The sequence below is a fragment of the Rhinopithecus bieti genome, unplaced genomic scaffold (genome assembly GCF_001698545.2).
Source record: "Rhinopithecus bieti isolate Rb0 unplaced genomic scaffold, ASM169854v2 scaffold_64050, whole genome shotgun sequence".
Taxonomy (NCBI): domain Eukaryota; kingdom Metazoa; phylum Chordata; class Mammalia; order Primates; family Cercopithecidae; genus Rhinopithecus; species Rhinopithecus bieti.
In genome coordinates, this window is record NW_016824175.1 from 148,452 (window position 1) to 291,128 (window position 142,677).

General features: G+C 40.2%; 2 protein-coding genes and 3 long non-coding RNA genes across 14 annotated transcripts in view; 4 read left to right on the forward strand and 1 right to left on the reverse strand.

The window, feature by feature from the left end:
• Positions 1–25,061, forward strand: part of DIP2C (DIP2 acetate--CoA ligase C (putative)) — a 166,804-nt gene extending 141,743 nt beyond the window's left edge. For both annotated transcript variants that reach the window (XM_017862169.1, XM_017862170.1), the window contains 5 exons: positions 11,009–11,066; positions 13,098–13,172; positions 15,928–16,102; positions 17,929–18,052; positions 21,700–25,061. In XM_017862169.1, the coding sequence (XP_017717658.1) occupies positions 11,009–11,066; positions 13,098–13,172; positions 15,928–16,102; positions 17,929–18,052; positions 21,700–21,952 (685 nt within the window). In that variant the 3' untranslated portion in view covers positions 21,953–25,061. The remainder of the gene's footprint in view (positions 1–11,008; positions 11,067–13,097; positions 13,173–15,927; positions 16,103–17,928; positions 18,053–21,699) is intronic.
• A 16,352-nt stretch (positions 25,062–41,413) lies between these two features.
• Positions 41,414–48,491, forward strand: LOC108522074 (uncharacterized). Its single transcript, XR_001883364.1, has 3 exons — positions 41,414–41,606; positions 42,554–42,673; positions 48,435–48,491. It is a non-coding gene; the product is annotated as an uncharacterized LOC108522074 (long non-coding RNA).
• ZMYND11 (zinc finger MYND-type containing 11) lies at positions 42,984–117,166 on the reverse strand. Of its 8 annotated transcripts, XM_017862173.1 has the most exons (16): positions 116,299–116,391; positions 106,953–107,068; positions 98,502–98,596; positions 88,151–88,310; positions 76,655–76,816; positions 61,073–61,150; positions 60,331–60,423; positions 58,783–58,870; positions 58,188–58,243; positions 56,348–56,425; positions 55,153–55,271; positions 50,630–50,837; positions 50,152–50,220; positions 49,021–49,293; positions 48,535–48,720; positions 45,151–45,273 (listed from the first exon to the last, which is right to left on the reverse strand). In XM_017862173.1, the coding sequence occupies exons 3-16, from the start codon at positions 98,564–98,566 to the stop codon at positions 45,151–45,153; spliced, it is 1,758 nt and encodes a 585-aa protein (XP_017717662.1). In that variant the 5' UTR covers positions 98,567–98,596; positions 106,953–107,068; positions 116,299–116,391. The 8 variants fall into 8 exon arrangements, with proteins under 8 accessions (XP_017717665.1, XP_017717661.1, XP_017717667.1 ...); XM_017862176.1 differs by lacking the exon at positions 98,502–98,596 and having other exon boundaries at positions 42,984–45,273; XM_017862174.1 differs by lacking the exon at positions 106,953–107,068 and having other exon boundaries at positions 42,985–45,273; positions 116,299–116,437.
• Positions 48,729–60,322, forward strand: LOC108522073 (uncharacterized). Its single transcript, XR_001883363.1, has 3 exons — positions 48,729–48,818; positions 51,619–51,739; positions 58,877–60,322. It is a non-coding gene; the product is annotated as an uncharacterized LOC108522073 (long non-coding RNA).
• A 4,242-nt stretch (positions 117,167–121,408) lies between the features above and the next one.
• LOC108522069 (uncharacterized) lies at positions 121,409–139,982 on the forward strand. 2 transcript variants are annotated; one of them, XR_001883361.1, is made up of 3 exons: positions 121,409–122,304; positions 139,043–139,125; positions 139,704–139,982. It is a non-coding gene; the product is annotated as an uncharacterized LOC108522069 (long non-coding RNA). The 2 variants fall into 2 exon arrangements; XR_001883360.1 differs by lacking the exon at positions 121,409–122,304 and adding an exon at positions 127,083–127,280.
• The last annotated feature ends 2,695 nt before the right edge of the window (positions 139,983–142,677 follow it).

Here is a 142,677-nt window from a genome sequence, read left to right on the forward strand (position 1 = left end):
GTTCTGGTTTCTCCACACCCAGGGCTGTGCCTGGGTTCTGGTGTCTCCACACACTCAGGGCCGCTCCTGGTTCCTGTTTCTCCACACCTAGGGCTGTGCCTCTGATTCCAGTTTCTCCATACGCTCAGGGCTGCCTCTGATTCCTGTTTCTTCACAGGCTCAGGGCTGCTCAGGGCTGCCTCTGATTCCGGTTTCTCCACACGCTCAGGGCCGCGCCTGGGTTCCAGTTTCTCCACACGCTCAGTGCCGCGATTGGTTCCGGTTTCCACTGCCTCTGATTCCGATTTCTCCACACGCTCAGGGCCGCACCTGGTTCTGGTGTCTCCACACACTCAATATTGTGTTGATTAAACCTCTACTCTCCATCGCTCTTCCCTCAGCCCCTGGCACCCGCCATTCTACTTTGTCAATGAATTTGACTACCTAGGTAGGTACCTCATATAAGTCCAGTCCTATGGTATTTGTCTTTTTGTGACTGGCTGATGTTACTTAGCATGTCCTCAAGGTTCATCGATGTTGTAGCATGTGTCAAATTCTCCTTCCTTTTTAAGATTGAATAATATTTCCTTGTACGTATACACCACACTTGGCTCATCCGTTGTCTGCCTAGGTTCACTTGGGTTGCTTCCACCTTTGGGCTGTTGTAACTGATGCTGCTATGAACATGGTTTATAGATTTTGCTGAAGACCTGGTCTCAGTTCTTCTGGTTATGTACCCAGAAGTGGAATTGCTGAACCATACAATAGTTCTATTTTTAATTTCTGGAGGAACTGCCATACTGTTTTCCACAGCTGCTGCATCGTTTTACTCTCCCACCAGCAGTGCACATGGGTCTGGTTTCCCCATATGCTCACCAACAGTAGCTGTTTTCTATTTTTTTTTGAGAGTAGCCACCCTAATGGGTGTGAGGTGCTATCTTGTTGTGGCTTTGGTGTGCGTTTTCCTAGTGATGGTCTTGTTGAGCATCTCGTGCTCAACTGCTGTTTGTATACCTTCTTTAGAGAAATGTCTATTCAAGTTTTTCCACACTTTTTAACTGGAGTGGTTTTTTTGCTTGGTTTGTTTTTTGAGTTTTTTTGGGTATTGAGTTGTAAGAGTCCTTTACAGATTCTCGATATTAGCCCCTTAACAGATACGTGATTTGCAAATCTTGCTCCCATTTCCTGGGTTGTGTTCTCACTCTGCTCATTCTGTTAATTGTGTCCTTTGATGAACAGAAGCTTTTAATTTTGATGTCCAGTTTATCCTCTTTGTTTTCTGCATATACTTTTGGTGTCGTAGCCAAGAAATAATTGACACATCCAATGTCATGAGGCTTTTCCCTTAACGATCTACAGTTTTATCTCTTACATTTATGTCATTGATCCACTTTGAGTTAAATAATTTTAAATATTTTTTAAAGGCAGGAACATGACTTTGGCAAAAATGTCAATGTCATAAAGACAAAAAAGACTTTGGAAATCTTCCCATTTAAGGCAAGCTGAAGAAATGACAACAAAATACAAAACCTGATGCTAGGGTGAGCCCTGCACTCAAGGTGGGAACTGTAGGGATGTTACTGGAGTAATGGGAAGAATTGGAAAGAGGCTATAGATTAAATATTGGATCAATATTAAAATAATTGAAACTGATAACTGTTCTGTGAGTAAGTAAGATAATATCCCTATTCTCAGGAAATCCACCTTTAAATACTTAGGAGTAAAGGGGCCTTGATGTATTTAACTTACCCTCAAATGGTTCAGGAAAAAACTGTATGTGCATATTGGGTAAGATGGGGTGGGCAGTGCAAATTATAAAGCAGATGGAACATAATATTAACAAGCAATGAACCTGGGTGTTACAAATATTCTTCATACGGTTTTCATTCTTACAAGTTTACTATAATTTTGAAATTATTTTGAAAAAACTTTTACACATGTTCATAAACATCAAATCTAGAATTGTTTTTCAAGTCTTTCTAGTCTTACTCAAAAAGGGAAAGTTGCTCCACGTTAGTCAAGACTTCAGTGACGGAAACCAAGTTGGACCATTTCAGCAAGTGAAGATTGAGGTAGGAGGTGCCTGAGGAACTGGAGGGTGGGGTGGAGGTGCAGCCCAGTGACAGGGAGGGCCTGGAAGCAAAGCCCAGAAGACCCTCAGGAGTCCCCTTGTCACCTTACTTCTCTGCTCTGTGCACACTTCTGTGCAAATGGATCAGCTCTCTGTGCTCATTCCACCTAGGAGAATGCTGCAGCCCCACGGTCATTAGACCTCCTCTGTCAGACGGCTGCCCATCCCCAAGCTACTGGGCCTGGGGCATGGGCTTGGTCACCCAGAGGTGGGAGGCTGTGCCCTCCATGAGGCCAGCAGTGTCACATCTCAAAAGCCAAGAAGAGAGCGCACACCCTCTCCTCTCCAGCATGGGCTGTGCAGAGCGATGCCTCCAGAGAGGGCATGTGGAAAGGATGGGGAAAACCTGCACACGTGACCCAGCTAAGTGTGAGGTCACTGTCAGCGGTGATGAGCAGGGGGGCTTTGATGTGATGCCATGGGAAGGGCGCTCATCTCTGAGGCCTTTCTCCAAAATGCCTGTGATCCGTGTCTACCCATGAACAATGTTAGACAAGTCCCAACCAAAGGGTAGCCTACAAAACACCTCACCAGTCCCCTCAAAACGGTCAAGGTCAGCAAAACAGGGACATTTCTAAGAGACTGTCACAGCCCATAGGAGCCCAAGGAGACGTGATGGCCAATTGTCATGTGGAATCCTGGATAGGATCCTGGGACAGGAAAGGGATTTTAGGGGGAAATGAGGAAGACTGACTAAAGGATAGATTTAAATCATCTCAGTGTTGGCTCACTAATTCTAACTAATGTTGGATGTGCGCACATTCTGAGACTGGGTTGTATTGTAGGGCAATGTGGGAGCTCTACTTCTGCTCAATTTTTCTTAAATCTGAAACTCCTAAAAAGTGTAGTTTTAACTTTTTTATTTTAATTAACACATAATTGTACAACTCATAGGGTACATAGTGATGTTTCGATACATATAACGCGTAGTGAGCAGATCAGGATATTAGATCAGGAACGTGCATCATTTCTTTGGAAATGTTTGGTATCTTCCTCCGAGCTATTTGAATAATAAATTACTGTTAGTTATAGTCATCCTGCAGTGGTACAGAACATTGGAACTTCTTCCTCCCATCCAGCTGTGATTTTGTTTCCTTTAACAAATCTCTCCCCATCCCTCCCTTCCCAGCCTCCACTATGCCCTATTATACTTTGTACTTCTATGAAATCAACTTTCTTTAGCTTCCACATATGAGTGAGAACGTGTAGTATTTAATTTTCTATTCCTGGCTTATTTCCCTTTACTTAATGTACTGTGCTTCCATCCATCTTGTTGCAGATGATAGGATTTCATTCTCTGTTGTGGCTGAATCCTATTCAGTGTTACATACCACACCTTCCATATCCATTCATCTGCTGTTGTACTCCTGGGTGGATTCATATCTTGGCTATTGTGAATCGGGCGTAGTAAACAGAGGAGTGCAGATGTCTCTCCAGTACACTGATGATTTCCTTTCCTTTGGATAAACACCCAGTAGTGGGATTGTTGGATCACATGGTAGTTCTGTTCGTAGTTTGGTATGTGTGTGTGTATGTGGTGGGGCGGTGGGGGTGGGGAGGGTTGTTTTGTTTTGTTTTTGAGACAGTCTCACTCTGTCACCCAGGCTGCAGTACAGTGGCACGATCTCGGCTCACTGCAACCTCCGCCTCCCCGGTTCAAGCGATTCTCCTGCCTCAGCCTCCTGAGTAGCTGGGACTACAGGCGTGTGTCACTATGCCCAGCTATTTTTTGTGTTTTTTTAATAGAGATGGGGTTTCACCATATAGGCCAGGCTGGTCTCTAACTCCTCACCTTGTGATCAGCCTGCTTCGGCTTCCCAAGGGTGTGTGTGTTTTAAGGAGCCTTCATACTGCTCTCCATGGTGGCTGTATTAGTTTACATTCCTACCAGCAGTGTGTAAGAGTCCCCCTTTCTCTGTATCCTCACCAGCATTTGATATTTTTTGTCATTTTGATAATGGTCATCTTAATTGGAGTGAGGTGATATCTCATTGTGGTTTTGACTTCCACCTCCCAAGTAACAATAAGTATAAGCAGCTGAGCGGTCTTTGTTGCCGCTCTGCCTGTGGAGTAGCCGTTTTTTTATTTCTTTACTTTCCTAATAATCTTGCTTTCACTTGAAAAAAAAAAAAAAAGACTTCCACTTCTCTGATGATTTGTGATGTTGAGCAATTTTCATGTATTTTCTGGCCATTTATGTCTTTTGAGAAATGTCTGTTTGGATCATTTGCCCATTTTTATATCAGTTTTTTGTTTGTTTTTTTGCTGTTGAGATGTTTGAGTTCCTTATATATCCTGAATATTAATCTCCTGTCTGGTGAGTAGTTTGCAAATGTATTCTTTTATTCTGTAGGTGGTTTTTTCACTTTGTTTTCTTTGCTGTGCAGAAGCTTTTAAGTTATATATAATCCTATTTGCTTATTTTGCTTTTGTGGCCTGTGCTTTTGAGGTCTTATTCAGAAAGTGTATTTTAAAACCAAGGAGTTCCCAAAAAAGATTTTTTTTAATTCAATGCGAATGAATGTCATGAAAACCTTATGAATGGACATAAAGTGATAAAAAATTTATCCCAGTCTTTGCCACAGAAATATTGATGCATTTTTTTCCTTTTCTTTTTTTCTTTTTTTTTTTTTTTTAGACGGAGTATCACTCTGTCACCCAGGCTGGAGTGCAGTGGCATGATCACAGTTGACTGTGACATCTGCCTCAAGTGATCCTCTCACCTCAACCTTCCCAGTAGTTGGGACTACAGGTGCACACCACCACACCTTGCTGATTTTTGCATTTTTTGTAGAGATGGGGTCTCACTACATTGCCTAGGCTGGTCTCAAACTCCTGGGCTCAAGTGAACTTCCTGCCTCAGCCTCCCAAAGTGCTAAGGTTACATGCGTGAGCCACTGCACCTAGCATATTGATGCATGTGATTAGGATCTTAGGAAGCAGGGGTCTGTGCTCGGGATTAGTATTCAGAAATTGAGCACTTCTGAAACTTGAAACCCATCTGGCCTTGGAAGAAGATGGAAGAGGGCAGTTTGGGCTGCAAGATCGGCTCAGTCCATGCCTCCAAATGGTGTCTTTTATGGGAAGAAAACACAGAGCTCTCTCCTCCCCGAGGGAGAGAAAAGGGAAAAGGAAGGACAGAAGAGTCTGGATTGGAGGAAGTTACGTTTATAATTTTATAAATGAAAAAAGTACACAAAGTATGCCTTGGCACTTCATTTGTGCAATGCGGTTAGATTAGATGAAAACATTCCTCTGTTTTCTTTTGTTGCCCATTGTTAGGGTGATTGGTATCTGTTTCTGGACTGCCATGATCAAGATCTGCCTGCCCTTAGCCTTTTGTAGTGGCCACCGTGGGCCGTCTCTTGTGGTCATCTGTAGGTTTCGTTAGGGCTTGAGTCCCGGGAGGACCTCCTGTGGAAATAAAATAGTGCATTTGTTTTTGTTTTGTTTGTGGTTTTGGATGTGTGAACATGCCTTTTTATTTTTAAGCACTGTTGTTGTTCCTTGTGATTTTAATACTCTTATGTGCTCCACTGGTTGCAAAGGAAATGGCAAGATATTAAAATCCCAACTTTGACAGTAACGCTTGCCTCATCCTCTGTGCGCCTTAGCTGCCAGGAAGCTGCAGACTAGACTCAGTCACAGCCTGTTAATTATTCTAAAGTTTTTTATTCTAAGTTTTTGAGTATTTAATTTCCCCTCTATCTTTGGGGATTTTAAAAGCTTATTTTCAGATGGTCTTATTATACTGGGTGTTTTAAATGCTTCAAATTAATTTTGGAAGAAGGTGTAGTAAAAGTTTTGGTTGTTTTTTCAGTGGCACATGCATAAATGCCATCCTGAAACTGCGAGTGTGGCTGTGCTGCAGCTTAGCTTTCCATGACCGGGTTACCCTATGTCCTGTCTGCTCCCCTTGAAATGCCACAGAGTTGGCACTGAGGACAGCACCAGCTCCATCTGCATCTGGTCTTTCAAGCCAGTTTTTGAGACTGAAGGTGCAGAGGGTGCTGGACCCTTCGGGTCATGAGTGACCATCAGGCCAGTGCTGAGCAGTGGCGTGGGCGGGCAGGGTGGGCTTCTGGTGGGTGCTCTGCTGACATCTGCATCAGGCGCCCCACCTCGGGGCATTGGTGAGGGGCTCCGGCTGCCCTGCTCTGAAGCAGTCGTCTTTCTGGCGGGAGCAGTGCTGCCATCTGCTGGCGCACTTCTGTTGGGGCAGAGCATGGTATTTGTTTCTTGGTGGTTGTGACGTCTCCAGAGCTGGTGTGCTGACGGATGCTCTGCCAGCCCGCGGGTGCTGCCAGGGGGTGGTGGTCCTGGGCAGAGGGCAGGTGTGCTCGTCCCCCTTTGCATGGCTCAGACAAGGCTCCTTGCTCCTTGGTGAGAATCTCAGTTGGATGAAGAAAGAGTCCCTTCTGTAGCTTTGTGGGGAAGGATTAGCGAGAAGTTCAACCATGGCTCTCCTTAGACAAATGATGAAAAACCTGGTTATCTCAGCAGCACCTTCCTGCCCGTTCCCAGGAGGCCAGGTGTGTGATGCTGGGAGGCACGAGTGAAGAATGAAGACCTCACAGACCTGTCGTGACAGCCATGCCCCACTCAGGGTTGCACGGCGCCATCGGGGCTTCAGCCTTCTGAGATGTTGCTTCCAGCAAAACAGGTTGCTAAGTTCGAGTCCATCTGAGGGCAGTTCAAGGACAGGGCAAGTTAGAGGCTAGTAGCAAGTCCCCTCATGTCAACTCTCTCTCTTTGCTTTTCTAGCAAAAGTTTAACTTCAAGTCCACTTGACAGCATAGGATGAAAAGACAGTTTATTCCCCACAAGTCCAAGATTCATACTGGAGTTGAGAAGAAATAAGGGGTGAGACAGAGGCCAGGCTGGAAAAGTTTATTCAGACACTCGGTTAAATTGTAGCCTTGATGTGAAAGTAGGTGCACTGTTTAAAACTGACTTTCACCTGGTAATGGTTCCTGGAGCCAATTTGGGCAGCAGTAATGCACGTTGGAGGCAGCAAGAAAAGTGGCACAAAGTTCCAGATCTGGAGCTGACGGGTTTCCTCAGCCCTGAGTTGTCTAAAGCTGACTTTGCAGCGTGACCTGAGCGGAAGGTGCCCTCACAGAAGGTGAGCTCTGCTGGACGCCAGCCTCGGCATGATGGCTCTGGGAAGATGAGAGTCTTCTTACAGCATCACTTGGTCCTTTTGGTGGCTCAGTCACACTTCCCGCGGGAGAGGGCCAGCCTGGCTGAGCCTGTATTCCTCCCTCCCTCATGGAGTCCTCCTGCTCTGCTCTGGCTCCCGGAGTCCACAGACCTCTGCATCTCCCTCCAGCAGCCCCGCTCCCGTGTGCCAGGCAACACCTTGGTTTTAACCTTACAACCTGGTTCTAACCGAGAAGTGTTAATAATCACCGCTACTCATAACTCACGGAAAACAAGCACTTCAGATCCATAGCTCATTGAATTTGCCCAAACCTGGTGGTACCTGCCTGTGATCCCCAGTCTGAGAAAGTCGGCACCGAGCAGCACAGTTTGACCCGGGTCTTAATTCAGCCCACTGTGTAACTATGGAGAACACTGCTTTTGAGAACAACCAAGATCACCTGGTTTGATTTCTGTGAGTTCTTTGCACATGGAGGGAATCAGCCTTTTGATGTGTCTGTTACAGATACATCTGCTGGTTCTTTAGGAAGACATCTCTTCTGCCCTTAGATAGAGGGTACCTTTTTTCCTTTCTTGGCTGTGTGGATATTGTTCTCCTTGGCGTAGAAGAAGGAATTCCTGTGTGGCACTTGCTAGCAGGATATGTAGCTTTTTCATCCAGGACCGTCCTGAGTGATTTAGCATCCTGTGCCTGTTTAAGGACACCTTTTTCACATGAACCAGAGAGGGAATTCTTGAAGATCTTCTGTGTTTTCAACACTTCAGACAAGGTTATCAGCTGAGATTCTGTCTTGCTTCGTTTCCGGAGGCTGAGGGTCAATATGGGGGCAGAGGCCGGAGAGCGAGGCGCTGGCCAGCACACACCTGCCCGGAGCCTCACCTGTCTGGTTTTCCTGCACGCCCCCTAAGTGGGTGAGCACAGGCCAAGGTAAAACCCACAGGGATGGAGATAAGGAAGATCTGGGAATGCTGCAGAGCCTGGGCCCTCCCTGGCGGAGCCCTGGGGCATTTGCCCTTCGCTTTTGTAACTCAAGAGCCTTGTTTCCTGAGTGACCCCCTTACCCTGTCTGCAGTCATCCCCATAGCAACAGCTCCCAGAGCTGCCTTGTGCACCTGACTCCGGCCAGCGACAGGATCTCGAACGTCCTGAAGTAGAGATGACTGAGGACTCTGAAGTAGAGATGACTGAGGACTGGCGCAGAAACGGAGATGGTGTGTGTCCCAAACAGCCCTCGGTTTTGGCTGAGTTTCACTGTCTGGCTGGTCATCTGGCTTTTGTAGTGCTGAGGTGGGGGCATCTGACCCCCTTCTCGTTCGTTCTTTCTCCTCACCATCTTCAGGTGCCCCTTTCTCGCCGCTGCCCCAGCCTGAATGGCTTGGCTTCTCTACTTCTGTGTTCATCTGGAGCAGATAGCCCCTATCTGGAACCCACAGTTCGCTGGCTTTGACTCCACTTGGCCGCTCAGATCAGGGTATGTGTGCGGGCCTCCTGGCACGGCAGGAGGGAGTCAGCAGCATTGTCCTGGCATGGCCACGTCCTGCCGATGTCCCAAGTGTGTGCGTGCTGCCTCTGGCTGTGAGCTGCTCCGTGGTCAGTGTCTAAAGGAGCACGTTTGTGTTGCACCACAAATTCTAGGTATTCTCTCATGGCAAGTCCTGAATTAGCATAATGCTACCTGGGTCCTAAAAGTTCTTTAGTTTCATGCAGTTGTGTGTGAAAACAGCCAGTAAGGCATTTTTGGAGGTTAGCATCATCAAGCCTGTCGGCATAGTCCATAAGAGCTTGAATCGTGTGGGCTCTTCGGCAGTCCTCATCGGCTGCTGGCATCAAGGTTTCCCTTTGAGACAGACACCGCAGACTTAAGGGTTCTCATCTGATCTGAAATGGCTCCAGTGAGTCCTCCTCCCTCATCAGACTCCTGCTGACGCACACAGGTGCCCTCCCCAGCGTCTCCTCTCCCGTCTCCTGCAGAAGAGAAAGTGCTGCCAGCCTTCCCTGTTCCACCACAGATGATCCTCCCCGGCACAGGCTGCTCCTGTCTGCAGCAACCAGAGAAGTCACGCCAGGCTGGGTGTGAGGAAATTGTCCTGTGGCCTCAGCCACTGAACAGCCAGAGGAGATGGTGCCCCTGACTGCAGACAGCCCTAGGTCCAGCAGGAGCAGTGCAGCCGGTTAAGGCCCTGTCAAGCCCTTCGCGCTGCTCCCTGGTTTATTGACACCACATGTCTGGCACATGCAGGATGTCAGGCCGGTGCCACCTTCCACACTGCTGGGTGCCTCCCCCTGTGGGGCAGGAACACCCCCATGCCCGGAGGTGTGTGTACCCTCTGCGGCCACCCTCATGCCACGCAGAGGGCTGCGCTGGACTGGCCCCTCAGGGCCCCGTGACACTCAGCTTTCTTTCTTGGTACCTCCTGCCCCTTCCCTACCCTTCATCCTCCTTCCTTGGCACATCTGTCAGTTACAGAGGAAGACTGCTGTGCCGAGTGCCTGAGAGTGGGTCCCTGGTGTGTTTCAAATCTCAGTGAGGGCTGGTCATGGTAATCTCAGCACTTTCGGAGGCTGAGACAGGAGGATCACCTGAGACCAGGAGCTTGAGACCAGACTGAGCAACATAGTGAGATCTCCTCTCTACAAAAACATAAAAGTTAGCCAGATGTGGTAGTACCCACCTGTAGCCCCAGCAACTCAGGAGGCTGAGGTAGAAGGATTGCTTGAGGCCAGGAGGTCAAGACTGCGATGAGCCATGATTGTGCCACTGTGCCCCAGCTTGTGTGACAGAGTGAGACCCTGTCTCTTTAAAAAACAAAAAACACATCCGTGGGGGATGGTAAGCAGGGTGTCTCAGGAGCCAACAGGCCCCCTGCCCACAGCCTGTCCCCAGGTGGGAGGCAGGTCCTCTGATCCGCTGTCTTCAAGCCTTCAAGCACTTTCTCCTTTGCTTTATTTTGTTTAAATAAAAATTGCCCCTTAGGTGAATGAAGAGTGTCATGGTCTACTAGGCACTTGGTAAAAATGCAAAACCAGTAGTGTAAGGCCTCAAAATACGGAAATAATGCACCTGGGAGGACCGTTAGCGAAGCTCTGGTTGTGACCCGCTGCGATTTCCTTGGCAGTTCTTGAGATTAAATTATCATTACGTATTCTTTGAAGTAAAAGAGTTTAATTTCTGAGTACTTTTGCCATCAGGGCCCAGCAATTCTCTCTGCTCCTTTGGCCATGATGCACGTGCTGTCTTGGGAGTGCTCTCGGCCACAGCACACCTAGCCCTGCCTTCGGTGCCCGCACCTTCTTGGGAGGGCTCTCGCCTGCTGCACACCTAGCCCTGCCTTCCACCCACAGGACAGCCGTCGGTGCTTCAGGACCAGGCGACACTGTCATGGGTGACCCACAGCTCTTTCAAGGATGCTCTGTAATCCGTGTTCTTTTCCTTTTCTGAAAATGCTAAGTGGACTCATGGTAACTTTAAGTTCAGAGTCATTTTTCCAGTTATTTTGCAGGTTTGAGAGATGTGGCTTCATCTGTCTTCTCTGTGGCCCTTACTTTGGGTACAGTTTCCTCTGCTGCTGGGTTGTTATTTTTGCAACTTCTGTCTTTGCCATTGGATGATGCTCAGAATCAACTTTCCCGGACAGCTGCCAGGCTTGTGACCTCGTGTGAATTGGTGAAGGGGAAAACTGGACAGAAAACACATCTAGGAATATTTTAGGAACATTTTCTCTTTCTGTTTACAGAGTTCGCTTAGTGGAAAGAGGATCCCCTCATAGCCTGCCCCTGATGGAATCGGGAAAGGTAAGTATTATAGGAAGAAGCCTGCATTTCTCTATCAGTTTGCTTCTGAGTGTAGGAGCTTTGAAGTTTTCAGAAATGTCTTTTTTAGAATGTTTTTTCCTAACTTGAAAGTAACATATCCATGAGTATAGAAACTCAAAATAACAGTGTTTTAAACACGTTAGACTTTTTTCCTCAGGTAAAAGTTAGGAAATAGGCATCTCCTGCTCCATGAAGTCAGCACAGGCCCTGATGCCTTTGGCCTCTTTCTGCACATTGGAGCCCAATTCCCAGGGGCACCTGAGGAGCTGAGGCGGCTGCTGCTGCTCCAGCCATCATTTCCACGTTCCAGCCAGCAGGAGGAGAAAAAGAAAAGAACAAAGAATGCAGACCATAGGGAAGGTTCCCAAGCTGTCCTACATTGAAATTCCATTGATCAGAACGTGGTCACATGGCCACACGTAGCTAAAGGTTGGGAACTATTGAGATATAAATTCTGAATATCTATAGGCCTACCTAAAAATCAGGGTATCTGTTACTATGGAAGTAGAAAAGAATGGTTATCAAGAGACAACTAGTAGTTTCTGCCACAGTGGCTGTTTTTTTTTTTGTTTTGTTTTGTTTTGTTTTTGTTTTATTTTGTTTTTTCCTAGCATTAAAGGGCAAGAAACATATTTAAACCTAAAACATATTTAAACCTTTTTTTTTTTTTTCCTTTTTGGCCCCAGTTGTCAGATTCCTTCTCCGCTGACATAATTCTAAAAGCATCTCATGTTGCTTCTGGACCTATTATAAAATTGCCTGCATGGCTGCAACTTAGAATTCTTTACAGAGTTGGTTCCAACAGTAGGAATGTGCTCACCATGCATCTTAACAGTCTGGCGGACCATAGTCAGCAGCAGAGACCAGAGCCCTGAAATCTCACTTCCAACTTAAGTGAGATTTAACAGTATGACTATTCCAAGACATTCTGTGTTTTTACCGTAAAATGTTTTGCCTTTATCTCAATCATAAATGTTAGATGAGCTGATCTGAGACAGGCTATATTCAGGATTTCCAGAATAAACTTTTGATTCCTTATATAAGTGGTATCAGTGGAATGTGAGATATTTCTAAGCTAAACTTTAAGAAGGAAATTCTGGCCAGACCCAGTGTCTCATGCCTGTAATCCCAGCACTTTGTGGGGCTGAGACTGGAGGGTTGCTTAAGGCTACAGTAAGCTGTGATCGTGCCACTCCAGCCTGGATGACAGAGCTAGACTCCGTCTCAAAAAAAAAAAAAAAAGAAAATGCTTAATACTGACATCCATCACAGTAAAAGATGTTTACCTGCAGGAAAAAGTTCCCCAGTATCTTGAGTTGAAAATTCGGTGGAGATGAGCTGGAGATCCACATGGATGTTCTAATTAAAACCCGCAGACTTCACTAGCAGTTGACACAGAATGTTTCCCTTCTGGCACCACCAAAGCAGCTCCCTACTCTGTCGTCTTGCCAAGAGCATTTTGGGTTATCTTCGAGTCCATGCTTACCCCTGAAAATGTCACTCTGTGACTCCCTTCCTTCAGTGATTACTGCAAGCATCACCCTCCATCCATGCGTGTGCCATGATGTGAGATGTAATATTGGATCTATGTAAATATCTTCAATAGCTTCATTGAAACAACTGACAATCCCCATTTTGCAAGGGTCAGGCTCTGTTAAACGTTATATCATTTACCATGGTTTTTTTTTCAAAAATTGTTTTCATGATTTTCAATAGATTTCTTTTAGCTTTATTGAGGTATGACAATCAAAATGTTTAATTTTAAGGTCACCATAACAGCATACAATATTGTAACAGCTACAGTGAGAATGTGATTGTCATGCTGTGATTGTCTAATGGGTCATAACTTTGTGGCATATAATTTTGATTTAATTGCTTTCTAAACAGAATGGAGACCAAGAGACATGGCATATGAAAGGAAATTACATAAAGACGAAATTGAGGTTGGCTTGTGTGTAGCCTCTCCCTGTATTCCTTCCATTGACAAGAGACTTTTCCTCTCCCAAATAGATACTTCCAGGGGTTCGGATTATAATTGCCAACCCAGAAACAAAAGGACCGCTGGGGGACTCACACCTTGGAGAGGTGAGTTGAGTGTCCTCCGAGATCCAGGTTACTTTTCTGTGATGTATCCTCGGCTTGCCTTGACACCATCAGAACTGCTCACACGATGGCCAGGGAAATAGCGTGAGGTGAGCTTTGTGGCTCGGATGAGTCCATGAAAGCTCACAATTACAAAATGGCACGTCCTTAGGGAACCAAAATAGATTCTCCTCAAATAATTCAGAAAATATTTAAACACATGATGTGTATGGACGGAGTTTCTTTGTTTCTTAGTTCTTGAGTTTGCTTTCTATGTTCCTGCTTTTATTATTGAGAAGTCCTTCACCAGGAAAATGGCAGAGGCCTCCACAGGGAGTAACGTGCAAACAACGCCATCAGGACACAGTAGCCAAGAGATCATGTGTTTATTTCAGATCAGAAGGCAAACAGTGGAACTTGACACCTTTGCCTCATTTTGTTCAGGATGAACCCACCCTGGCTGGCTCTTAACTCCCTGCCACTGTGCCCTTCCGCGCCCCTCCGCGCTGCTGGCAGGATGCAGCTGGAGAAGGCTGCCTCGTGTAGCTGTCTGGCCTTGGTCTCCATTCTTGACACCTCATCTCAAGCAGGCCCTGGCACTGCTGGGCGTCCCCAGTCTGAGAGGCCACGTGTCTCGTGCGTCCTCCTCCTGCCCCATTCTTCTGTCTGGCGATGAGCTTGCCGCTTCTACAGGGAAGCAGAGGGCACTGGAGAAGAGCGTGTCTGGAGCCAGCCTCCTCCCACGGTGGCAGCACACATGCCCTCCCTCCGCTTACCCCAGGCCTGCCGTGCCACTGGACCAAGCCCCATGTCCAGCCAAGGACACCCTCGCTCCCCTTGTCACCTGTCCTGTCTCATTAGGCGCCCCCACTCCTGAATGGCTCCCAGCATCACATGTGGGAGACGTGCTAAGAACTGGCATCTTCTTCTAAACAGCCCCAGCCCTCCTCCCCAGCCCCGGCTGCATCCCCGGCCACATCTCTGGCACATGCAGGAACACGTTTCTACACGTACGTGGGTGAACGCCTGGCTAATGAGCAAGCCTTCACTGGTTCTCAGGTCCCACCTTGCTTTGCTTCTTGGGCTTTTTTTTTTTTTTTTTGCCCCTCACTTGACCTCTCTCAGTCACATGAAAGATCAGAATTGTGAAGATGAAATTCTGTGCTGCTCTCACTTAGAAGTTTCCTTTAAATGCATTCCTAGAAACAAGCTGGAAGCAGAGCCTGCTTCTCCAGCACCTGGAGGGGGTCCTCACAGGTACTGCCCGAGACGTGCGCTAGGCCAAGGTCAGAATTCTCTTCCCTCTGAGGGTGGCCAGAACTGGCGAAATTTCCCATGTGTGTTTTTTCCGCTTTATGAGGTTAATTGAGAAAGTTGTATAAATTAAGGAATGCACTGTGATGTTTTCATGTATATACATATTTTGAAGCAGTTACCACGACCGAGTTAGTTCTATTATCCGTCACCTCACATTTTGCGTGTGTGTGATGCGAACGTTTAGGATCTATTCTGTTATCAAATTTCAAGTAAATAATACAGTATTATTAACTGTAGTCACCACACTACATTTTCTCCCCAGAACCTATTCGCCCTCTAACTGAAGGTTGGCACCTTTGCCCGTCATCTCCCCCTTGCCACTCTGAAGCCCCTGATAACCACTGTTTACCCCCCGCTTCTGTGAACTCAGCTTTTGAGATTCCACATGAGTGAGGTGGTGCAGTATTTGTCCTCTGTTCTGGCTTCTCACTCAGCGTAACGTCTTCCAGGTTCATCCATGCTGTTGCACATGGCAGGATTTCCTCCTTTTTTATGACTGAGTAATACTCAGTTGCCTTAATGAGAATTTTCTTTGTGTTAAGGAACAGAGGACAGCTGTCGTTTCCCTGATCTGATGGTGCACTCTCTTTTTCTCAGTTTCACTTTTTCATTTGTGAGGCACTGCTCTGGGGACGTGGGTGCAATACTGAACTCGTTTCTGACTTCCCGGAACTTGACCACTTTTCATTGTCAGTAAAATAATGGAAACAGCCAAGCCCAGAATGTCTCCACAGCCAACACTCCAGAGCCCAAAAGGCCTCCTCTCCTGACCCTTGCTGTGTGGGCACAGCTGCATGCAGCTGCGTGGGCATCTGGGGAACTTACCTGGTTTTGCTTTTATCCAGCCCTGTCCATGGTTCTACGTAATCCACGTGGCTGTGGCTTTGACTCACCCTATCAGTCTTTGCTTACCTATTTCCCCAAATGTCAGACATCAGGCATTTTTGTTGCCGTTTTTTGGTGTTTTGTGCCTTCATCCCTTAGGTTTGGTTTTTTGATGTATGGTTTTCTTGCATTGTGTGTCCAGAAGAATGCTCACCAGGTGAAGTGAGAAAACGAATCTCAAAGCTTTTCAACATTGTTCTTGCTCTTTAGAAACAATCGTTTGGAAAAGCGAAGGAATCTAGTGTGACTTTGTTCATTTGATGTGTGTATTTTTAAAAGCTATTTGTTAAATCTTCATCTAATCTGCTTTAATAAGTTCCCCGTAGGTGGATGGCTTGATTGGTTGCTTGGCCACAAACTTGGTAGACTGCCTTTATTTCAGTACCCTCTGTGTGTGTCTCCAGAAACCTGAATGAGATTAACATCTTGGTTATTCAATCCAAGGAAACTTTTAATATCACTGAATATAACTTATTGAATTGTCAAAGTAGTTGTAGCCTCATTTCCCTGGAGATAAAATAATGTCACCCACAGTGAAATTTCCCTCCATTTGCAGATTTGGGTTCACAGTGCCCACAATGCCAGCGGTTATTTTACTATTTACGGAGATGAATCCCTCCAGTCGGATCACTTCAACTCAAGACTAAGTTTTGGAGACACCCAGACCATCTGGGCACGCACAGGCTACTTGGGGTTCCTGCGGAGAACTGAGCTCACAGATGCAAATGGAGGTGAGAGTCCAGGCTGGCTGGCCCCCCACACAGATGGGCAGAGAGGCTAGGCTCCCCTAGACACAGAAGCTATTCCCAGGGTTTATGGCAGCCAAACCTAGGAGGAAACATGTGCTGGCTGCAACCTAGTGCGAAAAGAGCTGAGTTTAAGAGAAGAGAGGAAGGCAACATTCAAATGTGTCCAACAAGCTGAGCTGCACATCACATACCCTGTCCTGTCCCGAGAACCAAGTGCGGACTGAAAATCGGGGAGGGGTGCGGCTGCTGAGCATGGGCTGCAGTGTCGCCCACAGCAAAGTGCCCAACGTCTCAGCCCACAGAGTCTCCTCAGCAAGCCTGAAGGCTGCCTGCTCCCACGGGGTCCGTCCGAGACAGAAGCTGGCCCAGTGGCTGCAGGAACGTGCACGCTGCTGCTTCTAGGACTGGATCTGCCCCTGTCTGGGAAGAGGAGGCCGTGAAGCTCTTGGGCCCTGGTGGCTGGCCGTCTCTGCCCATGCGTTCATCAGAGTGCAGGGCCTGGTGCTGCTGATGATGCTGGTGCCTAGTGTGGACAGCGTTGCCTTTGCCCCATCAGAGGACAGTGGGGTGAGGCCAGGTGTATTTCATGACACGGAGGAGTAAAAGTGCACTTGCATAGTTAATTCTTTGCTTATTCCAGAATCCTTTCTCACCTCCTTAGTGCTGCTAAAAATAGAGGCAGGACTTGGCTGTTTCACAGCAATGGCAGTTGAGGTTCCTGGTGAGATCTTGCCTGACCAAAACCCCAGGGAGATGAGTTTCTAGACATCAGCAAGGCTTCCTTACATGCCTCTCTCACATACCTACGATGGCCTGGCCCAAAGGGCTACATTTAGGAATCATACAAAAATATCCCGGCATGACATTTGCATTGTGGGAAACTGTAGACTAGTTTGAGGGTGCTGTCTGAGGTTCCTGGAAGATGCAAAAGCTGGTGGCAATTTATAATCCTAGAGAAAGGCCAGGAAAGCCACTTCCCGCTGAGTGCTGGGAGCAGGGATACCCTGAAGGACGTGTCCCTGCCCCTGGAGAAGAGGCGAAGCTGCTGTAGGGGCAGAGGCCGAGTCAGGGTCTCCATCTTTCTTTGTCTGACTTAAATTAGAAAATACTTATCTCTGATACTATTTTATATGTCAATCATGCCTTTCAAATTTTCCCTAATATGCTTACTACCTTATAAAAATATAGGACATTTCCTTATTAAGGAAAGATAGGACCTGACCACTGGTTGTCTTTGTCATTATTCTGAGGTTTGCATGAAGGATAGAAATAAATTTCATGGCTCTGTGAGCTAAGGAAACCTTTGTGAACATGACCAGGAGCTACGCATTGTTTTCCCACTTAGACACAGGATTAATAGCGCAGAGGAGCACGCGTGGGTTGGAGTCAGGGAGCTGGTCTGTGACTCCGCTGCATCCTGTGTGACCTTGGGCAGATGAGGCCTCAGCCGGTGGGTCCATGGGACTCAGACCACTGGGTGCTCACTTCGCCCCTCAGTTGCTCCCGTTGAACATGTGATCAGGCAGTTGACTGGATATCGAAGCTGAGCCAAGAAAGGTCTTCTCTCAAAGCACAAGTGTAGAGGGAGCATGGCGGCTTTGCAGCCAGCTGTGGGGCACCGACACACAAGCCGGGCACTTGCCAAGGAGCTCCCTGGCAGAAGCAGCAAACTGTCCCTGGATCCATGAGGCCCTTCCTTTGCATCCCTGTCTCATTTGTGGGTAGTTTTTAATCTTTTTTCAGAAAAGAAGGAAAGTGACTTGAGCAGCATTATGGGGAAGCTCACACAGGCTTTCATTCCTCCACAGAGCGCCATGATGCCCTCTACGTGGTCGGGGCACTGGACGAAGCCATGGAGCTGCGGGGCATGCGGTACCACCCGATCGACATTGAGACCTCGGTCATCAGAGCCCATAAAAGCGTTACGGAGTGGTAAGTCATGAGCTTGCAGCTCGTACCCAAATCAGGAGCCGAGTTTGTGAAGCACTGAGGATGTGGAGGGTACGGCAGCAGAGGAGAGTTTGCTAAGGTAGGGAAGGGAGTGCAATTCAGCATTTGACTATAAACCTTTATCTTTTGGGGTTAAAGTAACAAAAGAACACTCCACATGTAGAGTGAATGTACTATATATTATCTGAAAACGATAGACTTCTATTGCCATGAAAACTACTTGATAAGGTTTTCCAGGAAGCCAAATTGTTTGGTTTTTAATTTACAAAAGCATGATATAGGAAAAAAACGAACCTCACACATATGTAGGCACAGAAAATACTTTTATGGGGCCGGGTGCGGTGGCTCAAGCCTGTAATCCCAGCACTTTGGGAGGCCGAGACGGGCGGATCACGAGGTCAGGAGATCGTGACCATCCTGGCTAACCCGGTGAAACCCCGTCTCTACTAAAAATACAAAAACTAGCCGGGCGTGGTGGTGGGCGCCTGTAGTCCCAGCTACTCGGGAGGTTGAGGCAGGAGAATGGCGTAAACCCGGGAGGCGGAGCTTGCAGTGAGCTGAGATCCGGCCACTGCACTCCAGCCTGGGCACAGAGCGAGACTCCGTCTCAAAAAAAAAAAAAAAGAAAATACTTTTATGACTGTTGACTTGGGAACTGTAAGTAACATGAGACATGGGAAAACTTTAGGTGAGAAGGAGAAGCAGCATTTGTCCAGACCCCAGAAGAGACTTCCAAAGGAAGAACTGCTTGAGTTAAACCAAGGTGTCGCACCTGCTGCCTGGGGCAGACTCTGCTCTGGGCCAGGTGAGGACTTGCAGGCTGGGACTTTGTCTTTCTCTCTGGCCCGTTTAATCTGTCGTGACGTGCTGAGTATGTCCATGGTGCCGCCGGCGATACAGCAGCATTTTCTTCTGATGTGTGGGAGTGGATTGGATGCTGGAGTGCCGTGAGTTAAGTCAGCCAGGGCCGGGGAGTGTCACAGGCTTGTTCGGTGCCTTTATATTTGCAGTTAGGCTGAAAAGTGACTCAATACCATTGACTTCAGACTTGTTCATTCCCTTGATAACAGACAGGGTGCTAACTGAGGGCACCTGGTGACACTGGTCTCCGTCTCAGGTCAGAGACCCTGAGGCAGGTGCATTCTCCTCTCTCATGAACAGCTTTTCTGGGCTGAAAGGATGGGTTCTGAGATTGCTCCTTCCTCATCTTAGCTGGCTGAGGTGCAGTAAAGGCTGGTACTTACTGCCATTCGCTGAATTTGAACATGGAGGACTTGGCAGAATTTACAAGATCCAGTTTGCTTACCTGTCAGTGATCCTGTGGTTCAGATTGGCTAAGCCCCTACTCTCAAACAAAATTCCTTAAATTGTTGATTTCCTTGACAGTTCTCTCCTTGAGTATACAGAGAAGACAGAAACTCGAGGAAGACTCTGGCACTGAAACTCGACTAGGGCCTACCTTATTTTCCATCTAAATAGCTATGAATATCAGTTAACAGCCCTTCCGTTTTTTTATTTTTAAGACAACAATTCTAATTGGCTTGTATTACCTCCCTCAGGCATTTCTGTCTGGTTTGCCGCTAAAAGGTGTGCCTCGAGGGCCTCGCTGGTGCCCTCTGTGGCTTCTAGACCGTGGTGCTGGGCCTTGTTCTGAAAGTGTCGCTGCTATTACCCGCCATGTGGCCACCGAACTGGGTCTGTCCCTCACCTGGTCAGGGGCTCACATGCCCCTTGCCCACACGGTGTCCTTTGAGTGGACTTTTGAATGTTTGAGATGATCCAGATACAAACTGCTTTGCTCCACCGTCCCTTTCCCAGCCTCCCTGCACTGCCCTTCCGGCCGCCGTGGGCTGCTCCATGATGGGAAGCGTGCTTGTGTCACGCAGCGTTGCAGAACGGGACTCTCCGTGTTGCCAAATTCAAGCCAAACTTTCTCATTTCTCATCAGTTGTTCTCAGCATTGAGTAGCGTGCACAGCTCCTGGAAAGGCTCTGAGAGTCGCTGGCACCGCCCCGTATGTCCCTGGCAGCCCAGAGGAGATAGCAGATCAAGCACACCCTCGGCCAGCTCTGTTACCTCCGGAGAGCCAAGCTGATTCGGATACTCCAGGACTATTCCATACATTCCAAATGCCATAATAAAAGTATACCAAATGTTCCTGAGATGTGTGTGTCTGGTATCACAGATACACAGTGTGGGCTCACATGGGCATCACCAGGAGCAGTATGACAGGAATTCAGCACCAGCACGTCTTCTCGGAAACCGTTCTTAGCATGCTCCATAGGCGTGCGGCAGTCACAAAGCAAAATCCAGGAGAACTAGTGAGAATTTCCAGGAAAATTCTCCAATTTTCCCTGTCAATTTAACATAGATTGGCCATGCTGAATAAAATATGTGTTTTTCCTAATTGACTTACTCTCACACTTAGAACAATAGTGAGTTTCCCAAAATACCTCCTGCCTCAAGCTGCGATAGAACATGTTAGGCACGTGAGAGCAGATACCAGCAGCCCTGGAGCCTGGTCTCCATCCAGCCCACTCTGCCTGGGAACCTTCTGGCTGCCTCAGCCAAGCAGACCTCAAGTACCAGGCTCTGTGAATATCGGGGCCCTTAAACAGCTGGTTCCAAAAGCCAGCCCTATATCCTTTAAAATGTAAAGCACCGGGTTTTTGCTTCCGCCAGTTGGGTAGACTACATACTCGGGTGCCCGTCCTGCCAAAAGATGACTCGATTCCAAATAAAACATTTCTGAGTGAATCTTCCACATTCCAGAAGACTTAGCCCTGCACATGGGTTAGCCACGGCTGTATGGCAGCCGGCCCTTGCTCAGTGCTTTAGACAGAGTTGTTACGATGTCCCCACATCTGCATGCCAGGGGCTGGCTCAGCTGGGGCGAGCAGCTCGGCCGGGCCCGGGACTGGTAGCTCTTCTCCATGTGTTTCTTATCCTCTGGACCCAAGGGCCAGCCCAGGTGTGTCCCCGTCCTTGCAGTGACACAAGCACGCCAGGAAGAGCCTCCACATCCAGCCCTTCTGGAGCCTCCGCCGGCATTCACCTCCCTAACACAGGCTGACCAGGTTCCATGCTGAGCACAAGCCCCAGGACTGGGAAACACACCTCCCACTCAGGCGCACCACACAGACAGAGAGGGGTAGACACCCACGCCCTAGGCCTCTGCACGCACGCCTCTCAGCCGCAGAGCTGGGGTCTGGAAGCAGGAGGCACAGGGCTGCCTTGAGGGCAGAGGCTGGTGGCACGCTGCACTCGGCAGTGGGGGCATTGATCCTCCAGGCAGCAGCAAAGAGGCAGCACTGGAACACAGACGCCACTAGCCAGGTGGAGTGACCCTGGGATATCTAGCGAAATGGGAACTCAGGAAGATGGTGAAACCCTCACAGAAGCCACCGAGAGAGAAGGCTGGTAGGAAACACCGGTGCATGCTGTCGCCAGGAAATCTGTGTGGGGAACGATTAGTGGGCGGCAGACGGAGGACATGGAGAGGCCAGAGGAGACTGTCGGGAGTGCTCAGGCAGGTTGGAGAGAGCCAAGTGGAACTTTGAAAAGAAACCACGGCTATTAAACAAAGCATTAATAAATGTGTAATGTTGGCTTTCTTTTCTGTCTTTTAGTGCTGTGTTTACCTGGACAAATTTGTTGGTGGTTGTGGTTGAGCTGGATGGGTCGGAGCAAGAAGCCTTGGACCTGGTTCCCTTGGTGACCAACGTGGTCCTGGAGGAACACTACCTGATCGTCGGAGTGGTGGTCGTGGTGGACATCGGCGTCATCCCCATCAACTCCCGTGGGGAGAAGCAGCGCATGCACCTGCGAGACGGGTTTTTGGCAGACCAGCTAGACCCCATCTATGTGGCCTACAACATGTAGTCTTGTCTCTTGGCTTCCATGGACTTTTCTAGAGATGTAGACATTGTTCTCCGTGTCCACTGAAGCGTGCAGACACAGGGCAACACTCACCAGAATGCAGCCTTTTGTGGTGAGAGTGGAGGAGGAAGAAGAAGAGGAAGAGGACTTCTCACAGCAGCCACGATCGGCATGGGGGTGAAATGTGAATTTACCACTGAATTTCGCTCAGAAGGACTTTGGATTACTGCCTTCAGTTCGTTGGAAAAGCCCATTTCAAAAACTTTCTTTTCTTTTCTTTCTTTTTTAATTATTGGATAATAAGTGCTTTCTTCGTAAATGTGGTATTTTGTTAAGCCGAAATAGCAATTAAAAAAATATCCTGCCCTCCAGATGGGTTCTTTTAAACAATTTATGTAGTGTGACAAAGAATTGTTTTCTTTGTTTTAATGTGTCATGAAATCTTAATGACATGGATCTGTTACTAATTTAAGCCATTGCTAGATCTCATCCTTTTAGGGAAGTTTGAGGTACGAGAAAACCTTCCAAATAGCACCTTCCAATTAGATTATAGCAGCTTTCTTTGTCAGAAATGTGCTGAAGAAACAAAGGCTGATATATGGCCTTTGAAGTTAGTGTAGAATGAGAAGAAATTATAAATAAGGTGTATTTCGGCAATTATCTTGCAGATATCTTTGTACTAAACTAAAAAGATAAAATAAGTTAACTTCCTCAATATGTAATTATGTACAAAACGTTTAATTTATTTTGATCTCTTTAGAACTATAAAAGAGAAAAACATTCAAGAATATTAAAGTCTTGTAATGTTTGCTAATATAAAAAAGTGTTGTATTATCTTGCGTGGATAGTATCACAACAAATATATATATATGAAATATAAATTCACTAATGAACAAAGGAGATTTTAAAGTTTAAGACGCAGAACTTGTCACTTGCATGGTGTGCCCCCCGTACTCACATCCACTCTGCTGTGGCCAGCAGTCACAGACCGCAGGAGCCCTGTCTAAAAGTTTCTTCTAGAACCAGAGACCAGCAAGTGAAATTACTGCCATCTCAAGGATGGTGAAAGAATTCAAAGCTCAATGTGCACTATTTTTTTCTTTGCTGTGGGACAACAGTGAATGTGTTTATGCCAGCGTGTGCTGATGATACTGAGGGGCTTTCGGTTGGCAAATAGCACTGTTTTCTTAGCTGCAAGAATTTGTTGCACAATGTTTTTCATCATTTTTGTTAGTGTCATCTTTTGTTGGTCCTTGCTGCGGAAAGGAATGCGATTCTGTGGTCATTTGCACTGGGTTGCATTGATTCCCCCCGATGGCCAATGTGGAGTGGACACAGTGTCCGGAACTCACGTCGGTGGTCGTCCCCTCGTCTTAAGGCCCAGCCAGCTCTGTGTGAGCCTCTGGGGCTCCCTCACTCAGTGAGCACAGTTCCCCGGGGGTTCATGCCAGAGCTCTGGCTGAGGCAAGAAGTCCTCCAGCTGCGTCGTTTGCCGCCTGTGGATGAGTGCGCCCCAGTTTCTGCCCTGGCAGCTCCTGGCCACACCTTCTCAGAGCTCACCTGTGCACTTCTAAATTGAATTGGCCCACGGAGTCCAACCAAGAAGGAGCATCTGCACTCCGAGAAAGATGTGTTCTGTACCTGCCCCATGTGACCCTGCAGTGGCTCTCGGTGCTAGATATGCATGACTAAGATTGATGCTGGGCAAAATTTAGATTAACTTTCATTATGTTGTGGGCAGTGTATTTGTCTGCCTTTGCTATATGCAGTCAGCAGTAAGCCTTTTGCTAAAAGAGTTTTGTTTGACTTCTGAGATCCAAGGCTGATTGTTGTAAAAAAAAAAAAAAAAAAAGTGGCACATTTAAAAAAATTTGTCTGCATATGTGGTGCATCCTTCCATCTCCACAAACCATTTGATTCCTGAGATATTGTTTGGCCTCATTGCTGTGTGTGAATATTTCTCCACATGCTTCAGATACACATTCCTAGCCTCTGCTTCCTAAGGGGGGAACCACCACACATCGGGGGAAAAAGACACTTTCCTATACCCACCCCCCTTGTCTGAAGGGAAGTAGGTTTGGGGCTTCAGGTCAGACACTGACTGTGAAACATGAGCTGCAGTGTGCAGGACAGCTTTGAGGTCCAGCTGAAGTCAGGAAGCAAAACAAATTTAGATGTCACTTCAAACATAATTTTAACTGTCACCAAATCAACTCTATGTTCGAGGAGTGTGGACGCTGCAGTGTAGTTGCGAGGGCAGTTAGCAGCCGTCTCTTCTGCATCCTGTCAACTCTGATGTTAGAGTTTAGGCTCAAAAGAGTTGGTGGACTGAGATCAAAGTCTGGTTGTGCAAGAAGGAGGAAAGGAGACAGTACCACCAGTTTCAGCAATAAAGAAGGGTCATTCCGTATTCGAAATTGTACTGTAGATAAATCATTCATGAGAATGTAAAAAATGTTTGTCTTGTGACCTTGTGCTTTTGAAGTCAGACAAAACCGTGTAATCAACTTGCACAAAAAGAGGGTACACAATGAACATATAAACACAGACCTAATCAAACAGGAGCAGATTCCTCATGGTGCTTGTTTATTATATATATTTAATCCTGCTTGACACTTTACCCAAGGGAGATGGTCCCTTTTATCAGTTGAATGTTAGCAGCGTTATTTCAGAGTGTGGTGACTGGTTAGAGAAATTCATGTACTCAACCAATCACAGTTTCAAACAAAATTTTTATGTGCAAAGGACAGCAACCTTCTTGTATGTTAAACCACCAGTACGCTTTGTACATCTGTGATAACGCCTGTTTTATATTCAAATGAACAAATAAAAGCTTTTATTTTTGTTGCTCTGAAAATAGCAGTTTCTTAATTGGTCCCCTGGAAAGATGTCTGGGACAGCTTTAATCCCAGGAAGGAAGTGACTCCTACAGGCAAATGTGTCTGACTCTGTTTACAGAATTTGTTGCATTACTTAGTACAGATAATCATACTTTGAACAATGTTTAAATTTTGATGGGGCATTTATTGCTAAAAATAATTCCTATGGCAACAAATGTTTTGTGAAATGTTTTTTTTTTAATTCTTTTAAATATATCAAAATATATTTGTTCACATTTGCTGTAAGTGTACAGATTATTGGTAATTTGGGGACAAACAGCGTGAGTCCTGCTTTATGTCAGCTGTGTCGCAGGGTCACAAGTGTGTCAAGGCGTAGGAGTACTTGACTGTTCCACCCCAAATTGTCTTCATCCATTTGACAACCAAAAGCTGCGTCTTTTGCCCAAGATCTTAGAATTCTTATGGCTTTGTCTTTGGGAAAGCAGTAGCAGGTCAACTGCCCTTCAGACTAGTGGTTCCATGAAGATAAATGTTGGTTCACAAGAAAATCGGTGGAACTAGGGCCGGGCGCGGTGGCTCACGCCTGTAATCCCAACACTTTGGGAGGCCGACGCGGGCGGGTCACAAGGTCAGGAGATGGAGACCATCCTGGCTAACTCGCTGAAACCCCCTCTCTACTAAAAATACAAAAAATTAGCTGGGCATGGTGGTGGGCACCTGTAGTCTCGGCCACTCAGGGTGTTGAGGCAGGAGAATGGCGTGAACCCGGGAGGCGGAGGTTGCAGTGAGCTGAGATCGCACCACTGCACTCCAGCCTGGGCGACAGAGCGAGACTCCACCTCGAAAAAAAAAAAAAATCAATGGAACTAAAATTTTCACACAGAGCACCAGGTGTAATCTGAGTGCCTTTGTGTTCAAATTTCACTTGCCTTCCCTGACCCCTAACTTTCATTCAGGACAATCCCACGCTGACTGAGAATGAGGCTTTGGGTGTGTGAAAGTGAACAGCTGGTGTGAGACCTGCAGGGCTGCATTGGATGAAGCAGACGATAGCAAGGGAGAGATGCTTCTCCACAGGCTCCCGCTTCTCAGATGGCAGCCCTCACCATGGCCTGTCAAGTACAAACCAGGTAACCAGGAGAACTACTCCCGTGGGGCCCTCACCATGGCCCGTCAAGTACAAACCAGGTAACCAGGGGAACTCCCGTGGGGTCCTTCTTTGGACTGTGCATGCGTTCCAGCACCGGTGTGTGAGTGTAGGATTTGCTACTGTGAAGCTGTGCTCTGCGTTCTCCATGGCCCCTCGCACAAGGCTGGGTTCTTGGGACGCAACCAAGAGCAGTTTTGTTGGCTGGCCGGTCCCTGTTTTGTCTTGTGAATCCTCCACAAACATCTTGGTGCACTCACAATGTTCTGTCCGCCTGGACAGAAGCAGTCACACTGCTTCTCAGTAGAGACCGCTTAGCAAAAGGGGTCATTTCCTCACTGCTGTGTTTGCTGGGATGCTCAGCTCTGTGCTGTCTCAGTAGAACTTGCCATTCATGATCCCTAGTGACATACTAAATGTTTCTTTCTACGAGATTCCAGAAAGTCATGCGGAGATCCCATACAACCTCTCCTGTAATCCCTGGGTTTTCTTGGTAGAATGAGAGCGTCGGCCGGTGTCGTTGTCATGTCCCTCTGGCAAAACATACTGCAGGCACATGCGATTCAAGTCTAGTGCATCCTCTCAGTTGTAGCTCTTGCTGTTGGTTAATCTGTAATGTTAATTCTATGAACAAAACAACTGGGCAAGACCAAGCTGATACCTTAGCAAGTGATTTCGGGGCCAACGTGGCTTGTCATTCTGTGATGAGGGCGTCGTGCGGTGTGGGGAACACGAGCCCACCCAGCTTGCTCCTGGGGTCCAGTGGTGTTTCTGCTCTGCGCTCCCCAGATCGCACACCTGTCTTTACCCCATCTCTAAATGGGACTCGGGCTTTCGTGGGCATAGTGAGTTTGTGCCTGAGCTCTGTGGCGCGGTAGCCAGTTCAGCCCCATTTAGAAACTGCATTTAAGGCAGAAATGGGTAGAAATAGAAATAGAAAGGGCTTCTGTGACTGTCTCTCACACTTGAGTTTATTTCTTATTTTTTTGAGAGAGTCTTGCTCTGTTGCCTGGCTGGAGCGCAGTGGCGCGATCTCGGCTCACTGCAACCTCCGCCTCCTGGGTACAAGCTATTTTTCTGCCTCAGCCTCCTGAGTAGCTGGGACTACAGGTGCCCGCCAGCACGCCTGGCTAATTGTTGTATTTTTAGTAGAGACGGAGTTTCACCAAGTTGGCCAGGATGGTCTCGATCTCTCAACCTCATGATCCGCTTGCCTCAGCCTCCCAAAGTGCGGGGATTACAGGCGTGAGCCACCGCACCCAGCCTGAGTTTTTTAACTACACCCACTACAAAGACTTCTAGCAAATAACTTCTGCAAACCAGCTGGCCCCACTCAGAGGAGGATCCCAGTGTTTCTTAGAAGCCTGCCAGGGGAGGGCGGGTGCAGGAGGCAAAAAGGCTGAGAACCTTAAGAAGTTTGGTGACAGCATAGTTGGGTGGAAAACATATTTTGCAGCCCTATTCGAGAAGAGTGTGTGAGAAGCACCTGGAGGTACGTGTGCCCCTCCCGGGAGGCCCCAGGGAGCTATCCCTTTTTCAGGAGGTGCAGAAGTAGCCAGGTCCAAGTGGATATCCGGATGGGCCTGGCCACTCTTCAGCTGCTGCAGGTCTGGGATAGAACAGAGTGGAGGGAAAGGGGTCCTAATTTTTTCCAGAATGCATGGAATATCCTGAGCCACAAGCCTGACCTCACAGGACAGATAACCCCCATGACAGTGCATCCTGGTGTCTCTGCTCTGAGCTAAACTGTAGGAGAACCCCGCCTTTAGGGACCTTTTCATCCCAGGAACCCCAGCAACACCGAGGCTCCAGTACTGGGACAAGAATCGGAGCTATTTAAAAATGTGCTTCTGCAGGAAATGATGTCAGAATGCTCATTTCATCGGTCTGGTCTTTAACAGCGATTCAGCCCCGACTGTGCAGATCCCATTTCCTAGGAATGGAGCAGAACCTCTGCATGAAACACCCGTGTGCAGTACTCTTAGGGACGGAAGGGATTGGGCTAAAGCACAGTGGGAGCTGGGAAGGGAAGGGACCAACCTCAGCCCCCACTGGGACACTGGAGCTGCCGTCCTGTAGAGCTCTCCTAACCCTACACCAGAGGCTGAGCGGGACCTCAGACATCATACGTATGCTTTCCCATGTTTTCAGAAATCTGGAAATGCAGAATTTCAGGGGTGAGAGTGCCTACATATTGAATATGAGGCTAGATTGGGCTTCTATAATATCCCAAAGGACCCTCCAGCTTTTTCACCAGCCCCCAGTGCCCATCAGATACCAAAGACACAGCTTAGGAGAGTTTCACCCTGAAGCTGAGGAGGAGGGAGCCTGGCTGGAGGCGACTGTGCGAGTGTGACTGCCTTCTCAGCCTGACGGTCTCAGCTGCTGCCCTTTTCTTTTCCTGCAAATGCCCGTCGCCACGGCCTTCTGTGTCCACAGGAGAGTTTGACCCAGATACTCATGGACCAGGCAAAGGTGTTCCTCCTGGCCCAGGGCCCACCATGAAGTGTGCCTGGGAGCCTAGTAAGGACCCAGCCACTCCTGGGCTGTTGACCTTGGCTTCTCTGGCCCAGCGTTGTGGCCACATCACGGCATCGTACTGTGAGATAAGTCAAGGTGGGCTCCCCAGGACCTGCACTAAATTAAATAGTGAAATTCAGCTTCAAAGAGCTTTGGAAATTACTCCTGCGTTTAAGCAGAATCAGTGATACCTGAGCAAACCGTTTCACGCGGGCACAAGTTACAATCCTGCCTCCTCTCGATTACAGGTTCCATCCAGGCAAGAGCTGTGTTACTCGGAGGTCTCCCATTCATGTCTTGGTCAATATTTAGTTTCCTTTTGAAAATAGATTTTTATGTTATTCCATTATGATGGGCAGAGGCCAGATGCTTATATTCAATTTAAATGACTATGTTTTTCTATCTGTAATTGGGTTTATAGTCAGGTAGTAAATGCTTTTATTGCAGCCAGAAGATTCCTGGAAGGTGACCAGAGATTAGCTGGCCGCTGTCAGACGTGAAGTTACTTCTAAAGGGCCTTTAGAAACGAATTCCTTTTTATTCCTTCTCTGAATTCTGAGAAGTAGGCTTGACTTCCCCTAAGTGTGGAGTTGGGAGTCAACTCCTCTGAAAGGAAAGTTTCAGAGCATTTTCCAAAGCCATGGTCAGCTGTGGGAAGGGAAGACGGTGGATAGTACAGTTACCGGAAAACACTGATGGAGGCAGATGCTCCAGTTCAGCCAAAGACCTTTCTTCCGCCCACCCCAGAAATGCCTTCCTCAATCGCAGAAGCGTTGTCCCGCGGCTCCTGATACTCAGAATGCAGCCTCTGACCGGGACCATCTGTATCCTCCAGGAGCTTGTAAGAAATGCAGCATTGTGGGACCTGGTGGGACCTGGTGAACCCAAACCTGCAGGGCTCCTGGGCGTGCTTGGGGCAGCTGCAGGGGAAGCTGGAGTCAGCAACCTCCTCCTGACCTTCCCGGCGGCTGCTTTTCTGAGCGGCCAGAATGCACCGGTTGACCTTGCATCACTGGCCCATGACTGGCTGCTTTGGTCAGGTGTAAAAAGGTGAATTTCCACAGGGTCTGCTCCTCAGGCCTCTCGCTGTTGGACCCGGTTTCCGTGGAGAACTCAGCCTCCCGGCAGGGATAGAGAACTTCAAATGGCTCAGAGAATTGAGAGGCCAGACATGTGCGGCCTGAGCAGTCTCTGCTGCAAAACGAAATGGGGATTCTTAATGTAAAGCGTTCTCATCCTCACAGAGGGGTTCCCAGCTGCTAGTGAGCGTGTCACAGGCATTTCCTGGGCTGCATCAGGTTGCCGTCAGCAGATGATCATTTTGGGGGCTCCTAAACCACAGACAGGTGACACTCTGCCGCCTGTATCAGCCACCAGCTGTTTCCCGGAGGCAGAACTGGGCTGCAAAGATGGGCTTGAGTGATATTAATGGGTTTTAGGGATTCTGTGGGTTAAGATTAGGCCATTTGCCTTTAGTGGGCAGTTGCCCCGGAAGGTAACAGGCACACTGGCCATGCTTGGTGTCGGCTCCAGCTCACTGCTAACCTTATAAGATGGGGAAAGCAAACGTTTTCTGTAAAGGGCCAGCTAGAAAATATTTTAGGCTTTGTGGGCAGATGGTTTCTACCTCAATTACTTGATTCTGAGCTGTAGCACAAATGCAGCCACAGATAGCCCTCCCAAAAGTACTGTGGCTCTAGTCCCATGGAGCTTTTTTGGGAGACACCAATTGAATTTCCAATGATTTTCCCATCATGAAGTATCTTATTGATCTTTTTTCTGCCATTTAAAAGTATAAAGGCTATTCTTAGCCTGTGGGTCCTACAGAAATAACTGACAGCTGGAGGCAGCCCTCAAAGGAGTTTAATTTTTCAACTTCTGCCTCATTCATTTCTTCAGCCAGCAAATATTTGAATTCCAACCACTGGTGCTAAGGATCCCACAGCTCCCCAAGTCTGGCAGCTCTGAGGCGTGAGCTCTGAGGGAGGTACCCACCCTCTGCAGTCACACCAGTATCTCGGCTCAGCCACAAAGTGCAGATCATGTATTGTCTTTTCTGTCTCTAAGATGAGGGATAAGAGTAGATGACGGTGAAGATCTTATTTTTCCCAACACACAGCGTTCTTTAAGTGGATCTACCCAAAATATGACCACACTGATGCTTCCTCTGTCTAAACATATTTTTCCTGCCTTCAAACCGCTGGTCCTGATTAGCCTCTGGACTCAGGTGCGATGCAACACCCTTGCCAGCCTGATGGGATCGTGGCAGGTAGAGGCGGGGCAGGAGCACCCATATCTGCCCCCTTTCTCAGCCAACACCTCTCCTTTCTTAATGTAGGAGGAAGGGTGCTGGGTGTCCAGGGCTTTAATTTCCTGGAAACAACAATGAGGTCTCCAAAATATAAGAATTCCTTTTCAACACCAAAGTTCAGAATTACTCCATCTTAATGCTGATTGACAGTCCATCAACAGAAGTGAACAGGTCTGCTACAAGTTTCTAACACCTACCATGCTTCAAGAAAAGTGAAGACACACTTGAGAAGGAGCAATTTTAAGAGACCCTGAGATCCTGTATGGCGTAAATAATCCCTCCATCGGTTTAAAGATCGAGTATGTAGGTATTACCATGTGAAGTATTTTGTTAAATTATGTAAAAGGATGACTTTTGGGGTTATGTTTCTACAGAAAAACCCGTCCTCCCCATCACCACCCAAGTGCAGTGCTGGATGCAGCCCACTCAACTCAGTCGTGCCTTCGAAGGCTTCTCGAAGTTCAGAGAATAAGGACAGCAGTCAGGCCACTGGCATTTTAAGGAGTTTCTACTATGTTTAAATCACTTGATTTGGGATGGGACTAGGGTTTGAGGAGCTACATGGAAACAAAGCATCCCTTCGTAAGCGGACGCCACAGCACGTGTGGAGGGACCACAGCCCCTGAGGTTAGTAATGGCACAATTAGGAAAAGAAGAAAAAGAGAAAAACGTCACTATTACCTGGTGTCAGCATCTCAACATTTACTGCCTGAGCTGTTAAGAAAAATCTTTTTTTTTTTTTTTTTTAACACACAAAATGTAGTGTTTTAAGTAGATAATCCGATCACATGGTCCACATGTGGACACTACATGAGAGGGTGTTCATGGTGAAGTCATGCTTGCAATCTTGTTCCTGTGCCCCGGTCCCCGCAGCTCATCTTGAGAGAGAACCGTTTTTACTAGTTCCTGCTGTCTTTTCAGTGTTTATGGGAATACAGGCCAGTCACAAATGTGTATTCCTACCACCCCTCCTTCTAATTGGAAAGGACATGTACTATGTATTCTGTACATTGCTTTCTGTAAAGTTCATCCTGATTACTTTTTTTTTATAAGGAGCCTCATATTCCATTGTTTGGTTGCACCACAGTCCCTAGTAATGGGCACTTAGTCTTTTTCCCGTCTTCTGCTATTAGGAGTCATCGATTTTTGTCATGACAACAATTATTTCATAATTGGCCAAGCATGTCTGATGGACAGATTTCCCGAAGTGGGATTGCAGCACCAAAGAGTCAACACACCTGTAATCTGGTCAGATGTTCCCAGAAAGTGTTCCATGGTGGCCTCAGTTTCATGTTTCACTTTTACCAGCAACACTTCACTGACAGAAATTGTGATGTCTTTATGCATTTGCCAGTGTCCCATGTCAGAAAAGGTGGTTTTCATTTGCATTTCTCTTGTCATAAGTGAGCGTATTTAAAAATATCTTTAAAGCCGTTTCTGTTTCTCTTTCTATAGACTGTTTTCTTTGTATCCCTTGGACTATTGAATTGTTGAACTTGTCAGGAAATATTGTGAAAGATTTTTACATGGGCCAAAATATTTATTTTTTTGGATGTCCTGACTAGCTTATCCATCCAGGTTGTCTCTGCATTTTATTGTCTTTGAGCTACTTTACAGCTGTATACATTGTAGAGAACTTATGATAATACGAATTATTCCTGTCCATAGAAATGTGAGAAAAGAACTTTTATCTCAGGAGTATGAGTCCTTTTAAACTATCAAGTCCAGAGAGACAGTAACATGAGGCAGCCGTCATCACACACACCCCTTGACCTTATGCCTGCATCTCTTGAAACTGCTTGCTGCTGCTGCAAGTAACTGTGAGTCAACCTAGTGACGCCACACCAGACACCGTACCCCATGCCCTGTACCCTACAGTCATGAGTCAACCTAGTGACGCCACACCAGATGCTGTAACTGGCATCCTATAGCTTAACAATGTACAGCCAATCACTCAGCACTGTTGTTTCTACAAACCAACAGGAAGTCCTGACGGCCAACTTGCTGTCAGCCAACTCCCTGTCCTCCTCTTTTGCCTTTAAAAACCCACTTGTGACTGGGCGCAGTGGCTCACACCTGTAATCCCAGCATTTTGGGAGGCCGAATTGGGCAGATCACCTGAGGTCAGGAGTTCAAAGCCAGCTTGGCCAACATGGTGAAACTCTGGAAAGTTGGCCAGGCATACTGGTGTGCGCCTGTAATCCCAGTTACTTGGGAGGCTGAGGCAGGAGAATTGCATGAACCCAGGAAGTGGAGGTTCCATGAGCCGATATTGCACCACTGCATTCTAGCCCAGGTGACAGAGCGAGACTCCATTTCAAACAACAACAACAGCAACAACAAAATAAAAACTCACCTGTAACTGCTGCTTCTCAGAGCATATATTATCAGAGCGTATACTCAGGGCAACTTGAATCTATGCTCCCAGCTGCAATCCTCAAGCTTGGCCCAAATCAACTCCCTGCTTATATTAACTTTGCCTCAGATTCTTCCTTTTAGTTTGACTATCTGGTATAGTCTGCAGGATTTAGAGTGTCGCCCCCTGACCACATGGTGTTTCTCTCTGAAAGCAGCGCTTGGTGCCAGCACGAACTCTGTCTTCAGAAGTCCCACCAGGTGTTTTGGGTGAGTTCTCCTGAAACTGGGCCTCCCACTCAAACTAGGCCAATTGCCCTATAAAACTGACATTCGTGGTCGCTTTAGGATAAACATAGAAATTGACCTTCCCAGTCTTAAAACTTGAGAACCTTACATTTGTCTTACCTGAGTTTCTTTCTCAGGACACCAACTATCAGGCCTACCAGATGGTGTCGAGGAGCTCAAACTCACCAGTCACCACATCTGGACAATGAGAGGCCAGACCGCTCACCTGCTGCCCATCGACTGACTCCTCTTCCTCATCCCTCCCTAGTTCCCGTTTTCCTGCACGTAGTTACATTTCTTCCCTGCTCTGTAGACTCCTAATTGTAGTGGGTCAGGGAGATGGATTTGAGACTGATCTCCCATCTCCTCAGCGGCAGCACCCGATTAAAGCCTTCTTCCCTGGCCGTACTTGTCTCAGTGACTGGCTTTCTGTGCAGAAAGCAGCAGGACCTAGATCAAACCCCTAGCATTTGGTAACACCTCTCTTTGGTTGAAAGTCCTGACTTATTTAGGCTGTTTTTCAAACTCTCTTTTCTTTTAAGAGCAAGGGCTTTGCTCTCTGTCTTTGTGTAGGAGATTCAGGTACAGAGCTCCGTAGGGAAATATTTCCCACTTCTGTCTCAGGACAAGGGGTTTGGGTCCAAGTTGTTCTGCCCCCGTCTCACAGCAGAGGTTCAGATCAACAGATTTGCAGTTAGGCGTTTGTGATCTCTTTATACATAGTATGCTTTTAAAAATTGCAGCTGTTTTCTATTTTGAAATTTGGACCTGATGTTTCATCTGTGGCAAACTCCTATTAAATACCAGCAGGTTTTACATACGTTATAGGTATCTAGGAAAGGGAATCCGCCTAACCCAGGGTGATCCTAGACAGCAATGACCAAAAATGGAGGTCTTTTGAAATACCTAAAATCATTTATTTGTATACACAATTGGAAAAAGCCAGTTTTAGAAACAAATTAAATGGAAGACTTCCAGTCTTACCTAAAAAACTTCTAAAATAAATTCTGAGAAAATCACCTCCATTCAGGAGGTGACCAAAGACATGTCTGTCACGACCACCTGAGGAAACTCCCAGGTCTCTGACCTCCTCCCTGAGACTCCTACTGTGGCAGCCCCAGGGTCACTCTGAAGCCTCTGGTTCTGGGGGCTGCCCAGTATTCTTCACCTATTCTCTGCTCAATCAAACAGACCACCCAGCGGGCAAGATGGGTCTCCAAAACACACCTTGGTTGCCTAGCTGACAATTGCTTAGGGCAGTAAATAACTAGAAGACTAATAGTCTAAAAGAGGAGAGTGGACAAAAATAAAATTACTGAGATCTTTAAAATGCAGATCCAACAAATCTTTTCTACATTAGGACTCTAATGGCTGATTCTGATGAAATGCTGACATCCAGGGAATCAGCTAAGCAGTGTTCCAGCTGAAATCAGATAAAAACCAATTTAAAACCCTTTAAATGTTCAAACTACCTGCTTTGGATCCCCTGCAAGATTGACACACCAAAAGGAAAAAAGGGAAAAAACAAAAGCATGTCCAGCCTGTGGCCTAATGACTAGGGTTCGTGCTTTCACTGCCACAGCCGGCTCCCTTCCTTGTCAGGGAGCCAGTCCCTTTTGGTTTGGTATTTGTGATAACTTCCAACTTTGTGGGATACTGCTTTGCCACTCAGGAAGGTACCTTTGGTAAAAATGATTCAAAACACAGAAATACCATCTGTTTGTCCTGGCTAAAATCTGATAAAGAGGTTTGAGTTTTCTTTTTGTTTTTTTGAGACAGAGTCCCACTCTGTTGCCAGTGCTGGAGTGTAGTGCAGTGGTGCGATCTCAGCTCACTGCAACCTCCACCTCCTGGGTTCAAGCGAATCTCCTGCTTCAGCCTCCTAAGTAGCTGGGATTACAGGTGCGTGCCACCACGCCCAGCTAATTTTTGTATTTTTAGTAGAGATAGGGTTTCACCATGTTGACTAGGATGGTCTTGATCTCTTGACCTCATGATCCGCCGCCTCAGCCTCCCAAAGTGCTGGGATTACAGGCGTGATCCACTGCGCCCGGGCAATATTTTTTTTTAAGCTCTATGGTCAGCTTAATTAAAACTGATATTCAAGCTCTATGTGGGTGTGTTTAGGGCCTTTCTGCTATCGCTCATTTGGTCTTGTGGAATTTTTTTTTCAGTAAATGGAAACCCTTTTTTAAAAAAATTATGTGTTTGGTTCCTCTGTGTTCACTTCCTTTCTCAAGAACGGCTCTCCCTGTTCTTCCTGCTCCCCCTTACTCTTTGCTGTCTTTGGTTCCACGTGAAAGGATCTGGAGGGGACATCTCATGACTCAGACACCTTAATGAACGCAGGAAAAGGCACCGCTCACTGCTTTTTGGGGTCTTCTGTCTTCCTGTGCAGTCTAGAGAGTCACGGGCAGGGTCCTCTCAGGTCTGAAACCACATTATGTGCTGCGTGACCAGATTGATCTCTTGGCTTTGGGGCACTGGAGATGACACTGTACTGTGGGACAGGACTTAACCTCGGTGTGTGTGATGTCCAGCGTCACTGGTGAGAGCTGCAGTTTTGGGGGTGTCTGAAGGCAGTTCTTTACAGTAAATGGTTATTACTACAGGGAGCTACTCATTTCTTTCCATGTTTAGATTAAAAAGGTGCAGTTTAAACACGTAGAGAAATGTCTTTGTGATGAAGTGTACTGTGGAGGTGTTGTATGGCCCAGTCCCATGACAGTCCCCTTTTTGAGGGGATCTGGGATTCAGCAGAAAAGTAAAATCCTGGCTGGGCGCGATGGCTCCCACCTGTCATTCCAGCACTTTGGGAGGCTGAGGTGGGCAGATCACAAGGTCAGGAGTTCGAGACCAACCTAGCCAACATGGTGAAACCCCGTCTCTACAAAAAATACAAAAACTAGCCAGGCATGGTTGCAGGCGCCTGTAGTCCCAGCTACTTGGGAGGCTGAGACAGAAAAATCGCTTGAACCCGGGAGGTGGAGGCTGCAGTGAGCTGAGATCACACCACTGCACTGCAGCCTGGATGACAGAGCAAGAGCAAGACTCTGTCCTCAAAAAAAAAAAAAAAAAAAAACTCAAGCCTGTAATCCCAGCACTTTGGGAGCCGAGACGCGGCCGGATCACGAGGTCGGAGACGAGACCATCCCCCTGCTAACACTGTGAAACCCCGTCCTCTACAAAAAATACAAAAACTACCGGCGCGAAGTGGGCGGCGCCTGTAGTCCCAGCTACTCGGGAGGCTGAGGCAGGAGAATGCGAAACCCGGGAGGCGGAGCCCTTGCAGTGAGCTGAGATCCGGCCCCACTGCACCCAGCCCTGGTGCGACAGAGTGAGACTACTGCCCTCAAAAAAAAAAAAAAAAAAAAAAAAAAAAAGTAAAATCCTTGATTTTTAAACTGCTCTGCCTTCTAACTGCCTGGTTTTCACAGTTTTGTGGCTGTTTCTTTCTTTTCTTTTTTCTTTTTTTTTTTTTGAGACGGAGTCTCGCTCTGTCGCCCAGGCTGGAGTGCAGTGGCCGGATCTCAGCTCACTGCAAGCTCCGCCTCCCGGGTTCACGCCATTCTCCCGCCTCAGCCTCCCGAGTAGCTGGGACTACAGGTGCCCGCCACCTCGCCTGGCTAATTTTGTTTCTGTATTTTTAGTAGAGACGGGGTTTCGCCATGTTAGCCAGGGTGGTCTCAAACTCCTGACCTCGTGATCCACCCACCCTGGCCTCCCAAAGTGCTGGGGTTACAGGTGTGAGCCACCGTGCTTGGCCTTGGCCGTGTTTCTTAATGGGCTCTGCTCTGAGTCCATTGGTCCAGTTGGAAAACAGACTAAACTGAAAGCTACCTATCTAAATGAAATTGGCCTCCCCATAAAATCCTATGGTAAGTTACCTTGGCATCCCTTTTTAATTTTCCTCTGACTACCACACTTCAGCTCTTCCTTAACAAGGCTTAAATTCTCTGTGTGTGCTTTGGGAAATAAATTTGCTACCCCGTTTTCTCTAGAACTCCATGACGGCTTGGGCCCTGTGGGACAGATAAATCTCAGCCTGTTCCATTCACAGAGACACAGTTTAAAACCAACTGTTCTTTGATACTAGTGATTTTCACCTGACTCATGGCTAACATTTTAAAACTAAAGCTATAAGATCTTTCTTTATGTCTGTCTTTTTGTATATGCGTGTGTACATGTCTATTGTTCATGGTACCAAACTGGCTTATAAATAAATGAGTACTTGTAAATTAAGCAAATAAGCCCCAGTGCTTTTCAGGTTCATGTGATTTTAGTAATCTTGGAGAGTTTTTAAATTGTTGGTGAAGCAGAAACATCTTCAGGATTTAATTTAGACATTGTGCCTGGGACTGTTGGTCAGGCAGGTTTATGCCGTCTCTGCTAGAGGCTGGGGGTGAGGACACCTCCCAACAAGACAGGTGTGAAGGAGGATGCCCCTCCCTCACGGCCACAGGGTTGGGCTTGAGAACTGGAACTGGGTCTCCAGGCCAGAGCATGGGACTCAGGGGCTGCAGTCTGAGCTGGGCTCCTTCCCACTGGCATCTTTGGGAGGGCATGTGGAAGTGGAAGTGTGTTGCTGGGACTCCGAAGGCTTCCCAGAAACACTAGTGAAATCTGAGTAAAAATGCTTGGAAATGATTTATGAAAAGAGTACCTACGTGTATAAATGTGTACATTTGTGTATAAACTCACATTTACAGGTAAGAGCCTGCTCTCGGGGAGGCTTACATTCTGGCGAGAACTGATTGTTTTCAGCTCCTTTGTTCTGAGCTCTCTTTGGCCTAAGGATCAAGAGCAGTAAGAAACTGAATACAAATAACAGCATCTTCACTGGAGACAAATCCTAAAATGCGTGGTCCTCAGTCCCACCTCTCTTCACCCTCCCGTTCGCAGGTGCTCAGTTGCTAGAATTATTGAAAGAGTCTAAAAATTCAGAGCTTAGTCTTTCCTAATGTTTATGATCTTCTCTAAAGTGAGATAGAAGACAGTGGATTGGCACTTTTTATAATGTTTAAAAAAATTTTGTTTTGGTAGAGGTGGGGTCTCACTGTGTCGCCAAAGCTGGTCTCAAACTCCTGACCTCAAGTGATCCTCCTGCCCTGGCCTCTGAAAGTGCTGTGAGTAGAAGTGTGAGCCACCACGCTCATCCTTTACAATGTATTCTACTTTCTGGTTATACTTTAATGAAACTTTGAGTGCACTTTGACATACATACAGACACATATACACACACGTGTATGTATATGCATATGTGTCTAAATTCACGTTTACAGATAACGGACTTTGACTGTTCTCAGTGCTAGGATAGCACTAGCGCGTGTGTCTGTCTTTGGGAGGGTGCATAGGAAACTGGCGGGGTCCGTGATGGCCTGTGAATAAGAGAACTAAGTCGGCTGACACATTTTCACTTTGTAACTCTTCCAACCTTTGACTTTTGTATCAATTTTTAAACTAAGATAATTTTTTAAAATTCCAACGTTGGAGAATACTTGCACCTTCTCTCTCCAGGGGCTCCTGGTTAGATAAAAATAGGTTTCTCTTCTGGGAGGCGGAGCTTGCAGTGAGCCGAGATCGCGCCACTGCACATCAGCCTGGGAGACAGCGAGACTCCGTCTCAAAAAGAAGTAGGTTCCTCATGTTGTCCCAAACAGGATTTCCCTCTGTCTGTTTCGTTCCCCCTTTTGCCGTGTTTCTTGGATCGTCTTCTCTCATCTTCACGTCTTGGCCTGCTGCCCTTGCTGTGCTGTTGTCCCTGCTCGTCCTCTAAAGCCAGCGCCCTCCTTCCTTCTGCCCCCGTCGCTGTGTGTAACCACGCCACATCTCCCATTATGCTCCTATAACTCTTCCTACACACCTCTCTAGCAAGCCTTTTCTAACTTCCCCACTTTCAAAAGTATTAATGTTCATTGTAAAAATATGAAGGTGGAAAACAAATCATCCAAAATCGATATGGTGCCTCTGTCCTGTTTCATCTCCAGCTAACCCCTGCTCACCCTGAAAGGTTCAGCCCACTAGTTCTTTCCCCTCCTGAGATTTTATGCTTCCTCTGTATCCTGCAGTCCTGCATCTGTCTTCATGGCACCTTGCTCACTAGAGTATAAGCTTTCAAGAGACCAGAGAGGTCTGCTCTGCTGTGCTCATTGCTGTTTCCCCACATCCCACACAGACGCTGTAGGAGCTCAAGCAGTTCTCATATGGATGAATCGGTGGATGATGCTTACACAGTGTTTTCTGAATTTCCTCAGCATTCTTCAGCTTCTGCTATCCTATCCTTCCTCGTTCGGCCGGGCGCGGTGGCTCACGCCTGTAATCCCCAGCACTTTGGGAGGCCGAGGTGGGTGGATCACCCGAGGTCAGGAGTTCAAGATCAGACTGGTCAAAATGGCGAGACCCTGTCTCTACTAAAAATGCAAAAATTAGCTGGGTGTGGTGGCGGCCGCCTGTAATCCCAGCTACTCGGGAGGCTGAGGCAGGAGAATCGCTTGAACCAGGGAGGCGGAGGTTGCAGTGAGCCGAGATCGTGCCATTGCACTCCAGCCTGGGCGACAAGAGTGAAACTCCATCTCAAAAAAAAAAAAAAAGCTCGTTCCAGGAGGGTAGGGACTACTTCCTGTCCTTGCAAGACTTTATGAAGCCACCTGCAGTCTGTAAAGGAATACCAAAGACGAGGCGTGGTGTTACTAATACTGTGACACCAGGAAGCTCTGGGTCTGCTTTCTCCTCAGTATGGAGTTCAGGAGTTAGACTCAAGGGTTCTTAGACTGCCCTTTAGAGCACAAAGATACTTAGGATAAGGGATCCTAATTGAAATGTCATTTTGGAGCTTGACTAGATATTTGTAAGTTTTCAAACCTGAGACTTTGAAACATATCAAGAGCCTACCCTCAGGGAGGCTTAAATTCTGGCAAGAACTGATTTTTTTTCAGCTCCTTTGTTCCGAGTAAGCTTTAATACATTTTTGCTGTATGAATATCTACTATAGGTAAGGTGCTGATAGGGCACGCACTGGTCTAAGACAAAGCTCTTTTTAGGTTGCTCTGTCCAATACACTGAATTGAATACAGGTTGCCACCAGCTACATGTAAATGAGCATGGCCAGTCTGAATGGAGACACGCGGAAGCTATAAAAGACACACCAGCTTTGAAAGACTTAGTGCTAAACATGAATGTAAGCGATCTCAATCATTTTTATGTTAATTACATGTTGAAGTGGTATTCTGGATATATTAAGAGGTACTATTAATGTCACCTATTTCTGACTTTTCAAATATGGCTATTAGAAAATTTGAAGTGACATGCATGCCTCATATATTTTTATTTAACAGTATTGCCTTATGGCATTTATAATTTAGTGCAGTAGTACTTCATGAGTTTACACACTCCTCCTGAGCACCCGGCCTCTCACGTACTGTCCCTGTCCACAAGAATCAATACCACCTGGAGGCTCATTAGAAGGGGCAGAATTACCGGCTCCACCCATGCCAGACCCACTAAATCAGATTCTGCATCTTTACCAGGTCCTCAGGTGATCTGTGTGCTCACGAACGTTTGAGAAGCCCTGACTGACTTAAATTACAGTAACAGGCCTCCACTTGTATCCCTCCCATTTTGCTGCTCCTGTCCTACTGGATTAAGGATTCTTAACGTGAGGGTCAACATAATTCTGGGCCTTAGGAATCCACAGAATTTTATGCAGCATTATCTGTGCATGTATGTATATGTGCACTTTTCAGGAAAGGGTCCATTTCTTTTTTCTTTTTTTCCCCTCCACATGTCAGTAAAGCAGTGTTCTCAAAGGATGTTCCCATCAGCAACACTTAGGAACTTGGGAGCAATGCACACGCTGGAGGTGGAGCCTAGTGGTGCTTTAATAAGCCCTCCAGTGATCCTGATGTCACAAGTTGGAGAACTACTGAATTAAAGACTGAAGGCAAAGAACAGGGCGAGGCCACTTGTTGCATCATAGTCTAGTCTGGGTGACCAGGACTGTGAGACTGGAGAAGTGGAGTGAGGCAGGGGAAGGTGATGGGTTTCATTCTAGATGTATTGAACTTGATGATTTTAATTTCAAATGTTTGTCAAGTAATTTTCTATCTGTATATTCAGCCTAGCGTAAGAGTGAAGAAAATGGATTTTACAATCAAACCGAACCGAGCTTGAGACCTAGCTCTGCCACTCACCTACTGGGTAAGTCTGAGCAAGTTATTAAATCTTTTTAAACTTACCTGTTTACACCTATCTTGTCTTGAGTAGCCCAACCAAAGCTATTGCTTTGCTACAATTGCACATTTTTCCTTCTTGTTTATGAAAAGACCACTTTCACACAAGTGTCCCATTTCTAGTTTTATTTTCTTTTAATATTGGAAAGTGGCAAACTGCTTTTTATTCTCTCAGCCACTTGCTTCACTACTTCAATTGTGTCTGCTCCCAGTTACAGAAGCAACCCTGTCAGTTCACTCCCTCCATACGCCCTCCCAGAGGCCTTCTTTCATTTTGCTGTCATCAATGACTGAAATTTTTAGTGATACTCATGTATTATAGATATGGGTTTCCTATTTGTCAACTTTTTTTTATTGAAAAGACTATTTTAGAACACAATTCTAATAATTAAGGTCTAGAATCAGAGTTGGCATTTCATAAAGTGACAAGTGATACCTTTTTTTTTTTTTGAGACGGGGTCTCGCTGTGTCACCAGGCTGGAGTGCAATGGGGCGATCTCGGCTCACTGCAACCTCTGCCTCCTGGGTTCAAGTGATTCTCCCACCTCAGCCTCCTGAGTAGCTGGGATTGCAGGCACCTGCCATCATGCCTGGCTAATTTTTTTTTGTATTTTTGTAGAGGGTTTCACCATGTTGGCCAGGCTGGTCTCAAACTCCTGACCTCAGGTGATCCGCCCACCTTGGCCTCCCAAAGTGCTGGGATTACAGGCATGAGCCACTGTGCCCGGCCGACACCTTATTTTTAAGTGAGGACCAGTAAGCCTGTTGCTTAGCAAAATGTATCTAGAAGAACAAAGACAAAATGAGCTTGAATAGAATACTACTACTACTGTTGGAAACGTTACAGTCCTACAGTGGCTGGGACTTTAATATTCAGACCTAAACCATCTGATCTCAGTTGTGATGCATCTACAGGGCATGACTGATGAAAACCAGAGAGTACCGACTAAGGCTGGGTTAATGTTGGCACTAAGAACCGGGGCTGGTTAACTACCTGCAACCACCATACCAACAAGGAGATGAAAACAGCAAAAGGTAAGCCTCAGCTGGCTTCCAATTAAGAATCTGCTCCATTCTGAGTTGTCTGTTTTTCAGGCTGATTTGCAATAATTGATATGCAGCTGATACAATCATCATCCTCTCCTTTTTATATCATGTATGTTCTTTTTGAGATCTGGTGAAAGTAAATTCAATTTATATGTTTGGGTGAATGAATGTTTCACACACTGATTTTATATAAAGTTAAATAGTCACCAAAGAGTGAGCCACAGCATATGACCAACATTTAGCGACAGTAGTATTTGGTTGGATATAGGGGCTAGACTAAATAAATTTCTAAAGCTAGTTTTTTTTTAAATACATTTATTAACCAATGTTAACACATTAAATGAATCTATATATTGCTAGTCAGAGCAGCTTACAAAATGCCAGAATGCATCATAGAACTGGACAGCCACAATGAGTAATTACAATGTGCATAGTGGCTAAGCTCAACACCTCGATATAGCTTTATGATTTGCAGAAAATTTTTAATAATGATTCCTAAAACAATCAATTGTAGTTTTACCTAAAACTTTTACAAAACCAGGCCACAATCTCTTTTTTTAATTTTGTTTTTTTTTTTTTAAACACACAGTTTTCACGCTGTAGTAACTTGGAAATGTGCAACCGTGTCAACAGAGACAAAAAAGCCAAAGTAACACGAATCTCACTTTCATGCAGCTATCAGTTAAATATTACATACTCTGGAATGATTTTACACCAAAAATATTTCCACAATTACTTGCTCTCATAGGGGTGGATCGAAGTCTTAAAACTTGAAAAACAATCAAAGAAGGTTAAGTGTTCTCGGTTCTGACACGTCCATCAGCGCCACACGCTGTGGCAACTCTAATTACACAGCAACAAGGAGGGAGCGATGATGCCAAGTTACTGCATAATTTAGGAACATTGTTATGAAATGGGGCTACTGGGTACTTTTTACAAAATATTGTGCACCATTTGGCAGTAGTTTGTCAATTAACTTGTGTCACCACCATCTGCAACAGCATCAAGATTAGATGGACATTTCACAGAAGACTTAGTTACATTTTTATCTTTAGAGTGACCCTGACAAACCTGGAGAAAACTTTTTAAAAGGCTTTTCTCCTGATTCTTTCACTTCCATTGTGAGTAATTGCTTTAATAAATATCAAAGGTCTAAATAAATATTTACAAATTATTTCTCTAACCTCAAAAAATAACTAAATGATAAATGGGAATTTGACTTGTTCTAAGATCAGTCTTAAAAAAAAAACACATAAATTGTGAGATTATTTTAAAAGAAAAGTAATTTAAGTTTTCCTGGCTGTATTTTATATATCTATGTATAAAAAATCATTATTCAACTATCGATCCATTCCTATTGGTAATGCTTCTTAATCCAGACATTCCGCAAAATACAGACTTTTTACAAATCACGGCATCTTTAATACAAGAAAATTAACATGCATTATTCTTCATTCTGTGTACAGTGATGGAGTTCATTAGGCAATGACCCATTACTACAAACATAACGGCTTCTGTGAAACTTAAGTGCTTTCTCTTCTTTTAGTATTAACTTACAATACATGAGGTGACACCAGATAATAGGCAGTGAGATGATATGTGGGAAGGGAAGGGAAGGGAAGCATTAAATAAATTTGTATGCCTCATCTGTAATTTCACATATGGATAAAGGTAGTTTTTGGCTCTTCGTTTTGTTGTTTATTTTGTTACAAGCACTCATGTTAGGACAAAGATGAAATGTGCAAACTTTAAAATTTAAATATTCATTTTCTCTAAGATCCAGCTCAGTAAAAGATTACCCCAGTTCCCTGCAATTTTAAACTACAAGATCAAAGCTAATAATTTGTTATAAAAGTTATATATTGAAAAGAAATAATGAAAAACACAATTGGGAAATATTTAAGAAAAAATATGCAGGACTAGCCCTGCTGTGTCAACCCTGTTCCCTAAATTCAATCATATACCCACTGGTGTGACCAACAGATAATGCCTTTGAACAGTAAATTAAGCTGAACAAAACCAGCTCAATAAGGTTAAGAAAAAAATGTCACATCAAGGTAGTATGTTTTATTTCTGAAACAGTTCTGTAGTTCTTACATTCAGATCTATTCTAAATGTTTCTTTGTTAAACTCACTTGTATTCACCTGTTTTTTAAAGATCTGTTGTTTAAAGGTTAAAATCTCTGTAAAACCTAAAAATGTTTTAAAATTTGCTGAAAATGCAACAAATTCTCAATTAAAATTTATTTAAAATAATACCCTCCACTGATGTTACTTTTACCCCTGAAAACTTCGGAGGAGCATTAACAAAAGATTTAAACTACTGTGCAAAATTTCTTCACGAAAAGTGTTTAAAGGCTGGTGCAAAATGGGAAGCAAATTCTAAACAATTTTGGCTTCTTGGAAACAAAAACCGCTGTGTCTGAAAAGAGTGATCGTCGGGGTGACTCCGGGAAGGGCCAGCTTCATCTTTTCCGGCGGCAGGTGCGCTTGTGCTCCGCGTGCCAGTGCTCCTGCTGACACTTGATAGAGCAGTAGGACGTGTTCCAGCAGCAGTGGTACATGGCCTCCTCCTCACAGTTGTAGCACTGCGGGGAAGAAATCGGGCAGTCTTTAGACTTGGGGGTGGATGTCTGAGAGATGGGTTACAACGGCAGACTCTTGAGGTGCTGCTTTTAACAGATCTTTCTGGCTCAACCTTTTGTGGAATCTGAATACGTTTTATGCACAGCAGATGGAGAGGGAGCGCTGGGGATGACTGTAGCTCATGCCTGGCTGTCAGCAAACTCAAGCTGCCGTCAGGTGGTACCTGACGCCCCTGTGTTTTCCATCTCTATGGGGGTCATTCCCGTTTCTTTTCTTAAAATGCCCTTGACTTCACATCCCTTTGCAGCTACCACTTGCATTTCTCTGCTCTCCACAAGCTCCTTGAATGACTTGCCTAAATTCCCTATTTCAAATTCTTCTCTTCTCTCCCCATCATTGTTAACATACGCTGCAGTCTTTACTCATCCCATGCCACTAATATGCTGTTAGCAAGGTCACCTACAACCTCAAATCTAGTGGCCAAGTCTCAGTCTTCATCTTATTTGGCAACATCTGGAGATATTTTTGACTGTCACAACTTTGGGGCAGAAGGTACTACTGGCGGACAGAGGCCTGGGATGCTGTTAAACATCCCACAATGTACACCTCCCCCGAAGAATGTTCTAGTGCAAGGGTCCATAGTACTGTGGTTGAACTCCGGTCATGGGAGAAGAGAAGAGTGAAAAAAGTAAAGCTAAAGTTCCAAGCTGGCTTGGTGAACTAATGGTAGTATCATGAACAGACACCCACGGTGAGGCAAGGAAGACGAGAGACTGTTTTGAATGTAAACACTTGACAATAGATCAGTATAAATGTGAAAGTTCTGTAGATAAACACATGCAGATTTGATGGCTGGTGAGAGCCCTGGAGGGAGAACAGCCTACATTTGATGCTAAAAATTCCAATTTTCTTCCTGCTTGTGTATCGTATGCATTATTATCTATTATTTCAGCACCTGCACCTTCAGTAAAATCCCCATTAGAAAGGTGCAGAGTGAATTTTGGAAACAGCTTGAGTGAGGCGTGTCGGGATTCACATCTGCGGTCTGTGCCACCCGCTGGTCACACGGCTTCAGATCGAGCTATTTAACGTCTTAGTTTCCTCATCTTTAAGACTTTACACAGCACCACCATCCCTTCCCCCCAAGGACCTACTCTTCGTGTATTCATCCGTTTTCAATTTCCCCCTTTCTATGGGTATACTTAATAGATGCATCTTTCTATGGATCTCGTGACATCCGTTATCCGGCATCTGGCATGCCTACATGCTTTCCTGTAATACTATTCTACGTCTTACAACAATGAAAGATGTAATTGGGAAGAAAGAATTCTTTTTTTCTTTGAGACAGAGTCTCGCTCTGTTGCCCAGGCTGGAGTGCAGTGGCACAATCTCAGCTCATTTCAATCTCTACCTCCTGGGTTCAAGAGATTCTCCTGCCTGAGCCTCCCAAGTAGCTGGGGTTTCAGGCACGTGCCGCCACACCCGGCTAATTTTTGTATTTTTTGCAGAGATGGAGTTTCATGGTCTCAAGTGATCTGCCCGCCTCGGCCTCCCCAAGTGCTGGGATTACAGACGTGAGCACCGAGCCCGGCCAAGAAGAAAGAATTCTAACCCTTTTACTAGTCTACTAGACCCAATGTGATGCGCACACAAAGCTCAGCTCTGCCAACTGGGTTTTTAAAAAGTCTCAAATTCCTCATCTTAAAGAAGAGTACAAAAATACCCACTTCAGCTATTTCACAAATGGTAAAGTGGTATAAAAGACAGTTTTATAATTATAGCCTCTTCTTCCCATTTTCTTGATTCTTTATTAGTAAACTTAAGAGATTTCTACTCATAAACATTTTTTAAGAGACAGGGTCTTCTTCCATCGCCTAGGCTGGAGTGCAGTGGTGCGATCACAGCTCTCTGCAACCTTGAACTCCTGGGCTCAAGCACTCCTTCTGCCTTGGCCTCCCAAAGCACTGGGACTACAGGCATGAGCGTCTTTGGGTGTTGTGCTTCTGTTATTTTGAGCTACCTTCATTCCTATCTAATGATATTGTGAGAGTTGATCACACAAATTCAGTCATTCTTGTCTTATCCAACTAAAACTGAGTTGAGAAGCTGGGGGGAAAAGCACTTGGAACACAAAATGCTGGCTGCAACTCTCAGACTAGTTTTGCCGACTGCCATCCCTCACCAATCAGAGCTTGTCAGCTCCTCAAAACCTTACTAGCACCAGTGAAATTTCTTAAAGAATATGGAAATTTTCTTCTTTGGAGAGAACACTTTCACTTGTACTGAAGGCTGTGCCACCCAATGTGCAGGCTGTTTTTTTTTAACAGAAAATAAAGCTCTCTTTTTCCCTCCACAGATCGCCTGGTCTTTTGTTAACAATAGTTATTTTGTTATTCACCACCTCTTCCTACCAAATTATCTTCATGTATTCTTCTAAATTATATGTTGTTTCTCTTTTCCTTATTGCCAAATCTTTGTCACAGATTTAAAAATATTTCTTTCATGAAGAGTTTATGTGTATTTATATAATATAGGCTGGATAAAATGAAGAATTAAAGTTTATCACAGAACTTTATATAGTCAACTGAAACCAAGTTATGAGCTTTCGGGAGCAAGACTTTTCCCTAATTCACTGAGCACTGTGGCGGCTGTAAGATGAGCACCTGGATGCTGTGTACTCAGAATCTGCTCCCGCTTTGGTGGGGAGGATGAGACTCGCGAGCCGGACATGACGACAAATGACACTAGCTGGTCAGGTATAAGGGAGGGTAGTTAGAGACCAATGAAATGTCACTACTATAAAGTAAAAGTAATTGATTTCTTTAACAAAATCTAATGTATAAATGTTAAGTGCAGGGAAATCTGAAACTCTTTAATTTATTGTGATAATTACATTTATAATTTCACCATTTGGATGTTACCTATCTGATATCACCAGGTAAAAGTTAGGGCCAGCCAATTTGCCCAAATAAAATATTTGCATAGATGGAGAAATTATATAAGTTAATTGTAATAAATATGTACTAAGGTATTATAATCTCAATTTAACAAAATAATCCTGAGCAGTACACAGTAATATGGGATCTGGGGTTGAGAGATCATAGGACTGTTAATAAAATTTTAAAAACTAAAGCTGACCATTTCACATTTGATCTTATTTCAGAAACATCTTCTGCATGTGCCACAGCTACCTTCTGAATTAACTGGCATCATACCTGCGGTACGTTTTCAGAAATAACAGTCTAGAAAAGACTGGCATTTACCCACTGCTTCTTCTTGGTCTGAGAAATCAGTTGCTTGTGCTGTGTTGCCAGCTTCTTGATTTCTTCTACGAATTCCTCCTTACACTTTTCCTTTACTTGCTTACATTTTCTGTCCATCTCACCCTGCATGTTGGCCACAGCTTTATTTACAGCTTGTCTCTTTTCTTCTTCCATTTCAGAACGCAGCTGGAATGAAAAGACAACCCACAGTAAGTCAGCGCACAACTTACACAGACCGTCTACGACGGAGCAGAAACTTAACACACTGCTTCTACCTGCATGAGGTACCGTTTTCCCCTTTGGTACATGTGTAAAAAATTTAGGTGAGAAAAGTATCATTATTACTTGAAATGCTATAAAAGATACTGGTGTCATTCTATTGCTCCATTTAAAAGCTGCTACTGGGTTGATGCATGAGGAAAAGGAGCCTAACCACGACAGGAGTGCCGGCCGCAGCTGGGCACCCACGGTGGCGACAAGCATTACCTTCTCCAGAGCTTCTCGGACCACACGCTCTGTCTCCCGCTTGTGGTCCGACTTCATCCGGTCTTTGAAGTCATTGAAGATCTTCGTGTATTTGTCATGGCACATGCTCTGACACACGCCATCACTGGTGGTCTGGGTGCTCCGATGCAGCATTCTTGGTGAAGAGGCACTTAACTTCTTGGTCTGAGTTGACACGGAGACTTTTTCGATTGGCTGAGGCATCGTGGGTATTTCCTGGCTAGAACTTACTGCTTCTGTTTCAGGCTCTGGTTCCTAAAATGTAAGACAAGAGTTTAGATGCAAAACAAAGCAATATAATTCACTAGTTCAAGAACTACTCTATTAGGCTAAAAATACAGTGATATACGTAAACAGCCATACCATACACTTCTGTTAAAAAACATGGTTAGGGTGGTAGATTTAATGTATATTTTGCCACAATTTAAAAATAAACAAATCTCCCCCAATCAGTGAATGAAAAGGACATGCAGTTAACAGCAGCTACAATTACAAACATAAGCTTCATTTATAATTTTACTTAATACTGTAAGTTTTGTTTTAAAATAAACGTAAAATTTATAGAATATAAAAGTATTGTCAACTTATAATCACTTCATTGGACTAGATTCATTAACAAATTTCCTAAAAGCCTAAACCACTTCTCACTGAATATATGTTTGAAATGTGTCCAGATTTACACAGTTTTAAAACATGCAGGGCTTATATCACTTAAAACGGCTGAGCTCAACCACAGTCTCCAAGTTTTCAAATGTTGGCACAACCGATATACTGGATAAATGTGTTGTTTTTAATAATACTCAGGAAAAATATCAGAGCTCCCAGGAAATGTATTAATAGCAACGTGCCCTTCCCACTTAGCCAAGCTTTGGTCAGTGGCTGCTGAATTAAGATGGAGACTTGGAGCATGTATGCTATTCCAGGGTAACAGATAATGACAGGGAAGTCAGAAGACTGGTTTCAGCTTGATGGATATTATTCGATTGACAGCAACTGAATGTCACAAGTATCCACCAAGAGTGACTGTCTTTGAAATACTTTGAAAATACAAAATACTCTGAAAATATTTCCTGTTTCATTTGCCACCTGGATACTGCAAGGTGGGCAACTTACTTCCTTTTTGGGCTCCACACTTTGATTACGTCGTCCTTTCTTTGCTCTTGGTTCTTGAGTGACCTTTAGCTGTGGGCATTATAAAAGTAATATATTATTCCAGACACTAGGAAATACTTCTCTGCTGAAAACACTCATAGTGGACCCACAGGTGAGAAGTGAATACATTTCTACCTTTTGCATCCTTCCATCCACTCAGTTACCACTGACTTAATGACTATTCTGGCTTGAAAGAGCTAGCGCACCTTCAGGGAGGAGCAGTTGTACTTAACTCTCTTGGTACTGGCAGGGTCAAGGTCACTGTTACATCTATGTATTCATTTGAATTGGTTTTGGTTTACTTTGGCAGAGCACTTTACAAATGTAAAAAAGGGAAGGAAAATGTCAAAATCTGTTCATTACAGTGAGGAGTGTACACTAAGATTTCTGCATTTAAAAGTAAGAACGAATAGGCACTTCCTTCCTGAGACACACTCACCTGCTCATTACTGGTGGAGGAGATACTGGATTCTGCCTCTTCCTCACCTCGGTCCTCATTCTTAGATTTCCAAAATCTCCCTTCTCGTAGGAAACGCTGATGCAGCTCCAGCTCATCACAGGCCTTTTTCCAACCCATACTGCGCTTCACGTGCAGCCGATGAATGTTGACTGTGATATCTTGAATGTTTTCAGAAGGAATCCAGGCCCTAGGAAAAACACGTAAAGGTATAGTTAGAAACACCCCAAATGGCAGGAAAGGCGGTCGAGGGCTTCAGTGGACCCTGCCTGCCATAAAGTGTGACCTGTGGCAGTTCTCAGCTGTTAGCTTGGTGCAAAAGTAACTGTAACCAATTGCAAAAACTGCAATCACTTAGGCTTTGTCATGGCTTGAATAAACAGTTACCAAGTGGAAAATAAATGAGATTTGTTTTGTTTTTCACAGTCAACAAAAGTTCTCAGAATTCGATTCACAAATGCCTCCCAATTGTTCACAATTTAATCAGCTTAGCTTGTCACAGTTCACATCTGTATTCTTCCTAAGTCCTTTTAAAGTTATGTCACAGTTCACATCTGTATTCTTCATAAGTCCTTTTAAAGTTATTTGTTGTTCTGAATACTGTAAACTAATATAACCTATCTAGCTATTTGCAGTTAGCACTGAAGAATCACTTGAAAATGCCCAGAAATTTTCACAAGACACATACATGTATTCATATAAAATGGGAACATCTAAAAATATTATCTAGTAAGTCATATTTGCATCATGCCTCTACTCATTAGAGAAACCAGATTAACAAGCAGAGCCATTTATTATTTAGCCACAATGTAGTGAGCTGTGAACATAAGTGCAATACATATCTAAAACTAGCAAATGAAAACTGTATTTGGTTCTGTTGGAAAGAATGCTAAAATTCAAGAACATTTTCCTGGGCATTGGTCTCTTTCTGGATTTAAATTCGTACCCATCCCAAATGTTGTATTCAACAGATGTTTGCTGTGTACCAGGGGAAGGCACTACAAAGAATGGAAAAGTGAATGGGGTCTACGTGGTCCTGAGTTTCATTGCCTCGTTTGACGGCAGCAACAGACGCTGCCCACAGGGGTTAAGGTAAACTATTGGTGGCTGGAATCTCTCGGGTCTTCTGATTATTAGGATGGCACTTCCTACACTGCCTCTGCCTGTGATGGACTTACAATTTTGTCAGAAAGAACTAAGGAATAATTATAATGCAATGCAGCAGGTAGTCAAGGTACTCGAGGGTGCTATGGAGAGGAAGAGTTTACATTTGGTTGTGAGTGGTCAGAACATTTTATTCGGCCCTGGTCTTGGAAGAGAAGAAAGATTTAGACAGCAGACAATGTGAGTGGAGGGATTCCAGGCAGAGGGAACATCATCAATGAGGTAGGAAACTATACGGATGCATGAGGAACAGACATTTTCTATGGCAGAGTACACGTTGCGATATGCTACTAGAAACACACACAGTTATGCTTTTCAGTTTTCTGTTAAAGATTTTTTTTCCTGCTACAAGCATATGTATCTCAGTTTTCATCCCTGGCCTGTAATTATAAAGCTCCAGAAATGCTGGGCCTGTGACTGTTTTGAAGGAATCTCTTAGAGAATCACACATGTGGCTCAGCCATAAATAACGATTTCTACTTCCTTGTACAAGCCAAACTTTACAATCTAGAAGCACATTTTAAATACATAGTAATCTGTATCATTAGATGCTAACAACAGCTATAACTGTTAGATTTGAACTTCTATAACATTATTTATAAATACATTGGTGAATATTATATCAATTATGTCTCATCTGGCATAAGTACTTTGTTAAAAACCATATCAAAGTAAACTGAACTTTGAAAAACTAAACTCCAATGCAGAGTACAAATGAAATTATGCTTGTGGAAGAGTTTCTTGCCATTAGATTTTGAATATATTTACTCTTCCAGTCAACAGATGTTTATTGATTTCCTATTATGTAGTAGGAATTCAATACAAGTGGTTTGTTGACTTTTTCAAAGTAGTTTGCTTTTGAGAGAGAATTCTGTTACAAGCAGTGCTGACTACCTGGAAGGAACTTGTATCTACAGGCGTATTTTCCTTATTTAACTTAAATAAAATGGATTCACATCTGTTCTTTAAAAAGCCTCACACAGTTCACGATGTGCTTCTATTCTCTTTTAATCAGCTCCAGTACTGCAGATAATCAGGTTTCCGTTTAAAAAACTATCCCAGGGCATGCTCTCTGAGCTACAAAAAAATTAAAAAGCAAACAAACACCCTGCAATTTAAGGGAAGCCTAATAAAAAGCGGAAGAGTCTAATCTGGCTCTATGTCTGTCAATGCTCGGACTATACGTGCAGAATAAAATGGTTCTGTGATCTGATGTCAATGAGCCCAAAGTGCTCTAGCTCTTTTTTGTCTGTACCTCGTTTCCTGGCCTGGGCCATCCACCAGCGACTTGCAGCAAAAAGATTCAGCCTCCTTAAGACAGGTCTTACCGGCTACTTTCTTTGGCAGGCAAAATCTTGCAAATCCTGCAGAAACCTCACTGAAGCAGCTCTCACATGTACACACAATCATACTCGACCCTTTTCCTGGAAATTTACAATGTGCTCGTTGTCTACGAAGGAGCAGCGTATTCTGTTGGCGCGTATGGGAGGAAACGAACAGTACAAAACCATTTTTTTTCCTCCCACTTACATGTAATGATATCATGGACTAGCAAAGAATAATTATCAGCCAAAACTTGCAAGCAGAGGCTCCTCATCAACTAGAACTTTTGAGCATATGTTGCTTAATTAAAAATTCATGATTATAATTTAATCAAATTTTTTAAACATTCTATAAAGTATATCCTAACCAATCCTTCACTTCGAATTGTTCACATTGTATCCAGGAAAAAGGAAAATGATTTTACATAGTTTGTCAACCTCTCTTATTTACTAAAATAAAGTCCTTAAGAGTCTAAGAGTCCCATCGGTCTAGAATTATTTAGGTAAAATCTTCTAGGACCTAAGAAGCTTGAGGGAAAAAAAATACCTCTAAAAATGTAATCTGATGTTTTAATTCTCTCTTCAGGTGACAGACTAGGACTGCTGCAGATTAGCCCAAATATTCTTTAAAACTATTTTCTGCATAGTGTACTAAATGACATCTAACCAGTTAACTCATTATTAATATCACTCATGGTTGAAGACACTATAAAGCTACTTGCAAGCTGATGAAAAAGAAAAATATATAGATTAAAAGTTCTAATTATCAGGCTATTCTTTCCTATTAGTATCGCTATAAAATAACTGAATTCTTGTTTTTCTAAGTTAACTGTGTTTTACTTAACGTGAAAAACATGGAAGCAAACTGTCCCCCGTTATTCCCTGAATATCTGTTGTATTATAAAAGCTGACCTTTATTGAGTATTCACTATGTGTTAGGTACTGTGCTCAGTCTCTAAACATTTCTTTAAACCTTACAACAACTCTTGTAAGAGGCCCTTATTTTGCTAAGGCTCAGAGAAACTGACTAATGTGTCAAGATTAGGGTAGAAGACGGTGAAGCAAGGACACAATCTCACATAAAGACTTACCCTAACCTACCAAAAATACATTACCTCCTTGCCTGTTCTGATAAGAAACTAAAACCATCTGAGTATGAGGTATTAAGCATATGTTAAAAATTACCACTTAATAATAATGTAAATAAAACATTCATTTTGTATTGAGTTATTTTATTGGATCATCATTTAATGTTTCTTGACATGAGAGTGTCAGGCAAGTATCTACTTATGAAAGAACAGAACTACTTTTTGGGAAATTTATGGTATTTATAGGTTTCTTATAACTACACTTCTGTTTAAATTAAATAAAGACCAAGTAAAACTTTACCACAGGGAGGAGTAAGGCCCCTCATTGTGCAGCTTCTCTACGCACTAGTAGCCTCCTGGCACGACAGGAGACGCCTCACGGGCTGTTCATTTAAATCGTTGGAAAGTATCACTTTTAGATCACGTAGCTGACTACTGTCACTTTTTCACCTTACCTCAATATCTGTGTTAAATGAACCAAATAAATTGCATGTTAATTCTTTATTCCTACTGTGGCTTATTTTTATGCACACTTCAGGTATTTACACACATTCTGAGATCACAAGATCGATGATTTTAGTCCATGTCTTTAACTGAGCCTTGAAGATGGCCAGAGCAACTGTGATGTCATTCCCCTCTTATGGAAGGGACACAGCCTGAGGCCCTCCTGCCCACTGTACTATAAATTCAGTCTTAGCACTAATGTGCTTCTGAAGTTCAACAGTGCCAGTTATTAAAAATGTCCTGTTTAGTAAACAGTATCTGAAAAATATCTGGAAACAATTTATCTTGGAACATATTCTTGGCTGCATAATGTGCTTTTTTTTTCCAATTTAAAATAAACTTCATGCATCTCTGATAGAGAAATCACCAGACTTTCTTAAGACTTCATAAGCACGGCGGTGACACTGAACATGGGGTCGCGAATTACCTCTGGTGGTGGTGGCCAAAGAAGCGAACATCGACTTGATTGTCCTCTTTCTGCATGACTTTGGCTGGCCAAAACCCAAAACCTTTCATTTTAGCCCAAACCAGCTCATGATTAGGTATCTGGAAATGAAATGTTTTACTTTGTTATATTACTTTTAAAGTATTAAATGCAAGTGTACCATTAATATTAAACTAGCCAGGTAAAATCTATTATTTCTAAAACATTTATTTCATAACTCTTAAACATGAGATTTTTTTTTTCTGGGATTGACTGATTTTCTATTTGCATCAGAGTTCCTCGTAAGAGGCTGGGACTGGAGCATGGCTGCCCCTGAAGCCAAGGCCATCCACATGCATGACGGTGGCAGACAAGAGCACCCGCTTTGCCAGGTGCAGCCAGGGGGGCCAGCAGCATCAGCACCCCCGGGAATTTGTTAGAAATGGGGACATTTTAGGCTGGCACAGCACTGTCTCACAGGGCTGGCTTCTCTCAGGCAGCCAAGGCTGCTGGCCAAGAATGCTCAGAATTCCCTTTGTCAGTGCCTGGCTTGAAGCCGTATCATTTTGGGGGAAATTTTACAGCTACAGACAAATGCAAAGCCTTAGGTCTCTTGTGAAAGAATGAAAAGAGAAACAAAAATTCACTTTATTAAAGGATCCAGACGCTGGGCGTGGTGGCTCACACCTGTAATCCCAGCACTTTGGGAGGCTGAGGCGGGAGGACTGCTTGAACTCAGGAATTTGAGACCAGCCTGGGCAACATGGTGAAACCCTATCTCTACAAAAAAATACAAAAATTAGCCAGATGTGGTGGCACGTGCCTGTGGTCCCAGCTACTCTGGAGGTTGAGGTGGGAGAATCACTTGAGCCTGGGGGAGATCGAGGCTATGGTGAGCCGAGATCACACTACTGTACTCAAGCCTGAGTAACAGGGTGAGACCCTGTCTCAAAAGAAAAGGACCCAAGATTTATTTTATTCAGTATCTCATTTTAAAATCAGAAATGGGTAACAAGCCCTGTTTTTTTTTTTTTTTTTCGTTTCAGTTGTTTATACTCATTAAACCCATATATACTATGATATTTTAGAAATTTAGGAAGAAAATTATAATCTTTAACCAAACCGGAAGTAAACTTCCTTAGAGCTGTATGTTACACACTTAAGAGGTAAAAAACAAAAATCACAAAATTTCACATACACAAGGATAACAGAACCAGTTGTCAGGACGAGCATTTGACAAGTAAAAGCAATTCTTGCAAAGCTGCAGTTCATCCAGCTGAAAAAGAAAAGAAACTACTTTAGCCTACAGAAAACATACATACACATTAAACTATGTAAAATGTATCCATGTCAATTAACATTGACATACATAAATAGTGTTGAATTTTGTTCCTTAATCTTTTAAGCTTAAATTTTAAAGTTTTCAATAAATGGCACTGAAGACCCTGTCACTGTCCTCTTAGAACCATGTCGCTGGTCTCAGGCCCCAGTTGGAACAGAAGCCGAGGCTGGTCTGACCGGGCCTTGCCCAGACCTCACTGGTTAGCACTTCAGACTGAATATTCCTCAGGAAGGTAACAACATCTGCTACCAATCACAGCAGTCCTTACCTGTGCCTCATTCTCTATTTTAGTTCCTTGTTTTCTTTCACAACATTCTTTTACAACTTGTAAACAGACATATTTTATCTGTTTCTTTTTCCTTTTTCCCAGTCTCCCTCTTCAGAATGTGGCTCTATGAACAGGAGGCCTGCACTGTGATCACCTTTTACTCCTCCTCACATACTGCCTGGCATACAGGAGGCACCCAGCAAATGCTTATTGCTGTGATCACCTTTTACTCCTCCTCACATACTGCCTGGCACATAGGAGGCACCCAGTAAATGCTTATTAAACAAATAAAAACAAAAGTAAAATTTGAAATGAATTCAAGAAACAAAACTTTTTGTATAAACTGAGGAACTTTTGCAAAGATAATATGGCTAGGCTACAGGTGAGTGTTTTAAGACCACCAAAAAATATACTTCCTTAAATGTACTTCATTTTTTTTTTTTTTTTTGAGACAGAGTCTCACTCTGTCCCCCAGGCTGGAGTGCAGTGGTGCAAAGTCGGCTCACTGCAAGCTCCGCCTCCTGGGATCACGCCATTCTCCTGCCTCAGCCTCCTGAGTAGCTGGGACTACAGGCGCCGCCACCACGCCCAGCTAATTTTTTGTATTTTTTTAGTAGAGACGGGGTTTCACTGTGTTAGCCAGGATGGTCTTGATCTCCTGACCTGGTGATCCGCCCGCCTCAGCCTCCCAAAGTGCTAGGATTATAGGCGTGAGCCACCGCACCCAGCCTTCATTTTTTGTATGAATATGTACTTCGTTGTTTGGTTGGGTTTGCTTTTTGCCTATGTAGTTTAGAAGGGATGCAAATTTGGATCCTTCATTACAAGAGGGTAATGTTTACTGCACATCTGCCCAGCAAGACACATTTGCATGCAGCACGTAGCTAATGCAACAGTCCTGAAGGTGGCTGAGAGTTCCCTTGTAGAAGTTAATTAGTTACTAAATCTGACTCCCAGTTTCGCGAGAATTATTTTTCTATTTGCATTATTTCCCATCTACATCAAACATGAAAATAAAAGACTTTTTTCTTTTTTGGAGACAGAATCTCATTTTGTCACCAGGCTGGAGTGCAGTGGCACTATCTTGGCTCACTGCAACCTCCACCTCCCAGGTTCAAGCAGTTCTCCTGCCTCAGCCTCCCGAGTAGCTGGGACTACAAGCATGTGCCACCACACCCAGCTGATTTTTGTATTATTAGTAGAGACGGAGTTTCACCATGTTGGCCAGGATGGTCTCGATCTCTTGACCTCGTGATCTGCCCAACTTGGCCTCCCAAAGTGCTGGGATTACAGGGCTTGAGCCACCACGCCCGGCAATAAAAAACATTTAAAGGAAATGGCACAATTAAAATGCAGATAAGAGTGGAATCCTGAAATAAATTAATTTCAATTACAGAAAGAGTACAATTATTGGGCAGTGAACAGTACCTCATGACACGTGTCTTTATACAGCATCCTCGCAATGTCAGCTTGTTCACTGTCTGCTGTAATTAAAAACATATTACCTATAAGCAAGAGTCTGCAAATACAAGATTCAAAGTTAGTATCCTTTTCCTTCAGTCTGCAAAAGGAGACATCTACCATTTCAAACCAAAATGTCCATTTAAAATAACAATAGCAAAATAAAATTACACAGGCAGCTTTTGCTTTCCATCCAACACAACCACTAATTCTCTAGGTATAGAGAGTGACCTTACCTTTGGATGATGTGGTACTTCTGGGGAAATGATCAGAATTAATCATAGTGCGTATAAAAAACCTCTCAGCTAAAACAAATACATATAAAACTGCAAAAAACAATTGTGTTTTCATCATTTAGTATACTATGATTTTGTGTTTGGCCAGTCCATTCTATAATCTGTATCACCAGATATTCCTAACCTTATACTCTAACATTATCACTTACTGTAGATCATTAAGGTATTAATTCTTTGAATGTAATGTTTTATGAAAGATAGTGTTCAACATGGAATGTACATGGTGTGTTTAAAAATGCATACAAAAAAACACAAAAATATTCAACCTCCATAGAAAATCACGGTGTTGTGGAGAAGCAGTTGAGCATCAGCTTTGAACTCTTCATAACTTCGGTATTTCCCTTCATTCACTTTCTGCAGGGAGCAAAAACAGAATGACGAAAAGAGTCACCAGTGAAAACACTTGTCTGGACTAAGTTCAGAGGACAAGCAGACTTTTCTAGGATGACACAGGATGACTACTGCCATCCCACAGTATTGACAGAGAATGTGTGTAAAAGAAGCCAACAACTCCACCTGCGGTTTTCATAATGCAGTATAACGAAGCACAACAGGTCAGACATCCTGCAGCCACACAGACACTACATTAATTTATCAGAGTGAACTCTAATGGCTTGAACATCTCATTTGACAACAATGTAGAAAGCTGCTGCTGAGCTTTGTAATGCATGAATGCCTGGGCCAGTGTGGGTGATGAGACCCTAAGCACACACCTGTCATTCTTTACAACACAGGAAGATCAAGATTGAAAACCAGAACTGTTAGCTTCTGTGACAGTTTACCGTAACTACTAAGATATATTTATAAGTCTGAATTGGGGCTAGGAATTGGTTTATAAATAATTTTAAAATAATATCTCAGGTGTCCCTCTCTGTGCCAAATGTTAGAGGATTTCAACAGGAAGGAACCTGCATGAGTAAAGGCAGTGGGGGAGGAAGGGACGTCTGGGTTCTTACGTATTCTGTAGAGGTCTTACAGTTTAGGAGAAGGGGCTATGGCTGGGGGTAGGAGGTAAAATTAAAACTACTTGGTTTTGTTCCAGGATTTACCAGTTACTTTAAGGGAAAAACCTTCATTTACCCTTATCTTATATTGAAATAATACAGCTATAGTCTTTCTCAGGGACTAAGGAAACCTGTAGGATGATTTAAAATCATTCCTGTGGTCTCCCTATAGGCTATAATGACCAAGTGTAAGATTTTAAATTTCCAACATGACACATGAGGTGCAAAATTAGTAATTCAGTAACCCTGACTGCAAATATGTCTATGTGTTCTACTGGATTTTGTTGCAATTTGTTACTGGACATGAACAAACTAACACAATCCTCAGCTACAGTCAGTAAAATTAAGACCTTTAAGAATAATTAACTTTTCTAACCATATTTTGTTGTTGTTGTTCATTTCATTGTTTCCCAAGACTGCAGATCAGTTCTATGCTTTACTTTTTTTATCTGAGAGGAACTCTCAGGTCCCACTGCTAAACCTGGAAAACATTCTTTACATCTGAAATACTACATTGCCCAGGCTGTAAGGCATTTCCTTAAATCAACAAGGACCAAGAAGCTATAAGTTGCTCATCTTTAGAACCAGGCCTTTTAAAGATGACACCTAATTTGTATTACAGTAAGCACATGAAATTTACAAATTAATAATGCTTCATTTGGTAGTTATGCTTGTCTTTTGTTTTAGGAAGTGGAAAAAAGTATACTTTCAAGGAAAGAAGAACCAAAATCTGCTTAACTGCTACATTATTCTTTAACTTGTTAGTTAGGAAGATTTATTTGAAATGGAAATAAAAGAAACCGACTTTACCTCTTGAATGGTGGGAACGTCCACAGCTGAGTGCACCAGCCTCCTGTACATCGGGTGTTTACTGTCCTTCCCCTTTTTATTAAGATCTATAGCCTAAGAGGGTGTTAGTACATCAATTTAAATGTGGTTAAAGGAAGGCAGGTAAGACATCAATTCCTAAAGCTCAAAATACTTTCTATCTTTTTATTTTTGTAGAGACAGGGTCTCGCCATCTTACCCAGGCTGATCTTGAGCTCCTGGGCTCAAGCGATCCTCCTGCCTCGGCCTCCCAAAGTGCTGGGATTACAGGCGGGAGCCATGGCGCCCAGCCAGGATTTTCTACCTTTAAAGCAAAATCTCAGAGGAAGTACTTTAAAACTTAACAGAAAAAGTGTACATATACTACTATATAGTTTAATATGACATTCCTTAAAGTTGTGATAGAATAGTTATTTGGAAAAACTACCTTTCATTTTAAAGAGTCATCAATGAAAACGTTCATTCTGATGAATGACATTCAAAAATGTAAACGTTTCTAATCTCATGTAGCTTATGTCAAAATGTCCATGTCAAAAACAGACAAAAAAATCGAACTGCCTGTTATAGAACTGCTGACTGCAGAAAAGAAATACGACAGGGTGCTCTCCACACTTCATATTGCTATGTACATATTCGTTACTTCTCGCTCTTTCAACTTTGAAAGAATGAACCACAGTAAAATATGTTTTGGGATATTTTGAAGGATTCCCTGAGCAGGACTCACCCTCTCCTTCATGCGGGAGACAATGAATCTCAGGTATGTGCCCATCTCCTGTTTGTTTGTATTCTTCTTCTTAATGCTCTATTGAAAATAAAAGAATAAAAAATGGTACAAAATCTGACAATTCATGTCTATATTCATGTAAAAGACATATATGAAACAGTATGCAAAGAGTTTATTAAAAGATGCACTTTTTCTAACATATTTGACAAAGAGAAATCTTGGATATTTGCAAAGAAAAACAGCATCTAATGGAACAAGGTGAGAATTTTAAAATTTTATGTTGTACCTGATATAATATCCTTAGAGGAGTATATATTTTTTCTTTTCTTGGTATTTTAAAACTTAATTTTTAGATTAACAAATAATAGGCATAAGGGAGAATCGCTTATTTTACAAACAATATCAGTGGCTAAAGTCCTTTGAGGGAACATCTTAAATTAGCAATAATGAATGGTGAATTTCAATATAACAGTATTCTTTGTTTAAAAGGTGATTCTGAAAATCTGTGTCACTCACTGTGTACAGCACAGCTGCACACTAACATCTCCATTTCTTAGCATCATGGATCTACTCAGTAATAACTCCAATTCTTAGTCTAGCCTGCAAGCTAATTAGGTTCCTCAATTTATTGCACCAGAAAAGTCTACTTTCACATGAAGAAAAAATAGGATTCTACGCATGTTATTTCTAAACAGCTAGGAAACGAGGACAAGTATGCCTACTTCCTTAGTCAAAGTCCCTGATGTTACAACAGCCTAAAGGAAGCAAAGGCAAAACACCAGGCATGCAAATGTAATCAGTTCATACTGCAGAGGAAGTGAGTGGGTGTGGCCGCTAGTTTAATAGATGCTTTAACTTTTCAGGTCGCTAGATGACGATTCTCTGCCCAATGGTATAATTCTTCCTAAAAGAACTGTAAACATAGGAAGTCACTCCAGTATACTAAACACAGTAGAGGAAAGGACAAATATTTCTCACATAACTCAGAACTTTTAGCTAGGGCTTAAGTGAATTGATTATACTTATATACACTGTTTAGATACACATCAAATATCTAAATAACAAGTGGAAACACATTTTATTAGTGAGAAACTAAACTTGACTTCATTTACCTGATGTCTGCACTGCACCTTCCTGACTCCACTTCTCACCTAGGTGCTCTGGCAGTACAGTCAGTGCTGTCTCCTCAGGCCGCTTTGTGGCCTGTGCCCAGTGCCCACAGCGGCTCTGTTTACGCCGATTACAGAGCAGTTCTTCTCAAGCCTGGCCTGGCATCAGAGATACGGACTGAACTTTTATAAAACGCTCTTCTCATGCCTGGCCTCACATCAGAGATACGGACTGAACTTCTATAAAACGCAGCTGGCATTACTCGCTGAGCATCTGGGCTGTGATTTCTGGAGGCAGGGCCTGTGATTTGTATTTGCTTGTTCATTTGTTTATTCCTCAGGTGACTGCGATGCATGGCCAAGACAGTACCCATGGCACAGATATGGAATATAAAGTGCAGTGAAATTTCCTGAACGCAGGGTTTATAATCTTGGTTTTTTTTTTTTTTTTTTTTTTGTTTTGGGTGGGGGGGGGGAATTGATGTAACTTGAGAATTCTCTTTTTGAAAACTAACAAAAGAACTTAACTGAAATTAAAATGAGTTGAACACAGCCACATGAAGGAGGATATGAAGAACTCACTCAATTTATTAGCACAGTATTTGGCCATATGCACTGTTTAGAGACAAAACTTTACACAAACACTGAACTCTATAGTTATTAAGTTTGTTTAATCAGCAGCATTGGTTAGCAACTCTTTAAAAAACTTTTTTGAAATTTTAATTGGTAAAATGAAATTATATATACTTGTGGGTACAGTGTGATGTTTTGAAATATGTGCAATGGCGAAATAGAGCTAATTGGTTTTTGTAGTGAGAACACTGAAAACCACTCTCATTTTTAACAAGATCGCCAGTGCTTTTCACACACACACACACATTTGTGAAATACTAGCGGGCACCTCTCGTACACTTGTACCCTAGACTACAATAAAAAATGATCCTCCGTTTTGCATTCTGCATCTCACACAGGAATGCAGAAGGTGCGCCCTGGATCTGAAGCACAGTCAGCTACTTACTAGAATGGACATCCTTCAGTGCACTGCTTTCTGTACTAAATAAGCAGTGTGATGAACTGTCAGATACAGGGAAGAGAAAAGCTAAGATGGTCAGAGATTGCTACGTTGTTCTTGGTGCTTATAAAATCTACATTCTTCTTAAAAGAAAGGAGAATAAAAACTCATGCTTCTAGCTACATGGCCTTCTCTCACGCCAACTCAAACTTTGGGTGCACTATTAAAACTGATTTCAAATATCAATATCATTAAAGTATGAATTTATCTAAATTCAGACATAATAGCAATCTACACCAGGTTAGAAGTCTTCTAATACTATCAGTGGGGTTCTGGTTCCTTTAATAGGAAACATTATTCAAAGGAAAGATACAACCAACACTGTTATGTAGCGCTGAAATATAATTTTAATATTCCACTAACTATCATGCACAGCCTTCCATCAATTCAACAGGGCAGGAATCCCTTCCCCTCTGGATCTTAGCTCTAGGCTCTGTGGTCCCTTGAGTAGTGACAGCTGGGAGAGGAGGCCTGAGCCCTGCTGACCAGCCTTGCTCCATCCAGCTAAGACCTCTTGCTTCTGTCTCAAGGTACTGTGCACTGCACTATGTGCAGGAGTTTCTTGTTGTTTTTTCCTTTCTGCACGTTCACCTCTCGTTTCTAACTCTTTAGAAAATAAAGCAATCCATTATTTCTATATGGGCAAAGATTATGCACTGCTAGAATCAGAATTTTATATCAGAATTAATACCACTATAGCTAAAACATCTTAACTAGATTGTTCTTCCTTTGAAACGGTAGCACAGAAGTTAGGTAACACTTGCTCATGTAATTACCCAGTTTAAATAAAGGTCTATATTCAGTTCCCACTCTTCTTAAATAGAGAATTAACATAAATTGTGGATATTACACGCTCTCACAAACTTGGTTCTATCTGTTTAAACATTTCTAAATCAATTGCTAATTTGGTGTAACCATGTGCAAGCAACATTTCCTTATTTTTGGAAAGACAGAATGCATGCAGTGCATGCTGAGTGCCTTCATTTCACAAAACTAAGTGGTATAATAGAGGATGAAAGTCTGATTTTGTCTGTTTAAATTTGCTTAAGAACTAGTTTGCTGGAGTATCTCTCTCCTTCTGAGTGCAATTAAAAGTGGTAATCTGGGCCTGGAAAATGACTGAGTAAAGCATGAAAGGAAACAAGGTCACCTGGATAGGGCCCACCCCATCTTCTCAACTCTGATGAAACTTCCAGAATTCTTTGAAGATACTGCCTTTATAACTACCCCAGGAGTGTCTTATACCTCATTTTAACAAAGCACCATTCAGATTCAGATATCCTACTTAAGTGTCTATTACAGTAGAACCACCTGGGAAGCCTTTAAGAAACACCAATATCTACTTCTATAAAGTTCTAGAAGAGGCCAAACTTACCCCTCATGGAAAATAAGCAGGACAATGGTTGTCTGGGGAGGGGCCGTGGGAGTGGGGATCTACTGGCCCAGGACAAGAGTGAGCTTCCCCGTAGCTTGATGGGACTTGGGTTGCACCAGTGTGCGCCCCTGTCTATTCTTTGAATGGTACACCTAAGACTTGTGCACGTCAGTGTATATGTGAATTTTACCTCAAAGGAAAAAACCCACCAATGTCTTGGGTGCCACCCCAGAAATTCTGATACAACTGGTTGCAGGATGGGGTCTAGGCATTCATAGTCCTGAAAGCCCCCAGGGGTTTCCGATAGGTGTGATTAAGAGCACTGCCCCAACTTCCCGAGAGACCTCATCACAGAAACACGGACAAGCACACACTGGTGATTTTAACCTTTGCTGGTCTTCTGAGAAGACGTAAAGTGGTGCGTCTTCACATGCTCTTTTAACGGGATCTTGAGGCTAATCTGAGTTTTATTTGGACCCTAACTTACCACCCTTGGATGGTCTCAATCTGCTGAACCGCACTAAGAGGAATACTTCTCTCATTTTATGCTAAGGGAGCTGTGGGGGTTATGCTTTAAGTATTTGGGTTTTGTTTTGTTTTTTTCAGTTGTTAGAAACTTCAAGGATTTGGGCTGTATAGAAGGACTGGCCAAAAGGAATTTCACAGTCAAAGGGGATTATTTTGTTGAAAGCTTCTATGTTCCTTTTATTTACTTGTTGCCCACCCACCTTTTCGGTGATAAATGAGGAATCCTATTCCAGACACCATGAAGCCCTTCTCAAGCACTGCTCTGTGATGGGCCTCACGCCACCCAAGGGAAGGCCACAGAGGCTGATAGAAACTGCTCCCAGATTCACAGGCTGAGGCGCTTTCTCGGTGAACTGACACAAACCAAAAAGAGGACTCTTGACAGAACCAAAATCCCTCCCAGTGATTTGTAGGAACAAAACATTTGCTGTAAGATGCTTTCACATTTGATGAACTTGAGAGTTTTCTTTCCAAGACTTTCTAGTTATAATTTAGAGACTTGGCATTTCACAAAAGAAATCAACAGGACATTGCACATTCTGTCCCAGGGCTGTACAAGGAGATTTCTGGGGGTTTTTAAGGTAACAAGCTGTGGAGCCGCTTTCTGTGGCATTCACACTGAAGGGCTTCAGCTGGCACCTGTCAGCCAGACCAAAACATTGTCAATGACTTGAGAAAAAGCTACAACTAAGAAAGAGGTAGCTTCTGAAGTAAACTAAGCAGATAGCTCTTGACAACAAGGTCAGAAAAACATAAAAACAATGCTTTATAATATGTACAGATTATTTCTGATCCAAATCTTTCTCGGGCTTTGAAAAATTACTCCTATTCTCAATTTGCAGGCCTGAGGATTCTTCAACCAAGGCCTCCCTGTTAACAGGGTTCAGGTCAGAATCCAGAGTTCACATCACCTGCTGGCACGTGGGAGTGACTGTGGTTAACTTTTATAAGTAATCAAGAAAGAAACATTCTATGGCATGGCAAAGTTGTTGTAACTACTTAAAAGTGACAGTAATCACAGATCTGAAGCAGTGCTGTACATGTTTATGGAAGAACTAAAGTACATGTTGAGGCTGCCCTCCTTTAAGAAAAAAATAACAGAAAACGTGAACATCTTGAACAAGGGATTCTTAAGCCAGCTGTAAGTAACTGCCGGGCTACACTGAACCAGATGCCTCTAGGTAGAAAACATACAAAGCATGAATCAAGTCACAGACACACTTGGTGCCCCTCGGTGTTTCTGCCTGGAAGACACTACTGGCCACTCCTGATCTTGTCAAAGTTTATCCATAGCTGACTATTGATAATGATGCCCAAGGATCATTACTTAAAGGAGCATTCAGGACTAAATACCTTTATTAGTACAGAATTTTCAGTTCTTTATAGAGATACAGTTTTTCAGTCATAGAAACCTATTTTGGCAGAAAATGAACCTGTGGAGATCTTGGTCATTTCGGTTCACTGAGTATCCAAAAGCAGGAAAGAAGTGCAAAACTGCAACTCCAGACTTCTTTTTTCAGACATACATCTATGCAGCTAGAGTTCACCTCAGCCAAGTCCCCACGTCTGTGATTAAATGAGACGAGGGCTTCAACCTTCCTTGGGCATTCCCAATATCCAGAATATTCTTTCCACAGCAAACTAGGCCAAAAGTCAGGAAACATTTTGTGGAAAGGGCCAGAGAGCAAATATTTTAGGCTCTGCGACCATGTGGTTGGTCTCTGTCTTGACTACTTAGTTCTGCCGTTGTAGTGACAAAGCAATCATGAATAATGCACACATCACGAGTGTGGCTGTGTTCAGAGAAAACTTTTGGATACTAAAATTTGAATTTTTTAAATAATTTTCACATCACAAATTATTTCTCTTGTCATTTTCTTCAACAATCTAAAACATAAAAGCCATTCTTAGCTCACAGGCAGTACAAAAACACAGGCTGACCCCTAGAGGGACTACGTTTTGTGAAAGCAGGGTCCCTAATGTCAATTTCAGCGTTCTTTTGCAACAGCCGTGCATAGGACCTGGCACACAGTAAATGTTCAATACGTATCAGTGGAATTGAACTGGTGCCACTCATTACTGTGTTCATTGCCTACTGGAGAAACTGTTCCATGCAGTTAAACTCAAGAATATGAGGACCCATCTAAAATGGGAAGCAGTTACACCCAAGTCTGTGTCAGCATATTCTGACCAACATAAATCATTTTATTTCTGATGTATGAATCATTTCATTGCCAAAGGACACTGAAATATCAATTGCTGACTTCTAACAATCAAGAATAATGTCACCAAGAGCTCAATGAAGTATTAGTGAGCACAGCCACCTACAGTACTGACTGGAAATGTAGATTCTTGAGCCTTATCCCCAGAGCCTGTCTGGGGTGGAACCCTGGAGGCTGTTTTTGTTTGTTTGTTTGTTTGGAGACAGAGTCTCACTCTGTCACCCAGGCTGGAGTGCAGTGGTGCGATCTCGGCTCACAGCAACCTCCGCCTCCGGGGTTCAAGCAATTTTTCTGCTTCAGCCTCCTGAGTAGCTGGGACTATAGGCAGGTACCACCACACCTGGCTAATTTTTGTATTTTTAGTAGAGATGGAGTTTCGTCACATTGGCCAGGTTGGTCTTGAACTCCTGACCTCGAGATCCACCCGCCTCGGCCTCCCAAAGTGCTGGGATTACAGGCGTGAGCCACCGCGCCCGGTGGGAGGCTGTGTTCTAAACAAGCACAGAAGGTGATTCCTGTACAAGTGGCCTCTAGATCTTATTTGTAGAAATACTAATCTACATATAAATTACCTATATCATTTTAGGGATTAAACAGCTCCTCAATCTCCTTCATAATTCTAATCGCAGAACACAAAAGAATCAAAATAAATTCTCTTAGATAAAATCCTCTTAGATAAAATTTATTTTGGTTCTTTTGTGTTCTGCAATCAGACTTATGGAGGAGATCTAGGAGCTGTTTTTAAATTTATTTTGATTCTATGTTGTTACAGAAGTCAAGACACTCTGCAATATCCTCTAGACCCACTTGCAACAATGGAATATAAAGGAAATTACACAGAATTTTTAAGAAGCTCCAATAATTGAGACTTTAAAAGTGAAGCTGGTCCAGCGTAAGTGGTGATGAGTTACCCTATCCTGCCCCTTCTCCCTTCAAACCACTAAGACTCAAGTAGTCCATCAATGAAAATCATTTTTTAAAACTATTTTCTAAAAATATACTCCTGTTCAGTTTTTTCACTCCCAGTACTGACACACTGAAATCGCCTATTAGACTAGAAGAACAGTACATCACACCAATTGCTAGTGTTAATGGTAGAAAATTTGACCTACCCACTTCTCCTCTGGAACGAATCACACTGAACTATGCAGGATTCCACAGAGCCGCACCCTAACTCTCCCACAGACTGTCCCAACAGGTATTTGCACTTGAGCTTCTGAGAGTAGTTTTTTTAACTTGTAAGAATTCAAGTTTAAAAACCTCCTCTAAGCTATCACAAATATGCCTTATTATAGGTAAAAGTAGGACCTCAAGAGAATTCAAACTACTAAGAATGTCTTGAGGTGGATTATTAGAGCATCCTGGCAAAGAAGACTCCAGTCACGGGCCACTCCTTAGTCAATCAATAAGTTAGTCCCGTAGAATCACTGATGCACAAGAATTGTTCATCCAGATTTACCAAATGCCACTGAATACCACTGTGGCTGTATCTATCTTTATTAATTTTTACAAGGCCAACTCTTTCTTCTCTAATGGAAGATAAATTTTCACTAAGATCAAGAGTTCACATGATATGAGCAGCTTTGTAGCAGCCATCTACTACTGGGCTGACTTAGTAACCATGAAAGCAGCTCTCAAATATAGTCTACAAAACAAACTGCAATAGAAAAAACATGTAGTATTTCTAAATCCACTATGCCCACAGGTTCACACACACACACAAAAACTGCTAAAACAGCATTTATCTACAGAGCCAAGGGTGCTATGCATGTCAGAAATTTTATCATTCAATATTAATGCACTTTTTCTGGTAACTTTACCCCTCGGTGGTGTGCTATACGACTTAGAAATAGGAAAGGGAAGTGAGAAAAATTTTATGGAACACAGATTTTGTATCTACTTGTTCCTTTCCCCTTCTACATAACACTAGTCTCTAAAGGAAGAACAAGACTGAACGGCAGAGGCAGAATGCACTCCTCAGCGGAATAAATCTTTCCATTCTTTTCAGAAAATAAGTTAAATGTCTCTGTCTTCAGGTCGAGGCATGAATATGACTTGTTCTTTGATTAACGGGGCTGACATCCAGTCAATGTAAGTACTACCTACTTTCCATTCCCTCTCACCCCTTCTGCACTGCAGAGGCAACACAAGGAAACTGTGTGTACTTTGTAAATATTTTCAGTTCATCAACTTTGGAAACACTGAGTGAGCTTTCTATTTAATCTACATTAAGTTGTAAGCATCCTGATATAGGAACCAGCCCAATATCACCTTCTCAATCCCTTAGAGTTAAAAGATAAACTTCAAATAAGATTCTAAACAAACCACCAAAAGACATATCACAAAGGTCAAATACACCAACATCCAAAACATTTCACAGTCATATCCTTTCTGATCATAACCATTGTTAAATTCACCACAGGAAGGTAATATGGAAAATTATGTGAGCTTTTTTTCTTCTTGTTTGGGCCTAGATTCGATAACAATACATAAGATTTTACAGTTTTATATTACAGATCCAATTTTTAAATCCTCTGGCTTTATCACTGTTCCCATTATTTTTTCCTCTGACTAAGCTTGTGGTGAACTGCAAATCTGCCCTGTAAAAGTGCCTGGCTCAGACACAATCTTTCTAAAATTAACTGTCTACTTTTGTTAGTATAAAATTATAAGACCCAGTTGTCTTAAAATTGTAAAATATTTGATTAATATTCATCAGTTGTTTTCAATACTATGTCTACTATTTAAGAAAACAATGGCTTCAATTTCTACTTATTTAAAAATCGAATCTCCATTCTAGATTTGTTAATATGTATGTTGAAGGTGTAAAGGTACTTACATTTGGGGTGAAAACATTAATAAATTTCCCACACTAAAAGATGGTTTATCAGAAAGCAAGAGCAGTTATAGCTTCATAGATACATAATAAGGAATTTATGTTCAAAGTATTTTCATTCAGCATTTGATCCCATTTTTCATTCTAAACATTATATGTGCATTCTCTTTACTTCTGGAATTTAAAAAGACTGTACTGCCTACATACCCAAAAGCATGAAAACTATATTCAGAAACAAATTTCTCTAATTTCAACAGAGATTTCATCATGATTTTTTTTCTTTAACCATCTCAACAACAGAAAGTTATAGTACAAATGCCTCAAACATAACCTACCCAGACCTAAGTCAACACTGGCATGCCAGTGCGTAGCCAACGGATAAAGCTCTAGGTGAACTCCCAATGGGGAGTTTTAAAAAGTACATGAGGCTTAACATTCCAAGTTAAAATTTAACTTTAAATGCTTTCTATAGACTTCTATGAGTCTATTTTTAAAGTATTAACTGTCCTGCAAAACACATATCATTCTGAGTATTTTTAAAAGGGCAGGAGCAAATAAATTTTAGGAATAGTTCCTACTAATGTGGAAGTACCACCCAACAGCTCCCTTCGTCGGATCTCAGTAAGCGCCTAATGGTCAAGAACATGAGTCAGAGAATCAAGTGCTGCAAATTTGGGAGAGCTTTTTGGATTAGATGTAGAACCAAAGTATTTTGAAATTAGTAATAAAATTCTTCCACATAGATTCTTCTTTATTTCCTCATCTGCATTTTCTTGTGTTTCTACATTTTGTTAAGTGGGCTGATTTTGATTCACCCTACATTAACATAAAATTTAAAACTTGTGATCCTTAAACAGAGAAAAATGCCTTCTGAAACATTTGTAGGGGATGGGTCTTTTCCAGTTTTTAAAGACACACTGGAATAATATGTCCCCTCTGTATTACCTTGACTTGTCTTTTTTGACTTAATTTGATCCTTTTATTTCAAAGTGGGATGTAAACCAAGTGTGTTAGATGACATAAAGAATAGTAATATAAAAATTTAATATTATAAAGCAGTTGTAAAATTCCAAGACAAAAGTCTTTGAAGGGATTTCAGTGGAGCGGTATTCCATTTCAGCAGGCCAAGTATGGAAAAGAAAACAGGTAGCTCACTGTGATTTTCCCATTTACTCACTTTCTCTGTTAACTCACTTACTGTAAAAGCACATCATACAAAATTTAAAGCCCTAAATTCTATTTCCGAATGATACATTTAGTCCACATATGAAAACTGCATTTATCTGAATTTAAATAGGGAAAATAACATGAATCTACAACTCCTCTATGTTATGAAATCAAAATTCATTTATGTAAGAAATATGCGTATATTAAAGAGGAAGAAATAGGGGCCCACTTTCAAACTGTGTCTCCAAATTCTTAACCTAAACAGTGCCAATTATTTTGGGGAAAAAATCTACACTTTGTTTTGCTATATAGTTTTTTAAAAAGCTAATCTGCTGACTTTTTGTGAGGCATTTGAGCAAAAGCAACACTATCAGAAGTGATAGCCACTAATCTGTGCAGGGCAGTGTTTGCTATAGAACCTGCTGTGTATACAAAGGAGAGGAAGGGTGGGGAGTCAAGTAGTTATATGCTTCTTTAAGAACTCTCCGAGTTGTAACTCTGGCGTGATGGGGAGACAAATGCTAGGCCCCTCAAGAGGTCAATATTTTATACCTAAAGATGCTTCCCTTGGAGTGGTATAGGCATTTAGAACATGAATGTTCCAAAACTGCACTATCTAATATGGTAGCTACAAGCCACATGTGGCAAACTGAAGTCCAGTTCTTTGGTCTACAAGTCACATTCAAGGGCTCCACAGATACACAAGGTCAGCGGCTCACACTGCACAGCACAGAGACCCTTTCCACCACCAGAGAGGCTCTCGAACAGCCCTGCTCCACAAGGCAGTCTGCCAGCCCAGCAGGCTGGCTGCCCAGGGCTTCTTATGACAGACTGCCTTGCCCATGAATTACAGTATCATGATTTTCACCAGCAGGCTTGCAATCCAGCAAGCATGGAGCACACGGACACACACACACATCCAAGCACATGTCTGTCTCTAACCATGCCTTCAAAGTATAAAATGACTTTGTAATTTGGGAACTATATATATGAAAATGAAGCAAAATTAAAATGAGACAGCCAGTGTGGTGGCACATGCCTGTAATCCCAGCACTTTGGGAGGCCAAGGCAGGAGGACTGCTTGGACTCTGGAGTTCAAGACCAGCCTGGGCAATACAGTGAGACCCTGTCTCCAGAAAAAAATTAAAAATGAGCCATATATAGTGGTGTGCGCCTATAGTCCGAGCTACTCAGAAGCTGAGGCAGGAGGCTGGCTTGAGCCCAGGAGGTTGAGGCTGCAGTGAGCCATGACTGTGCCACTGCACTCCAACCTGGGTGACAGAACAAGACCCTGCCTAAAAAAAAAAAAATTGAAAATAAAAAAATTCATCTTATCAAATAGGCAATAAAAAATTGAAAAGTAGTTTCATGTGCTGTTGATGTACATGGGTATAATATTCTGAATAACAAGCTAGTGATTTTATCAAAATTTAAACGTGTACACTATCCTTTAAACCTAAATATCCCATGTTAATAAACTTATCCTACCAAAGGTGTTCAGGCAGAATTACATAAATGTATATAATTTTCTATCTTAAAAAAATGCAATGGACTATATTGTGTTTTAAAGGTATTTTTTTTGTAAACAAAATCTTAAAAGCAAGTTTCACAAAATAGTATGCTTTTCTCATTTTTTCCCTGGAAAATTCATGGCTATTTCAGGAAAATAAAATTCAAATAAAAGAAAACAAAATATAAACTTCAGTTTCATTCAGAAATAAGTAATAATGAGAAGACTCCTCCTCAGAAGTTGGAAATGGGGCATGAGTTCCAGGATAGCATTTGCATGTCACCTTTGACATCTGACAGGCGTTTCCACACAGAACAGTGGAAATGACGAACGCCTGCTGCATGGGGAACTGGTCAGGTAAGTTACAGCATGCCCTCTCCAATCATAACAGGTGCCAAAAAAAGGTCATTCCGGGATACTGTCGAGTACACACACGCTAGCCACATCCAGTAATGTACGTAAAGTCACGTGGATATAGATACAAACAAAGTGACACACAAACACAGGAAGAAGTCTGTGAGAATATTACCTACTATGGAATACGGTTTCTGGGAATTTTGCTTTTCTTATTCTATTCTAAATTATTTGAATTTTATAGAAAATTTAAAATCTCTTTTCTAAAACTTAATGAGAGAGATCTCAGTAAAAGTGTGAAACTGGACAGTATTTAAATCTTTCTCAAAGTAAAATCTAATCTGATATTAATAAGCTACTTTTCAATATTAATCTACTGTGTCCATAAAGCAAAAGTTTATTTTTTAGAAAGGCAGACATTCCAAAGAACTATTCTCAGGGTTATAAGATTCTAGAGACTTATTACGGAAAGTCACAAAACTAGTTTTGAGAAAATTGCCTATTACTGTCCTGTTAAAATACTTCCGAAATAGATACATAAGATAAAGCTGCTTGAGCTGAATTAAATCTGGTAACACAGGTGACAGCTAGGAGACAGAACACCTGTTCTCAGTGGCTTTTCCAACACTGTAAGGGAGAGACAGGAATGTAAGACTGAACAGTATTCCAATCACCGCAAACTGTTAGAAAAGGGCTTCTTTTCACTGTCAGTTTTAGAGAGTAATGGTTAGCTTCCATTTATTATTTTTACCATATGAAAATCTGGCTATGGCACCTTCTCTTCAACATTCTTTATCAACATATCTAATTAATCCATATTATTTCCAAACATTAAAAAAAAATAAAACCACAGCAGACAGTTATTCTGATTCGGAACCACAGTTCTTGAGTTTCTGTCTATAGACTCTAAGTTCTCTTAGTCCATGATTACTTAAATCTGGTCACTGTCTTCTTAGATTATTAAAAACGGCTTTACTCAAAGTTTTGACACTTTAAAATTTAAAACAAATCAACCAATAACTTCACCTTAAAGATATTAAAAATTCCATTACAATTTCGAGATTATTATTACCCCTTCTCAAAGGAAAGGAATTGTTAGCACTTATCTTTTACTTGAATACCATAAAATAATAGAATAGATCTAAAACGAATAACTATTTCTTTGGAAAATTTAAAGCTCAAGATAAAACTCTCCATCCTCACCCTAGAAAACGGGCTTTTTGAGCCTTAGCAGGGAGTAGCTCACAGACCATAAAATGAATGAAATATTCAAGATTTTCTATTGACAGCATCATTTCAGTAAGCACAATTATATAGCAGTATAAAAATATCTAGACTGACAAAGGCAACAAGAAAGGAGAAGAAAAGAACAGAATAGGGTAATCATGTTTCTGTGTAAGCCAGTAACACTGTAAAAATTTCATCTAATCAGCAAAGAGTAGAGGAAACCCAGGCCGGGCACCATGGCTTACAACAGTAATCTCAGCAGTTTGGGAGGCCAAGGTGGGCGGATCACTTGAGGTCAGGAGTTCAAGACCAGCCTGGCCAACATGGCAAAACGCCGTCTCTACTAAAAATGCAAAAATTAGCCAGGCATGGTGGCACGTGCCTGTAATCCCAGGTACTCAGGAGGCCGAGGCAGAAGAATCGCTTGAACCTGGGAAGTGGAGCTTGCACTGAGCCGAGATAGCGCCACTGCACTCCAGCCTGGATGACAGAGAGAGACCCCGTCTCAAAAAAAAAAAAAAAAAAAAAACAGAGTAAAGGAAACACAATATGGAATCAGACAACTTGATAATGAATTCTGACAGAAGAAGTATTAAACATTTTCTTCAAGGGTATAATAATTGTTCAATTCCCATTCTTACCATAAGAAATATAAAATATCTACAAAGAAGCTTAACCTGTCCTTAGAAGTCCCAGTATTTTCGTTTAAGCTATTTACTATGAAAATAAGAATATTAAATACAAAAGACAATGGCTGTGGAGACACAGACATACTCCTCTGAGCTGTATTTCCTAATTCCTGCATCCATATTAGGATCCCCATTTGACCAGTAACATTGCCTCTTTTTTTTAATCTCATTAATTTTTTACTTCCCCTAGGGTAAACTTTTACCAGAAAACAGAAGATGTACATTTGCTTTTAAAATGTACAATCCAAATCCACGAGAATAAAATATGAATATTAATACAGCTCCTTTGCTCAAAATTGTGAAACTCCGAGCACCACTTACACTAATTCCTTACAGACATTCTTGTAGACTTCAAAGAGAAGGTCTACATATTGACACTGATTTACTCAGACTTAGGGAACTGACATTACTCATTTGGCACTTAAGCATTCGAGTGGCAAGTCATCATTAAACATTTTTTAAAATGCTATCCCAACTGCCTGCTGAATACGTACATAGCAAGGTTAAGTACACTGAGGCAATACAAAGCCACAGTTAGAAGACTAGAACATAGACTGTGGTTTGCTCATCATGCTAATAGGAAAATTTTGACTGATGCCAAAGAGGGAAAATATTATGAAAAAATGTGTTTTGAAAAAGCAAAGAAATATTTAAATTACACAAGTTACTATAAAGCATATTCACAAACTGGAAATCATCATGAGTAATCCTGACAATGTGCATGGTTTCAAATAAGTATTTTAATAGTTACATATAAAATAATAGAGGTTGCAATCAAATAATTCCTTATTACCATCAATGCCATATGTAATATTCAGTCACCACATATCGCTCGTATACACATACATGCCACATTCTGCAACTAACAATCGCAGTATGTATATTCCTCAGTGGGATCAATGAATAAAAGTAACTGTGGAAAGTACCTAGTTCACCTACAGGGCAATTTCATTTTACTTTAAAAAAATAATTAGAATTCTTTATACACGATGTCTCATCCCTCCACCCTCCAAATAAAATATAAGTAAAAAAAAAAAAAAACAAACTCATGACAAAAATAAAGGCAACATTACATGGATATAAAATGGGAAATAGATAAAGAATGCCCCCAACAACCTGCCTTTTGCTAACTGTTTCCTGAATACCATAAATTGTACAGTTTATTACAAAGTAGTTATTCAACAGATGTTAGTAGGTTTCGTATTTCTGATGTCCAAAGGCCATCCATTAAAGTAGTCACATAAGCCAGAGGCAGGTAAGGGAAGGGGAGACGATATATTTTTACATGATTAAAACTTTCTAAATCCACACCCGGAAATACGGTATATGTGTTCTGTGATGTCCATTTATGAGTATCATCATTTCATTAGATAACCCCCACCCTCCAGTCCTTTATCCATTCACCTGGCAAGACCACCGGGGATATCTTTTTGAAGCTATTATGAATTAATTCCAACCCTCTCACCAGCACAGGAAAGCTCATAGGTACTCACCCTGCAAACTGGGCACTGCCAGGGACTACTGCTGTCTCTAAGCCTGAACTCATCAGACAAACACTTGGAATGATACACACGAAAACACAGGTCACATATCAACACCTCTCCAGGCAAATGGCATTCAAAACAATACCAGTCATGATTTTCTGTTTCCCAGTCCTACAAAAAATACAAAATAGTTTTGTATGACATTTTGTCAATATCTGCAATGACTAAGAACAAAATTGAAACTAAATGTCCATCAGAAGTTAGGCATCATAAACAATTTAAAGACATTTACTGTGTTAAAACAAGAGGGAAAATACCTAGAAAGTTGCTGCTTTAAATTTTAAAATCTTTCCTAAACAGTGGTAATATTCAGAAATATCTTAAGATAATCTGATAGCAAAACCAGTCCAAAATGAAATAAGTCCAAAGCCAACTCCAGTTCTAATATTATCTTTCATTTTGAAATATAATCTAAGGAATAATTTCTTTAGTAAACTGAGAATCCCAAACCAACCTATAGCTTTGTATTTCAAATAAACAAACCTTTGTTTTGCTCTGCTTTAAATATATGTATATAACAGTCCTTGACACACTGTGGGACAGAGAGAACAGTAATGGGTGGTGATGCTCACTATTCTTATCTTCTCATCTGTGGCATTGGATGTTTTATTGAAAATAACCATTAATCAGAATGTCCGTGTTCTGATAGGATGTCAGATTTTCAGAGCTGTTGAATTTAGAAAAATAAATTGAAACTGTGAAACTAAAGGTTTAATCACATTATCCAAAGGAGATTACCACAGAAAACAAAAAAGGAAGTAGGCTTATTTCCTAACTGGAGCTATTCCTAGAAATAAAAGAACACAACTGCACGTACACAGGCATTCTTCAACATATTCTTATTTTTGACACCTTTTTTTTTGTACAGCTAATACCCTTTAAATATACACAAGAGTGTTAGAAGTTCTCTTAATTTAGAATTCATTATTTATAAATATTACTCTTAGCTTTTCTTAAAATATATTTATGCTAAGAGTGATGGGTTAATTTTCAACTTTATTTGTAGATGTGGTAACCGAATGAACAAGGGTAAAGTCCACAGTTAGTAAAAACAGGGCCACTTCCAGTAGGGACTGTGACATTCCAAATTTGGGTTCCACCATCAATTTTATTTCTATAAATTGTTATCAATACTGTTTCCAAGGTGGAACAGCTTTACTGTTTTCTCTGATGTCAATACTCCCCCAATAAATGGGCTTCCATGTAGCACTCACTCCATAAGCAGCAACTTCTTTGGAAACTAGGTTCAAACATGTTACTGCTTGACCATATCTGAGTGCCAGATATGAAGGACTACCCAGTCCTTCAAAAGAGAAGAGGTACATGAATGTTCAAAAATTCATGTCTTCCAACCCACATCCAAAGTCATGGCTACAGTGCAGTAGTAAATCCTGCAGAGATGTAAACTTTCTGGTTTGCTTTTTATTAAGAAATTGGCAGTCTGTGTTCACCAAAGTAATAAAGAAAAAGACAAAGACCATTTTTAGTTATTTACTACAGATGTATACACTCCGCAAACTTCCTTTGGTAGGGTAATTTCAGTTGGGCTGGAATCTTAAAATACTGATTTTTACATAAAACCCTGATTGCACATGGCAGGAAATAATGTACTCCACAAAGCTGGGCACAATGGCATCACACCGACAATATATGTGTACGGTGCTTGGCTGTATTAAAACAGTCATCCTTGGTGTATCCATTTGAGATGGGCTCATATGTGAGCTGCATTTTAACTATTTCAATTTATCAATTATTATATTAAAAATCATTGACAATTTAGGTTTTGGTGGAAATAAGATATTCGACTTTTAATTAACAGTACTCTTTCCAAATTTAGGACAAAGTATTTCAGGGTATTTTCTTCATACTCATAGCTGTTTTAAAAACTTCTTCAGGGATTTTGGTGGCTTATATTTGACTCAATATTAAAAAGAGAAATTGGCATCTTTCATCACTTGAATTTTTTACATTAATTCATCTTCATGTGCTGGGCAAAATATTATAGTACTTACTAGGTTAATTAACAAAAGGAAGCAAGAGTGTAATTCCTGTGCATACCTCTGGCCTCTCCACATTACCTTTACCTCTTTGCATCCCTACTGTTTCCCCATCCACCCATGAAATGAAGATAAAGATGGGTCTTTCTTTGATAGGGTGTTTAATTCTTGACCTAGTTTTTCATAACCAATTATAGAAATGAAAGCATAACTCAAATGAAGTAAAAGAGAAACATCTGGACATGTTTATACACTGGCATATAACCAACTCCATTCTCAGACAGAAAGTATGGGCTGGGAAAGCAGTGCTGTCCATTCTTTTAATCATGGCAATAGCTGTTCAGAATATGCAAAACATGCAAAATCAAGTTCAAAAGTTATTAGACTCTGAATACAGGAAATACTTTCCTGAGGTATGAATCATACAGGCATGTTTATTACAGGACAGGCTGCCTACAATTTGTCTTTTGGTAAATAGAAATCCTTTACATAATGCTTTTTGACTAGCACTCAGACATGTACGTCAAAAACCCTAGGTTTACATTTTCACTGGATTCCCCCAGATGTCATCAGCTACTCTAGAGATAGCCTGAGTAACAGTATATGTGAAATGCCAATTCAAAACATGAAAGCTTTTAAATAGCAAACCTACTAGCACGAAATTCAAAACTAGAAGCCATGTAAAGATAGTATGGTTTTACCAAACAAATCTAGCAAGAGTTAACTAAGCTAGCCTAAGGTAAAAGAGAAATATAATACAAAAAATAAAGCAGAATTATAGTAAAATAACATAGTGCAAAATTAGTTCACCTTGTTTGGGGCTGCTGTCCTGGAGAAAGGCTGCATACTGTAGGCCTTTCAAAATAAAAACAAAATCATCTTGGTCTCACTACTTAACTTTGCTAAATACCAGGCAATACACAGGGCTAAAGGGATTTCACACAAGGCCACACTGGTTATTATTTCCTATATGACGTACACTATTGTACAGATGATATTAACTCATAATCAATGTGCTAATCAATAATGAAAAGACAGAAGCATGCAAACATAAGAGTCATTACTAGTTGTAGAGGAAACTTTTCAACTAACAAACACAAAAGCTACAAATGGACATAGAGAAAATCTCTCCCCAATGTACCATGAAAACTATAATGATATTAGAAAAATATTTTGCTAATAAATTCAGTGCCATTATAAACTTGCACAAGACATGAATGTATGTCTTATTGATTTAAAACTTATTGGTTCACACTGGATTCTTTAAAAATCGGAAATGATGAATGTGAGTGTGGTCAATACCTCACCAGAACATGAAATTTATACAGGCTGTCCTCAGAATCTAGTAGAAAAATCCACCTCTAACAGTAGCCTCTTGATCTAAGTCTCTGTCATTCATATAGCATTTGGTTAAGACTCTAGAGATAGATAGGTTCAAATCCTGGCCCTGGCATTCGCAGTTGTATAATCTTGGGCAGAATGCTTATCTTTTCTGTGTGTCATTTTCTACCTGTATAATTAACAAAATGATAGTACCCAGTCTACACGGTTTTTCTATGAATCAAATGAGTTAATACACAGACAGTCCTTACAGGAGTGCCTGGCACAATGTGAGCACCCAGAAAGTGTTCTTATTATTATTACCTACTCAGTGCACAGAACAAGAACTGACCAAGTCACAAAATGATATAACATGCTTATAATTTTATATATATATGTGCACATTTCTTTGCTAGGCATTTTAAAATTCATTATTACATCTGTATTTCACACTTTTTTTTTTTTTTTTTTGAGGCGGAGTCTTGCTCTGTCACCCAGGCTGGAGTGCAGTGGCCAGATCTCAGCTCACTGCAAGCTCCGCCTCCCGGGTTCACGCCATTCTCCTGCCTCAGCCTCCCGAGTAGCTGGGACTACAGGCGCCGCCACCTCGCCCGGCTAGTTTTTTGTATTTTTTAGTAGAGACGGGGTTTCACCGTGTTAGCCAGGATGCTCTCGATCTCCTGACCTCGTGATCCGCCCGTCTCGGCCTCCCAAAGTGCTGGGATTACAGGCTTGAGCCACCGCGCCCGGCCTTTTTTTTTTTTTTTTGAGACAGAATGTCGCTCTGTCGTCCAGGCTGGAGTGCAATGGTGAAATCTTGGCTCACTGCAACCTCTGCCTCCCGGGTTCCAGCAATTCTCGAGTCTCAGCTTCCCGAGTAGCTGGAATTACAGGCATGTGCCACCATACCCAGATAATTTTTTGTATTTTTAGTGCAGACAGGATTTCGCCATGTTGCCCAGGCTGATCTCAAACTCCTGAGCTTGGGCAATCTGCCCAAAGTGCTAGGATTACAGGTGTGAGCTACTGCGCCCAGCCCACAACACTTCTATATGCTAGACAGACCAAGAAATATTAACTCTGGTTTAGAGACCAAACCGAAACACAGAAAGAGTTGCTCAGTCAAGTCAGAAGGGAGATATGTGGAAGAACTGTTCGAATAAAGTGTTCTAAAGTATAATCCACTCTCATCAATAATCCAAAAGCAATTTTTAAAGTAATTTCCTCTTTCTACTTAATGAGTAGATAAATATTACATAACCAAGTATGTGTGTTTGAGATAGCATTTTAATGTAGATGCAATGTAAAAATAATTCTCTACAATTCTAGGTTTAGCTTAATTAACAAATTCTGTTAATCATTAGGAGATATGAATCTGATGATTACATATTTCCAGTAATTTTAAATATTACTTATATTTAAAATAAAATATTACAACGTTGCTCAGTGCAACAGAACTTAGAAGGAAAAAGAAAAAGAAACATATACACACACAATCATAATAAACCTAAAAGAGTATAGTAAGACAGCATGACCCAAAAAACTCTATTGAATAAGAAGGAAATTCTTTTACCAAAGCAAGAATAATTGCTAAGTATATTATAGTTTAAATGCACATAGAACCACAGTATAAATGATTTCTAATAATCACCAATACTTAACTTGGTAAATGATTATATTTTTGTAACTAAGATAGGGAATGGACATTTGGAAGAAATATGTGGTTCTGCATGTAAGTAACAAACAGAATAAGTTATATTTCACACCCCATAAACATATACACCTATCCATAAAAATTAAAAATTAACAAAAGGTATATTTCATATTAAACAAATCAACAGTATCCAAGGGGTATCAAATTTGGCACTAAGGGCACTTAAAACATATGATTAATTTATGACAACTATTATAACTGTAATTATATCAAGAAAAAGATAAAGACCTAAAACTTTAAAAAGGAATTCTTACTGTAATATGCCATATATATATAAAAGGGTTGCAGGGGTTGGGGGAGTCAGGCTCAGTTTGAATACAGCCTCACTTAATATTTTTCTCAAGAACAATGCAAGGGAGCCCCTGCTTGCCACGGCTGCTGATGGTGGTAGTTCCGAAGAATAAAGCCATAAATTCCAGTCCTATCTCTTATCTAAAAGATGTGAGCTAAGCTAAATTTCAAGAGAAATATAACCCGAAACTTTTTTTAGACTGGGCATTTTGAGGTGGGAGGAACAGATGATGACAGAAAAGAAGTGTCTATCTTGCCCCTCTGTAAATTAAGATTTGTTTATCCCCAACATAATAGGTTAATCTCTTTAAGAAGCCAGAAAATATGTATTTTCATTATGTTTTAAATATGTGTCAAAAGCCTTAAATGAGAAAAAGCAAAAGATACAGAATTCTACCTTTTCATTTAAAAAGATATAGGCATGGTGGCTCATGCCTGCAATCCCAGCACTTTGGGTCACTGAGGCAGGGGATCACTTGAAGCCAGGAGTTCGAGACCACCCTAGGCAACATAGCAAGATCCTGTCTCTACAAAAAAATGAAAAAATTAGCTGGGTGTGGTAGTGCATGCCTGTAGTCCCAACTACTTCGGAGGCTGAGGCAGGAGGATTGCTTGAGGCCAGGAGGTCAAGGCTGTAGTGAACCATGACTGCACCCCTGCACTCCAGCCTGGGTGACAAAGGGAGACCCTGTCTCAAAAAAAAAAAAGATGCCCCCTCGGCCTATTTAAAAGTAGTATAAGATCCTGCTCATAGGCAGTACCAACTGGAGCATGTGAAAAGAAGGTTCTCAAATAGAAGCAGGACACAGAACCAACACCGGAGTTCCTGTGTGCAGCTGCTGGAGTCACAAGCAGCAAAACATACTGGCAGAAGGACTTTAACCAAAAGTGTCAACTGCGGTTCCTAAACTCATACATTAGCTTTGTCCTGGCATTAACTATGACAAGGAAATGAAACTGTGAGACCAAATCTGGCAGATAAGTAAAGGGAGAAGCAGTTTTACAGCAAACATCACTTTTTAATATTTTTAAGTCATCCTCAACACTTTTGACTAAACTATTAAATGTGAGATCAAAAGTATCTGTCAACATCCTAGCTTTGTGCTGAGGGCTGTATATAAAGTTGGAAGTCACAAAATTAACACTAACTGCCTCAATTTCAAATAACATATTTGATATGCTTTATCTGCAAATGATTCATAATTTAAGGTGACCTGCCTTACTCTATTACATTAAAGACTTTGGTAAGACTTTCTCATCTTTATGAGTATCTTATTGCTTAAGAGTGTAATTTGTAAGATATTAAGTTATATTTATCACAGAAAGCTACTAAATACCAAATGTAACTTAGCTCAGCAAATGGTAGAATTCTGTCCAAGAAATACACTTCTCACATTTTACGAATAAAGGTGGTGAAACACTGTGAGGAAATATGGGTTTAGTGTAGCCATTCACGTGTCTTTTTCTAGAGCAAGCAGATGGAGTCAGCTATGAGCCTACAAGGACATACAGCATTTCTTTTAAACAAGCAAAAGAAAAAAGTCTTGAAATAACAAAACATTGAATGACCAGATAGCACAAAATTTCACTCAGTGCCCTGGTCTTACGGTCTTTTTCCAATATAATTTTAAAAGCTTATGAAAATACCTTTAAATGAATTATGTGGACCCTATGAGTAAATGGTAATGACAGACCAATCTGGAAGTGTGAGATGACCATAGAAAATTTACAAGAGTGTAGTTTGTCATTTTAAAAACTAGTTGTCACACACACTTTTTTATGCATTTACTTTCTTAAGAGACAAGTCTTGCTATGCTGCCCAGGCTAGACTCAAACTCTTGTGCTCAAGCAATCCTCCTGCCACAGCCTCCCAAGTAGCTGGGACTATAGGTGTGTGCCATCACACCTGGCTCCTCGGTACATATACTTCTGTTTGCTTGACTAATATTTGAGCAAACCGTTTAAAATTGGGAGTGGATATACTTTAAATAATTACTTTTTTCATTCTACCATTTCATGTGGTCATTATTTAAAACATTACCACGAAGATGCTTATCTATTACCTAATTTTACCACAGTTTCTCCAAATGAATGATCACTTATGTGGAGGGTTGCAAACGGTGGCTGAGATCAGCATCCCAAAATGCCTAAATTAACTGCAGTCTAGAAGAATGAATCTCAGCACCATGAGGTCACTATCTTGGCCTTAAATATACAGGCTTGCACTTGGATTATTATAACTATATCCTGACATATTACAGTTAGGCTTTTGTTACATGAGTGCTAGATTTGATAAAAATAATCTTGTTCAATATATGCATATTTCTCAATTGTTTCAAATTTTTAAAAATAAGCACTGAAAAAAAGTAGCAGAGGTGAAATAAAAATGTAACATCAACAAACTCTGACTTTTAAATTCCATCAATAATAGGCAGCATAGAGAAAACTACACTTTTGTCTACCTTCTCTTTATCAACAGAATTGTGGAATTGAAGACAAGAGTCCAGACTCTTTGCTGATACAAAGTATCTCAGAAGATATAACTTGTGGGACTTAGCAAGATAAATACACCTTTTCCCCACCTGTTTACAGCAATTTTTAGAGATAACAAAAGGAAAAAAAAGAGCTTTACTACCCATTTTAAAAATAACAGAACTGCCTAAGTTAAGAACATTTGTAACTGTGACTTAAAGGTTTAAAATAGATAACCAAAACATCCTATGCCTTCCCTTCCTAAGGTCATATACATCTACTTGTCGTGTTCCTTTCTTGATGGATAAATAATAACATACATATTTCAATTTAAAAAGTTAGGTTTTTAGAGACATCAAGGTGATTCATCCTATATACAAGGTGGTAAAACGATAAAGCATGGGCCCCAGACTCAAATGCTGGCATGCAGGACAATCACTAGCCCACAGAACACCAAGTGCAAACTAGAAAAGATGGCCCTTCTACAAGACACTCTTGTTGTTGTATGTTCGTTTATTAGAACAAATGCACTGGCGACTGTTGAATAAATAGGCAAAACACAATGTCTGTGATGTGATGTGACAGTTCACATCTGGCACCCCAATATGCAATGGCCTCCACGCACTGGCCATACATTAAAAAAAGTACACAAAGCTGGTCAGGACAAGATGCATGTGCTGTGCCTAGTGGGAAACAATTACATGTCCTCCTAGAGTGTCATCAGAGCATGAAAACTGTGGCACACGGACAGCTGCTGAGCAGCCAAGTGGGACCCCAGCCAAGGTAACAAAATACATATATAATTGGTCTCATTATTTTAGAGTTACACTTTCAATAAAGATCCAGTGTTCTCATGGAAAACCTCTTTACAAGTCTTGTGTTTGAGAATACAGGTTGAAAAGTAAAAGACCCTGATTAGAATTTTGTATGATTAGTAAGAAACTAATGTGCTTTCACTATATTACACACAGGCATTTTTTTGTTGTAAGCATATTTATTCACTGGTCAAATACCTGCTTTGAGTACCTGGTTATATAATTTATGTAGATAATCTCCTTTAATCCTTCAAACAATCAAATGAAATAGATCTTAATATGCCCATATGACAGCTGAGGGCTGAGGAGCAGAGGCTAAGAAATTTCCTCAAGGTTGCATAACTAAATAAAGGTTTGAATTGGATCTGAAACCCCTGTTTGTTTGTGACATATGAGATCTTACCTCTTTCTAATAAACTACATTACCTCTGAATTTTAAATATTTACGTATTTTATAAACCAGGCACAGTTTTGATATATTCCATTGTGCTTATATTATACAGCCATATTTAGAATAAAAATGTTTGTGAGAAAGATCCAGAATTAAACCTGCATACTATATGTTTGGTTTACATATAATATTTCATCTAGACAGAAGAAAAAAGGATGATTCTATAAATATATGCAAGAACAACATATAAAAATAAAAATTAGAACATAGGACCTAATATAGTGGTAAAAATATAATATGCTCATTAACGACTTGTTGAATTAAACAAAAAAACTTCAACTTGAGGAGGAAGAAAGCATGTGGAAAAGTACCAATCTAAACAGGAAAGAGAAATAAAATCGCTTTTATGAAAAAATGTACACATGATCCATAAACCAAAATCCTATAGATTAAGTTGCACTTACTGTTAGCTAATTACTATACAAATCTTGGAAATTATCAGTATAGTCTTCTATACTGTCTATAAATTCCTAAGTGTTTTAAGATTAGAAATTTTACATTATCTGGATTATTCTGAGTATATAATAAAGTATCAACAATTAATGGCCCTCCCTTAAATACCTGAGGCAACAGATTGATACCACTTGACATTATTTTTATTATGTCTTGGCACCCTAAGTTTCTTCACTGGCAGCAAAGCTTTACTTTTCTGTAAGGAAACTCAATAGAAAAATTGTTCTTATATAAAGATTTCCACTTAACTTTTCAAGAATACTTCCAGCGCACAAATGAAATTACACCAGTGAAAGTAAAGATTTTTTCTTCCATGTTTTCTGTTGCTGGAAAATGTGAATTTTCTTTCCTGAAGCTTTGAAGGTGCAGATTAAATTGACAAAAACAAAGTTAAAAAAGTGAACAGCTTTTCTAAGTTTATAACTTATCACAGCTGTTGCTGTAAACCACCTCCCCACAAGCACTGTGCTAGTTAGTTTACTGCTGTCAGGCTTCACACGTTAGTATGTTTGTTGGCTCATCTGCTGTAGAGCCAGAAAAGAAAATAAACTCAAACTTTTTGGAAAATTTTTCCACAAAGAACCAATTATAAGATTCCATATCATTTTATAATTTTAGATTTTAGAGAATTTATGATAAAACACTCTCAAAGTATTCAATTACTAAATCTATTCCTTTCAAAAGTAAATCTATAGAAAGAGATAGATTTTGAAAGGGGTTAAAAGGGGTATGTCTATCTATATCTATAGATAGATTTTTTTTTTCTTTTTAAGAGACAGGGTCTTGGTCTGCCGCCCAGGCTACAGTACAGTAGTGGCATGACCATAGCTCACTGCAGTCCTAAACTCCTGGGCTCAAGTGATCCTCCCAACTCAGCCTCCTGGGCATCTGGTACTACAGGCATGTGACACCACATTCAGCTAATTTTTTATTATTTTTTTGTAGAGATGGGGTTGTGTATTTTATTTTTTTTACTTTACTTAGTTTATTCTATTTTATTCTATTTTATTTTATTTTATAGAGATGGGGGCTATGTTGCCCAGGCTGGTGTGTAACTCCTGGGCTCAAGTGACCCTCCTGCTTTAGCCTTCCAAGTGCAAGGACTATAGCATGAGCCACCTGGCCACAGCTGCTACATTTGAAACCTATCATCTTAAACGATGTTCCCTTGTAAAAATTAAGACATTTTAAATCAAGGTATTAGAAATAGCAAAATAAAATAAGGTAGGAAGATAGAAATATTACACATGAAATCAATCTTTACGTAAGAAAAAAATGTACTTCGAGATGTGCCCCTCAGTTTAAAGGTACATAATGGAAGGAATTAGAAGATTAAAATATCAACATTTAAAAGAGCAGTCAAAGTGAGAACTAGGTAAAAATGTAAAGAGAATTAATGTTCTGTCTTTCCTGTTTGATTTCTGTTCCAGTACACAAAACCTGCAACTGTCACTAGTCAATGTAGGCACTGGCCAGGGGAACTTAACGTTTGGAACCTGTACTCTGCCGCAAAATCCCTACTGAAGCCTGTTCATCCCACCTGAACTGAGACTGTTTCCCTAGGAAGACAGTTCCTCTCCTTCTATCTGTGTGGATGGCGTCAGTATCATCTGGCAGGGAAACATTTTTGCTAATATTTGTTCAAGACAATAGGAATGCCATGAAGTGTGGGTACATCAACAGAGCTTTGGTTTGCTTTAGTTTTTAGATTCAAGGTAATACAAAGAGAAGCAGGCTCTTTGTAAAAGCGAGTCATCTCCTAAATAATTAGTAAGGAAAGTAACCATATTACCAATGTAGAGCCTTAATGCTGATAAAAACGTTAAAATGAAATATTAAACTTCTGAAAATGATTTTCTATAGGTTGTATCTAAATAATGTTTAAAAGCTAAAAGTTCATATCTCTATGGTTATCAAATAAAATGTACTTACAATCTCATCTCCTGGCAACCAATATCCTTCTTGTTCAATACCAGCTTTTGAACCTTTGCAGCCCACTGTTAGAGTTTCGACAATAAGACCATCTTTCACAGCTAAGCTCAGCTGACGGGTGGTCTCTTTAGGATGCATACCGTGGACTCGAGACATATACCTAACACAAAGGAAACACACATTTAAAATCTTTCAGTACTGAAAACTAAAATGAATGAAAATAAGAAAATGGAGGTAATTTCTTTCATTATGACTTGTATTTATGAGAGTCCTGTTGAGATAAAGAACAAGATAAAGAACTAACACGATAAACAGAAAAGGAAAAGTCTTCAATACACAACTCTTCTAATTATCATGCTATTTTAAACTCAAATTCTATTCTGTAACGATTAGACCAAGATATGTTCAAAATAGTTCCAAATCAGCAAATATAAATCCCTTAAGAGATTGTAGTCAAACATCCCATTTAGTTTTAGCCTCTGGAGCAATTACCACTAACTTCTACTCTACAGATTCTACATTTAGAATTTTATAATCCCCGACCATAGGACTTTAGAATCACAAACGTATTTTGTAATACTTTTACCCAAAATGTAGGAAATGACACCAGAGAAAATTTAGAAATCACACGAGTGCTTGTCAACATACAAGGAAAACATGGAAGCGTGTTGTGATCCATCAAGCAAAAATGTGATTTTCAGTGAAATATATTTTGAGTCACTGAAGCACGCAAACATTCCCTGATTTATAGTTACAAAATATTTTTTAAAAACAAAACAGTGAAATATTTCCAACACACCCTGGATCCCAGAGAAGAATACTGCAGATTCCCTTGTATTCACCAACTACATTCAACTGATGTTAGTACTTGGCATATTTGCTTTGTATCTTTTTTGTTTAATACAGAAATAAGTTTTATAAAGTTGGATTTGTGCCATTTTCCATTCTCCTCCAAACCTCAACACTGATCGCTCTCTCTTTACACACACACACATCCATGTCAATGTATCTATCTGTATCTCCAGTGAACCACTAAACTTCAAAGAGGTCTTTGGATATCCAGATAAAAAACATAGCATGAGCTAAATCAGACTAGCTTCAGACTTCTCCAGAGAAACATTCCATGCTAGAAGTCAGCGGAGTAATGCCTCATAAATCCTCAAGGAAATAAAGGTGACAAAACCAGTATGTTTGGATTAACTCCCACCTTCTCCCTTCCCCGCCTCATTGCTACAGACGTTGCCATTGTCAGGGCCAGCGTTCTGTGGTCCGATCATCATTCCCACCTCTCTTTCTGTCTTAGTCCTTCGATGAACTGCACTGACAGAAAAGCAATGTTGAAGGGGAAAATGTGCTAATGTCCTCGACGTTCACAGTGCAGAGTCAGGAATAACTATCTCAGGGACTGAGTGCACTATCCAAATATATAAACATCACCCTTAAAACAAAAAACATTTCTAAGCTACCCGAAGAAACACATAGAAAATGTATTACGTAGTGATAAAACAAAATGATAAAAACAGAAGGCATATTATATATGAGAAGACCAAAACCAGACATGTTTCTCTTTTTAATAAATACAAATGGGCTAAACTCAACAATTTAAAAATAGTGACTCAGAAAGAGTGTAAACAAATGGGCAAAGGCATATCATAAAAATGCTATCTAAATGAAGCAGGGGTCAAGATGGAAATGTATAGGATTTGGAAAACAAGGGAAAAATCATTCTTAAAAAAGACAAACAGAGCACAGTTATAATGCAAACAACTATAGGAAATAAAAGAAATATTGACAGAAATATAAAATTGTGAGATTTTAATTCACTTCTCTCAGTTCACAAAAAAAAAATCAACTGGACAAAAAATTAAGTATGGCTATAGAAGAACTAACTAATAAGACAGAGCTATTGATTTATTATTTTTGAGATGTAATCTCACTCTGTTGCCCAGGCTGGAGCGCAGTGGCGTGATCTCAGCTCACTGCAACCTCTGCCTCCTAGGTTCAAGTGATTCTCCTGCCTCAGCCTCCCAAACTGGGACTACAGGTGCTGGCCGATTTTTGTATTTTTAGTAGAGACAGGGTTTCACCATGTTGGTCAGGCTAGTCTTGAACTCCTGACCTCAGCTGATCTGCCCACCTTGGCCTCCCAAAGTGCTGGGATCACAGGCGTGAGCCACCACGCCCAGCCTGATTTTTTATTTATTGATTATTTATCTAGTTGATTTATTCTGAAACAAACAAACAAACACCTCAAGACAGGTATACTGATTTATCCTGACACCAAAAAAATACCTTTAATAGGTCCAGAAGACATACATAACTAACCACAAAATCACCACAAAGATGACTTGAAGAGATTCCAAAAGTGATACACGCCATTGTTAATCACGGTGAAATTAAACCAGATACTAATACAAAACCAGAAAACCCTCATAAACAACCACTGAGTCAAAAAAAAGTTACTGAAAAATTACAAAAGATCTAAATGAAAAGCTACAGCAATGCTCTTAAAAAAGAAAATTTGTAGATTCCAGGAACTCCTTTTTTTTTTTTTTTTTTTTTTTTTGATACAGGGTCTCACTCTGCCACCCAGGCTGGAGTACAATAGCACAATCATGGCTCACTGCAGCCTTGACCTCCTGTGCTCAAGTGCTCCTCCCACCTCAGCCTCCTGAGAAGCTGGAACTACAGCCACACACCATCACACCTGGGTGACTTTTTAATTTTTTGTAGAGACAGGGTCTCACTATGTTGCCCAGGCTGGTCTCAAACTCCTAGCCTCAAGTGATCCTCCCACCTCAACCTCTCAAAGTGCTAGGATTACAGGCATGAGCTACCATGCCTGGCCCAAGAACTCCTTCTTTAGGGAAAAATAAAAGAGGTATCGTTACTTAAGCTAATCAATAATGAAGATGCAAAGCACAAACATACAAAAAAATGCTACAGGGAGACACCTATATATAAAAAGGAAATTAAAATACAAGCAACTACTTTGTTCAGTTCTGTGAAAAAATATAAACACTATGATTTTATAAGAAAATATAAATGACCAAAACCTGAACACAGAATAAAACAGAACCTTTAAAAGGTCAATTTCCAAAGAAATAAATAGAGGAAGTTTGCAAAGAGCTTACCCAGAAAAACATCAGCTACGGACATATTCATAAGTTACTTCTGTCAAACTTACAATGACCAGGTAACTCCAATGAGACTCAAACTCTTCCAGTGCAGTCATAGGAAAGCAAGGAATCTAGCGTGTAATCAGAAAACCCCACAAAATAGCACAAAGAAAATCAGTGACCTGTAGAAATACTGATACAAAAATCCTACATAAAATATTTGAATATAATCTAATATTATATATAAATATTAATATATTCAAATGTCAAAATAATATACTAATTCTAGGAACTGAAGAAAGATTTAATATGAAGAAATGTAAAATATGATTTACTCCATTAATAGGTCAAAATAAATTATCATGAAGATTTTGATACATGTTGAAAGGCATTTAGTAAAATTCAACACCTAGCCCCTAACAAAACAAAAATGAGTAAATACTTCCTTAACCTAATCAAGAATATTCAAAGATGTCTGTGGCTGTCACTTTTCCTTAACACTCTGAAAAGGTAATAACAAACATAATTGAAATCGTCATAAAAGTTGATAAGGAGTTTTCAAATCATGTATCTAGAAAACCCAAAAATATCAGCTGATATGCTTTTTTAAGTAATTTTAATTTAGTATACAGTTCAATAAATTCTTTGGGTACAAACTGATTTACTAAGATTAAAAGCATTCATATACAGAAACCAAAAAGACAGATGACTGAAAAGAAGACCAAACCTCAATTATTTACAACAATAAGAAAAATAAAATTTCTAGGAAGAAATAGAATGACAAAATTTGTGTAAAGAAAATTCTGAAATGCTACCGATGCAAAGAAAAAAGATGAACAAATCGGAATTTTCATTACAGTAAAAGTGGCATTTCACATTATTGAATGTGAAGACTGATTAATCAATGCAGGACACTGGGACAACTGGTTATCTAACCTGGGAAAGGAGATGGAGCACTCCCTTAGATTGTACCTATAAATTATAGATAGATCAGAATTAAATATCGACAACAAAACCACACAATTGTTCAGCATGTGTGAAATAACACACATACAAGGAAGGAAATTCATTTTAGTATTGCTGGCAGCAAGAAACAATTAGAAATAATGTAAACATACATCTTAGGGGACTGGTTAAATAACTGATAATTGTACCAAGGATTATTATACAGTTTTCACAAGAAATGAAGCAATGTTATAGGTGTTAAGATGACATAAGCTCTATAATATATTACATCTTTTAAAAAATCGTGGTATAAGACACTACTATTTCTCAAAACACTGTATAACTGATATGCACAAAAGAGTTCTAGAGCTTGATTCCTTCCAGAAACTGCTGCTAAGAGGGGCTCAGGGAACAAGGGATGGGAGAAGACTTTTCTCCACAGTATGCCCCTTGGAATTTCGTTTGCATCTATTAGCTAGACTATTTTAACTTTTAAAAAAGTAGCTACCATTTACCACTCCTCCAGCAACATACAAGTTTCCTGCTCCCACGTAAGCTTGCCAGCCTTAGGGAGTTCCTCTCCTTCTTTTTCAGACTCATTATGGCTCTTCTTGGTCCCATATTCATCCACAGTAATTTTAAAGTTAGTTTGCCAAAATCCACAAAAATAGTTAAAGCTCCACAACCAATGTAAGAATATCCACTGACGAAATTGGCACATATGCTCATTTATTTATATATTTTTCTATGTCTTTAATATGGTTTTATAATTTTATCCATAAGATTCTTACCTATCTTTTGGGTTTTTCCTAGATATTTTAATGTTTCTTTTGAAAAATGGAATTTTATTTTATATAGTATTTCCTGGTTGGTGGCTGCTGGTCTTTATTGGGCCATCTGCTTACCTCTCTTACTAGTTTCAGGTTTGTCTGTAAATTCTATTGGACTTGTTTCTTATCAAGCTGATTAGGACTTCTAGCAAAGTACACACCACAGGTAGTAATGGTGGGCGTCCTCATCTTGTTTTAGATTTTGTAGGGATTCTTATAATAGTTCACCATTCAACATGGCTCTTGAGGATGCTTATTGGTAGACATAGCTTATAAATATAAAATGATAAATATAAATGCAAATATGATGCTTGCTACAGGATTGTGGTGCATAACTTTGATTGAGGACATTTCTTTCCAGTTTGCTAAGTGTTTTTTTTTTTAATGGCACTGCATTTTATTATTCCTTGATATATTTTTATCCACAGACTGTCACCACACAGTGGGTTTTCTTAGCCACTAAGAAACAACGGTAGAGCATGGATTAACACACGACACAAGAAAAGGTCTGCTTTGTTGTTAGTCATAGCATGTTGGGCTCAACTTTCTTAATTCAAAGTGAAATGAAGTCAGTTAAAATGATACATTCTGGTCATTTCGTTCTCTATCGCTGGTCTTTGAGGGACTAAAAAAGATGTCTGCCGCGAAGAGCAAGTTGGAATCAGGGAGGCCTTTCATAGAGACAAAGGTCGGGAAAGGGTATGGCTGAAGGATTAGTGGCAACTGGAACACATGAATGACAACAATGCAAAACTAGGTGCTTCCTCCTATACTGATGCACCTTGAGAATATAACAAAGGAGTTAATAACTTTGTCTTCTGGATGGAAAGTTTTGAGTTTAGGCAAATTAGAATAAAGAAGAACTGATCTAGTATATATTAAAAGTGTCATCTAAGGGTAAGAACATGTATTATTTATAACGGTTGTGTCAAGAAATACAAGCTCATAAAGTAATGTCTAAACTTGATGAATTTATTTTTTCCTGCTCACTCTATTCTTTAAAAATATATATATTGTTATGTTCTTAAGAAATAAGTTCAAAGAGATTCACACCTATTTTTCTTCAAAAGTAAAGCGAAGGTTAGAACTGAGCCAGAACCTGTAAATAACAGAGGAGCACTGGGGTCCTACTACGCATTACAGGCCAAATATATTTGATAAGGCTTAAGATTTTCTGGAATTAATAATAAACTCTGAAGGTTGATTTATATGACACCTCAAATATAACAATGGTCAAATTCATTATTCATTTTCTTAGATCATCACTCAGTCAGGTTTGCATCATGTGAAAACCCATTTGCTAGTATTCAGGTAAAGGATACTCCAGGTCTCTCGTTTTCTTATCAACTGCTTCATCTATAACGAGAACTTTTCTTCTTCCAATAAAGAGAAAACATAGCAATTTGGGTTTGAGATACACTGGTAAGTGGCCTTCTAGTCTGCTATTCTAATTTCACTTAATACCATAAGTCACAAAATGGCATGTAAATGTCTAATATTTAAGTATACACTCAATTTATCTGAACTTTTTCAGTAACTTCCTCATTTTCTCCCACCCCACTCCATTCCCACAACTTTCCACCATCTGGCGCCCCAGAGCGCTCCCTTCTCTCCCAGGGTATGAGCTTCCGTGGGTTGCTGAGCACTCAAGAGCCTCCAAGCCACAGGCCATAGAAGCCTACACTGTTTCCCCTCCCCAAGATCATTCTGAAAGTTCCAAGACAAATACATACATATATATAAAATATATATAATGTGTGTGTGTGTGTGTGTTTGTGTATTTCATGGTAACAGCCACTGATTTAACATTTTTACAAAAGTAAGGAATCTCATGAGTCATAATTTGCAGAAAGTAATTACCTATCTTTAAGCCTTCTAACAATGATTCAATCTCAGAAACTTCTGCCATCTCATTTGAAATTAATATATTGGAAAATGAGCACCATAAAAACAGTATAAAAACAGCCACAACCAGTGGAAGAACGAATCACCACAGAATGCAGTGATGTGTTTTCTGTCAACGAAAAACATAACAAATGCCTGTGATGTCTTCTCGTCCCTCATAAACAGGTTCACACCACTGTTTACAATGTTGATGGTATCATAAATGTATTTTAAGTGTATTCTAGGTAATCTGGATAAATACCTTAAGACTTAGGACTGCCCCCCCAATTTCAGTACCTTATGGCCCCCTACTGGCTCAGTGTACTAGCTCAGGGGACTGAAAACTTCAGAATCATAAAATTTGACATAGAAATTTAAATGAATATTGATCTAGTATCTTGATGTCAAAAGACTTTATGAGCATAAAAGCTATGGAAGTATAACAGGAGGAGATCCAAAATACCTGACTAGATTAGAAATGTTGAATTTCTTTATGACACAAACACCTGAAACTCATTTTTTCTTGCCTCTGAAGCAATTATCACTAATTTCCATTCTGTAAATTAAAAGAAAACAATAAAAAGGAAAAGCATTTATGACAAATATGACAAAAGTTTATATTCTAAAATGTGAAACTAAAACAACAGGAAAACAATTTTTCCCTCTTAAATCAGCAAGATAATTAAAATAATTATTCTCAATGCTGGTAAAGAGGCATCAAGACAGTCACCCTCAACACATCGCTATTGAAAGCCCTTTCTAGAAAGAGTCCAGCATTACACATCAACAGCCTTACAGATAATCCTATCACTTGACAGCCATTCCATTTCTAAGTAAATGACTTGAGATGGAGCAAGACTTATGTATTAATAGAAAAACGTTTCCAGCCAGAAGTGGTGGCTCATGCCTGTAATCTCAGCACTTTGGGAGGCCAAGGTGAGGAGATCACTTGAGCTCAGCAGTTCAAGATCAGCCTGGGCAATACAGCAAGACCCTGTCTCTAAAAATATGTACACAGACACACACACACACTAGCCAGGCATGGCAGCACATGTCTGCAGTCTCAGCTAACCCTAACTTGAACCCTCCCCTCCCTGCCAAAACCTCTGTTAAGAGTGTTTTAGAAAAGGAAATGGTGTGTATTCATCATTCCTATGGGCCAGGGAAGTGGTGACCCTTTTAGAAAATCTGAGGTATTTTCTTAATTAGCCAGGCATGGTAGTGTACACCTGTAGTCTCAACTACTCAGGAGGCTGAGGTGGGAGGACTGCTTGAGCCCAGAAGGTCGAGGCTGCAGTGAGCTGTGATCACACCACTGCATTCCAGCCTGGATGACAAAACAAGACCTTGTCTCAAAAAAAAAGAAAAAAATGTTCCCCACATCATAAAATTTTATAGTTAAAAAAAGGAACTAAATGTTAATACTAGTAAAATAAGTTAAAGTATATCCATTTTATAGAATACTATGCAGTTAATAAAATTAATGTTCCAAAAAACAATGTTGTGGCAGGCCACGGTGGCTCAGGCCTATAATCCCAGCACTTCAGGAGGCTGAGACAGGAGGGTCACTTGAGCCCAGGATTTTGACACCAGCTGGGCAGCATAGTAAGACCCCATCTCTACAAAAAAATTTAAAACATTAGCCAACCATAGTGGCATGCACCTGTGGTCCCAGTTAAGAAGGAGGCCGGTGGCTCAGGCCTGTAATCCCAGCACTTTGGGAGGCTGAGATGTTCGGATCATGAGGTCAGGAGATCAAGACCATCCTGGCTAACACGGTGAAACCCCGTCTCTACTAAAAAGATACAAAAAACTAGCCGGGCGTGGTGGTGGCGCCTGCAGTCCCAGCTACTCAGGAGGCTGAAGCAGGAGAATGGCGTAAACCCAGGAGGCGGAGCTTGCAGGACCTCCTGGCAGTGGACGCTGAGATCCGATCCACTGCACTCCCAGCCCTGGGCGAGCCAGAGCGAGACTCCAATCTCAAAAAAAAAAAAAAAAAAAAAAAGAAGGAGGCTGATGCGGGAGCGACCCACTTAAGCCAGAAAGTCAGACGGCTGGCAGAGCAGCTGTGATTCACCACTGCAACTTTCTGCCTAGGGCCCGAACCTGTCTCCAAGAAAAACAACAATGGTGTGAGAAATGCTCACGAGTTGTAATATAACAACGCGATACAAGATCTCTTAAAAATTATATATGCATATAGCATCACATGGCATACAGAGAAAGAAGAGACGAGACGCGGAGCGAAGAAAGAGAGGACAGGATGCGAGGGCAGCCGGACAGCGGACAAGGAGGGAGGGAGGGCGAAGTGGGGGGCGAGAGAGAGAGGAGAGAGAGAGAGGGAGGAGAGAGAGAGAGAGAGAGAGAGAGAGAGAGAGAGAGAGACAGTTCTGCTACCAATAGTAATTTATTGGGTTGTTCAGATCAATCCTTCCATCGAAAACCAGAAAACCAAAGAAAAGAATTCATTTAGGAGTATCTGCCAATTCTGGAAAAGGCAAGTGAGAGCTTTTGACAATCACATGGAGACAGGGAGACAAAACTGTAATTCAGGAACACCAAGAAAGGGAGCCTTGGCAAGAACACACAGACTAGGTTGTGACACTGAAAGACTATGCTTAAAGCTAACCTAGAAAGAGCTTGGTCCGCATACGCACTAAAAGCCCAGTTTCAATCATGTCAATTCCTGATTTGATAAAGGTGATTTGAAATTGGTGGTCCACCAGACATCATCCTAGAGCCTGTATCCCTCTAATCTGTATTTCAAGCAGATATATGGCACACAGTTAATAAAACACTCATATGGGTGTGGAAAGAACATGCAATATGCAAGTACCTATTTGTCTGTAAAGTCCTAGGCTAGAGTGTAATAATCCTTCTTTTCAGTTCTGTCCCACTGTCTAAATACCATGCACAGAACTACTTATCATGGACCTCCAGTGACTATCTAGGAAAATGCTAACAAGGAGAGGTGAAATATTTTAGTTTTCATAACACTAAAATATGAACCCTTTTCATAATTTCTACTTAAGCAAAACTGTTGAGTCTTAATTTCTCTTATTTCTGAATTAAAATAATTTACCGTCTTTGCTGAATATAGATACACTGCAGAGATTTTATGAGGATTAACCAAAAAAGTCCTTCCTTTCAATTATATTTTGTTAATAGTAAAGGTATTATACTTTTCTTTAAAATGTTTCTCCATTATGATTACCCCAAATGTTACACTGTAAATAATTACCCTTGATTTTGATCTCTATTATTTATTCAGTGACCACATTTAAACTGGTAAAGCAGAACATTTAGTTATATGAGAGCTAGGTAGAGACCTAGGTACCCCTTCAAATAACAGGCAAAGTTTTCATCTGGGGAGCAAAGAACATTTTTACTGTGACACATATAACTACTTATTTTATTAACATTGGTTCCATTTTATAAAAAGGAAATATTTTTAATTTAAAATTTCAATTTTGGTCATTATGAATTATATATTTTACAGCTTGCTTGAATCTTTTTACATTATTAAATTAGACCTATCCCCAAATTTTACCAACTTTTTAAAAACTTACTTACCAGTTTATAACAATGATACAACTAATGAAAATGACATATCTGTGTAATGATGCAAAAATCACCATAGGTTCAAGAATAATGTAGTTGTTTCACATCTGAAATTGAAATATATTGTAAGTTTGATAGTCAATTTCCTTTGTAGTTGGAAAAAAGTAAAAGTAACAGCAGAGTACTGTTTTGGCATACTGTTTATTATATAACAATAACATTTCAATTAAAATTGCCTCTGAAATCTCAACCATGACTTCTCAAGACATAGGACTACACTCTGCCACCTGACACGAGCTTTGCAATTATTAGAAAATGGTTAGCTTTCTGAAAACCCTAAAGATTTCTTTCTGGTTTTAGTACTACTAGAAATAGCTACGCTTTACCTAGGCAACTGATTTGCTTCATGGACATTACTAAAATGTTGAGGCTTCTCCTTTCCGTTAGCTACTAGAAAACGGAAAGCCAAATCTGCAACCCATCCTCGGCAGGCTGTTGGGCTTTACAGAGGTATAGAAGTCTTTCTTATATTATATTAGCCTTACTTGTGGCTCTATTTCATATACTAAACTTCGTTTTCCTTTTCCTCATCCCGCTCATCCCCTTCTGATATATATAACCTTACTCTATTCTATATCTTTTTTCTAACTGCCCCCAAAATATTTCTGAAACAAAAGAACTTCCAATGAAAGATACCGTGTATACGTATTGATACACATACATGAATACAACGCGCATGGGGGCACACACATGAACTAAAAGCACTCCACCTTCCACTCATTCTTCATGACGAAAGGGGGACCGTGCTTATAGGACCGCTACGTTTACATGTTGTACTGGCAGAACTATTAATAGTTCCCCTTTTACTCTTACCCCAGTTTCAGACATTCTCTTCCCTTTTTCTCTGTTTCCCAGCAGTTGAAAATATGAATTCATCAATGTCTTACAATGAAACAGGATGTTTCAAATCTTTATATTAAAATTGAATTCCAATATTTAAAATATATTATACTTTTCTTTTTAATATTAATTTACTAGCCCCAAACTAAATCTAACCTTATTTGTACAATGCTTCTTAGTATATTAGTACACAATCTATATAAACACAACTCTAAGACAAAATGTCAATGATTACCAAATTTTATGATGTATAACCTACTAATTTTGTTGATGGATTTTCCTTCAAAATAAGTTAAAAATTATAATATCATGTCTTTTCAGATCATACACATCTTTAAAACCTCCATTTTCATTTTAACTCAATTATAAAAAAAGGTCATAATAAAATTATATACTGTATCCAGTTTGTTGGAGAAAAAGAAGTAAAAGCTAATTAACTAGGTTTTCTCTTTCAGTTCCATATAAAGTTCTTCTTGATAACACTAAATAGAATTCTACTTACAACAATACTTAGCAGAAAAAATTTTCCATAGTATTACCAGAAATGTTTAGAAGCGAATAGCATGTGAATAACGTAATTTCCATGTAATTAAGATATCCTTTGCATTTTGATAATCTGGCACACAAAGTCTTCAGTAGAAGAACAGAGAAACAGCCAAAAAGAAACAGTTGACTTAAATTATGATAATTATTGCTGAATGAAATGAATTACCTAAAACAGTGGAGTGGGTCATCAATAGACCGGAATGTGACCGAGATACACGTATTGGGGAACAGTATACCGGTGATGAGCCGATGCCGAGCACTTCATCCTTCTCAGTTACATGGCCTGCCTTCCTGACCCTTCTGTGTCACCTGTTTTCCCCAGCAAACTTCCATGCCTCCCATTGACTTCTTCTTGGTTTAAATTTTTCAATTCAGAAATTACACATACAAGAAATTATTTTAAAATATGTGTAGTGTGAAGAACAAGACAAACACCAGTTAAATCACCTCCTATGTTAGGAAAGAAAGCAGAAACCAACTCTGACAAAAGCTCCTAGAATGTGCCCATCCTGGTGGCACTCACCCCCAAAGCTGGTTACCACCGTCCTTAATTTTGTGTTCGCCATTTCCCCTTTTATGTCTTTATATTGTTGGCCCCTATGTATACCTATCCCTTAAAAACATGCTGTTCAGTGTTGTCTGTTTTTGAAGTTTACAGAAATGGAATCATACTGCATGTATTCTTTTGTAATCTGATTATTTTCTTAATATTATGTATTTGAAATTAACCCATATTGATGTGTGAGGCTATAGTTTATTTTTACTGTAGTATAATAGTCTGTTATAGAAATATACAACTATCCATTCTACTGTCAATGATCACTATTATGGTGGCACTAGCCTGATTTTTTTTCACAACTTGAACATTGTTTTTATTTTTTATAGTTAATGTTTTAATTTTAAACACATATTTATCAAGTCTTTGCTCATTATTCATTCTTACATTTCAGAACTTTCACTTGAGATCATTTTTTTCTGCCTGATGTTAGCCAGTGAGAACTTCTCTTCTCTCAGATTGTATTTGTCTACAAAAGTCTTTATCTGAATCTCCTCCTTGAAATGTAAAAAAATCTAGGCTGAGAGTTATTGTCTCTTAACACACATTAAAGCTACTATTTCACAGTCATTTGGATTCCAGTACTCCAGTTCAGAAGTCAGTTTGTGAGTCTAACTACCACATCTGTATACATGATGTCTCTTAAAAAATCTATTGGCTACACTTAAGATCTACTCTTTCTCTATAGTAAATACTACAGTTTTTACAATACGGCTAAATGTGGATATCATTTTAAATTTGGTCTGCAATGGGCTTCCTGGATTATTAGTACCTTTCAATAACTTCAGCAACTTTTTAGCCAGTATCTCTATAAATGTTGATTGTTCCTCATTTCCTCTAGTACATCCCTCCAGAACTCTAGATATGCAGGTCTGTGAGTGACCTTGTATCTGGAATATATATAGAGCTCTGTAACACTTCAGTAATACTGAAATAAAGTAACTCCATAAAAAAAATAGGCAAAGGATTTGAATACTATGTAAAAGAATTTATAACTGGTCAACAAGCACATTAAAATATGCTTATATCAGGGAAATGCAAATTTCAACCACCATGAGATGCTAGTATAAATCAGGGGGATTGACTTGAACTTTTAAAAACTGACAATACCAGGTGTTGGAGAGAATGTGGAAAATTTGGAATTCTCATAGACTGCAGTTGGAAACGTAAAATAGTCACTTTGGATAAGTTTTGCCATTTCTAATAAAGTTAAACATACACTTATCACATAGCCTAGCAATTCCACTCCTAGGTAGTTCTCAAAACATATGCCTACACCTGTACATGAAAGGATATTGTAGCTTTTGCCATAATTGCCTCCTAATGAAAACACCAACCAGGCATGGTGGCTCACACCTGTAGTCCCAGCACTTGAGGAGGCTGAGGTGGGTAGATCGCCTGAGCCCAGGAATTCGAGTCCAGCCTGGGCAACATGGAGAAACCCCAACTCTACCAAAAAAAAAAAAAAAAAAAAAATTAGCCAGGCATGGTGGCATACACTTGTTCTCCCAGCTACTCAAGAGGCTGAATTGGGAGGACTGCTTGAGCCCAGGAGGTTGAGGTTGTAGTGAGTCGAGATTGTGCCACTGCACTCCATCCTGGTTAACAGGTGAGACCCTATCTCCCCTTTAAAAAACCACCTCAAATATTCCTCCAGTAGATTAACAAATGTTTAAAATTGTGGTATATCCACACAATGAAATATACTCAGCAAAGAAAACAAATGAACTACTAATATACGTAGCAAACGGATCACAAAACGTGCTGACCAAGAAAAGCTGATCATGGAAAATAATATGTTTCCATTCATATAAAATTCTAAAACAGGTGAAGCTAATCACAGTGACCATAGGTAAATCAATGATGGAAGGGAGCAGAAGGCAGTACAAAGGAGAACAAAGAACTTTTGGGGTGATAAAAACTTCCTATAATCTTAATTGAGATGGTGGTTACACAGGGCATTAGTTTACAGAGGAAGGAAAGAAAATGACTTCAAGAAAACACAGCTGGTTAACAGCAGAGCTATTAGTCTGGTTTTATTAAAGATTTCAAGCTTTTTGTTAGAATGACTAGCTACAGGAAAAAAGCCTACATTCACCTAGCACTCAACAAATACCGTTGCAGACTGTTGAGTGACTGTCACATGCCAGACACTAAGTTCTAGGTGTTTGGGATACCCCATACCCAAACGAGATCCTTACTCCATACAGAGGTTGCAGGGGCAGAGGGCACACAAATAATGGTACTGCTAATAAATAATTTAGCTATATGGAATGCTGTAAGGGCCCCTAAAACATCTCCCAAAAGAGTTTTTGATTTTCAAGTTTAAATCCTAAAGAAAAGGCAGACTGACTATGGAGTGAAACATAAAAAGGTAAAGCAGATCCTTACCTACCACCTAAAAAGGGAACTACAGATGGACTGCAGACCTATCTGAGAATGATAAAACTATACAATTAGTAAAAGAAAATGTAGGGAATATTCTGTGGCCTTCTTAAGGAGAAGGACTTCTTAAAATAAAATTTCAAAAGCATAAAACATTAGGCAGAAGAGATTGAATATGATCATTTCAAAATTTGAAATTTCTGCTCAAGAAATAAAACTACGGAAAAAGGTAAATAAACAGATGACAGAATAAGATGTTTGCAAAGCATAAAACCTATAAGGGAATTAATATTTAGAATAAAGAGCACTTGTAAATCAACAGAAAAAGATAATAATTTCCCAGTGGAAAACAGGAAGAGAATAACAGGGACTCACAGAAAAGGAAACGCAAAACCTCATAAGACACCAAGAGCTGCCTAAACTCACGAACAGATAAAGAAATGCAAGTTCAAGCATCCAAGTGACAAAACGTGGGCAAATGAACAGCATTCAGCAAATGCAGATATGCAGGAAAATAAAACCTCTTGTGCACAGCACTACCCAGCATGACGATGGAGGTGGCCCTTCTCGAGAGCTCAGTCAGATTAGGCACCTATGTGCCTACCCTGAAATGAGGGAGGAATTTCTGCTTCTGGACAGACAGACCAACAAGTTCCTTGTAGTGTCACCTGTGGTACTGAAAAGTAGGGCAAGGCCTCCTGGTAATTTATGGTGGAAGGAAAGTGAAGACATCCTAAGTGTCCATGGCAAGGAAATAATTCAAAACATGGGGAAAAAAACAAGGAGATACATAGCACACTGAAAAACATGAAAACATCCAACTTATTCTAGACCGTAACACTGGCAGCGTGATGGTCAGAAGGCAGGCAATACTACAGGGCTGCAGTAGGAGCTAAATGACATCATGGATGCAAAATGTAGTCCAGTACCTCACATTTAATACTTCACACTTTACCCCTCTAAGCTCTCGCCTCATTCTTTTTCTGTATAACTGGAATATGTAGTGCTGCTATAAGAATTTAACAGATGACACACGGAGGCATCGTGAAAGCAGAGTGGAAAAGCATGGCCTGCAAAGTCACACAGATCCAGGTACAGACACCTGTTCTGCAACTGACTAGCTGCGTAACTTTGGACAAGTCACTTACCCTCACTGCATCTCGATTTGCTTATCTATGAAGTAAAATTAGTAAAGTCAACCCCATGCTGTTGTTTTGAGGGTAAATAAGATAATGTAAGTCATATAACAAATATTCATTCATCTTGTTTCTCCTCCTTCCCAGCTCATATTACAGTGCGGTCTCACCAGATGAAACGCTGTGTGTTGTGCAACCACTACAAATAATAACTTATGGTGGCCAAGCAATAACATGGAAAAAGGTTGAATGCTGCTGAGACAACAACCACATATAGGAAAACGAATGGGGAGAAGAAAATCAAAATGAGTATCTGATTTGATTTCTGATAGATAAATTATAGAGGGTTATTTTTCTGTTTTCTATTTTCCAAGTATCTTGTAATATGTTTATGTTACTTTTAGAAATAAAACAAAATAATTCATGGCAAACAAATATTTCAAAATTGCATGGAACAAAGAGCAATACACTTGAAAACCTAAAACAGCATTGTTATGGCTCCTTCATCAATGGAGTCATTTTAATATTTCAGAACACATTCTGAAGCACTAGGTTCCTCCTAATTCTAACACGTAACCTGGGATAAACAATTTACCCTGATAGCCTCACATTCCCTACCTATAAGGTGGGGCTAACTTAAACTTCACAGATGTTGTGAGGATGAAATGAGACAACGTGTTAGTTCCATGTAGATGATCATGTTTTGAAAACTTCAAAGTTTGCAAAGATATAAATACAAATCCATTAAAATACCAGAAGGAAACATTTAACGGTTAAGAGCTTGGACTCCAATATCAGATAGACCTGTATTAAAATTTTAGTTCTGCCACTGACTTTGGGCCATCCATTTTAACTTCCTAAGCTTTATCTTTTCAGCAAAATGAGACTCATGACAACATACCTCACAGAGTTGTTGTGAAAATTAAATAATTATATAAAGCCAGTGCTTTTCACAAAATGACTAATGTTATCAATTATTATAACCCTCCTTCAAACCAATTCTACAGTTTACACAGCTGAATATTATTACTAAAGTCCCAATTACTGTGCCTCACACTAAGCTACAAAGAGAGAAAATATATATACCCTACCCTCAAGGTGCTCACCATCGAAAGGACGCAGAATGCTCTTCAAAGATCCTAAGAGACTAATAATAAAATCAAATAGTGTATATATATTACTTTTAGATATATATGTGTATATACATATATATGTATACACATACATAATATATATGTATACATATATGTATGTATGTGTGTGTGTATATGTATGTGTGTGTATATATATCACTAAGGAAACAAAGAGAAAGGAAAATGGGTCTGAATAAGGAATGTCTCAAAAATCTCAAAGGAGATTTGAGCTGGATCCTAAAAGAATGGGTATGATTTTGTCCACTGATGAAGGAAAAACACAAAATGAAGAATCCATAAAGTGCTCGGGCAATTGAGAACAGTCTCATTAGATGGAACACTGAGTAGGGAGATGCTGGGTATGAAAAAAAGAAAGAAAAGTCAGGGTCTCACTGTAGAGAGCTTTGTACAAATGCCTTGCTCAGGTATTTGGACTTTATCAATAATGAGGAAATCAAAACAGAATTTTAAGAGCACAATCAGACCTAAAATTTAGAAAAATAACTGCTAGAATTAGGTTGACTTAAAGCTGTCAGGAGATAACACCTGAAGGAGGAGTCTGGGAAGGGCGTCCCAGGCGGAGCATGGGAAACGCAGATCTGAGGGCCTGCGAGAGCCCAGCCAGTGCATAAGGAGTGTGGGGAGTTGCAGGAGGATGTGCAGAAGAGGCAGGCCGAGACAGCAACACCTTTGCACAGGAATGTGGACTTCACAGGCAGCAGAAAAACGTTTGCAACAGTGGACCTATTGGTCCATTATCCTGATGATGTTTTTGAAAAGCATCTCTAACACCCACGATGGGAAGAAACAGAGACGAGCAAAGCTGGGGACTGGAAAAACAGGCAAGGAAGTCATAAGGATGGAAACCCAGGCCAGAACAGAGAAGAGCAGATAGACTCGAGTCAATCCAGCCGCGGCAGAAAAAAATGACTATGTTTTACTTTTACCATTTCTACTTTCAAAAAATATTTGCTATTCCCCTCTCGCTACAGGATAAAAATTTCAATGCTAGCATTAAAAGTCCTGCTGGTCTAACTCTTTCTGCCTTTTTATCCACTCTTCCTTAAGCCCTACAGTCCCTCTGCTTGATCCAGATAGTCTATGCTTTGACTCTCCTCTCTGCCTTGTCGAATCCCATCCAACTATCAAGGCCTAACTATTTCTGTTCCCTTCATGAGGCATCCCAAGCATTCTCACAGTGACTGTCCCCTCAAATAAGGCCTACAGTGTTGTAAACTGATAGACTCCAATCTGTGCTACTGACCCCTCCAATATTTTGTACTACTGTCTTATACTTTTATGTGCCTTGTATGTTTCCTTCATAGATGCACAAAGAAATGTGAAATACATGAAAACAGCTAGACAACAACCCAAGGCAAGGTGAATGTCCTAAGAATTTGGCATGCTGGAAAAAACTCACTGTGGACTATATTTATTCAGAATCAGTTACTTCTTCTGTAAGGCCATTATTGTGTAAAGTACAATAAAATAGTAACAGTATACCTGCCAATCTGGTTTCATAATAAGATATGTAAGAAACACTAAATCAATATAGATGGAAATGAGAATACAATGAGCAATTCTGTGGAGAACCCTTGGGATTACATAAACAGTATAATACGAATCAATCATTTTTTAAATGAACTTATTTCCAAAGAAGTAACTTAGGCAATGGCTATTCTCCTCCTCTCCAATAATTCCAGTGAAGGAACAGAAATTGACAGTGAGACATAGCAAAATTTAACTTAAGAAATAATGTGTACCTAGTTGAAACTTCAAACGCAACCTACACACGAAGAGGACTTACAGTTTGGGTTTATGTATATCTGTAGCGACAGGAAGAACTCCAGGAGAACTCAGAAATTTCAATGCCAAACATGTCACAAGAGGTCAGAGGTCACATTTTCTAACTGGGGTTTGACCCTAAAGTAAGCAATACAAGTAATTAATTGATGCCCTAATCTGAAATATTCATTTGAATGGGACTAGTCTACCAATCCAATGTTAGTTTAATCATACTAGTCACAGTGTAATCACTGCTAGAAACACAAAATTAAAGTTGCCCAAGACAGGAAGGAAACATATCGGTCAAATACTTCAATTGCTTTTTCTAGTAGTCCATAATAAACAAGCTAACCTCCCTCAATCACACAGTCTAGCCAACAATGCCAGTAGAGACTAGCATAAAATCTGTACTTATTTCAAAAGTATGTCTTTAAACTGTCTTACAATCATTACTTAAAATTATTATAAACCTCTAAAGCCAAGTCATAATAGTCCAAATCAGATGTGAAAAATTTGTTTGGATTAAAGAAGAAAAGGAAGTGATATATGTAACTTGTTTTTAATGGATATTAAAATGGACATGGCATCTAGAGAAATAACATGACAATGAGTTATGAATCATACTAGGAAATTTTTTTTTTTTTTTTTTTTGAGACAAGGTCTCACTCTGTTGCCCAGGCTGGAGCACAGTGGCACAATCATGGCTCACTGTAACCTCAACCTTCCGGGCTCAAGCCATCCTCCCTCCTCAGCCTCCCGAGTAGCTGGGACTACAGGCATACACCACCACACCCGGCTAATTTTGTATTTTTTTGTAGAGATGGGGTCTCACTACATTGCCCAGGTTGGTCTTGAAGCTCCTGAGCTCAAGGGATCCACCCGCCTCAGCTTCCCAAAGTAGCGGGATTACAAGCGTGAACCACAGCACCTGGCCTCATATTGGGAAAGTCAGTAATTAAAAGTTTAAATGTCACTTCTGTTACTGACTTTGTTGTTACATAGTTCTTCATCCTTTACTTCTTGATGTATAATGTGTAAAACGAGGGCTAACATCTTAGGCATAAAAATATTTTATAAATATTTAATATTACTGTTAGATAACTTGCAAAAGTTTATCATGATACCTATTCAAATTACACAAAACTGATTAATTCACATGTGCTAGCTATAATTCAGCATTTACAGACATTTAAACTGAAAAGAGAAGCTACTATTGCCTGTGCTTATCTTCACACATAACCCTCAACTTACTACTGCATTTTCTTCTTAATGATAAAATGACTAATTTGTTTCCATTTTATAATGCTTAAACATCACAAAATATCCTCCAGTTTCTAAAAATGTAAAATGTTTTCGCTGACAGGCCAAAATTTATTTGTGCTTATTTAGCTCCTAAATGAGGTCATCTATAGAATTTCATATTATCATTAAATCAAATTTATAAATATAGCTTTAAATCAGAGGGACAGTTTCATTGTTAATCAAAAATCAGACTTGACCACATTTACATATTTTGATTTCAGACTGATCCTTTTAATATTTTCCACACCAAAATGTTGGAGCTTGTTAAAGAAGTTTATCTTGGGTATGGTTTTTAAATATCTGAAATATTCAAAACATCTTAGCAGTGATTATCTAACTTACAGTACCTTCCCCACTACCTTCTTGGATACAAGACTAGCAGGTTTGTTTTGTTTTGTTTTTGTTTTGAGACAGGGTCTCACTCTGTCTCCCAGGCTGGAGTGCAGTGGCACAATCACAGCTCACTGCAGTCTTGATCTCCTGGGCTAAAGCGATCCTCCCTCAGCCTCCCAAGAAGCTGAGACTACAGGCACGCACCACCATACTTGGCTAATTTTTTAGATTTTCTGTAGAGACAGGGTCTCACTATGTTGCTCAGGCTGGTCTCAAACTCCTACTCTCAAGCGATCCCCCACCCTCAGCCTCCCAAAATGCTGGCATTTCAGGCATGAGCCACTGCACCTAGCTGACACCAGCAGTTTTTTTAAAAGGAAAATTAAAAGAATGTGGGGAAAAAAAGACTCAGAACTCTCCTTCTTGGGGAGATATCGTGACAACTAATGGGTGACTACTGTTAGGAACTCCAAAGTTAAATACCATCACAATTAGATGGAACAAACATTTAGAACAGGTAAGTTTTCCTATTTTGTTACAGAGATAAGAAAATTATTAGTCCCTAACAATTCAATTAATTATGAGGATCTGAGACTTAAATCCTTCAAATGGCCACAAATTCCACTCGTGGGATTTCTTTTTTTTTTTTTTTCCGAGACGGAGTCTTGCTCTGTCGCCCAGGCTGGAGTGCAGCGGCGCAATCTCAGCTCACCACAACCTCCGCCTCCCAGGTTCAAGCGATTCTTCTGCCTCAGCCTCCCAAGTAGCTGGGACTACAGGCGTGCGCCACAATGCCTGGCTAATTTTTGTATTTTCAGTAGAGACAGGGTTTCACTATGTTGGCCAGGCTGGTCTCCAACTCCTGACCTTGCGATCTGCCTGCCTCGATCTCCCTAAATGCTGGGATTACAGGCCTTAGCCATGGCGCCCGAATGGAATTTCTTCTTTAAACTGCAACCCAAGTCTTGCTATGTTAAGAATCCTGGCCGGGCACGGTGGCTCACGCCTGTAATCCTAGAACTTTGGGAGGCCGAGGCAGGAGGATCACAATGTTAGGAGATTGAGACCATCCTCGCTAACACAGTGAAACCCCGTATCTACTAAAAATATCAAAAAAAATTAGCCGGGCATGGTGGTGGGCACCTGTAGTCCCAGCTACTCTGGAGGTTGAGGCAGGAGAATGGCATGAACCCAGGAGGTGGAGTTTGCAGTGAGCCGAGATTGCTCCACTGCACTCCAGTCTGGGCGACAGAGCGAGACTCCGTCTCAAAAAAAAAAAAAGGATCGTGTGTTTGAATATGATGATGCCATTTATTCTGATGTGTCCAGTGCAGTATACAAACACGGAGAACACGCCTTTGATTTACCTTTGTCAGAAGGAATTATGTATTGCTTTTGGCTCTGCTTTTGAACTTCAGAAAATATCCTGTGCCTTTAAAAACTTTTTTTTTTTCTTTTTGAGACCAAGTTTCACTCTTGTTAACCAGGCTGGAGTGCAACGGTGCAATCTTGGCTCACTGCAACCTCTGCCTCCCGGGTTCAAGTGATTCTCCTGCCTCAGCCTCCCCAGTAGCTGGGAATACATGTGCCCTCCACCACGCCCAGCTAATTTTTTGTATTTTTAATAGAGACGGGGTTTCACTATGTTGGCAAGGCTGGTCTCGAACCCCTGACCTCAGGCAATCCATCCACCTCAGCCTCCCAAAGTGCTGATACTACAGGCATGAGCCACTGCCCAGCTCCCCCCATCTTTTTTTTTTTAAAGAAAAATCACAAGATCGTTGTGAGATGGGATGATGATGATGACGGTAACATAGTTTTTTGTGTTTTTTTTTGTTGTTGTTGTTTTTTGTTTTTGAGACCGTCTTGCTCTGTGGCCCAGGCTGGAGTGCAGTGGCACACCTCCGCCTCCCGGGTTCACACCATTCTCCTGCCTCAGTCTCCCAAGTAGCTGGGACTACAGGCACCCGCCACTGCACCCGGCTAATTTTTTGTATTTTTAGTAGAGACGGGGTTTCACTGTGGTCTCAATCTCCTGACCTAGTGATCCGCCTGCTTCGGCCTCCCAAAGTGCTAGGATTACAGGCTTGAGCCACCGCGCCCGGCCAACATAGTTTTTAAATCTCCCCAAACCTACTAGACAGAGTTACTGGAAGAATATCAAATAAAACAAAGCAAAATGCCCTCAGACAGCATACACAGAACAAAATTAGGTCATGAGAACTCCTATGCATCCCAAAATTTGAGCAGGTGAGAACAAATCTCTGAGAGCTACGATCCTGATTGGTACTGATACCCTTACAGGAGAAAGAGAGGCACAACAGATACTAATGGAACAGAGCATAAGAGGGTAAAATACCCAACAGAGACACACTGGAAAGCACAGTAGGCCCACTTGATAATAGCACTGAAACTGGATTTTCCCACCCCCCATTTCAGATGATTCAAGGTTATTTAATAAATTTTGGTAAATTTTTTTTTTTTTTTTTTTTTTTTTTTTTGAGACGGAGTCTTGCTCTGTCGCCCAGGCCGGAGTGCAGTGGCCGGATCTCAGCTCACTGCAACCTCCGCCTCCCGGGTTCACGCCATTCTCCCGCCTCAGCCTCCTGAGTAGCTGGGACCACAGGCGCCCGCCACCTCGCCCGGCTAATTTTTTTTGTATTTTAGTAGAGATGGGGTTTCACCGTGTTAGCCAGGATGGTCTCGATCTCCTGACCTCGTGATCCGCCCGTCTCGGCCTCCCAAAGTGCTGGGATTACAGGCTTGAGCCACCGCGCCCGGCCAATTTGTGGTAAATTCTTAAGGAGCTAGCTTAATGGGGCCTACAAACACTCAAAATTAAGCAGTCACAGTTCCCTTCCAGGACAAAGCCCAGTATTACAGAGAAAGGCCACAAATAAAAGTAACAAATACTACTGCAATCAGTTGAAAAGACCCTCAGTATAAGAAAAGGTGACTCCACAAAAAACCGGGAAAAGATGGAGAAAATCTGGGAAATCTCAGGAAAATTAGGCTCTATTTTTAGCACTTCGTAAAAATGGCATAAGAAGAACTTTAAAGCCATAAATCTGGAAAGAGTATTCAGAACCACTCTGCCCTGACACAAGTTTAGGAAAAGTGATTTCACGTGAGAATGACCAACAGAGAATGACCATGGCACATGGAACAGAATGACATCCTGATGGTTAGAAACATGCCAGAAAGATAAGCCTACAAAACAGAAGGAAGCTAGAATCTACTGTCTCAAGACATGAGCAAAGACACGAAGAAAATGATACAAGGTAAACAAGCTATAAATCAAAAGAAAAACTCAGAATTCTGAGTTCAACATTTGAAGTAAATGGAAAAAACATCACTTCAGAAGTGAAGTCTAAACTAGAGGGTCCACAAAAATGAATACACACCAGATAATGTTACATAAAAAGAGGTTGCAATGAAGGAAAATACTAAAAATCAAAAAGAAAAAAGATGAAAAGAATTAAATAGAAAAGTACAAATACAGAAGACAGGAAAAGAAGATCCAACACACTAAGAGAGGCTCCAAACTAAATAAGGATGTGTGTAGATAAGAAAATAATAACATAATCATAACTATACATGGTATATAGAATATTTAAGATTTTCTTACTCTAATAGCTGTGTATTTAATGTTGCATAAAATAACTGACTACATGAAATTCTAAAATTTTATCCCAGATGATGTCCCTGAGAACCATGATTCTCACCATGTCAGAAAGTAGATAAAGATTTTAGATTCAAGAGCTAAGTAAATAAAACCCAGTAGCCACAAAGTTCAATGGAAAGTATCAGCATGAACTCAGGAGGTGTTTTTATCTTTTAAAAGTATGTGCATTTCATAATTCTGTCCAAAGGCCTAGAAAGAGACCCACCCAGAAGCGACACTGAGTAGCCAGGAAGTGCTCTTAAAATACATTTTAAAACTAAAAGAAACCAGAGCACCTGGGAGAAATCAATGGTTCCAGACCTGGGGCAGGATATGTACAAGAGGATCCCGAAACATCTTGTTCCATAACAAGCAGAAAGAAGTTCAGAAGCCAACAATGCAGAGGCTCCAACTGGTCAAAGATAGCATCAATAAGGGGTATTTTGAAAATGGACTGAAATACACGAAATGTAATTAAATGCATGAATTCCAAAGGGCAATTTGTTTCTAAATCTAATTGGTTACCATTAAAGGATACTATTTTAAAAACTGCTAAATACATAAAGAGAATGAATTATTCTACTTTTCCCATATGAACCATACCACATGGTAACCAAATAGCAGATGATGGGAAGCTATGTCCTTATAGAAGTAGTCCAGTTAAAAAAGGAAAGATAGATTGGATGATTACCATTTGGCAGTCCTTAATTAGAGTTACTGGATCTAGCAGCAACTGCTATGTACATCACAAAATGAGAAACAACTGACATCATGTGTCTCCTGATGGAACACACCACTCCCATGGAATAGTCTTGCCCCCTCCCCCAAGCCACCAGATGCCGCTGTCAATCTCCATGAAATAAAAAGGACCGAGCAACAGGTTAAACTAGACTACAGGGATGCGATTGGCAAAAGCCAGACTATGGAAAATCACAACCAATGGCCGGGTTTCTTTAATCAATTCCAAAAAAAAAAAAACAACAACAACAAAAAAGAAGAGAAACCTAGAGATTAAAAGAACAAAAGCAAGCAGAACTAAACCATTGTACAGAAGTCAATTAGAGTGTTTAGGGTGTACCAGGCTAAGAGTCAGTCACCCCAAAGCCCACAACTTTTAATGCTTGACAAAACCTATGTAGCTTTTTTTATAATGGCATCACTCATCAGTCAAAATCAGAAATGAAACTTAATGACTAATATGCATTCTTGACAGTGACTCTACTACAGCCTTCCGTACCTTAAGATATTTGCAAAGTTTAAAAGATATCTTTATGTTCGGACTTGACTAAGTAGATCAACTTGATTTAAAACGAATCTAAGGCTTGAAAAGTATTTACCTTTCGAGAGTACAGAATAGGAATATTAGGCTTTAGAGCAAAAGATCTGACTTCCTGTCATAGTGCATTGCTACTTCCTAACTTACCTTAGGCAAGTTTAACAAACAGGGAAATTAATATCAGCCAAGAAGCAAAGGCACTGGGCCGGGTTAGGCAATTTTCTAGACAGTTCTTTCTTGGAGCTGTCTAGCAGGGAAATAATGACAAATGTGATTAATGTTATGAAGGAAGTACAGGATGCTCTGATTTGAGCCACATAATAAAAATAAACATGGCATACCTCTCAGATGAGATGAGGCAGAGGAACACAGGGACCCAGTCTTAAGCACTTAACCTCTGATTCTTTCTTTCTCTTTCTTTTCATCTTTAGATGAAACTAATAAAACCAAGACTATCTGGTAGGTAAATAAATGTATTCATATTTAATTGTAAAACTAAGGACCTTACAACATGAAGAAAAATAAGCCTTGGCATCAATTAAAGCTACGCTGATGAAGAAAGGAGAGAAAAGAATGCTTATCAATCATACATAATGCAAAATGAGATGTAGGCAATCCTGTTAATAATCTCCATGTCTTTTACTACAGTTTAACATGTGTATACATGTACACACACACACGTTATAATAATCCAGCAGGTATCTGCCACCCATTACTGTGGGAGTTAATTCTCTTACTCCCAGATTAGAAGGTGGTCACAATCTAACAGCAACATTCACACTGGGAGATTCTGATAGCTGCTTAGAGAAATGTCCCTAAAGCTTCTAGAGAAAGATGCTACAGATGAATAAAGGTCATCTGAAAAACTGAAATAGTTGTCATGTTTACATGATTTTCATTTAAAAAGCTGAATCCAAAGAAAAGTATTTTATTTAAACATTCTTCTCTAAGCAATTTTATATAAAGGATGGTTTTAAAAAATCTCAACCATAAGGAAATACTGTTTTGTACTGTTTTTTTAAATGTTTTACATCAACATCATTTGCATTTAGTTATCATACCTCAAATTATGTGCTTTATTTAAAAACATAATCATTAAAATAATGTACTATTTATTTTATTCTTATTGTTCACATAGTATTATCTTTTTTTTTCCTCTACTATCTTATAGGAGCAAGGAGTTGTACACAGTCAGCTTTAAAATACCCCAAGGGCGAGTACAGAGTTGGAGCCACATATATCCTCACCCCTTCTCTATATCCTTTTTTCTCCCCTCTTAGCCCTTTGGGTTTCTTTGTTTTGTTCTGAGACTGGGGCCTCACTGTCACCCAGGCTGGAGCGCAGTGGCCTTACCTCGGCTCACTGCAACCTCTGCCTTCCAGGCTCAAGTGATTCTCCCACCTCAGCTTCCTGAGTGGTTGGGACCATAGGTGCACACCACCACACCAGGCTAATTTTTGTATTTTTGGCAGAGATGGGGTTTCGCCATGTTGGCCAGGCTAGTCTCCAACTCCTGAGCTCAGGCGATCCACCAGCCTTGGCCTGCTAAAGTGCTGGGATTACAGGCGTGAGCCACTGCACCCATCGCTAAGTAGCCTTTAGTAATCTTCACCAGCATACAGGGAAAGGACAAAAATACATGGAACTCAATTTTATTACTTATTAAGAAAGGTCAAAAAAAGGCACTTATTTAAGTGAGTTTTGTAAATGACTCCCATTCTCCATTTTTACCCACAGCATCTAAAGAATGTGAAGAGACATTTTCTCTAAAGCATCAAGATGTTTTCTCTAAATTATTTTTAAAATTCCAAACACTTAAAAAAGATAAATTCAGCTTTATTTCTTTAAGAATACCCAGAGAAACAAAACAAAACCAAGTTCCTAACTGAAGACTCCCTTATAACTAGTATACAACATGTTAATAGAAGCTTCATAAAGTACTTTTATTTTTCTTTTTTTTTGTATCCTGAATCTGTCTACCCATACAAATAGCATGAGAAACTAGGGGGTGGGGGTAGATAATTTTCTTCTTTAAAACAGAATGTTTATTTAACACGATTTCTAAAATACAGAAGGAAATTGTTGAAAATTCTGTTAGTGGGCTATAAAGTAGTAAGATGTTACTACACATACCACACCTATCCTATATTAAAATTAGTAATGAACAGTAGACTGTTTTTAGATAGCTTTACTACACAAAAGTGATTCACTAAAGGTGTTTTTAATAAGAGAATCTCTGGCCGGGTGCAGTGGCTCATGCCTGTAAATCCCAGCACTTTGGGAGGCCGACGCAGGCGAATCACAAGGTCAGGAGTTTGAGATCAGCCTGGCCAACATGGTGAAACGCTGCTTCTACTAAAAATACAAAAAATCAGCCGGGCGTGGTGGTGCGTGCCTGTAATCCCAGCTACTTGGGAGCCTGAGGCAGGAGAATCACTTGAACCCGGGAGGCGGAGGTTGTCGTGAGCCCATATGCACTCCAGCCTGGGCGACAGAGTGAGACTCTATCTCAAAATAAATCAATAAATAGAGTTAAAAATTTTGTTAACTAAAAAACTATTATAAATAGTACACAGTGATATTTTCCTTATCTAATTTTTCTATGAAACTTCTAAACACACGTTGCTTCTGTATGTTTCTGTGTTTTCTAACAAGTAAATATTCCTGCAAAGCAAAAGTGTCTTCAGTTCTTTGTAATATATGTCGATTAGCATAATAGATGAAAATTTTTTGGCCTTTCCCCAAAATCTTCTATGAAATTTTACAGAGATATTTTTGGTTAAATTTACTTACTTTGTAATACGGTCAATGTTGGCAATTTGCTTCTGGTTCCGTATAATCTCAATGGCTGCCCAAAGATGCTGGATAGCTTTTGTATCCGCCTGTCGTCTTTTTGTTAAACGTGCCATGACCTGTTTACTTCTTTAGCTGCAGTAATAAAAACATAAGGGAAACAAAAAACAGATTACAAAATGATTTATCAATATAAGTGAATAACATTATCAGGACCTCTCAACTATTGATTATACTTAGTATGCAGTATTGCCCACTTTCTCTTTTTTCTACCATCCACATCACCAGTTACTTCATATAAAGTATCATTCATTTCACTACATCATGAAGAATGACATTCTAAAAGCCAAAAGTTAAAAAGGTTATCCCAAGAAGGATAAGTGGTCACTTCATACCAATATACTTTTAGAAAATGCATTTAAGTTTATCCCAAAACACAGAAATACTGCAAGATAAAACTTCCTTTGTTGACATGACATTGTTTGTAATTTGATCAATACAAAATGGAATTTAAATATTCTAATTGTTTGGTACTTTGGTTTATTATAATCATGGCTTAATCAAATTTTATATACATATATAGATACACGAAAACAACATTCTTTTTTTAAATCAAACCATGAACATTAAATATAAGGAAGTTACTTCTGGGATGAGATGTGAAAGGTTGAGGGACAGAACACTAGAAGGTCACAAATTATGAAGAATGGTAACATTCTTGGTTTAGGTGTAAGTTTCGGAGGGTATTTATTACACTATTAGGAAACAGCATTGCTATTTTATTCAAATTTTAGTATTCTAGATGAATTGAAGAAAATTGCTACCACACCTCCCAATAATTTTCCTGCTGTCTCCTGGCAAGATGGGGAGAGAAAAGAGGTTAAACCCTGGATGTCCGGAGAACAGTAGTATCACAGAGAGGATTCTCTTAACTCAGCATGGAGAGACGCGTCTGTAGGAATCTTCAGACCCTTGCCAAAAAATACTCTAAAACTGGCAGAGGACATTTGACATACACATGGAACTAACTGTAAGGTCATATATGACATATAAATAGTCCACAATATGTGCTATAAAAATTCAGACAAGGGAGACACTACTTCTCACTTAAGTAAAATTTGAGCAAAGAGATGAGGAGCTCTGCAAAATGGTAAATATGTGTAGGAAAATGTAAAAGCCAATTTTTCTCTTTCTTAATTTCTTTAAAAGATAACTGGCAGTTTAAAACAAAGATAAAAATAATTGATAGGTGTCATTAGGCTTAAACACACGTAGAAATAAAATCTTCGTCATGAATCCTAGCATTGAGGACCTACTGAAACATCTCTCTAGATCATACATGCTATCATGCTGATTTTAAAATCTAGGTTCTAAAATATACAGTGAACATTAAGCCTTCTGAGATTGCTGAAATCTCCTTGATCTGCCCTTTCCTATATCTTAAGTTTGGAGAATGAGGGAGGGAAGCACTTTGCTCTGTTCCATGACTGGCCAAGAGAGCCACAGGAATCTCCTTTTTCTCTACCTCTGTGTTTCTTCACAGCCCACTCAGTTCCCCCACTTTCTCAGACAAACACAAACAAACTCTATAGTTGCTACCAAAACTTGTCTTGAGAAAACTGAGTCAGTCAGGCTCCTAAAATAAGATGTTTTTCAGAATTACACCAGCATCAGAGTACATTTTGAACATGTTTAAAGGTATTCCTGAATATTCTCACACTATTACTTCTAATAGTTCCAAGCTGCTTCACAGAGCAAATAATTCAAAAATAATACCAGTATTCAAGTTCTAAACAAAACTTTAGGAATATCAGTTGGTTCTGTATAAATTTATACATAACTAAAATACAAAAATTGTAACTTAGGAACCTTCCATTTTAGACAGTAATCACTTTAAAATGTACAAAAATTTATCTGTTGAAGTGCACTTGTATTGGAGCACCAACTTTCAGAATTTGATATGCCTTAATGGGAGGAATTCATTGGTAAGGATTTACCATATGTCAGAAAGTGACATCTAATGGTGAACTGTAATAATACAACTCAATCCTGTGAGATTATACAAATACTCAGATAAATGAACAAAGTTTCAGTCATTCTTACACAGTTAAAAATATATACAGGTGTCCACTTTATCTAAGGCACTGTGCTAGACACAATAAAGTAGTTAAAACTGTATAAACAGCGACCCTTGCCAGAAAATACTCTAAAACTGGCAGAGGACATTTGACATACACATGGAACTAACTGTAAGGTCATATATAACATATAAATAGTCCACAATATGTGCTATAAAAATTCAGACAAGGGAGACACTACTTCTCACTTAAGTAAAATTTGAGCAAAGAGATGAGGAGCTCTGCAAAATGGTAAATATGTGTAGGAAAATGTAAAAGCCAATTTTTCTCTTTCTTAATTTATTTAAAAGATAACTGGCAGTTTAAAGCAAAGATAAAAATAATTGATAGGTGTCATTAGGCTTAAACACACGTAGAAATAAAATATATAACAACCAAAACACACAGGAAGGGAAGTGGGAGTAAGTAGAAATATATTATTATAAATCTCCTACATTTTATGCAAGTAGTAGTATGTTAATTCAAGGGAGGCTATCATAAATTAAGGATGTATATTATAATTTCTAGAGCAAACACTGAAGAATAATACAAATACGTACAGGTAAGAATTCAACTTGTAAATTTTTTTTCACAATTCATGATATGTAAGAATATGAATAATTTATTCAGAACTATAAAAAATACAGCAAAGCCGTAAAATGTAAAATGTTAAATTTAACAGCAAAGCTAACATTTTTAAATAATACCATAATAAATAGTAAATATAACTATTTATATAACATAACCAGAAGAATATAGTGGGGACTAAGTAGCAGAAACCCTAAAAGTGATGTCACAGATTCCTCAAAATGATTAAAATCAAGATTAAAGAATGAAGCAATGCTGCATTTCAGAAAAGCAGGTGTAAAGTTAAAAATCAAAGATTTGAGAACTACCTGAATCAAGTCACAGAAAATAAACATACCTTGTAATACAGGTGCACTATAAGGAGGATGATCATTAGTTATAAGAGCCCACGCAGAACATTGCAAAAAATGCCAGGGAAAGACAAATCCAAGTGAGAGAAATACAATGAAGTTTGAGGCATATTATAAAGGTACCAAAAACAACTTGACTTATGGAGGCAAGATCTCTTTAAAGTGCAGCCATAAAATTATCCTTTCATATGAAATCTAAATTCATTCATTCATTTAACATACAATTCGTGTATGCTTGTTACACACCAGGTGCTCTCCTATGTTCCAGGGATACAGCAATAAGCAAAACAGACAAAAATCCTCCTCTCATCCAGTAAACATGACTAATGATGTGACTAGATATATAAGAAAAGAACAGCACTTTGGGTGTTCATCAATAAAAAGAAAGTCTTAGAATCCTGGGTACAGAGAGCTGATTATTTAGGGTCCTTGTTGATAGGGGCAAACCAAATCTTACAGTCCATCCTTATCTGAGTACATATTGCATTACTGCTCACAGCTCCCAATTACGCTCCCAAACGTCACACCTCCATCCCTTTGTTTATGCAGTTCTCTCTCCCTGGAATGTTCTCCCCTGTCCCTTACCAATTATTAAAAATTTCCCTGTCCTTTCTAGGATTTACTTTAATGCAATTTTCCCTGACCAGCCTTTTCTCCTGGAATCAAACCAAATAAAACTCAATTGTCCTTTGTATTCTAATACCAATTTGTTTATACATCTCTTACAAATGTATTGCTTGTACAAATACTTACAAATTCCTCAAAAGAATTGTTTTAATTCAACTAAGACAAGATACATCTTATTCATTTTATAACTCATGTTTTTCAACGCGCCTAGCAGTTTTGAACATACTAACCCTTCAATATAAAATTATTAAATTCAATTTTTTCAGCTGTTATGTCAATAACAAGAGCCCAGAGTGTATCTTCCTTTATGTTTTATCAAAGATTGAGACATCAAAAAGAAAGATCAGAAGACTCTGTGGAGATCATTAATACAGTCTTCAATCTTTGTTCTGCTCCAACACATTTGAGGAATGGAACAGGCCCCTTTTGGTAAAAGTAGAACATGATTCTCAAGAAGCCTATAGTTAAAAAAATAAAAATAAAAAATACCAAAAACTTCTGAGTAACTTGAATAAGCCCCTAGGTGATACTGATATTCTCTATCCCAACAAATCCATATGTACTGCAATCTCCACAGTCTACAGAAGTGTCATTTTATATCCATACTACTTCTACACAAACTGGGGTGAGGGCAAAAGGGAGAATAAAGGAGAAAGCATGTCAGAAAAAAGCTTCGGAATATTCAAAATGAAACAAGATGTTGCTTGGTGATATATATATATATTTGTGAAAACTGCTTTAAGGAAATGATAAACACAATAGTTAACAAGAACAGCTTGAGGGGCCAGGGAAGAGAGATGGAGGAGCACAGTATGAGAATTCAAAACACCAAATAGGTTCTGATTTTTACTTCTGGTGGTAGGTTCAGGTTTTTTATCAGTATATTGCATAAAATGTTTTCAAATATTTGCATCAAATATTATTACTTTTTCCCAAAGTCTATTAGCACTTTTAAATTATTTTTCATTGTCTATTCATACCATTTTCCCATTTATATATTAATTTTCACATTAGGTTCATCCATAAAATGCTTTCCTCTTTGCCTCTTAATAAACATTAAATTTTACTGAAATCTAGCTATGTATTCCTTTTTCATTGCTTTTGTGATCAGAAGTCCCTCTACACTCAAATCAGAAAAATATGCAATTATATTTTGTAGTTTTTTATTTTAGTTTTAGTTTTGAGGTGGAGTTTCGCTCTTGTCACCCAGGCTGGAGTGCAATGGTGTGATTTCGGCTCCACCTCCCAGGTTCAAGTGATTCTCCTGCCTCAGATTCCCGTGTAGCTAAGCTAGGATTACAGGCATGTGCCACCACACCTGGGGAATTTTTGTATTTTTAGTAGAGATGGGGTTTCACCATGTTGGCCAGGCTGGGTCTCGAATTCCTGACCTCAGGTGATCCGCCCACCGAGGCCTCCCAAAGTGCTGGAGAGAATTACTTTTTTAAAATTATGATTAGTAAACTATTTTTAGAGCAATTTTAAGTTTGCAGCAAAATTGAATGGAAAATACAGAGTTCCCATATCCTCCCTGGCCCCACACATGCACAGCCTCCCCTATTATCAACAGCCCACACCAAAGCAATACATTTGTTAAAAATCCACAAACCCACATTGACGTATCATTACGACCCAAAGTCCACCGTATACATTAGGGTTCACTCTTGGTGTTGTACATTCCATGGGTTTTGATGAATGTATGAATGACAAGTATGTGCCACTATAGTACCCATACAGAAAGATTTCACTGACTTAAAAATCGTCTGTGCTTCACGTATTCATCCCTTCCTTCCCTTAACCCTTGGCAATCACTGGTCTTTTTACTGTCTCCACAGTGTTGCCTTTTCCAGGATGTCACAGAGTTGGAATCATACAATATGTTGCCTTTTCAGGTTGGCTTCCTTCACTTAGTAATACGCATTAAGTTTCCTCCATAGCTTTTTATGGCTTGATAGACTGTTACTTTTTAGTACTGAATAATATTCCACTGGCTGCATATAACACAGTTCATCCATTCATCTACTTGAGGACAGGTTGCTTCTAAGTTTTGGCAATGAAAACAAAGCTGCTATAAACATCCATGTGCATGTTTTTATGGGCACATAAGTTTTCCATTCATTTGGGTAAATACCAAGGAGTGTAACTGCTGGTTCGTACGGTTGGAAAATGTTCAGTTGTATAAGAAACTGCCAAACTGTCTTCCCAAGTGACCGGACCATTCTGCACTTCCACCAGCGATGCCTGAGCGCTTCTGTTGTTCCACATCCTCATCAACATTTGGGATTGTCGGTCTTTTGGATCTGGGCCATTCTAATAAGTGTGTGGTAATACCTTATTGATGTTTTTTAAATTTCCTAATGATATATGAGATTGAATGTATTTTCATATGTTTATTTGTCATCCGTATTTCTTTGGTGAGATGTCCAGCCAGGTCTTCTGCCCCTAAAAAAAATTTTTTTTTATATATATTTTTGAAAGAGGGTCTCACTCTGTCACCCAGTCTGCAGTGCAGTCATAGCTCACTATACCCTCAAATTCCTGGGCTCAAGTGATTCTCCTGCCTTAGACTCTAGAGTAGCTAGGACTACAGGCATGCACCACCATGCCCTGCTCATTTCTTATTTTTTAATGTTTTGGAGAGGCAGGATTACTCTACGTTGCCCAGGTTGGTCTCCAACTCTGGGCCTCAAGTGATCCTCCCACCTTTGCCCTTCTGCCCATTTCTAGAACATGTTTTTCATTTTCTTATTATTTAATGTTAGATGTTCTTTGTATGTTTTGTTTGATGGTCCTTTATTAGATATGTCTTTTGCAATTATTTTCTCCCAGTCTGTGGCCTGTCATCTCACTTTCTTGACATTATCTTCCACAGAACAAAAGTATTAAATTTTAAGGAAGTCCAGCTTATCAATTCTTTCCTTCATGGATCATGCCTTTAGTGTTGTACCTAAAACATGATCACCACACAAAAGGTAATCTAGGTCTCCTCCTATGCTATTGCCTAAGAGTTTTACAGTTTTGTATTTTACTCTTAGGTCCCTGATTCATTTTCAGTTAATTTTTGTGAAGGATGTAAGGTCTGTGCCTAGATGATTCTTAACTTTTTCTCTCTCTTTTTTTTTTGAAAGTGGATGTCCATTTGTTCCAGCACCATTTCCTCAAGGGCTTTTTGCTCCAAGGTATTGCCTCTGCTCCTTGGTAAAAGTTGAACTGACTGTATTTATGTATTTCTGGGTTGTCTATTCTGTTCCATCCATCCATTTGTCTGTCCTGTCATCAATACCACACTGTCTTGGTCACTAAAGTTTACAGTAAGTCGAAGTCAGGAAGTATCAGTCCTCAGACTTTGTCCTTCAATATTACGATGACTATTTTGGGTATTTTGTCTCTGCATATAAACTTTAGAATCAGTTTGTTGATATCCACGAAATAACTTGCTGGTATTCTGATTTGAGACTACACGAATTTGTACATAAAAGTGGGAAGAACAGACATCTTGACAATATTGTTTTCCTATCCATGAACATGGAATATCGCATCATTTATTTAATCTTTTATATCTATTATCAAAGCTCTGCAGTCTTCCTGATATACATCTTGTTCACAATTTATTAGATATCTACCTAAGCATTTCATTTCAGGGGTACTAATGTAAATAATATGCTTTCAATTTCACATTACACTTGTTCACTGCTGATAAATAGAAAAGTGATGGATTTTTGTATATTACCCTTGTATCTTGCAACCTGGCTATAACCACTTAGTAGTTCCAGGAGTTTTTTTTGTTAATTCTTTTGGATTTGCTATATAAATGATGTCATCTGCCAACAAAGACAGTTTTATTTCTTCCTTCCCAATCTATTTGCTTCTTATTTCTGTTTATTATCTTATTGCATTAGCTAGTACCACAGTTTGAATGTTTTCGCTTATCCAAAATTTATGTGGGAAATTAAACCCCAATTGATGGCATTCAGATGTGGACAGGTTGGGAGGTGATTGGGCCCTGGGGGCTCTGCCCTCATGAATGGGATTAACGCCCTTAAAAAAGCGGCTTCAGAGACCTGCCTAGCCATTCCATCTCTTCTGCCATATGAGGACACAGCAATAAAGTATCATCCTGGAAACAGAGCAACCCTTACCAGACACGAATCTGCCAGTGCTTTGATCCTGGACTTCCCAGCATGCAGAACTGTGAGAAATAAACTTCTGTGATTTATAAATTACCCAGTCTGTGGTATTTTGTTATAGCAGCAGGAATAGAGTAAGACAACTAGGACTTCCCATATGACGTTGAAAGGCAGTGGTGAGGGGACATTCTTGCCTTGTTCCTGATCTTAATGGAAAAGGTTCAAGTTCCTTACCATTAAGTATGATGTTAGTTGTAGGGTTTGTGTAGATACTCTTTAACAAGTCAAGGAAGCTCCCTTTTATTCCTAGTTTCTTGGGAGGTTTTATGAAAGAATGTTGGGTTTTGTCAAATCCTCTTTCCGTATCTATTGGTAAGATCACCTGATTTTGATAAACCATTTTTATTCTCACTTAGTTCCAAATACTTAAAAGTTCCTCAAGATTTATTCTTTGAGCCCTGTTATTCAGAAGTGTGCATTTAATCTCAATATATTTGGGGATTTTCCAGCTATCTTTCTGTTATTAATTTCACTCTTCATTCCATTGTGGTCTGACAGCAGATATATTATTTCTATTAAGTTTATTAAGGTCTGTTTTATGGCATCGAATGTGGTCTATCTTGGTGAACGTTCTGTGTGACCTTCAAAAGAATGTGTGATTTGCTGTTATTGAATAATGTAATCTATAGATGTCAATTATATCCAGTTGGTGTTTTTGAGTTCAACTATGTCCTTACCAACTTTCTGCCTGCTAGATCAGTCTATTTTTGCTAGAGGGGTACTGATATCTCCAACTATAGTAGTGGATTCATTTATTTCTCCTAGGAGTTCTATCAGTTTTTGCCTCACATATTCTGATGCTCGGTTGTTAGGTGCATACACATTAGGCACTGTTATGCCTTCTTAGAGTATTGACTCCTTTATCATTATATACCGCCCACCTTTATCCCTGATAACTTCCCTGCCTCTGAAGTCCTTTGTCTGAAACTGATACAGCTATTCTGATTTTCTTTTCATTAGTGTTACCATGCTATATTCTTTATCTCTTCAATCTGTATATTTAAAGTACATTTCTGGCAGTCAAGATATTGTTGGGTCGAGTGTTTTGATCCACTCTCACATCTCTGTCTTTTAATGGCTGTGTTTAGGCCATATTTCAAGTGATTATTAATATAATTAGATTAATGTCTGCCATGTTTGTCACTATGTTCTATTGTTTGACTTTGTTACTCTTATTTCTGTCTTACACACTTTTCCTACCTTTTGTGGTTTTAGTTGAGCATTTTATGCAATTCAATTTTCTCTCCTTTCTTATCACATGAATTATACTTCTTGCTTTACTACTTGTAGTGGTTTCCCCAGAGTTTGCAACACACATTACAATTAACCCAACTCCACTCTCGAATAACATTATACTGTTTCATGGGCAGTGCAAGTACCTTATAATAACAAAATATTCTGAATTCTTCCCTCCAGTCCCTTGTGCCATTTCACTTATACATAAACCGTCATTCATTTTACTTACACATAAGCACACACACACAATCAAATACACAGTTACTATTATTGTTTTGAACAAATTATGTTAGTAGAAAGAAAAAAAATTTATTTTATCTTTCCTTATTCCTTCTTGAATGATCTTCCTTTCCTCATCTACATCCAGGTTTCTAACTGAAATAATTTGCCTTCTTTCTGAAGAACTTCTTTTAACATTACAAGGCAACAAATTCCCTTAATTTCGTCTGAGAAAGTCTGTATTTTTACTTTTTATGAAAGATATAGTTTTACTGGATACAGAATCCTAGGTTGGTGGGATTTTTTCTTTCAACACTTTATTTCATTCCAACTCCTCCTGCTTGCATGGTTTCTGAAAAAAAGTCAGATGTAATTCTTAACTGTGCTCCTCTATCGGTAAAGTGTTTATTCCTCTGGCTTCTTTCAAGTTTAATTTTCTGACATTTGAATATGGTATGCTTAGGTATAATATTTTCGGCATTTAGCCTGCTTGGTGTTTTCTGAACTTCCTGGATCTATGGTTGGTGTGTCTGATACTGGTGAAATTGTCAAGCATTCTTGACTCAAACATTTCTTCTGTCCCTTTCTCTCCTTCTTCCCTTCTGGTATTCCCATTATACATATGTTACATCTTTTGTAGCTTTCCTGTAGTTCTTGAATATTCTTTTCTCAATTGGTTTTTTCCCAGACTTGTCTCTCTCTGCTTTCAGTTCTGAACATTACTAGTTGTCATATCCTCACATTCAGAGATTCTCTCCTTTGTCACGTCCAGTCTGCTGATAAGCCCACCACAGGCTTTTTATGTTTTGTTACAGTGTTTTTGATCTCTAGTGCTTCTTTTTGGTTCCTTCTTAGAATTTCTATCTCTATGCTTATATCGTCCATTTATTCTTGTTCCCTATTTTTTGGCATTAAAACTCTTAGCATTTTAATCATAGTTTTTAATAATCCGTGGTCTGATTATTCCAACATTCCTGCCATATCTGACTCTAGTTCTAATGCTTGTTCAGTTTCTTTACACTGCTGGATTTGCTTTAGCAGACCTCTTGTAATTTTTGCTGAAAGGTGAACGTGATGTACTGGGTAAAAGGAACCTTGCTAAATAGGCCTTTAATAACATAGTGTAAGGTGTGGGCAAGGGAAGCCTTCTTAGCCCTACGATTAGATTTAATCTTTAGACAGCCTGTGCCACAGGACTTTGAACTTCACCAGGGCTGCAGTTTCCCCCCTTACGTGAAACGGGATCACTGGAGGGGGCTGAGGTTGTATATTTCCCTTTCCCCATGTAGAAAGCTACAGTAGGCTAGAGTTAGGTATTTCCCTTCCCCCAGGTAGGCTAGGCTTCGGTAAAATCCTGTCTTCTGAGGGTAGGCTTTGTTAAGAACAGAAAGCTCTTACATATTTCAAAATGATCCCTTTCCCCCTCCCGCTGCAAGAAGCACAAGGAGATTTTTCTCCAATATTCACTGTGAGGTCAAGCTCCTGGAGGTAAAAACTCACACCTGTGGCAGCCGTCCCCCATGACTGGGTCCCTCTGAAGTTTCTGACTCTCAAGAGTTGTCCATACTGTGCATCCAGTGATTCATCAACTACAGTTCCGCCTTTCCTCCTCCAGCACTGGTCCCCACAGAGGTTTCCGCCTGTGGGTTTCTGCTCTGGTAAGTTGTGATTCTGTGTATCTACCTGTCTGTCTCCAGTTTTCGGTGCAGCAGTATGCCCCATGGCTTCACTTCCCTGATGGATCCAACAGAGCTTTTTTGTTTATTATTATTATTTTTGCTTGTTCAGCTCTTTACTTGCAGTTAGGACAGCATGGTTACTTATCAGCTCCTTCCATGCCAGGCTGGAAACCATGGAATTACTTTTTGAATGTGGCATTAAATGAAAACACAGAGTGTTTCCCTGAAGAAGCAACCACTGAGCTAGTGTGATGCACTGAAGGGTTTTTCTCTTCTCCAACAAAATGTGACACCTCCCTAATTATACGTTAAACTTTCGTTTAAGAGACGGGTTCTTACCATGTTGCCCAGGCTGGACTCCATTCTCCTGCGCTCAAGTAATCCCTCCTACCTCAGCCTCCCGAGGGACACAGGTACACATACCACCATGCCTGGCATTATATATTAAATTCTTATCAAGCCTAGCATTAGTTTTTTTTAATGTGTTTGGTCTTTTATTGGTTCCCCACAATTTTCATTATAACTTGCATGTATAAGCTACATATATCCAAGGTATAATTATAATAAATGCCATGTTATCATTGATTCCTATATAATTATTACATATATAGTACTGTCTGCCCAGCGGTATTGTCAGTTTTTTAAAGCATCCCATATTTTAAATCTTCTTCATGCCCCTAATAACTTTTACCATAAAGTAGATGTTAAGTAAATACTTACTGATTCAATACTCTCCCCAGCCAAACCTGAGATATTAAAAAATTAGTCGTTGGTTGCCGGGGGCATCAAGAGTTATTGTTTAATGGGTATAGAGTTTAAGTTTCACAAAACAAAAAGAATCACAGAGATGGATGATGGTGAGAATTGCACATTATAAATGCATTTAACTACACTAAACTGTACTCCTTAAAATGATAAAGATAATAAATTTTATGTTATGTGTATTTTGCCACATTAAAAAAACTTAAAATATAGGAAGAGAAAAAAAATCTAGTCTATAATAATAAATGGTTAACTACCAGGTCTTAAGTAAAGATCAGTAATACTGCCCCAAGAGCCCCCCAGACAATCAATCTGCTGTACACTTTCCACATGTGGCAGTCACAGAACATGGATAACTGGCAACACAGAGCCCTCAGAATGGATCTCCTGGTAGCTTTCTGTTTGTTTGGATCAAAGTACATTAGATTAAGAATGGGGAAATATTGCTATGCAACACATTGATCAAGGTTCCTGACAGCAAAACAGGTCATTATGAACCCTTTATTCACCTTTTAAAAAATGTTTTAATTACTTTTTTAGTTATACTAGTAAACGCAAAAGGATATTTCAGGACTTTTCAGTTTGACAAAACAGTCTATAAAACAAAATGGTGGGTGACAAAATTGTTACCCTTTTATTTTTTAAAAGCTTTATTGAGGTATAATTCACATACAATTCACCCATGTGAAGTGTACAATTCAGTGGTTTTGGAACATTACATTATTTTAAAACTGTAGCAAAATATGTATTAATATAGGATTTGCCATCTTAAACATTTTTGAGTACACAATCTGGCAGCATTAATCACCACCGTACATTCCCAGTGTTTTGCAACCATCACCATTACCTATTTCTAAAACTTTTTTATCGCCCCAAACTACAGACCATTAAGTAATAATTTCCCATTCTCTGGTCTTCCAAGCCCCTGGCATCCTCAAATCCACCTTCTGTATCTATTAATATGCCTAGATATTTCATGAGTGGAATCATACAGTATTTGTCCTTTTGTGTCTGTCTTATTTCAATTAGTGTGTTTTCTAGGTTCATCATTTTGTTGCACGTGCCAGTACTTTATTTCTTCTTACGGCTGAAGAGTATTCCACCATATGGATAAATTACAATTTGTTTATCTGCTCATCTGTTGATAGACACTTGGGTGGTTTCCACCTTTTGAAAAATGCTGTGAATGAGACTGCAGTGAACACTGGCATACAAGTATCTGCGTGGGTCTGCCTTCAATTCCTTGGAGCATATACCCAGAAGTGGAATTGCCAGATCATGTAACAAATTCTACATTTAACCTTTTGAGGAATTAGTAAACTCTTTTTCACAAGCAGCTGCACCATTTTACAATCCCAACAGCAATGTACGAGTGTTCCAATTTCTCCACATTATTACCAACACTTATTATTTCCCATTTTTCACTTTAAAAAAACCATAGCCATCTAAGTAGATGTAATTACCTCATTGTGGGTTTGACCTGAATTTTTCTAATGACTAATGATACTGAACACCTTTTCATGTATTTATTGGATATGTATATATGTCTGGAGGAATGTCTATTCAAGTCCTTTGCCCATTTTTAATTGGGCTTTTTGTTGCTGTTGAGCTGTAGGTGTTTTTAAAATATTCTAGATACCAATCCACTAACAGATACAAGCTTTGCAAACATTCTTCCCTTCTGTAGATTGTCTTTACACTTTCTTGATAAGGTCCTTTAATGCATAAAACTTTCAAATTTTGATAAAATATAACTTAACTATTTTTTCTTCTGTTGCTCATGCTTTTGGTGTCATACCTAAGAATCCATTGCAAAATCAAAGGTCATGAAGATTAAACTGTTTTCTTTGAAAAGTTTTAGGGTTCTGGCTTTTATATTTAGGTTACTGACCCATCTGGAGTTAATTTTTATATGTGATGTGAGGTAGGTGGTCCAATTTCATTCTGTACATGTGGAAATCAAGTTATCTTGGCACCATCTGTTGATGAGACTATTCTTTCCCAATTGAGTGGACTTAGCATCCTTGTCAAAACTCAACAGCCATAGATGTATGGGTTTATTTCTGAACTCTAAATTCTATTCCACCAGACTATAAATCTATATTATTACTAGACTACATATCTATATTATTCCAATACCACATTGTTTTGATTACTGTAGCTTTGGAGTAAGTTTTGAAATGAGGAAGAGGAGAGTAGTAATTGAGGAAAAGCTGCAAAAAGAATGCAAGACCAATGGGAGCTTTGGAAAATAATGGGTTTTTTAAGTTACCTCTGGCTACAGGGTGTAGAATGAGGAAAAGATATCACAACTTAATTTTGGACTGGGAATAAGGGAGAGATGAGTGTCAAGAATAATGCTTAGATTTCCGGTTTACACAGGGTGTTACACTGGGGTGTTTTCAACTGAGGTAAGAAATCTGGGACGGAGACTAAGTTTGCAGAAGGCAGTGGTATATGTATGTGTGTGCTGAGTTTGGTTTTAGGCAGACTAAGTTCAGGCGTCTTTTAGACATCAAAGGGAGATGTTAAGTAGGTATGTGGAGATAGAGCTAGTGAGCTGAGAATATATTCTGAAGATCTGTGAGGCGCCTAAGCATGGTAACTGAAACCATCAATGTAGATTAGACTGCCCCAGGAGAGAATATGGTAGAAAGCGACCTAGGCCCCTAAGAACTAAGAGCAAATCTAGGAGAGTTGTCTTACAGCAGTCCAGTGAAGGCAAGATTTCAGAAAGTACAGAATAATGCTAGGATGTCAAAAAGCAGAAAGAACTGAAAATATCCACTAGATTTAGCAATATGTTGGTCACTGATGACTTCAGCAAGAGCTGTCTTAGTGAAATAATAGCACCCCAACCGGATTGGAGTGGGTTAAGAAGTGGCAGGTGAAGAAACTGAAATAGAGAACTCCTTCCAGAAGAATGACTGAAAAAAGTAAAGGTGGTAGATGGAAAAGTAGCCGGAAAGAGACAGATGAGAGGTCACATGGTCTAGGATTATTTAAATTTTATTGTCATTTTAATTAAAACACTATATATATATGATTTTCAAAATCAAATAGTCCCAAACCCCTACCCCTCTTCCTGCCACCCTAAGGCAATCACTGTAAACTATTTTAGTTTTCTTTTTTGGGTCTTACCTCTGTATTTACAAACCCTACCCTTATGTAATTATCTTCCTACTTAAGTCAATTAATCTCTTTCACACATACCTCCCCAGCACACATACACTATCCTTCCTTTTTTCTTCTTGAGAAAGTCATACTCCAATTTCTAGTTAAATCAAAATGCACTGTTAATTAGGACAATGCACTTCCCCACCACACTGAAATTAGGCGAGGCCACGTGTGGATTTGACAAACAGAATCTGAGTAAAAGGGATTTACACCACTTGTACAACGGATGATGTAAGAAAGCTCACTATGACTTGCTATGCTTTCTTTTTCTTTATACCATGGGTAATGGCAATCCCAAACTGGTGGCTGCTCTGTCAGCCTACATACTAGAATGAGGACAAATGACAGCAGAACTCCCAGCTCATCTGTGATGGACATGTATTATGAGCAACAATCACTGTTTTAAACTACTGAGATTTTGAGGTCGCTTGGTATCACAGCATAACCTAACCAACCCTGCCTATCCTAGAAAGTCAAGGAGATTATACATGAGGAAAGACTTAAATAGTGAAAGAGAGCTAGCCTTGCAAAGGGGAAGCACATGCAAAGCCGTTAAGTGAGAAAGAACTCAGTATGTTTGAAGCAGAAAGGACAGTGGAATGTGGTAAACAGAACTATGAAAAGCAGAAGAGAGCTATACTGAGATTAAATCATGCAGAATGTAAAGCTGACAATAAGTAGCTTAGATTGCAATATGACAGCAATACACAGCAACTGAAGGGATTTTAAGCTGGAGTAGGGTGTGAGGGGAACACGGTGTTAAGCAAAACGCTACATAATCAATCAAAAATAGTTGGCATTCCCTTTCTACAGCCAAATTCCAGATCTCAGGCTCAGGCAAGAAACCAAACAATACCTTTCTGGAGAAATTAAATGTTCCCAGAGAAAAGACTCTTTAGACACTGACATTTGAAGGTATCTAAAGAAAAAGCCACCTGGCCACCTGACATCCCAACAGTAAAGCCAACTCACACAGAATAGGTACAGGTATGTGTTGAGTCCAAGATAACTGTTTACACCAGCTTTCTAGTGTCTCACCCTTAAATGTGGACAGCCAGCCACAGATAACCAGGCATTTGAGACTAGCTTCTCAATAAAGAAAGAGGCCACATCAGACAAACAGAAGAGGGTAAGGGTTGGGGGAGAAGGAGGAATTCAAAACAGAAAATGCAGAAATAGTAAAGATTATTTAAATATATGTAATTAATATGAAAGAGTTGGAAATAGAATTTTATCTATAAACCATAAATAGCATACTGTAAGTAGGAATATTCAGGAAAATTTAAAATATGAGGAATAACAAATTCAGTTAAAGGGTTAGAAAATAAACTTGAGGCAATCTTCCAAAAAGTAGAACAAAAAAATAAGGAATGCACAATAGGAGACAAGAAAAATACATGATATAATATCTGAATAATAAAATGGAAGGAAAAAATTATTCAAGAAGATTTCCTAGCACTGGAAAACAGCCATTTGCAAACAGAAAGGGCCCATCAACTGTCCAACATATGAATGGAAGGAAGGCCAAAGCACGTCAGCTTAGAATATCAAAACACTGAGAGTTGCTTCCCAGGTAGTGATGGGTGATGGGGAGAGGTCATAAAACAAAATGTTATCACATTTCTTGGTATCAACATGGAAGCTAGAAAATGATAGATGAATGCCTTCTAAATTCTTCAGAAAAATTATTTTTAACCTAAATGTCTAATCCCTCTAAATGATCAATGAGTGAAGGCCAACTAAAGACATTTCAGTCACGTAGATATTCAAAAAATGTATGCACTTTATCTCAGGAAGCTACGAATATGAATAAATAAATCAGGAGAAAGAAAAACCTGCAATCTTGCCTTGTCCGGGAAACAGGACTCAACACAGGAAGAAGGGATGGAATGAGAATTCCCAAACCAAGAGCTTTACAGCAGACCTGTAAAAAAGTCCAGTCACTGTCAGAACAAGCGCAGGACAGGCTTAGAAAAGGGGCTCCAGGGAACAAACATGAAACGGAGCAATTGCCTTGGACTCAACACATACATATACCAATAAACATATAAATTTATGCTACAAACAAATGTATTAATATCCATGCAAAAATCTTAAATTTTGGTAAACAGAATCAAAATACTGTTTTTAATGTATCATTACAGGAATGCAATGATGGTTCAATATTAGGAAATACATTAATATAATAAATGATATCAGAAGAACTAAGAAGAATATGATCACCTCTAGAGATACTGAAAAAGCACTTGACAAAATTCAACATTCATTCATATAAAAAACCCTCAAAAACGAAGAACTGAGGGATAACACTTTAACACACAGGCAAACCTCATTGGTTTACAAGTTGCTTTATCGTGCTCAAGTATTGCTTCTTTTTTTCAAAAAAAAAAAAAAAAATCTGATGTGGCAACCCTGAGTCAAGCAAGTCTACTGCCCTTTATCCGACAGCGTGTGCCCAGTTCATGTCTCTGGATAACATTTTGTTAAGTGTCACAATATTTCAGACTTTTCCATTATTGTTATTGTATGTGTTATGGTGATCTGTGATCAGTGATCTTTGCTGTCACTAATTATTTTGGGTACCACAAACTACACCTATGTAAGACAGTGAACCTACTAAACGTGTGTGTTCTGACTACCCCACCAACTGCTCCTTCTCCCATCTTTCTCCCTCTGCTCGGGCCTGCTTGAGACACAATAATGAAATCAGGTAGATTAATAGCCCTACAATTGCCTCACAGTGTTCAAGTGAACGAAGAGTCACATCTCTCTCACTTTATGTCAAAAACTAAAAATGATTAAGCTTAGTGTGCAAGGCATGTCAAAAGCCAAGACAGGCTGAAAGCTGAGCCTCTTAAGCCAAATAGCTATCCCAGCTGCGAATGTAAAGGAAAAGTTCTTGAAGGAAATCAAAAGCGCTCTTTCAGTGAACACATGAATGATAAGAAGGCAAAACAGCCTTATTGCTGCTTTGGAAAATATTTTAGGGGTCTGAATAGAACACCAGATCAGCCACAATATTCCCTTAAGCCAAAACTGAATCCAGAACAAGGACCTAACTCTCTTCGGTTCTATGAAGGCTGCGAGAGGTGAGGAAGCTGCAGAAGAGAAGTGTGAAGTTAGCAGAGATAGATTCATAAGGTCATTCATGAGGAAAGAAGCTGCCTCATAAGAGTACAGGAGGAAACAGCAAGTCATCCGGAAGACCTAGCTAAGATGACTGATTAAGGTGGCCACACGAAACAACAGATTTCCAATGAAGACAAAGTCGTCTCCCATTGGAAGAAATGCCATCTAGGACTTTCACAGCTGGAGAGGTGATGATGCCTGGGCTCAAATCCTTAAAGGACAGGCTGACTGTTACTGCAGCTGGCGACGTTAACTTGAAGCCAATGCTAATTTACATTCTGAAAATCCTAGGGCCCTTAAGAATTATGCTACATCTACTCTGCCCATGTTGTGTAGATGCAGCAACAAAGCCTAGATGACAGCATGTCTGTTTACAGAATGGTTTACAGAATATTTTAATCCCACTGCTCAGAAGAATAGATTCCTTTCAAAATATTACTGCTCACTGGCAATCTACCTGGTCACCCAAGAGCTCTGATGGAGATGTACAGGGAGATGAGTGTTATTTCCATGTGGTTAACACGACCTCCCTTCTGCAGCCCACTGATCAAGAAGAATTTCAGCTGGGCACAGTGGCTCACACCTGTAATCCCAGCACTTTGGGAGGCTGAGGCAGGAGGATCACTTGAGCTTAGGAGTTCAAGGCTGCAGGGAGCCCTGTTTGTGCCACTGCACTCCAGCCCAGGTGACAGAGCACAACCCAGTCTCAAAAAAAAAAGTAATTAAGTAATTTCAACTTCCAAGTCTTATTAAAGAATACGTTTCCTAAACCTAAAGCTGATACGGTGATTCCTCTGATGGATCTGGGCATGTTAACTCCAGATGTAGTGGAAATGGGAAGAGACCTAGAATTAGAAGTCGAGCCTGAAGATGTAACTGAATTGCTATAATCTCAGGAAAAACTTTAATGAATGAGGAGTTGCTTCTTACCGATAAGCAAAGAAAATAGTTCCTTGAGATGGAACCTAATCCTGATGAAGATGTTGTGAACATTGCTGAAATGACAACAAAGGTTTCAGAATATTCCATAAACTTAGTTGATAAAGCAGCAGCAGGGTTGGAGAGCAGTGACTCCAATTTTGAAAGAGGTTCCACCGTAGGTAAATGCTATCAAACAGCGTTACAAAGACAGAGAAATCTTTCATGAAAGAAAGAGCCAATCGATGGGGCAAACTTCATTGCTGTCCTTATTTTAAGGAACTGCCACAGACATCCCAACCTCCAGCAGCCACCACCCTAATCAGCCAGCAGCCACCAACATCAAGGCAAGACCCTCCACCAGCAAAAAGACCACAATTCCCTGAAGGCTCAGATGATTGTTAGCATTTTTAGCAATAAAGTATTTTTTAATTAAGGTCTGTACATTTGTCTTGTTAGACATACCATTGTTGCACACTTAACAGACTATGGTATAGTGTAAACATAACTTTTATCCACACTGGGAAGCCAAAAAATGTGTGTAACTCACTTTGTTGTGATACTCACTTTGTTGTGATGGTCTGGAACCAAACCCACAGTATATCCAAGGTATGCTTGTATACATATTAGCTTCAAAGCTATCATCTTACTTAATGGAGAAACATTAGAAGATTTTGTGTTAAAATAAAGAAACAGTTAAGGATCCTCACTATATCCCTTCTTATTAAATACTGCTTTGGGGGTATTTACCAATGCAATCACATGAGAAGGCAATCAGAGGAATCAGAACTGGAAAAAGGTAAAACATCTTCTATTTGCAGATGGCACCAATGATGTGACTATATATTCAGAAAACTCAAAAGAATGAATGAAAAATACAATCAAAAGTCAGAAAATCAAAACTATCAAGTATTAGATGGAAATATGAGTAAATTCCTTTAAAACCAAAGAGTAGAAACAAGCAAACAAACACAAAACCCAAAAACAAGCAAAATTAAACCCTTTGCACATCCCAAATACACCACACACAAAGTAAAAATACAAGTGACAAATTGAATAGGCAAAAGTGTAAGAAATATTTGCAACTTATAAATTCAGGGCTAATATCTCTAATATGTAAAGAACCTCTAAAATTTTGGAATACACCCCAAAATCCAATAGAAAAAAAATGAGCACAAGATACGGATAAACAGAAAACATAAAAAGTAATGCAAAAGGCCTATACATTTATCGAAAGATGCTTAATTTATCTCATTATTAGAGAAGAGCAATTTTTAGATTACATTTAATATATCATTTCTACATATTAGACTAGCAAAACTCTAAAAGCCTGGCAATGTACTCTGCTTTACAGGCTGCAGGGAAGTAGGCATGCTCATACACTACTGGTGGGAACACAAAACGTCACAGTCTTTATAGAGGGGAATATGGCAATAATCACCAAAGTTACATATGCATTTACTCTTTGACCCACCAATCTCACTGGCAAAAATCACAAAATGACGTATATATAAAATCATTTATCACAGCCCTTTCTGTAATAGTAAATCAATAAGGAACTGGTTGAACACGGTATGGGGCATCCATACAGTGGAGTACAATCACCTATTGAAAAAAAAATAAGAGGGATCATGTCAAAATGCAACTAAAGAAAAAATAAAGTGGACTTCATCAACATTAAAAAGTTCTGTGTTTCAAAGAACACCATTAAGTGAAAAGACAACCATATAATGTAAAAAAATTTAAAAAAATTTTAAAACCTGCAAATCATATATTTGATAAAGAGGTTCTATTCAGAATATACAAAAATTATTACAACAACAGAAATACAAATAACCCAAGTAAAACATGGATAAAGGATCTGAACAGATGTTTCTCCAAAAAAGATACATAAATGGCCAGTAAGTACATAAAAAGATGCTTAACATTAGTCATTAGAGAAATGCAAATCAAAATCACAATGAGATGCCAGTTCATAACCATAAGGATGGCTTCAATCAAGAAACCATACAATAGGCTGGGTGCGGTGGCTCATGCCTGTAATGCCAGCACTTTAGGAGGCCGAAGAGGGCAGATGAATTGAGCCCAGGAGTTCAGGACCAGCCTGGCCAACATGGTGAAACCCTGTCTCTACAAAAAAACAAAAATTAGCTGGGCATGGTGGCAAACACCTATAGTTCCAGCTACTCAGGAGGCTGAAGTCAGAGGATCACTTGAACCCAGGAACTAAGGCTGCAGTGAGCCAAGATCTCACCACTGTACTCCAACCTGGGTGACACAGCAAGACCTTGTCTCAAAAAAAAAAAAAAAAAAAAAAAAAAAAAGAAGAAGAAGAAGAAAAGGAATAACAGAATAATAGAAACCAGTGTTCTCATACATTGCTGGTGGTAATGTAAAATGGTGCAGCTGCTTTCAAAAACAGTATGGCAGTTCCTCAAAAAGAAAATATGGAGTTCCCAAATGACCTAGCAATTCCACTCCTACACATATACACAAAAGAACTGAAAACATACGTCCAAACAAAAAACATGTACATGTACATTCACAGCAGTATTACTGATATTAGCCTAAAAGTGGAAAAAACCCAAATGTCCATCAACTGATAAATGGATAAACAAAATGAAACAAAATGTGTTATACCCAATGGAATATTATTCATACAATGAAATGTTATTTGGCTAGAAAAAGGAGTAAGATACTGACACATGCTACAACATGGATGAACCTTGAAAACATTCTGCTAAGTGAAAGAAGCCAGAAACAAAAGGCCACATATTATATGCTTCGTGTTTATATGAAACATCCGGAACAGACAAATCCACAGAACGACTGGTAGGTGCCAGGGGATGTGGTGAAAGAAAATGGGAAATGACTGCTATTGGGTCTGGGGTTTCTTTTTGGAGTGGTGAAAATGCTCTGGAATTAGACGGTGGTAATGGCTACAATACCTTGTAAATACACTAGAAATCACTGATTTGTATACTTTTTTTAAAAGTCACTGGAGCCAATTTACCTGTTACTTTGTTCAAGCCAGCAGAGGACTATTTTTATAGCGTCTATTAAAATTGTGAACTTACAAAGAATCATAAAGAATTTCCAAACCAGGATTCCTGATTTCTGCCCTTCCTTTCCTTGAGGCCTCCCCCACCCTCTAGGAAAGTGGCTTATGTGTGCTTTCATTTTCATTACTGTTAATTATTAACTTTTAAAAATAGTTATTATGCCAGGCACAAAGGCTCATGCCTGTCATCCTAGCACTTTGGGAGGCTGAGGCAGGTGGATCACTTGAGGTCAGGGGTTTGAGACCAGCCTGGACAACATGGTGACAACCTGTCTCTACAAAAAATACAAAAATTAGCCAAGTGTGGTGGCATGCACCTATAATCCCAGCTACTTGGGAGGCTGAGGCAGGAGAACTGCTTGAATCTGGGAGGCGGAGGTTGCAGTGAGCCGAGATTGCACCACTGCATTCCAGCCTGGGCGACAGAGCAAGACTCTGTCTCCAAAAACAAAAATAAAAAAAGCCATTATGGAAATTTTCAAATATACTAGAGAGAATAATATAAACCTTTTATGGTACAATTTAACATTTTATCATATTTTAAATCTAAATTATTTTCCTGAAATTGCCAAGTCCTAGGCATCAAAAGTTCACTATGGTACACAGTAATTTAACAATAAAAATAACAAGTGTTAACTGTAAAATTCAGTTAAAAAAACAAACTTGACTCTAATACCCTCTTGTCTGCCATCAGAAATATCAAAGAATGTAAGAGAGCCTATACTGCCAGTCCTCAAATACCAGTAAGGAGATCTGTGCCTAGATGATTGAAAATAGGTAAGTAATACAAAGGTATTTTTTGTTTGTATTTTTAACGTAGCTCTTTTTCTGTGTTTTTATTAAATAAGTATTTGGAATCATGACCTGGATATGTATGAGAACTCAGACCAAACGATCTGAAATTCTCCACTCCACAAATATGTTACTTCTCAAGTGAATATATTCCACTAGTTTACTTCCAAATTGATGGTTCTCCCGTTATCTGAAGGTCGGGGAACTAGTTATTTTGTTTTGTTTTTACTTAATAAGGGCCTTTAAGATAAAGTATATAATACCTTTGTGATTAGAACTTTAAAGCATGTAGCATATTTATGCTAAGAAATTAATCACATGAACAGAGGGAAAAGGATCTACCATCCATAAGTTTTAGTTATGTGCTTTGTGTAAGTAAAACACCAAAATACAGTAAGGTTTGATTTATCCTAATTTAAAGATACATTCTATAAATTTTCCAAGTAAGTGATTTCCGTAAGCATTAAAAATTTCTTAAGATGTGACTGCAACTGTAACGTATATTTGAAATGCCCATATCTGCTTAAACAGAGTATAAACAAACATGTTTTCTAACTCCCCAGGGTCATCATATGCAACAATACAGAAAAATCGACTCAGGTGCACAGGAGCTGCTTCTCTCTACAGCAGGTTCTCTCAACCCTGGAGCCATTTGAGGCCAGTGGTTCCTGGTTGTGAGGCCATCCTGTGCATCATACATTCAGTGGCCTCCCTGGCCTTTACCCAGTTGATGCCTATAGTATCCTCCAAGGCATGATGATCAAAATTGTCTCCAGACAGAGCCAAATAGCCCCTGCAGGGTAAAGTCCACCAGACTTGAAAAATCCCTGCTGTAAATTAAATGGTCAGGCTTTTGCACTCCTGTGCTTGAAATTTGTTGTTTTCTATATCCTCCCTCAAGGTTTGCCACTAGATGGCCCAGTAACTGTATATAGGTTTCTCAAAGGATGCCCTTGTCCTTTTAGAACTGGTTTAAGTCTCTTGTACACCAAAATGTCAATACATCACCATGATGACAGCCAGGCCCCCAAAGAGGACCTCTTTGGTTACGGTAAAAGAGGGTGGAAGCTCCCCTCTGAAGAAGGGCGTGAGTTTTTAAATTACAAATATTATGGCTAATAGTTAATCTTTTAGATTTTGGTCTCGGTTTAATCTTGGCCAAAACCAGAAGTGCAAAATCATACCATGTCTTAATTTGCTTTTTAAAAAATTACTAGTGAAGCCAAACATCATTTCAAGCAAAACCTTTTTTTTTTTGTTTGTAGCTCTTCTTTAGAAAAGCACCACTTGTGTTCCCACTGTATTGTTTGCTATTTTCTCAATGATTCTTCAAAATGCCTTTTTCTGTTTCTCATTGTTGTTGCTGTTTTGGTAGAGATGGGGTCTCACGATATTGCCCAGGCTAGTCTCAAACTCCTGGCCTCAAGAGATCCTCCTGCTTTGGTCTCCCAAAGTGCTGGGATTACAGGTGTGGGCCACCATACCCAGCTAAAAATCCTTTATATACCGTAAGAATATTATCCTTTGGGTTATCATCTATGTTGCCAATACAGTTCCCTTCTTTGTTAACAACAGGGTTTTTCATTTTTAAATTGTATGTAGTCAAATTTGTCCATCTTTTCCTTCAAGATTTTGCATACATTTTTCTCAACGTAAAATTTTAAAGCTACATACCAAAAAAGTACGTTTTCAGCATAAAATCTCTTTCTTTTAACCATATGAGATGCTTTGGGGGGGGGGGAAAAAAGCCAAAGCCAAAAGCCAAACACTGATTCTTCTTTTAAAGTCATATACACCAAGAACATATTATATACTAAGCCACTACTGCCTAGGTTGGAAAGAGAGATAAAATTACATGGAAAAAAAAGTTGTCCAACTAATAGAATACAAAATACGGTCATATCACCCTGAACACGCCTGATCTCATCTGATCTTGGAAGCTAAGCAGGATTGGGCCTGGTTAGTACTTGGATGGGAGACAAAATAAGAGAAATTTTCTTATATTTCACTTGTAGCCATGAAATTTCAGTACAAAATTGATTTTTTAATAAAATGAGATATTAAAAGATGTGAAAATGTTTTTATCTTTATATCTATTAAAATCTTTGTATCTATTAAAAAGATATAAAATCCTCATATAGAAAAGCTGTAGCTATTTTATCTACATCGATTCTCATTATTTGCAGATTACGTATTTGCAAATGTTCCTACTTGCTAAAATTATTTGTAATCCCAAAATCAATCCTTATGGTGTTCTGACATCATATGACCACAGAAATGCATGGAGCAGCTGAAAACTGAGTCACCAGCATGCACACACTCCCAGCTGGGACCCCCACGACCATGCTCTGCCTTCTTGTTTCAGTTCTCATACTGTAATAACAGGCGTCCGTCTCGAGATCCATGACGCCAGGTTTTTCGCTTTTTTGTGCTTTTTGTTGTGATTTTGCTGTTTATGGTGGCCCCCAAGTGTAATGCTGAAGTCTAGTGTCCCTAAGTGCAAGAAGGCTGTGATGTGCCTTACAGAGACACTGTAACACCACACATATGTATGTATTAGATGAGCTTTGGTTCAGGTATGAATTATAGTGCTGCTGGCCTTGAGTTCAATGTCAATGATTCAACAATATGATACATCCAGAAAAATGAAAAGAAAAATGTGCTAATCTATGTATGAGGCCATTCCCAAAAGTGCTACAGTAACATCTATAGCATGTGATGAAGTTATAGAAAAGTGGCTAACTTGGTGGATTCATGGGATGATGATCAATTAAACAGCAAGTGTGGTGAACAGCAATGTTGCAAAGCTGAAAGCCAAAGAAATTCATGATCTCTTTACACAGGGTCAGGAAAATATGAAACCCTTCTTGGCTAGTGCTGGCTGTCTCATGTTCAAAAGGTGGTATGGCATGAAACCATTAAACTTGAAGGCAAGGCAGTTTCTGCAGATCAGGAGGCTGCAAAAGAAATTTTTTAATATTTGCTAAAGGTGACAGAGGGAATGGGTTATGTGGAAGAAATTGGCTTGTTTTACAAGGACATTGGTAAATGAACCCATCTAATGCAAATGGCACTTTGGTTTATAAAAATGGGACTAGAGGCTCACAGGAACCAAACTCTATTTCCCCTAGGGCAACAGGTCAGCATTCATCAATTCAGTGCATAACTACAGTGAATAACGAGACTCAATGATAATAAAGTATGTAATCTTTGCTTTCTAAATGTTTTGAATCGCCATTTCTATAACATACAATAAACATTCTGTAGATGTTACTGATATAAATAGAATATATGCCAATAAAAGAGGTAGATTTAAAAAAAATGGAAACTTTTTATGATATTTCTAGTTTGCGACACCCAACTTTTTTTTTTTTTTTATTATACTTTAAGTTCTAGGGTACATGTGCATAACGTGCAGGTTTGTTACATATGTATACTTGTGCCATGTTGGTGTGCTGCACCCATCAACTCATCAGCACCCATCAATTCGTCATTTATATCAGGTATAACTCCCAATGCAATCCCTCCCGCCTCCCC

Bases quoted from the DNA above. Each gene is read 5' to 3' on its own strand.
- ZMYND11 (XM_017862171.1), bottom strand. From the start codon at position 116,414: ATGGCACGTTTAACAAAAAGACGACAGGCGGATACAAAAGCTATCCAG. The intron at 76,817-88,150 runs GTAAGTACATTT...TATTTTTTGTAG, and splicing joins GGTTGCCAGGAGATGAGATT to GACTGGGAAACAGAAAATCA. The intron at 50,221-50,629 runs GTGAGTGTGTCT...TAATGCCCACAG, and splicing joins CCTCCACCAGTAATGAGCAG to CTAAAGGTCACTCAAGAACC.